This window comes from Macaca mulatta, chromosome 2 (assembly GCF_049350105.2).
Source record: "Macaca mulatta isolate MMU2019108-1 chromosome 2, T2T-MMU8v2.0, whole genome shotgun sequence".
Taxonomy (NCBI): domain Eukaryota; kingdom Metazoa; phylum Chordata; class Mammalia; order Primates; family Cercopithecidae; genus Macaca; species Macaca mulatta.
The window spans coordinates 76,324,669-76,468,847 of NC_133407.1; the positions used below are offsets into that span (position 1 = coordinate 76,324,669).

Genomic DNA, 144,179 nt, shown 5'->3' on the forward strand with positions numbered 1-144,179 from the left:
CATTCTCTTGATTATTGTGAATAGTGATGCCATAAACAAAGGGGTACAGATATTTTTCAACACACTGATTTCAATGCTTTTGGATACCCAGTAGTGAAATTTTCCAAATCATTTTATAGTTCTATTTGTTAAGGACCTTCCATACTGTTTTCCATAATTGCTATACTAATTTATATTCCCACCAACAACGTAAAATATCCCTTCATTCTGTTTCCTTGCCAGGATCTTTTTTTTTTTTTTTTTTGTCTTTTTTATAAGAGACATTCTAACTCAGGTGAGATAATACTCTTTGTGGTTTTCATTTGCATTTTCCTGATGATTAGTGATGTTGGACGTTTTGTGATATATCTGCTGGCCATTTGTATGTATTCTTCTAAGAAATGTGTATTTAGGCCTTTTGCTCATTTGTAAATTGGATTATTTGTTGTTTTTGGTATTGAGTTGTTCGAATTCTTTGTATATTTTGGACATGCACCTCTTGTTGGATGCACAGTTTGCAAATATTTTCCCTCATTCTGGGGAATATCTTTTCACTTTACTATTGCTTTCTGTGCTATAAAGATAACTTTTAATTTGATATAATTATGTTTGCCTCTTTTTGCTCCTGTTGGCTGTGCTTTGAAGGTTCTATCCAAAATTTCTCACTCAGACCAATGTCATGAAGTGTTTTTCCTATGTTTCCTTCAAGTATTTTCATAGTTCAACTCTTTAAGTCTTTAATTGAGTTCATTTTTATATGTGCTGAGAAATATGGATCTGTTTTTTTTTTTTTTTTTTTCTCCTGCCTGTGGCTATCCAGTGTTCCCATCACTGTTTACTGAAGAAAGTCTCTTTTCCTCAATGTGTGTTCTTGGCACCTTTGCCAAAAATCAGTTGACTCTAAATGCACAAATTTATTTCTGGACTTTATTCTGGTCCATTGGTCTATGTGTATTTTTTTTTTTTTTTTTTTTTTTTTAGTCAGTACCATGCTGTTTTGGTTACTACAGCATTGTAGTTTATTTTGAAGTCAGGTAGTATAATGCTTCCAGCTTTATTCTTTTTGCTCAAGATTGCTTTGGTTATTCTGGGTCTTTTGTGGTTCACTACAACTTTTAGGAATGCTTTATCTATTTTTGTGATGACAGTTATTGGTATTTTGATAGGGATTGCATCAAATCTGTAGATCACTTTGGGTAGTACAAATATTTTAACGTATTTTCACATTCAATTTATAAGCATGGGTTATCTTTCCACTTATTTGTGCTTCCTCAATTTTTTCATCAATGTTTCTGGTGTTCCTTATACATATTTTTTCCCTGCTTGAGTAAACTTATTCCGAGATATTTTTTTGTTGGTGGTGGTGATGTGATTTTTATGTGTGTGTGTGACTATTGTAAATGGGATAGTTTTCTTTTTTCAGATAGTTCACTATTGGCATATAGATATTCTACTAAATTTTGTAGGTTGATTTTGTATCCTGCACCTTACCTGAATTCATTTATTAATTTTAATAGTTTTTGGTGCAGTATTTATGTGTGTGTGTGTGTGTATATATATATATGTACACACACATATGATCTTGTCATCAGCAAACGGAGACAATTAGACTTCCTCCTTTCCAATTTGAATGCCCTTTATTTCTTTCTCTTCTATATAAAGCAAACTAAGCTAAGGAAATTTGAATCTTTAGACTGATGTTTGTGTACTCCAAAATCCATACATTGAAAGCCTAATATCCAGTGTGATGGTATTTGGAAATGGGACCTTTGGGAGTCACTTACATCATGAAAGTGGAGTTCTTATGGTGGGGTTAGTGCTCTTATAAAAAGAGACGCGAGAGAGTTTGCTTCCTCTCTGTTTGCCATATGAGGTTACAAAAAGATAATTGTCTGTAAGCCGTAAAGACTGCCACCATCAGCAATGGATCTGCTAATGCCTTGATCTCAGGCATCCCAGCTTCCAGAACTGTAAGAAATAAACGTTTGTTGTTTAAGCCACCCAGTCTACAATAAATTGTTATAGTAGTGCAAGCTAAGACAATTTCCATTAGGAAAATAAAGACAAAATACACATTTTATATACTTACATATGTTTATTCTCTTTTTCTAATGAAATATACATACTAAGAAATAATTAAATCTTGTGTAATTGTTGTTACATATCTTAAATCTGCTAAACGTTGAGAAAAATATAGTATATAATTTATAATTACATAAAAATTTATTTAATTTAAAAATCATGTTTAAATTATATCTTAGCTATTTACATACATGTTTAGTAACTAGTTTACAATTGTAGCTGATGCTTAAAGAGGATAAATAGGGATATTAGAATTTTGTTAAATATGCCTTAACATTGAATCCAAGTCACATTACTATAATAAAATTAGCATTATCATTAATGAAATAGCTTTTCGATATTATGAAAGCCATATTTTGTACAGTACAAGAACCAAGTGAAGAGGGAAAGTTGTAAGCGCTGTGAAACTTAAATCCTGGTGTTTTATCCCATTGACAACTAAAATTGCTGGTGATCTTCATGACCAGTTGATTTCTATTGGTTCTTCTAGAGTAACATTGTTCTGGGTCAGATCAATATTTAATATCTAAAAAAGTAAAATGATAATTACTTGTTTAATCAGAACCACATTTTTCTTATTTTAATGAATGATATTTCAAAAACAAGTTTTCTAATAAATAGTATATACCTTTATTTTCTTTTATATCTTGAGAAAGTTTTACTCTAGGAAAGTTTGCAACCATTTCAGCAACAATTTCACCCAATCTACCCATTTTATCTAAGGTTAAAATAAATCTCAGAAAGGTGGAGTTGCTGTCAAAAGATACTGAAAAACCCGTAACTCTTGGTCAATTTTATTGATTTCTATGACTTTACTCTTTTCACATAATTTCTAAATATGGAGTTATTTATAACTGCGCTACATGAATCTCAATGCATCCCTTTTTCAAGTATTATCCAGACATTTTCAGTCAAAGTTTAGATTTAAAAGTGTTATTTTACCTCAATCAAAAAATATTTTATGATGCTTAATTTATTGCCAATGATTCAATTTTGCATGTGTTACTTTATTTCACTGGAGATAATCTGAAGTAGACTGTAGAGAGATTATTATCTCTATCATGGAGATTATTAAGTTGCTGTAGTAAAATGATCTTCTGTCATAGTTTTATGATATGATGATTTCAGAAGACTTTACCATTGCTGCTTTTTGTCCAATGAACTGACAAGATTTTCTGTGCTTTAGCTCAGCAAGTTTGGATTCAGTCATCAAATACGCAAGAGGAGGGGAGGTGAATCCTTTACTGCCTACCACATACCAGGCCTTTTCATAAGGACTTTATAAAATTTAATCTTCCTTAAAACACAGCATATCTGGATTAATTTACCACACTTGATAAATGAATTTAAAAAGTAATAGTTAAAGAATTGAGTATCGTTAGACAGGTTTAAAACAGATCTAAACTATTTTTTTAACTTAAATGTAGAAAGCAAAAATACACCACATAGCTTTTGATACTTTTTATAAAAATCAGTTGGACATAATTGTTGCTACAAAAATGTTTTAAAAATTATATTGCTAGAGCAATTAAATAATCTCTGTCATAAATTAAAGGGCAAGCAGGGTAGAGAAAGAAATTGATCATCCTCTCTTCCTTTCCTACGTATCTATGAAGGCTTGGAAAACAGTAATTGCTCATAAATATTGAGTTTATTTAAATACCTTTAGAAGGAACTGCTCAGAGTTGTTGGTTAAAGTAAATGTATATTTCGTCATCACTGAGGTAATGAAACTCAAATATTTGTTCTCAATGCTTAAAATTCTTTGTGAATGTTTTTAAAGAGAGTAGAAAAAGTGATTTTTAATGGTTTGTTTTTACGCTACATATTTGATCAAAACGACCTTGAAATAACACCCCAAAATATTAAATTATCTTATTTGGCATTGTTTATTTACTTTATTTTTACCATAAAAGTTGTGAGCTTAATTTTCATCATTGTAATTAGTAAATAAAAAGCAAGACATTATTTAAGCCAAACCATCTTTTATTTATCTGATTGAACATTGGACCGTCCAAAAAAGTGATTTCTAATTGTGATTGATAACTATTGAGTAGTTATTTTGGGGAATTAATTTTACTTCTTTGGGGACCTAATTTCTTTGTCAGTCACATAAGACTACTGGACTAAATCAGGTATTCTGGAATTTTATAAACAAATCAAATTTTAAAAATAAAAATATGAGTGTAAGGCACTAAGATATTAACTTTTATTTTACTGGGGAAGGACACATTAAATATATCAAAGTTGGGAAATTATATTTTATACTTCCCATCCTTGATATAGTTTTAAGAAAAACAGCGAGTTGTACTGCAAAAGCAGTAAGAAAAACATAGTTCCATATTAAAGGAAAACCCCACTTGTCAACAAAACAGCAATAGCAGTAGGATGCGTGTTAAGTTTCAAAAAGATGGAACAGACTTTCAGGTGCTGTTTAACTCTGGCATTCTCTGACACCTACAAGGATCTAAGACTGCATCCAAGACGGACTTTTTTTTTTTTCTTTTTTAGGTTCAAGTTAGTCAAACGACTGACTATTTTAGAAGTTAAGTTCATTTAAAGTGACTGATTAATGGCTCTTTGTTTTTACCCAAGTTTAAACAGAAAGGGTGGGTACACACACATTTACACAATTTTAGTAGTGCATAAGTGCATAAGTAGGCCTAAACTTAAAATGAACACTTAAAACAGTTAGCTGTTTTCTAGAATATGTGTTTGAAATTTACCTTTGCAAGCCATAGATTCACAGAATTTAGAACTGGAAGGAGCTTAAGAGATTGATCATTTACTTGATTTTTTTTTTTTTAATTCAATTAGATACAACAAAAGGCCTAAAGTTTTTTGTTCAAGGTAAAGAGCTAAATACTGGCAGCAATGATGCTTTAACACAAGAATCCTGACTCCTTGTGTAGTATCTGTATCATATGTATCACATTCCTGTATTAATGGGTGCTGACAGTTTCATTAAGTTTGCAAGAATTTTCAAATACATTTTCAAGACATATTCAATGCTTAAATGCAGATATCTTATTTTTAAAATGTATTTTCTGAGGCACTTTATCATATAGGGATAACAGTTATTTTAAGTTTTAATTTAATTTTGCTTTGATTGTATCATAATAACAATAAAATACATGTCATTAGATTGATTTGTATGACAGTTTATTAAGGATAATAATAAGGAAATAAACATGGAGGCCCAATGAAAAGGAATATATGAAGAATGTCGTAATACACTCATAATTATGTTTCTTATGGATGAGAGATATAAGAAGTCCACGTAGATGCTTTAAATACGTACGTTTTTGAAAAATATCTTTTTATGTTACTTACCAGCTTGGTATTGTCTTCATTAAAAGGAAGCGAATTTTGATTTCCATTATACTTTAGAGTAACCACATTGACAGGAGTGGTTCTTTTCCCCCATACATGAATGGACCCAAGCCTCGTTTCACTTTTATTTATGTAACCTCTTTTCAATATAGTGCTTGTTAAGGTGGTCTGTAAGATAAAGAAAAAGGAATAACATAAACACTTCATTTGTAAAAGCAATTCAATCTAAAAAGAAATACACAAAAGTATATTTCATAGTGTAATAAATTGTTTATCTGTGTATGTGATATAAGGTATTTTATATAATAAACATGAAAAAACTTCAAATATTCTTCCTTTTTTCCTATGTATCCATTTATTGAGACAGGGTCTCCCTCTGCCACCTAGGCTCAGAAAGTTTGGATTCAGTCATCAAATATGCAAGAGAAGGGGAGGTGAATTCTTTACTGCCAGGCTGAAGTGCAATGGTGCAGTCATGACTCACTGCAATCTCGAACTCCTAAATTCCAGTGACCCTCTAACCTCAGCCTCCTATGTAGCTGGGACTACAGTTGCATGCCACCATACCTGGCTAATGTTTTTATAGAGATGGGGTCCCACTATGTTGCCCAGACAGATCTTGAATCCCTGACCTCAGGCAATCCTCCCATGTCAGCCTCCCTATGAACTAGGATTACAGGCATGAGCCACCCCACCCAGCTGTGAACTTCAAATATTCTTTAACAGAATTGCATATAAATAATCTTACATACCTGGTTTAAATTAAATTGTACAGATAAATATAGGTCTCTTTCATAGGTGTCTGTAGAGAGAGAGAGAGAAAAAAAAAAGTGATATATTGTTATTTCCAAAGAAGAACCATAGTAAATACCTGTATACTTTGCTTCTCTTTCCCAGTATAAACAGTAGCAAATAGTATCAAGGTGTATCTCTTTTTTCTCTAAGCCTATTTAAGTAATTCAGATACAATTCAAGAAGCCCTGGAAATGAAGGATGAGTCACCAGGTAAGGTCCTAAGAAGACAAGCTAGGTGGTATATGTGTGTGTAGGGGTAATGATAAAGCAGTAACAAGTTGAAAATCACTTTCACATACAACACTGGGAAGGTGGCAAGAAGTGCACAAGTAGTCCAAAAATAAACAGAATTCAGTGATGATATCAATGGACACTTACTTGCCACCTTAGTGACTGACAAAATAATATAAAGGAAAAAAAGACATGGTAGCAACACATTCTAGTGTCATTTGAAAAAACAAATTCAATTGTTAAGAGATTGTTACAGGTCAACTAAAATTAAACTGACAAAATATAGGTTTATAGCAACCTCTTTATGGTATAATCATTATTTTTTAGTTTTTATTTTTTGAGACAAAGTCTGGCTTTATCGTCCCAGCTGAAGTGCAGTGACACAATCATGGCTCACTACAGCCTGGACCTCCTGGGCTCAAGCAATAATCCCACCTCAGCCTCCTAAGCGTCTGGTACTACAGGCATTCACTACCATGCCTGGCTTTTAAATTTTTTTTTATCTTTGTAGAGACAGGTTCTCCCTATGTTGCCCAGGTTTGTTTTGAACTCCTAGACTCAAATGATCCTTCTGCCTTAGCCTCCCAAAGAACTGAGATTATAGTCATGAGCCACCATCACCAGTTTGAAGTATAATCTTGCTGTATTTAAAACCCATTTTAACGATAATCCTAGAGCTAAAACTTGTTAAATGCTATTTATCAAATTCTAAATACTTTATCACATTTACTCTGAAAGGTATGTTATTATTATTATTCCCGCTGTATAGAAGAATAAAGTGGCTTTCAAAGCAGTTAAATAAATTGCCAAAGGTTAAAAAAAAAAAAAAAACCCATAAAAGCTAATTACTGTCAAGGTCTGGAATCAAGCCCAGTTTTCCTTGGCTTCTAAGATTGTATTCCTATGTAAAAACACAAATAAGCATACATAAGATAGAAAGAGCAAAGTAGAGTGAAATAAATAAAACAATATTGGAGTAACATTGAAAGAGCAATATATTTTAATTCTCTTCTCTCCTTATACATATCAGGGCTGTATTCATTAACCCACTAAAATTAATTTGCTATTGATTTTACCTATACTAAAATGGATATTCTGCCTAAAACTTTTTTATATATGCTAATGTATGTATGGCTAATTTAATATGTATTACAAGACATATAAGTGTCAATATCCCTTAACCATTTTAGTTCTTATTTTCAATATAAAATTACAGCTTAAGTTTTCATGAACAAACTTTTAAGTATAGAATTCTGAGTTAAAAAAGCAAAGGTGACAGCTATTAGGAAGATATGGGTAGCTTTGTTGTTTTTAATAAGAGGAAGAAGTATCTCACATATGATCTTAGGGACACACACATAGCTATTTCATTAAGATAAGTAGAAAAATTAACATTTTACTAAGCTCTAACTTTATTAATCAAGAATGGTCAAAATTTACTTAATGTTAAGTTTCAGAAGTTCATTTTGATTTACCTTTAATTATTTCACGATAATTTGTTACCACATTATAATATATCACAAAATTTGAACATATTTGTTTAAAAGAAAGAAATCATTTCAGATAGGATGCCCATCAATTAGATTGTTGTGTTTGCTGCGAGAGAAAACCTCTTTGGAGATTCTGATCTAACAAATCCAAAGAATAAGCATTTGGTATATATGATTATTGCTGTTAACTCAAGAAATTTCAAGGGATTATTTAAAAATATCTATACGTAATTATACCAAGTATACTGATATTGTGAAACATAACAAAATAAGTAGACCCAATTGGCAAAAAGCTATTTTTTATACTTGCATGAGGAGATCATAGAGAAATATTTGAATTATGCTCAGGGACTTTCCAGTGATTACAAAAAGTCTGCCATGAAACTTGAATAGGGTAAAGTCCACACCAAATGTTTTCATCTATGCCTTAGTTTGATAGGAAGAGCTGGAGAAAATTCTAAGAGAAGTTTTGTCTACCTAACGGATAAAATGAATTGACTTAATTTGTTAATTATGAGATTCAAAGATCCCAAGTTGCAGACCTAAACTTTGCACCCTTGGGAAATTGAAGGCAAATTTCCTGTTGGATGCAAAGGGAAAGGCTGAAAACTTCATAGACCCTCAGTTGTTGCAGTAATGAAGGTCAGAGCTCTAAAAGCAAAGGACTAACTCATGTTGGTATCTTCACTTTCTAAGTCACAAAATGTTATAAAGAGGGATTTATTTTTCCCAAGAATCTTGCTCTCTAGCATACAATTCTTCTATCAACTTTATTATACTTATTTACTAATGGATTATTTCTTATGGTTGCAGAATATTAACTATGATTCATCTTAAAAGATAAAAAATGCATGTCTTTGCTATTAATGAGAAAACTATTATCTTTGGATAAGTTATTCAAATTGTAATATTAAATTGTAGAGAACTATCAACTTCACACAGATGTCAGTTTTTGTGATTAAAGTTTGTGTCAAGAAAATGTTCAGAACGCTCATCTAGTAGTACTAACACTATTAAATGGCAGTCAGTAAACCTATCTTCTATCAGTGTTTACATACAGCATAAAAATCTCCTATGGGAGATTTCTGAGTTTCTCCTAAAATTAATGAAACTTAAATGAGTCCTATAATCTGCATTCTTAGCAAGCTGTCCCAGGTGTTTCTGATAACAACAGCTAACGGATTTCACATGGCTAGTAGTTTAGAAGTTTAGTATGGTCTGGAGGAACAGTTATGAATGGAATAAGCCTAGATCTAACGTAAAATATATCTCCTCATGTAAAAAAATGCCAAATACTAATAACAAAAATGAACAAGCAAAAACAGTAGACATAAAAACACGGAAATCAAATTTACTTGAAATTGGTTTCTGGACCACCTCCTTGTTGTAGAGGCACCGCTTGTGCATTTTGGGGGCTCAGAAAGTGATTTCTTAAAATAAAGGTCCCAGAAGCAACACTGGAAGCAAAGTTTCTCCCTGACCTTCTCCTGCCTTCCTGTCTCTTGCCCCTTATTCTCTAGTCATAGAAACTAGAATTCCTTTTCCCAAAGGCGAGTCATAGAAACTAGAACCCTTTTCCCCCAAAGCTAGCTATAAAGCCTAGAAATGTTACTCTCTTTCCCTGCTTTTCTGTAACAGCTGGCCATGAGGAAATTAACAACCTCCTTCCAGAGGGGTCTCACCCCATACCTGAGAGGAAGAAATGCTAAAATTAATAATCCAACAAGAATGTGGACAGGCCTTGCTAGATTTCCTCACTCAATCTGTTTCCATTAGCTTATACCCTTTTTGTCCAATCACATTTCTACATGGCAGTTCCTGTTTCACTGAAACTCAGAATACAGTCTGAGAGCGTTCTCTGTGCCTTTGTGCCTTTATTCTGAAGGTTCCTGTTTCACATAAAACTATGATTACATATGCTTGTTGTGCTTTTCTCTTGTTAACTTGTGTTTTGTTATTATAGAGGTGTTGGCTCTGACCTTTATGGTAAATGAGGAAAAGTATCACTCCTTTTTGTCCCTACAGCATCAATATTTTGCACATATAATAATGTGGTTATTCAGCTAAGTTAACTTTATATATATGCCAAGTGTCTGTTATGTGAATAGCACTGTGCTAGCTTCTGGAAGTACAAAGATAATAGATACGTAATTCCTGACCACACAAATTTCTTACCTAGGCACTTACCATAGGGATTGACTAATTTAGGATAAGAAAAGTCTTTAAATGTTTGTGACATTGTTTATCTATTTAACTTGATTCAGTGAATTTAGTAAAATCTTTTAGCCTTGAATAATATTAATAGCTTTGTACTCAGCTTCCAAAGAAAAATAATAGAAAACATAAAAGTAATGTGATAAAATATGTCATCAATTAAATTTATCTACTAAATAGAGCACTCACCTATACTCTCTCCATCATCCCAAAACAGAGAACCCTGTGCCGTCTGATTATCATCTGCAGCAACAATGAGCTTCATGTATTTTTGTCGACTATAAGAAAGAAATATATAATTTTACCCATGTTTGTAGGATAGCATATGTCTAGGTATGATATCATATGCACATAAGGATCTACAGGAACACAAGCATGAAGGAGTGTGCAAATGACTTAGACTGAGAAAATTAAAGCATTCCCATTTTTCTAAATTAGTTAACAGAAATTATATAAAACAATAAATTTTTTCGTATTTAGCTGGGTGCAGTGGTTCACATCTGTGATCCCAGCACTTTGGGAGACCGAGGCAGGCAGATCATGAGGTCAGGAGTTCGAGACCATCCTACCCAACATGGTGAAACCCCATCTCTACTGAAGTACAAAAAATTAGCCAGGCGTGGTGGCGGGTGCCTGTAGCCCCAGTTACTTGGGAGGCTGAGGCAGGGAAACTGCTTGAACCCAGGAGGTGGAGGTTCCAGTAAGCCAAGATTGCACTACTGCACTCCAGCCTGGTGACAGGGCGTGACTCCATAAAAAAAAAAAAAAATTATTCGTATTTAATAGGAAATATCATGCATGCCTTTTGATCTCAAGAGTTAACATAATGTAACAAATCAAAAGTGGCCTCATTGAAAGTAATTAAAACCACGTTAAGTTTATTAATATATTTCCTCATGCCTCTCTTGGGTAATCCTGTCATTAAGCATTAAACATGAAACAATTTTAATAGCATTTTTAAATCTTTTATGACTTAAGCCTTCCTCAGATTTCTGTACATAAATAACTGAGTTATCACTGGTTAAAATTAATAAGAATGTATAAAGTAGTCTCCAAGTTCTAAGTTACGTCCTTGTAATAGACAATACCTTTCAAGCATGTTTCTACATAGGGCTATTTGTGAACTAAATACTTGCTTCCATGTTAAATCTCCAGCAATCTTTGAGAAGCAACTTGATTTAGCAGCCTCATATTGTTTGAAATAATTTATCAGATCAAATGTTTTACTGTCTGCCTTTTCCAATCACAAATGCTAAAGAATATATGGCCATGGAAGTCTCCTAAAATTTCCAGAATCTCTAGAGTTCAAATCTCCACAGTAATTTGATATTTTTCAGTGAAATATATTAACATATCTTAGCATGAATATGTATATGAATTTCAGTTCACAGTCACTAGGGTTTAAAAATAATTTAGAAACATCAAAAATATGGCTTAACCTGCAATTTCCCGACATATACTAAAACTTGTGATTAGAAAGAGTTTTACAACTTTTTATACTGTACAATGATCTGTCTTCTCTCTCATAAAAAAAAAAATAAGGTTTATTCAAGGCACAAGTTATGAATGGTCTCCTCCATGAAGCCCTCACTTTTCAGGTACAATGATGTATCTCCTGTTTAACTGATATTAGGATAGAATATTAGTAGAAACGGACCGGGGTAGGTCGAGGAGATTAGAATATTCTGTTCCTGCCAACTGGGGCTGTCAGCATATAGATGACCAAGAGATGATACAGCACAAAAAGAGAAGAAAAACAGAGACAGCGTCCTCTAGAACTTGAATGTTGAAGCAAGGAATTTTGCAAGGGAAATAAAGATTGATTGGAATAAGAAGTTTACACCTACGTCAGTCTGAGAACACAGAGCAGATCCATTGTCCCTGGTAAATTGGACCTATTGCTGAATGATAGAAAGAGAAATCCAGGTCGAGGTACTCAGGCAAAGAAGAGAAGGGCCTGGCCAGACAATCAGTTATAAAAATGGTGCTAGACAGAAAATCTGGGATAGGCTTCATATTTATATAGGACAAGGTCATTAAGAAACAGGTCTGGAGTTCCAGACCAGCCTCACCAACATGATGAAACTCTGTCTCTACTAAAAACAAAAAAATTAGCCAGGCGTGGTGGGAGGCACCTGTAATCCCAAATACTCAGGAGGCTGTGGCAGGAGAATCACTGGAACCCGGGAGTTGGAGGTTGTAGTGAGCTGAGATAGTGCACTCCAACCTGAGCAACAGAGCAAGAGTCAGTCAAAAAAAAAAAAAAAGAGAGAGAAAGAAAAAAGAAAGAAAGAAAAAGAGAAAGAAAGAAGAAAGAAAGAGAGAGAAAGAAAGAAAGAAAGAGAAAGAAAGAAAGAAAGAAAGAAAGAAAGAAAGAAAGAAAGAAAGAAAGAAAGAAAGAAAGAAAGAAAGAGAAGGAAAGGAAAAAGGAAAGAAAGAGGAAGGAAGGAAAGAAGGAATGAAGGGAAAGAAAGAAGGAAAGAAAGAAAGAAAAAGAGAAAGAAAGAAGAAAGAAAGAAAGAAAGAAAGAGAAAGAAAGAGAGAAAGAAGGAAAGAAAGAAAAAGAGAAAGAAAGAAGAAAGAAAGAAAGAGAAAGAAAGAGAAAGAAAGAAAGAAAGAAAGAAAGAGAGAAAGAAGGAAAGAAAGAAGAAGGAAAGAAAGAGGAAGGAAGGAAGGAAAGAAGGAATGAAGGGAAAGAAAGAAGGAAAGAAAGAAAGAAAGAAAAAGAAAGAAAGAAAAGAAAGGAAAGAAAGAAAGAAAGAAAGAAAGAGAAAGGAAGGAAGGAAGGAAGGAGAGAAAGGGAAAGAAAGAAAAGAAAGAAAGAAAAAAGAAAGAAAGAAAGAAAGAAAGAAAGAAAGAAAGAAAGAAAGAAAGAAAAGGCAGAGGAGAGGACAAGAAAAGAAAAGAAAAAGGAAAAGAGAAAAGAAAAGAAAAAAGAAAAGGAAAGAAAAGAGAAAAAAACAGGTCTGGTTCCTCTTGGATGGCAGGACACTTAGTAGTTTGATGGAGTAGTGATACTGCCCGTGAATGTCTACATTTTCATGGACTATAATGAGTCAGGAAATATATCACAAGACAGACAAAGAGAGGCAAAGAAAGGGAAACAGAAAATTAATGGAAAAGAAAGGGACACCTCCAAGCTATACTGACTTAAAGTTTATAAAAAGGTTCATCAAATGGAATATTATTCAGTGCTAAAAAGAAATGAGATACAACCCAGGTATCTCATGGAGGAACCTTAAATGCATATAGCTAAGTGAAAAAAGTCAAATTGAATGGTTACATATTGTATGATTCCAACTATATGACATTCTGGAAAATACAATTTTATAGAGATAGTAAAATACCAGTGATTCCCATGGGTTGAAACAGCGATGAATAGGTGGCAAATAAAGGATGTTTAGGGGAGTAAAACAATTCTAAATGACACCAGTGGTGGATGCAGGTCGTCATACATTTGTTTAAACCCAGAGAATCTACAACATCAACAGTGAACCCTAATGTAAATTATAGTCTTTGGTGATAAGTGTTAGTGTAGGTTCAACGACTGTAACAAATGTGCTACTCTTACGGGGGGTGTTGAAAATGAGATAGGCTATGCATGTGAGACAGCAGAGGGTAAATGGGAAATCTCTGGACCTTCTCAATTTTGCTCTATAAAATTGCTCTAAAAAATAAGTCTTTTAAAAAAAGTTCATCAATATTTCATGTTTTCATAAAATGATCTTCATAATACTAGATCTTCCACATGTCAGAAGCAGAAAAGTAGGGTAAAACCTTGTTGAGGCAATCATTCAAAATATAAGACATTAATTTGTCATTACTTCTGCATATTATAGATAGATCATAAAGGTTTAGTTTATATTTTAATCTGGGAAGCTTTCTTACTTTAAGAGGAAATATCCTGTTGGAAGACAGTTTTCCATGGGTCTCTTGCATTTTTGTATGTCATATGCAGAGGCACTGACAGCCTGTCTTCTGAGCTGTCTTTTCAGGGATGTTTTAAAAGTGAATAGCATTGAATGGCAGGGTTTAAAAAAAATTCTTAATATTTCTTCTTACTGTCCAATATAAAAAAGATAATCTTTTTTTCAAAACAAATAATGGACAGATTTGTTTGTAGTCTTATTAAAGACACTGTTTTCCTAAACTTGGGATTTCTTGTTTGTGACATAGACCTCCTACATGTGCAACGCCTGCCTGGGCCTCTCCATGTCATCCCCATGGGACTTGGTGGAAAAGAAAACCTGATGCTAAGATAAAGTTCCTGTTTCTTGCTATGTCATAAACCACAAACACCTTTGTCTCTGACCTGGCAATCATAGTACTGAGGCAATGTAGAAGCTTGGCAATGGGGTAAAATTTCAAACCTTTTCTATTTCTTAACAATGCTAGCATGGTGTATCTCATAATTTAACCTGAGCTTTGTAAACAGTTCACTTACCTGTAAAATGTGTTTTGAGCTGGCTCTTGACATGGTAGGATGTGACCACCACGGACATGTAGGTTTATTGTCTCAAAAGAAGCATTAAATGTATAAAATTGTCCTCTGACACCAATATCTTCGCCCTGGAAAAGAAAGGGATGGAAAGAAGAACAGGTGGAGCAAGAAGTGGAATCATCAGCAACATTGGTACTTGAGGATATACATTTTAAAAAATCAAATGATACACTTTTAAATTTAAAAATTAACATTTATTCAGAAAATCTTAATTTGTTTCACTGTCGTAACCATTTTACTCTCTCTCTCTCTCTCTCTCCTTCTACATATATATATATATATATATATATATATATATATATATGTATCTCATAACATGATGTTGTATACCTTAAATATACACAGTGGAATTTATTTTTTAAAAGTATATCTTTAGAATCTAGTTAAATATAAGTCTTTATGATAGCTTTGAAAGTCATTTATAGTGTTGTTTTTGTGGAGCTCACATGCCTAAAGTGTGTGGATTTTTGAAAGGTCACAAAAGCTCTCCTTTACTTATGTACATTATTCTTGGAAGGACTGCACTACCTTTAATGATCATTTTACATATCCAATAAAAGGCAATTATCTTTTTGTGTGTAATGTGTAATTACCATGTTTATTTGCTAAAATAAATCAATGACTACACAACAAAGTGCAGCAGAATAAATTAACTCTCTTTCACTGTGGGTTAATCCAGTTCAGTTATAATTTACCAGAAATGTTACTTTCCACTCTTTTTAAGTAAATCCAACACACTATTAATGAAAAGGCTGGGACCAAACAATTACCCATTTCTGTTTAGTCAATTCCCCAGAATTCCTTAAATACTTACTGTATGGTAGTCAAACCACCGAGCATTGGGGACGTAGGCATTTACAATTTGAACATACTGGAATGTAAATAAATAGCCATTAATTGTATATAAACCAAATAAAATTTTGTAAACAAAAATATGTGGTAGGACTTACAGGTTCCAGTACTGGGGTAACCATAAACGCTGGACCCCATAAGAACTGCTTGAATATATCCCAGGTTGGTTTTTCATCAAAGAACCTTGACAAAATTATCACAAATAATTAAATTAAAACAAATAACTTTCTCCTGAATACCATAAAATCATTATTCAAATCATATTTTGTATTATAGACTTTTCTGGATTAAAATAAAAACAAAATGACAAAAAAATTTAAAAATGTATCAGTTGGATTGTAATAGTACAATGTGCAGCAGCATAATACTTTATGAGTAAATCTAGACTATGACTAAATTTCCTGAGAAAATAGAGAATTGTGATGGACATGTAACATCAACTAAATGAGAAATTACTTTGGAAGAGAACTAATAGAGGTACAAATATTAACTTTGTCTAGTATATGATCAACAAGTTAAAAAGCATATTAAAAACACTCTGGAAGAAAATTGTGAGACATATTATAATAATTTTAATTCATTAATTTTAATAACAGTTTGCTTATCCTACTTAATAAACTCTCTGAATAGTAGATTTACATGTTCCTAAAGGCTCTGTAAGATGTTAATGGATTTCTGAATTTGAGATATAAATGGCTAGGAAAAACAAAAGTTTTTTTTTTTTTTTTTTAATGTTTTAAGAGCCACTGTTAAATGTTAACATTTCTTCTCCAATTGAAATGAAAAAGAAAAGTTATAAAATTTGTTTGTTCTTTTGCTGTGGTTTTGTTTTGTCTTATTAAAAGCTGAGATTAATGCTGAATTGGAAAGCTGGGCTTACTCCTCCATAAGATCATGAAAGTAGGAACTCAGGTATTCTCAACAGGACAACAGTCTGTATAGTTAATAATAATATTTCTGACTAGTGACTCAACCCAGAGCTGATACGCCGATTATCCTGGGAGGTAAATAGGAATAGCAAAAAGGGTAAAGTCTGTAAATTAAAAGGAGATCAATAAAATGTTATCAGAAATAAAGAAGGGATTATGGTAGATGACAAATTAATAAAGCAACCAGAACATAATTTGAATCTAGAAAGAATCTTTTGTTGTTGTTTTAGGAAAACTGGATCACTTATCCTGTCATCAAAAGAGAAGGCATACCAATTAACTTATTTGGTAAATTTACTTTGGGTATTTTTTTTTAATTTAGGTAAATATTTGCCTTTTTAAAATGCGCTTATCAATAGTGAAATCTAAGAAATCAGCTCATTCAATTATGTTAGTAATATAGGGTGCTCAAAAAGTTAAATATACTGTGATTATTCAGGTTTTTTTGTTTTTATATTTGATTGCATGTTTTGCTTTTTGTGATATCTACAATAAGAATTTGCTGTATTCAACTTAAAGTGGGTAAAAATTTTTGCAAATATGTTCCATGAAATATAATTTTTAAGGTTTGGTCATATATAAGTTTGAGCTTTAAGAGGTTAATCCAAAACAAATTTATAAGGCTAATATTGACACTGTTCCTGTATATCTTATTGGGATACATCAAGGAAAAGGTGAGATGGTCTCCAGTCAGACATCTGTATATAGTAGATTACATAACTGCAGTAAACCTTGATTAATTAAATCATGAGAGGCATTACTTATCTCCCTACAAATGTTGAGAATACTCAATGTAAACACATATACAAAGCATGTAGAACAATACCTAGTATACAGTAATTATTCTGAAATAGAATTATTAGTTTTTAATAACAAATGAATGTGGTTCATTCTTCAATGGTTTATGCTAGACTATTAATGGACATATTTGTGTAAATGCTTTATTAATCAAAAATGCATGCTAATGTAACAATGGAAAAGTTAACAATCTAAAATGTTTTATATTGCACTGTAAGAGATCATTGGGCAAATTAAAAGTATCTCTCTGTGATAAGAGAAAACAAACTTTGTACTTACTCATGCAAAAGGGGTCGAATAACAGTGCCACCATGAGCATGAATTTCATGCATTTGTGTGTAGAAATAGGGCAATAAGGTGTATCTAATATTTAGAATATTCCTTGACATTTCAGCAAAAGTTTCATTCCAGGAAGCAGGATCTTGTCTCTGAAACAAAGCAAAATAACATAGTTATAAACTTTTGTCTTTGTTTAAATCATAATATTCATATTTGAAGAACTAAAAAGAAATGATATTAATTTATTGTCATGTGCTATGTACTTTCTCCCCAAAATATTATGCAATAATATTTCTGTCACATGATAAAGAGAAAAGGTACACAATATTTTAATAAGATAAATTCAAATTAAGTCCATGGCTTGATTTAGTTTAAGTGAACATATCCAGAGAAAAGTTCACATTTTAATAGATGACAAATATATTGTCAATTAGGTGATAGTCAGTGTTAGAGTGATAAGTATAGGAGAGAAATGGAATGATACGTTATCCAAAGTGAATTGAAATAAACACAGACAAGCAGAGCAAATGATGGTGACCACGTACATTGTGGGTCCTCAGGAGAAATGAACAGATTGTGGTACTAAATTGATAGAAGAGAAGGCATAAATTTAAATGAAAGGAAAGAACATGCCTGAGTATTCTCTGGAATGCACACTCCAGCTCAAAAGACTAAAATTTTTAGTCTAAGATTTAGAGTGGAATGTTGAAAGTCTACAAAAAAATTCTTGCACATATTAGTTTAAAAATAATAGGCAAGAAAAGTTATTACTATTTTATATTTTGATTTGCACCAGGGGAATAAACAAGGCTACCACAAAGCTCGAGGTAACATTTAAATGTTTTTCATTGACATCAGCATGACTGGGGCCCTTTATAGTTGTGTCATATCGATGATGATTCCAATTTTTCTGTATTTTCAGGAGCAAGAAAGTTTGAATGAAAATTTACTGTCATAGCTGTTATATGCAGTATTAGAATACAGAAAACCTTGAAAGTAAAAATGATCCAAGAACTATTAAACTATATGTGATCTTATTACTGATATTTCCAAAGTAAAAGAAGAAGAAAAAAGGCAAAAATCATTATCTGTTGCTTATTGACCTCATTGATATAATTTTAGTTTTAACATGTTGATACACAAGCATCTAATTATAAACCATACAATTCGAGTAATGCATTTCAACAGTTCATTTGTACCAACTCATAGTTAAACTTAAGTAGAGGTTTCTGTCCTCTAGATTTTTATTTAGAAATACTTCCTCAGTCATTTCCTCCTTCTGCATTTGAATTTTCCTCAAACACTCCAACCACATTACAATCTTTGGGTATTTTACTTTGTTCCTTCCATGTGGAATTCTCCATATATTTATATTGGTTATTGTTCCCCACACCCATCTCTGCTCTAGTATTTCTTCATTTAATATGTTTCTGAGCACTTTTCCTAAAGCAGAATCTCTGTAAAACTCCATCACTTTAGCTTAATATATTTTTCCCTTATAGACATTTATTTGTATCTGACCTATTACATATATAATGGTCTATTATTTATATCCCTTTTTAGAATATATAAATCATTGGAGCAAGGACTTGGTAAATATGAAATGGTATACTCTCAATAAAGCATCTCTGTCCAAGCTTTCATTGATTCATGCTCTACTTTCCCAGTATTACAGCTTTCTAAATTGCATTATTGACAGCAGATTTTCCTGTTGAGATATTACTGTGTCATCAAGTTATGTCTCTATTGTCCAACTTTCAAATTCTTTCAAAATGTGGTTCCATTCTGCCTACAATCCTTGTATTTCAGCATTTTCTAAAATAAATCCTACTGTATTTCTACCCACCTTTCCAGTAGGGGGGCCATATGGATTTCACAGCATATCATGAGCTCTGCCATTTATTTACTATAGTCAGAACACATCTTTTAAAGCCCAGCTCTGTCTTTAACCTTTCCATCATGGGCATTTTGCTAATTTATCATTTATCTGCATTTCTTCACTGAAAATCAGCATCATGAAATTTAGTGCTTATTTAGATATTGGCTCTAACTGTTCATAATTTTCCATAATTTTTAGAGGAGGGTGAGGATTGTTACTCACACTCCAACTTCATATAGGCCCTGGTGTCTGTTGCTCTCCAGTTACTCAAAAAAAGTTCCTCCAGAGAATTTCCTCACTACTCCAAAATTATATATAACATCAATAAATATGCCAGCTAAATAGGCCATGTACACTAAAGTATAATGAAGAGTAGCCCAAGTAAGAAAATATTGAAAGTAAATGTAGTAATTACATACCCTAGTATTTGCAATGTTGTGATTCCTTGAGTATGGATAAAATGCTCCAAGTTGCATCCAGCGGGTACAGAGATGATAATCTGAGTTGTTGAAGAAACCACAGATGTCTGCTCCAGTCTAAAATACATTGCTATATTTAGTTAAATTTGAATAGTTTATGAATATTTATAATTTATGAAGATAAAAGGAATAAAACTACTTACATATGATATTCCAAAGAGACTAAATTCCATCATACCTACAAAAGTTAGAAAATATATCTTAGAAAGTTATTATTTCATGTATTTTAATATTGGTTTTTATTTCTGCTTATGAAGATGTTCTCTTTTTAGTATCAACATCCAAACATGAAACATTTTTCAGATTATGAATGTAATTATCTCATAATGCTTCTCATAATGCTAATACATTTTGACTTTGTAGCATTAGTGATATTTACAAAAATGAGATACTGTAAGCTTCCTTGACACTTGCCAGGCGACATATTCAGAGAACAAATACATTATGAACACATTATACTGTGAGAAGGAAGTGGTGTCCACAGTTTCATTTTTGAAAATAAAGATGCTATTTCTGCAGTCATTTAACTATAGGTCTTATTGAACTATAGGTTAAATTTATTTCAGACTATCATTTGAAACAAATTGAATCATCCTTATTAAACAAAATCCTCTAAGGAGTAATCAATTCTATAAAATAGAATGAATATGATTTCTGAGTTCTTATTTTAAAGGAATATTTCTAAGAATTAATTGTTTTCCTTGAATTTATTTATCAACAGTGAACAAATTTTAAGACTAAACATAGAGCACAAAAGTATCTATTTCCCTATTAAAATGATAATGTCTTATTTAGCACTTATTCAATTATTGTCACAAATTTCTTTTCAAATTTGCTTCGAAATGTTTCATTTTTTAGCATCTATCAGTGATTTATATTCCCTAGAATCTAGAATCCTTTAAATTTTAGTTTCAGAAGTACATTTGCAAGTGTATTATTTAGTAACTTGCTTGTCACAGGGGTTTTGTGTACCGATTATTTTGTCACCCAGATACTAAGCATAGTACTTGACAGACTGTTACTCAATCCTCACCCTCCTCTCACACTCCAACTTCATATAGGCCCTGGTGTCTGTTGTTCCCTTCTTTGTGTCCATGTGTACACAGTGTTTAGTTCCCAGTTATAAGTGAGAACGTGGTATTTTGTTTTCTGTTCCTGTGTTAGTTTGCTTAAGATAATGGCCTCCAGCTCCATCCAGGTCCCTGCAAAGGCCATGATCTCGTTTTTTATGGCTGTATAGTATTCCATGGTGTATAGGTACCACATTTTCTTTATTCAGTCTACCATTCATGGGCATTTAGGCTGATTCTATGTCTTTGGTGAATAGTGAATTGGTGAATTCCATGTCTTTGATGAAGAATGTCTTTTGTGAATAGTATTGTAATGAACCTTCCTGTGCATGTCTTTGTGATAGGATAATTTCTATTCCTCTGGGTATATAACCACTAATGGGATTTTTGGGTTGAATGGTCATTCTGCTTTTAGCTCTTTGAGGAATCGTCACACCGCTTTTCACAATGGTTTAATTAATTCACAATACCACCAACAGTATATGTGTCAGCTTTTCTCAACAACCTTGACAGCATCTGTTATTTTTTTACTTTTCAGTAATAGCCATGAAATCTAGAATTTCTAGTCATTTTTCTTTATTGACTGTAGATGTTATCTTTGCCAGCTCCTGCCCTTTTCAGCAAGGAATCTGAGGCCAAAAACAATGACAGTATTTCCTCAAAATAAACTAGTTGGAGATCATTAGTTTCTGCACAGCACCCTCATCCAGCTTCCTGGCCCACTGTCTTTTTCTGATGCTCTATGCCATAAAGTATGATGTGAAGAACAAAATTCTGAGGACTTACAAATTTTATGACCTAGCATCAGCAAAGGTGAATATCTAATAGAAAACACAAAATAATAATAAAGATGGTGACTTTCACTTACCAATGATTGATTTGTCCATGTTGTCCCATCGTGCATAGTTGTCTCCAAGCCAATGTCCTCCCCATCGTCCACCAGTAGGATATGTGGAACGAGAAATTACAATCCCTCTTTTTCCCGTTGTCCTCTGCAATGCACTAATATAGTGGAGAAGTATTTTTGAGTTTTTACACGAGATATTTTCTCCAAATATATCTACTTATGACTACTTTGTAAAAAAAATAGTGATTGGTGGTGCTTATATTGTCTCTTATTACAACTGGCTGTTGATAAGTTTGTCTTCTCTCATTAAACTATAAAATCCTCAGAAGCATAAAGGACATCTTTTTCCCTTCCAACATTTACCAGAGTGACATGCAGGTATTAAGAGGCCTTTATATATTTCTTCAATGAATACAAGTTAAATCAACTATTAATTGAATGAAATCAACAAATTCATCACATCAAGGTTTTATTTTACTTTAATGTATTTTTAATAAAGGCCTATGCTCTAATTATTCGTTGCTCCAATCCTTCTCAACTGTAACATATCAACACATAATGTACATATTACTGTGCAGAGAATGCCTACTATCATACTCTTTGCTTTAAAGGGTTAATTTGATGAGAACAAAGTATTCTTGGGTCTTAAAACTAAAAATAATTGATCTATTTCAAGTGTAGAATCTATTGGAAGTAAGATCTTCTCAACAGAATGGGTTGTGTAAATGAAATCATATGATTTATTTCCCTTCTCAGTCTTTGGAAAATTAATTTCATGACATGCATGTTAAAATATGTTCTAGTTTTAGAAAAAAAGCAATAATTATTTTATATCATCTGCATCTATTTTCCTCTATCTCCCTTTTTTCCCCTCTGTCTTTCTCTCTGACTGAACACTGAGATTACATTATAAGAGTATTAATAACATTTTACTCTAATACTAGTTGGAAATAAAAATTTTATTTTTATATTACTCAAATAATTTGAACATGAATTAGAGCTACAGAACTATCTTAGAAGAAGATACCACAAAGACATAATCAGGCAGACTTTACTGGGCACTAACACATTATCAACAGCATTGAATCATTTCCTTGTTACTGCTGGATCCCAGTGTTTGTATATATATAAAGCCCCTTCCATGACACCGTGAGATTCCTAAAATCAAGCACGATACTTTAGTCTTCCTTGCAGCCCTTATATCTAATACAATTCTTGGCATGTAAGCTCAAGAAATTTTGGAATTAACAAATGTCTCAAGTCAAAAGTACAGGAAACTAAACATGTATTAAACAGACATAATATATTAAAACCATCGTTTGCTAATAAAGGCAATATTATGTTAGTCAACTTAAAACTTTCTACTTCTAAATTGTCACTCTTTTAGAAGACCAAAAAAAGAAAATGATCTTCACTGCTTTATTTTTTCATAACAAATATAAAAGTGCCATTTAGGAATATTAATCTTTTAAATATACACTACATGCATTTTGTGAAATTTAATAAGAAATAAATATATAATATGAAGAGTAATAATTGGTGATAATTCTATAAATTTATATGAAAATGTATTTTTGGAGTTTAGTTTGCAAACAAAATTTTGTTTAATATAAAAATTATTTACAAGGACAGGGTTGTCACAAATTCTTAATGTGTTCATACGCAAGAAAATTACGTTTCTGAAGAATTTCTTTTTTTTCTCTATTATATACCTTACACTTGCAAAAATTATTTACTGATGCTTTAAATTAACAGCTGAATATATGCTTTCTCAGGTTTCTGATTGATAAGGATACTACATAAAGTAGTTTCACACAATGGGTACAAAGTTATAGTTAGATAGGAAAAATAAATTTAGCAAAGTGACCATAATATATTGTATATTTCAGAATAGCTGAAAGAATTTTTAATTTTCTCACTACAAATAAATGATAAATATCTGAGAAGATAAATAAGCTAATTAGTCTTATTTGATCATTTCACACTGTAAAATGTGTGAAAACATCACAATGTGCTCCATATTTACTATTGTTAATTGTAAATTAAAACTATAAAATAAATGAAGTATTTTCATAATAATTTTCTCTTAAGGGTATTCTAACCTCTTATATAAGAGGAACCTCCTCTGTAAACCCTCACACAGAATATTTATTTGGCACCACTAAAGATATAAATTTCAAACATGGTAAATATATTATAATTATTTCCAACATTGTTTCAATTTTACAAATTGCTCAGTCACAATTAACTTAGTTTAAGTTATTCTTGAGAAACACCTTTAAGCCAGAGAGCTTGTTCTTTGTTACCACTTGACATTGGAGAGTTCAGCTTATAGGAAAGAGATATTTTTGTTGTGTGTTTATTATTGCCTACATGAGCATTTTCTTGAAATATATTTTAAAAATTAGAATATATCTTTGATTATTATAAAACAGTTTTTTATAGAAGTAAAACAATTTAGAAACTCTACATGTATATTACAAAAATGAAATATGTGAAGAGAATATTAAATTTAAAAATTTTAAACATATTTTAAGCTTCCAACAATAAATGAGTATCTTTATTTTAGTCATAGTTTCTAAAAGAAAATGTTAAATTAATTAACTTGACTATTATCTTTAATTACTGATGAAATCAATTTATAAACATTTTCCAAACACTTCTATCTCATGACTGGATGGTGTTAAATTATTTTAGAATATAGACTGGTGTATAGTAGAGAAACGAAATTATTACAGAATTGTTATCCTCAATTTTATGAAAACAACTGTTTGAAAAATCAAGGATATATTATTGAATTATTTTTGAAGGCAATATATTTAGTATTATGTATTTAGTATTTATTAGAAATATATATTTTCCCAATTCACATTTCAAATAGTCACCATTAGATCAGAAAATGTAATATCTGTTTTAACTTTGAAATTGGATAACAAGTATTTTGTAGTTTAAAATATTTTCGTCGTGTTTTAGTGTATAATAAATTAATGAAATTTGAAATTTCCTTTAGTAAGAAGACAATGTGAAAGACTATATAATGGAAAGAGTTTTATAGATTCATATCTCAAATTTTACATTTTGATATACAAACTGTATCAATGTTCCATTCATCTATATCATTCAGAATCTAATGTCTAGAAGACATGCATTTACTATCTGGTCTGGAGATGTACAGCTGATTAATAGAAAGTTACAGCTATAACTAAAGTAACTTCTACGTTAGTGAAGAGGTGAGGTATACTGTGTTTGTTTTTCATAGACTAGTTTTTATTAAAAAAAAAATACAAGAGACCACTTCCTATAGTTTACAATTCCCCCACTTCAAAAAGACACTCTTATTTTTTCTAGAAAGTTACATTAAATATAGCAAAGCAATGTAATTTTCCAAGTTGCAAATTATCCCCATTTATAGGAATATCTGCAAAAATAATTTATAACTATTGACTTTTTCCATTCCATTCTATGATTATAAAACTCTTGGGCACTTATTTAAAAATTATATATTTAAACACAACCTAAGCATTCAGAGAGAGTCAAAGACATTTAATTTTCCAAGTCCCCTCTAATGAATAGTGTGTACTAATCCCTAACATCTTTAAAGCTATTGGTAAAAATGAAAATATATGTGTAGTTACATAATCCTTGAATATTTGTCTGAAATTTAAACCCATAATTTAAAGTAGATTTTTAAATGTATTTCTTTCTACATTTGAAGAATAGGCTTTATTTCAGTACAACATTGAATTTTAAATTACAAGAGACAAGAGCAACTGAAGACTCAAAACTTTTGGTGTGGGATTTCTATATGAAGTTTTTTCTATTTGCCATTGGTGTCCATGATTCTTTCTGTAAAACTATTTGCAATTTCTCAAGCTGATTAAATCCCATTTCTGAATCCATGCAATCTCTTCTTTTGTTGGGTTTCTTGTTTGTTTCATGTTAAGTGAAAGAGCACAGTATGTCAAGAAATAACTAAATGTCAAATATGTGGCAGTTTGTAAGACAGAAAATATGTCACTAAAAACCAAAATGCTGTGGTCTGTATAACTTGAGAAAAAAAAGTGTGTTTATAATTTGTTCAGTTTTCCTCAATGATAAACAGAAAGACTTTACTCTTTATAATTTGTTTACATGTAACATGTACCTTATTTATAGTATTCTTTTACATTTGTCAAGGTCTTTATACATGTGATTAATAATTAGTCTCTAAAATTTTCTGAGTTCAACACTTTTTTGTAACTGAAAAAATTAAAATATTAAGAAAGTATCTGAAACATGAAAAATTTAAGACTGTATAAATTAGGCTACTTAATACTTAATCCAATTAATCTGCTCAATTTAAGTAATGTGGTTGAAACTTGCACTGAAAAATTTTATGAACAAGAGCAAAATTAGCACTAATAAGTATATGTATGTTGATTTCATTTTCAAGGATATTCTATGGAAGATTGTGCTGACTTCCTCCTCATAATTTTACTTAAAAGTAGAAAGGGACCTTACATATGTTTTAAATATCTCTGCATATGGACAATTTGGAAATTTACCTGTATCTACCTTGAACTTATCAAAACAACTTTGATACCTGTGATTATAACAGGATAATGATGAATTTATTTAAATTTACTAAGCATCCACAATGTGTCAGGAACCATGTTTGACTCTGTAATGTGCTTCAGAAGTATACTTATTTCCTGTCTTCTGTGGAGAGGAATTATTTTTTTTCAATTTTTGTTAAGCTACGTAGTTTCAACTCAAAACACATAATTTTTGCCAATGAGATCATCAATTTTAAATATTTTGTTCTTTTTAATGTCTACAGTTTTAGTTAAAGTAAATTTAGCTGTCGATAATTATGCCCCAATATTGTGTTCCAGAAGGACTAATCAAAAGTAATATTTGCCCCAATAAAAAGGCATTGTTAAATGCCAGTTTGTTCACTCTTAAAATAACTTAGTGTTTTATTTTTGGATTTGGTGAACAAGTGAATTTTTGGTAATACATTCATCTATTCTGAGTTGATTAAGAGTTAATTGCTGGAAATAAGATAAGTAGGTTTTACTAAGCGAGAAATGTTATCCATACTCTTTACTTCAAAATGCTTTTTATTCTTTTATCAACTTCAGTTATTTGTTAGAACAGAAGTTTTCAACCCTGTGTGCTCATTAGAACTGCCTGGAAAAATTTTAAATATTCAGATGCTTAGGTTATGAAAGAGAACAATTAAATAATAATTTATTTAAAAATCACAAGCCTTCTGGTAATTGCAAGTGAAAAAAATACAACAGATATGCAAAACATAAAAAAAACAAGAAATCAAATAACACTAGAGAAAAAGGAAATAGGAAGAAATGAAAGAGGAATGAGAAGACAATTAAACAACCAGAAAACAAATAACAAATGATCGGAGTTATGTCCTCACTTATCAGTAATGAAATTGAATATAAATGGACTAAACGCTCCAATCAAAAGACACAGAGTGACTGAACAGATTAAAAATAAAGACTTAATGAAACAGTCAACAAAGTGAAAAGATAAACCACAGAATGGGAGAAAATATTTGCAAAATACTCATTTGACAAGGGATTAATGACCAGAATATATAAGGAGCTCAAACAACTCTATAGGAAAAACTATTAATATTCTGATTTAAAAATGGGCAAAATATTTGAATAGGCATTTCTCTAAAGAAGATATACAAATGGAAAACAGGCATATGAAAAGGTGCTCAACATCATTGATCATCAGAGAAATGCAAATCACAACTACAATGAGATATCATCTCACCCTAGTTAAAACGGCTTTTATCCAAAAGACAGCCAGTAACAAATGCTGTGGAAGCTGTGGAGAAAAGGAAAAGCTCTTTCACTGTTGGTGAGAATGTAAATTCATACGACCATTGTGAAGAGCAGTTTGAAGTTTCCCAAAGAACTAAAAATACAGCTACTATATAATCCAGCAGTCCTGCTGCGGAATATGCATCCAAAAGAAAGATATATCAAAATGATATCTGCCGTCCTATGTTTATTACAGCACTGTTCACAATAGTCAAGTTCGGAAGCAACTTTAGTGTCCATCAACAGATGATTAGATAAAGTAAATACGGTACATATATACAATGGAGTAATGCAGCTATAAAAAAGAATAAAATTGTGTCACTGGCAATGACATGTATGAAACTGGAAGTCATTAAATGTTAAATGAATTAAGTCAGACACAGAGAGACAAACTTCACCTGTTCTCACTTACTGTGGGTGCAAAAATTTTAAAAACACACAACACTGAAATCATGTATATAGACAGTAGAAGGATGGTTACCAGAAGCTACGAGGGGTGTGTGGGGGTGAGGGGAAAGCAAGTGTTATGGTTTGGCTTTGTGATTCCACCAAATCTCATCAGGGATTGCAATCCCCATCTGCCAAGGGAACCTGGTGGGAGGTGATTGCATCATGGGGGTGGTTTCCCCTATGCTGTTCTTGTAATAGTGAGTGAGTTCTCATGGGAGCTGACGCTTTTAAAGTATGGCAGTTCTCCTGTCACTATCTCTGTCTCCTAAAGTCATGTAAGATGCACCTTGCTTCCCCTTCACATTCTGCCATGATTGTACGTTTCCTGAAGACTCTCCAGCCATGCAGAACTGTGAGTCAATTCAACCTCTTTAAATTGCCCAGTTTTTAAATAAACATCTTTAAATTACCCAGTCTCAGGTAGTATCTTTATGGAAGAGGGATAATAGACTAATACAGCAGGGATGGTTAATGGGTACTATATATACAGATATGTATATATAGTTAGAAAGAATGAATAATATATAGTATTTGATAGCACAACAGGATGATAGTCAATAATAGTTTAATTGTATACTTAAAAAAAAAACTAAAAGTTTAATGGGATTGTTTGTAACACAAAGGATAAATGCTTGAGGGGATAAATACTTCTGTTTTCCATGACGTGATTATTGTGTGTTGCATGTTTGTATCAAAGTATATCACTTACCCAATATATATGCACACCTACTATGTGCACGTGACACTTTAAAAAAAATCTAAAACTTAAGAAGAAAATCTCCAAGTGATTATAATGTGTAGTTAAAAGCCAGGGATCTACAACTGTGGTGTCCAATATGGTAGCCACTAATTATTATTTCATATGTAATTATTTTATATTAATTAAAATTAAATAAATTTTAAATTCTATTCCTGAGTCATACTAGACACATTGTTCAATGGCCATGTATGGCTGGTGAGTACCACATTGGCACCCAGGATTATAGAAGATTTCTATGTATTTATTTATTTTTTCAGCCAGGTTCTTGTTTTGTTGCCCAGGCTGGAATGCAGTGGTAGGAGCACAGCTCACTGCAGCCTCAGCTTCCTAGGCCCAAGTGATCCTCCTGTCTCAGCCCACCAAAGTGTTGGGATTACAAGCATAAGCTACTGTGCCTGGCCAGAAAATTTCAATCGTTGCAAAACTTGTGTTGGAAAGTGCTGATAAAGAATTGATTTTCAGTGAATGGTCTGTATTCCATCATCATTGGCCTTACATAAATGTTTGTTAAAAATGCAGATAATTAGTATGATCATTAATATTTCAGAAGTTCAAGGTCATTAAAAATGCTCTTATTTACTAATAATAAATTTATTTATTTTGTGTTTTTATTTTTATTTTGAAACAGAGTCTTGCTCTGTTGCCATGCTGGAGTGCAATGGCACAATCTCGGCTCACTGCAAAATATGCTGCCCAGGTTCAAGCGATTCTTGTGCCTCAGCCTCCCGAGTAACTGGGACCACAGCTCCGCACCACCACTCCTGGCTAATTTTTTGCATTTTTAGCAGAGATGGAGTTTCACCATGTTGGCCAGGCTGGTCTTGAACTCCTAGTCTCAAGTGATCTGCCCGCCTCGGCCTCCCAAAGTGCTGGGATTACAGGCGTGAGACACTGTGCCTGGCCTGATAATGAATTCAAATAACAAATTTAGGCAAACGTTTGGTGCTTTATGTGTTAATGACATCAAATTATATGTTATTAACTCATTTACTAACATTATTAGTATTATTTATTGAGCACCTACAATTTGCCAGACACTATAATGGGTACATAATGAGGAACAAAAGACAAATGGTCTAGGATTTATTTTGGGATAGTATAAAAATTAGAATAATAACAATAAAGATATTTAGATAAATTAGATAGAAAGAAACACAATTTTTCTAAATTCTATGAAGGAAGAAGCTACAGAGAACAATTGGAAAGTAAAGGGATACAAGAGAAGATTGTTGGGATGGTTAAAATGATAGTATTAAATATACGATCCAAAGAATAGAAGAGTCCGAGGGGATAATTCAGAACATTGCTTACTCATAAGTAGGTTTCATTTGTGACCATCCATAGAGATTGTGAACATCGTAATGCAAAACTGATGTTCCATCACTAAGAATCTGCTCAGTTTCCATGCACATTGTTCTGAAATGTAATCCATCGGTTCTTTTTGTGAGTTCTGGAAAGAATCAGTGAAAAAATATTAATGTGCTATACAGTTCCCTACAATGAAACGTGTAACTCATAATTATGTATTCTTTGGCAAAGATATTAATCAGTGTTTTATAATAGCTATTTATATTTTAACCATGTGTATACTTTGTATGAGTTAATTATAAACTTAAATGGTCTGAAATTGTAACTGAATTACATGAATTAATAAAAACCTGGAAAATAAGTACACTCCTCAATGTCTACTCTTTCTAGTGCATTTAGATGGAAAACACTGATTAGAGTCTTATTAAAAATTCACTTGGTATCATAAAGCCCAGAATTTAATGGCTAGGCAAACGTTATAACACTGCCTTTCGATTCACTTTTTCTCGGTTTAAGATTTTTTTCCAGAGTTTTGCCATCACTTTATATGCTAATAGTTTACGACGTTTTCTGCCTGCATAAGAGAATGATGATGAATATGAAACATCACATTAATCTTCATTTCCTTCTATGTCAAAGGTAAACAGAGAAGTGTTAGTATTCTTTCCCTTATCCTTAGTAAAGAAACACTTAAAAAAATCCTTTCAAAATAATTTCATTTGTTTATCTTAAAGAGTATTTAACATTTTTGAATTTGGGACAATTATTAAGCCAACCAAAATAACAAATTCAAACAAATTTAGAATTGTGCTTGAGTAGATAACATATATTTGTAGATTTTTTTTTTCTCAAAATAGTGTTAAACAATATTGGTAATGGGTTAAGGTGTGGTCCAGTGTGTGGGTGGGTAGTGAAAATTGGGTGTGTAAATCCTAATCCCTACATTCTATATATATCTAACATATATATATATATGTTTATATTATATACCTATTAAATAATAATAACGTGATAATATCAAAGGCAGACCAACAATATTGTACCTGGGAAATAAGGTGGATAATTTAGTTTGTCATTTCTGCATTGATTAATAGTTGTTCCATTTACAAAACTTGATGGCTCATTCATATCCTTAAAAAAAAGACGACAGAGAAAGGTAAACAAAAAATAAATTTACAACATATATTCTGAAAAGAGCTAGTTCAAAAAGTAAGTAGGTTGGCATATTTGAACAATGTTACATATACTCACTATCCCAAACAAACAAAATTATAAAACATCTCAATTATATTAGTTTATCTCGTTCGCTTTTTTCAGTTTCCTTTTGAAAAATAAAATGTTCTATTTTCTCTGTATTATTCATTATACCTATAAAAAGGTTTATTTTCACATTTTTAAGACCTAGCTTTATAATAGTATGTGCCTTATCATCTCCTTCCCCTCCACTCCTGCCCTGAGCCTGATACCAATTGCTTTTACTGCTAAAACTATAAGATATATTAATAGTTTACAAATGCAGATAATTTCAAGAAGTATCACCATTGAGCACATATCTCAGAATCTCAGTAGTCATATATAAAAGAATCATGATCTAAATAAATAAGTAAGCTACCATTTAAAATGGATTGCCTCCACCTGAAAACAGATAATTTTCTCTGGATCCAGATGTCATTCTCAGGAATATACTTAAGAGAATGAATCCCTTTTAGTATACCAATTGATACATGTAATAAACATAGATGTTCCATGAATTTTTTAACAAAATATATGCTTTATAAGATCTTATAGCCACAAAATTTCCACATGGTGACAGCTGTATAAAGCTTTCTTCAATTTCAAAAATAAGTAAATTAACGCTTTACCCTGGAAAAATCAACAAATTAAAAAATTTCAGCTCCAGAAACAGAAATATATTACATCACATTTTCTGTATTAAGCACTTACTTGTAGCAAAGTAAGTTATTTTTTGCTATCTCAAAAATATGTTAATAAAAATTTTACTACTAACATTTTAAGGTTACATCAAAAAAGAAACTTTAAAAGACAATGTTACCAAATTTAAGAAATTTTTATTTCTTATACAAAGGACTAATGGTTATTTAAGCCTCAGACTTATTCCTATATTAGGTAAAAGTAAAATAAATGTTTACAAGTATTTATTAATATATATAATAAGAGGGTATTTTGCTTTTTGAATTTTGCAAATTGAAAAAGTCCAGGAAATAGCATCCATACACATAAATTTAATTTTTAAAACTGTAGCAGTCCTTTGCATAAGAAAATTCTATGGGGGAAAAAATGGACTAGTTTTCAAATAAAATATTTTATTGACATTATTTGAGCCAAGTATGAATTTTGCATAATCACTGTACAACAAATAACTTAAAACGTAGATTGTTCAAAGTTTACTTACAATCCACAAACCATCAAACTTCATCTTTTCATTGTAAAAGTCCACAATTTCTCTGGCCCACCACTCTGCTGTGGAAGTCCTGAAGAAATCTGGAAAAGCTACATGAGCTCTGGAAGCCTGTAAAACCAAAATTTAGACTCACATTTGGAAAGTCTTAAGAGAGATTATATACATATAAATCTAAATGTATCTGGCAGATTCACAAGTCATGTATGACTGATAATGAAGGCAATTGACATCAACCTTAATTACATAAATGTATGTGGTTTCTTCCTCATCACTTTAATAAAGAGGGACGTCAGTGGAGAGAATAGAGCCGTCTTGGGATCCTATGTGAATTATAAAGGAACAGTTCAGAACCCACAAAACATCTTTTTAGTGCTTCCTAGAGTAATGGGGAAGATTTTTTTTCACTATTACTGTAGAGCCCATACTTCAGGTTTACCTTTATGGAGCACAATGAAAGAGCAAAGGGCCATAGTAAAGCCTGTTTTTATACAGCTTCCTCACTTCCCAGAACCATCTCACCACCCTAATCAACTGCTTCTTTTTCATCTTTCACTTCTAATCCTTTTCATCCCAGCAGAGAAGAGGTGTTTTATTCCAGTCTCTACTAAGAATATTCCCTACTTGCCAGTTGAAACATATAAGTTCCAGTGTCAGAGTAACCGTGCCTTAGCAAAAGATTGACCTGCAGCTAAGTTAATTGGATATGTCTCAAAAACATGACATGACAACCTGGATGCTTTTTTGGCACATGTTAAGATTCTGTTGTAATTGCCTTAACAGTCTTCTCCATGAACAGGATATCGGAGGACATAAAGAAAATGCACAGAGTGGGGAATATAGAGATTTACAAAATATGTATGATGGATTTTTTTTTTTTTTTAGGTTGAGTTTTGCTCTTGTTGCCCAGGCTAGAGTGCAATGGCATGACCTCAGCTCACTGCAACCTCTGTCTCCCACGCTCAAGCGATTATTCTGCCTCAGCCTCCAGAGTAGCTGGGATTACAGATGCCCCCGACCACACCTGTCTAATTTTTCGTATTTTTAGTAAAGACGGGGTTTCACCATCTTGGTCAGGCTGGTCTCAAACTCCTGACCTCAGGTGATCCACACGCCTCGGCCTCCCAAAGTGCTGGGATTACAGGCATGAGCCACTGTGCCTGGCCTCTGATGAATATTTTTAAGAGTAGAAAGGGACTTACTTTTATCATCTTACCCATTAATTACATTTTACTCTTAAGGGCAGAAGGCTTGGTGGGATTATATTGAATATTTTCTATGCAAGAATCTCCCTTATGATAATTAACAACAAATGGTAGCGCCAGATCTTGTTTATTAATTTTCACTTTTCTGCTCTTTACATAATTCATTTTTTTTTTTTTTAGTTTAACTTATTCTATTAGGTGGCTGCTTCTATCCCTTAAATAAAAGCATTGATTATATCCAGAAAATCAGTCAGGTACATGTAATCCAACACTCTTGATACCTTTTGTGGAAGAGAATCCGAAAAGATTCTGCATAAGCCATTCTACATAAATTGACACTGTCCTCTAATACCTATATAAAAATTGATGCTTTTCTCTCTAGTGGTACACAATATTACTCAAGAATAGTTGGCAGAACCCAAGTTGAAATAACACTTTTTCCTCAATGACAAAGTTTAGTAGGTTCAATTATTTGACTCTGTTTTAGAAGTAATTTGGGGTAAGTTTTAAGCTCCCAAATTTTTTACACGTACCTAAACTTGTATAATTTAATGATTATAAATTCATCTGGCTAAAAGAAGGATCACCAGCTCTTAGTTTTGTTGACATTTTTCTATTCATTTTGTATTTTTCTTTTAATTTTTACTCCTCTAATCCTTATTCTCTTCCCTCTGCTAACTTTAAGTTTATTCTTTTTCTACTTCATTGAGAGGTAATGCTAGGTTATTTATTAGAGATTTTTATTATTTTTAATGTGGGTGTTTCTTGTCATACATTGCCCTCTTAGTACTGCTTTTGCTGCATCCCAGAAATATTTTTGCTATGTTGTATTTTTATTTTTGTTTGTCTGAAGAAATTTTCTAATTCTCTTTTGATCTTTTCTTTGTTCCACTGGATGTTCAAAAGTGTGTTGTTTAATTTCCACGTATTTGTGAATTAACTTATTTCCTCTCTTTTTCTGATTTCTAGTTTAATTTCATTGTGACTGGAAAAGATAAATGGTATGTTTTCTATCTTCTTACAATTTTTAAGGCTTATGACTTAACCTGTGATCGCTCTTAGAAAATGTTCTATGGGCACTTGAGAAGAATGTATATATGGCTGCTTTTGAGTGGAAAGTTCTATGTATGTCTGTTAAGTCCATTTTGCCTACAATGTTGTTAAAGACTGCTGTTTCATTGTTGATTTGCTCTCTGGTTGTTCTATTTATTATTGAAAGTGTGGTAACAAAGTCTTCAAACATTATTACATTGCTATTTCTCATTTCAGTTCTGTTAATGTTTGCTTTAAATATTTAAGTGTTTTAATGTTGGGTGCATGTATTTATAATCATTGTATCTTCCTAATGAATTGACCCTTTTGTCATTCTATAATGACCTCTTTTGTCTTTTGTGACAGTCATTGACTTAAAATTTATTTTCTCTGATATAACTATAGCCACTCCTGTTCCCTTTTGGTTATCATTTGCATTTAGTATCTTAGTTATTCCTTTTGCTTTCAAGAATGAATGTTTAGGATATTATACTGAGTAAAATAAACCAGTAACAGAAAGACAAATGTTGTATGACTCAACTTACATGAAGTATCTAAAACAGTTAAACTCATAAAACATAGGGTAGAATGGTAGTTGCCCAGGACTGTAAGTGGAGGGAAATAAGGGCTTGCTAAGAAACAGGCATAAAATCTCAATTATGCAAGGTAAATAAATTCTAGAGATCTGCAGCACAACATTGCCCCCATATTTTACAATGATTTATTATATGCATAAACATTTATTAAGATGGTAGGTCTCATGTTGAGTGTTATTACTGTAATAACTTTTTTTTTCTTTTTCTTTCTTTTTTTTTTTTTTTTTTGGTTGCCCAGGCTGGAGTATAGTGGCGTGATCTAGGCCCACTGCAAGCTCCACCTCCCAGGTTAACACCATTTTCCTGCCTCAGTCTCCCAAGTAGCTGAGACTACAGGCTCCTGCCACCACAACTGGTTAATTTTTTTTTTTTTTTTTTTTTTGTATTTTTAGTAGAGATGGGGTTTCACCATGTTAGCCAGGATGGTCTCAAACTCCTGATCTCATGATCCACCTGCCTTGGCCTCCCAAAGTGCTGGGATTATAGGCATGAGTCACCATGCCAGGGCATAATTTTTAAAATAAAAGAAGGAATGCTTGGATTAAATAAAGCAAAATATAAAATTGCTTAATAGGCTGACTTATACTTTGTTATTGAGGAAAATTAGGTAAATTTGATCTAAATATGGTCTGATATAGATAACTTAAAATGGCCATCTATTTTTAAAGAAAAGAATTCAAATTGAGTTAATGATTAAAATAATGAAGTCTAAGTTTTGAATTTCTTTTTATTATATAGTTAACCAAAGTAAAACTTACATTAACAGCTTCATCTTCAGTTAGAGTTTTATCTATTGTTATATTGGGCAAATCTGGCCAAACCTACAAGAGACAAGACATGGAAAAGCAGATCAAAACATAGTCAGCATGATAAGATTCCTATGTAAATGAAGTGTAATGGAGTATTAGAGGCATATTATTAACTCAAAGTCTTCAGATCTGTAATCCCTTCAAATATCATTATTATTGGCATACATATCATTTGCAAACTATTCCCATTTTCCATGTTAGTCTACTCTTTAATATGGCAAATACAAAATAGAAATGTCAACCTTTATGGTAGTTAGTGATTTTGAAAATAATACATATAACCAAAATGTTCTGGTCAAAAAAGAATATGAAAAATATATGCTAAATTTAATTTAATATAGTATATTTGAACTACATCTAGAATTACTCCAGGGTTAAAAACTAAAAGCAGGTTTTTTTTGTTTGAAAGGAAGAAAAGATCTGATTGAATAATGTCATGCTGAGTCAAACATCCCATTGACTTTCAGAATTAGTACTAAATCCTCCTCTCCCTTCATCCCACCACTATTCTCAGCCTGACCTCATTGCCTACCAACATTTTTTCTTCCTTCTCCTCCAATCAGAAACACACAAAACAGAGCTCAAATTCAGTTTGCCAAAAGCTCTGGAAATTTGAACCTATATTGTAGAAGTTAGAAAGTCCTATATAAAAATATAAATAATCCATCAAAAAGAAATTATTTACAAGAGATTAGCTACTGACAGAGAATAGTGCTCTAAAGGAAGGGGAGAAAGGGTAGAAATCTGACAAAATGTGTAGAAATACAGAATGAGGAGAAAGTAGGGAGTTTAAAAAAAAACCTTCTGGACTAATATGCCTCTCAAGTAGCTGGGGCTACAGGCATGCACCACTATGCCTAGCTAATTTTTAATTATTTTGTAGAGACAAGGTCTCCCTGTGTTGCCCAGGCTGATCTCGAACTCCTGGGCTCAAGAGATCCTCCTACCTCAGCCACTCAAACTGCAAGCATTACATGCATGTGCCACTGTGCCCAGCCCTGTCTATACTCTTCACTCAGCTTTCTCTAATGTTAACATGTAATATAACAATAGTGAACTTATCAAAACCAGGAAATTAATGTTGATACAGTACAACAAACATTTACTGAACATGTTTGCATTTCACAGATTTAATCACTAATGTCTTAATATCAGTCCAAGATTCAAAAAGCCTCTCACATTTCATTTAACTGTGTCTCTCATCATAGATTTTTTGAGGATTTTATCATTGTTGTTCATTCTAGTTATTACTATGAGATTTTTTCTTGATTGCTTTATATAAAAGTCAAATCAAAATATTTTTGTAATATATTAATATATCAGGTCTGAATATAATTGCTTATATAAAATACAGTGAATTATACTTCATGATCTAAGTTTTAACTATAAGTATAGCTGTCAAAACATGTTGTTGCTACTATTAACAATATGTTTTTAAGAGAAGTGAACATTTAAATATCTTGCAGTACAGAATAATGAGTAGCCATCTTACTAATGGTAGTTTTATAATAAATTACAAGTGGTACCAAGAAATATAATAAAATACATCTTAAAAATTAAACAAATCATATTTGGACATGTGATTTATATGAATTCTTTCTTTGTGTCTAATAATTTGGAATGAAGCAAAGACTACACATTATTTTATTAGTTATTAAATCATTACATTTCTGTATAGCTCTCATGAACGTTTTTAACTTTTACTAATTAAATGGAAACTTTCATTGAAATATAATTTTTATTCCATTTCAAGATATCGATTTAGTACCTTTGCCCAACAAATATCATTGGTGTTTGGCCATTTGACAAAGACATCATTCTGCTGTCCTCTTTCAAATGCAGGGTAAGTCCTTGTTTCATTTCCTGAAATTGCTGGATCCTAAAATTAAAATGAAATATAAACAAAGTACACATGAAAAAAAGCATAACTACATGGACAGTGGTTATGAAGCATAAGTTTTCATTACTACATTATCATAATAATGTGCTCTCACATGAAATGACAAATGATATAAACATCAGTGTTCTAGCTAGATTGCCCTCCAAATTTCTTAGAAGGAAATTCTAAGGACTGTCAGAAATGCATTAGCTATCATTTCAAGCAAGATTAGTAGAGGTTTTTGTTTTTATTTCTATGGTGAGCTATCTGGCTACCTACCTTACTTCCTATGTTAGTGATAAAAAATTATCCTCACTGAATCACCAATCTGAAGGCAAATTTTTAAATACAAAAAACATCAGAAGCAATACCAGAGAATGACTTAATAATTATATAAAAATAGAAACTCTACCATGACATTTTGATAACTCCCATAAATAGAGACCTATTTGTAGCTTGGATGATAACTAGAAAACAGCTTGCCTTTAACTCAGTTTTGGATTTAAACCTCTAGGGATATACCGAAATAAAAAGGTAGCTGATCACAACCCATGCAAATAAAATGAAGTGCTAAAGGAAAAGAGTTTTAGATTTGGGAGTATTATCCAAAGTTATATACTTTCTATTTTTGAAACACCTTCCTCCTCCTCATTTTAGGAGAATTAATAGAAACAAGAAATAAGACCCAGATAAACTCCAAGTACTGACCAGGATAATAATGTATCTCATTCCTTCTCCTCTTATTTTGTCAACAAACTGAGGAAGGTCCTGGAATGCTTCACCAATTGTAAAGTCTAGCTGCCTTTCCATGTAATCAATGTCTGTGTACTGAACATCCTGAAATACACAAAAAATCATCACAGTATGGCAAAAAATACAAAATAGTAAATGTATCATATTTTATTATACCTATAAAAGTAACAGCAAAATGAAAGTTTGAGTTCCTCCTCACTAGATCTTAAAAAGAATTAAGTGGTTTACTGTTCAAGGAATAAAAGTAGCATGTAAAGATATGAAGTATTCTAAGAACAACTTTCTATAAATGTTCTGTTTTGTTGACAGTTCATTTAGTAATTTTGATTTAGAGGTAAAAACTGTTCTAAATTGATATATATTATGTAATTTTCAAAGGAAACAGACACTGGGCAATAGTATTTATGATGGTATGAAATTAGGTTACATGACAAATAGGAATTTTGTAGAGTATATACAGAAAGAAGTGTTGCTGTTTCTGGGAACTATAAAGCAAATGTTGGATAATTTCAAATAATTCTAATATTGGCAAAAGGAGTATTACCAATTACATCAATTACTATGATTTGATTCTTGTAATATCCATCAAAGTCATTTTTAGGATAATAGCCCTGCTTATATAAACAAGAATTGCTGTAAGATAGGTAATTGCAAGTATGTTTAAACCAACAAATATTTGCATTATATCATGGAATATTCAATTTAAGCCTAAATACAAAATTTGTTAATTATTTTATATTATTTGACATTATCTCAATTTCTTCTTCGAGGTATCATAGAAAGTATGGTCAATAATGTATACCTCCTTTTAAATAATAAATTTCCACTTGCATGGTTCTATATGGTCAACATACATAATTAATTTCCCATGCTAGTTATTCAGGAACCCTATATTGGACCCTACTATAAATACCAATATCTTATAATGAGGTTTTTCTGATTGTTCTTAGAATAAACTCTTATATATCAAGTCTTCTATATTTTAATGTTTAGGTATTACCAGCAGCAACCCAAGGTTCCTTAATTTTGCTAAATAATGAGGAGATTTAGAGATTGATCATTTGTGGATACTTTGGAATATTTAGCTTCCTGAATATTGAGTGAATCTGTATTATATATTACAACTATTATCTATTCCAGGGCAAAAAAAAAGTATTTCCACATCCAACTTGTTCTCCGGTTGATGATACAGATTCTTATATTGTTGACAATACACATTTCTGTGAACTCTTAACATGAAGAGAACATAGTGACTGCCTGTGCAACCCAGAGTTTGTGAGAGGAAAGCAAGTGCACAGTGACTTGTTTAGCACAACACAGCATGATATAATTAGAGAGGGAAAGGTAAAAGGAATGGTATTTCTTCCTCTGTTGTATCTGTCTGACAAAGACACTGTATATAAATCTCATACCCAATACATAAGGTGCTAGTAAAAAAACAAAGCATGTCTAATTAGTTTAAAGTATAATGCTTAAATTAATTTTAAAGTATACATGTTTAATTATTTCATTCTACTTTTACATATTACATATTTAACATTGTTTTAAAATTAATATACATACATAGGGGATGTTCGCAGCGACCATAGCGTCATATAATTCCCGAATCTCTGAAGTATTTGCATATCCATAACGACATAATTGGAATCCCAAAGCCCAATAAGGTGGCATGACTGGATGGCCAATTACCTTTAAAAAAAAATTCACGTGTGAACTAAGAGAATTACTTGATGCTATAAACATTTTTAATTTTGTTTAAAGAAATATGCAACCATACTTCATGGTATTGCTTTGTTGAAACTTCTGGAGTTGGGCCCAAAAACATATAAAAATCCAAGATTCCTCCAACTGTGCGGTAAGTTAGAGCAGGAGTTGGCTGGAATGTAACATCTGGAAATCCAAAATAAGATTCCATTTTTATCTACATATATTAGTTTATAAAAAAGTCACATAAAATAAGAGATATTCAACAAATGACATTTTTACCCATTGCATTGCTGTTGAGTAAGAGAACACTGTGAGCATTGCCCTCCTCTTCCAGAGCCATGTAATAGGGATGAAATCCATAGGAATTAAGTTTGTACTGAAATATAAAAATTAAGCACAATATATTTTAAGTAACAATAGCATGTGAATTTAATCAATGTTATTTTACAATTTATTATATAATCAAGCCGTGGTATTTAAATTCCTCTTTTCTCGAACCTTAAACCATGCTTCAGTTAAAATAAATGTGTCTCCCTAGAAAATAATTGTTTAAATTTTTCCTGCTTTAGAGTAGTTTACAAATATTTTATATAATATTGTATATTATTTGTATTTTATATATTTGTATATTAATAGAAATTAATTTCTATTAATATACAAATATGTAACAACCACAAATGCTTCCACATTATCTGATGTAGAATACTATGCCATTAGAGTAGTTTGGTTTCTTTCCAAAGGTTATATGTTTAACTTATCTATAAACTGGTATTTTTTCCATAGTAAAATGTCCTAGAAATGATAAAAGTGATGAATACAATTAAACTGTCCAGAAAATATCTTGTTTATATATTTTATATTTATAGAACATTTACATTTTTATATTTATAAAATATTTAATTCATTGTTTCATACTGTAATCATAGTCAGATATTATTAGATTATATACTTTTGATTCTTAATATAATATATAAAATTACCATTGAAAGTGATTTTGTAGTAATTTATTTTCAGTAATATACAAAATTACTAGTGAAAGTAATTTTAGATATCAATAATCAAAAGTATATTAATCTAATAATATCTGTACAAATGCTGAAGGGATTTTAAGAAATCAGTTTTGGTAAAACGTATTCTTTCAAGTTAGTGTTAATAGAAAACAGCCTTCAATAACCTAACTTTGGAGTATTATGTTATAAATGCAAGCTCTTTGAGCACCTAACAATAAAAAATGCTTACAATAGGATGCAAACTTATAGTATGCTACTGAGTATATCCTTTTAAGTACACATCACATGTGAAAAACACAAATAGAATAATTTTTGTTAAAATATATTTTTATGTTTGGAATATTATAGATAATATTATTTGTTGTACAGTACATTAAATATTCATAAAATGTGTTGTATTAACAAGACAAATCTTTGGAAAAAGTGTCATGAGTACATAAAAATACATTGTAAAGATGTAATTTGCAGTTTGGCCACATAAAATTACACAACTGCAACTGTGGTTTATAAAGGGAAAAAAGATCAAATCAGTATCTGAGAAGTAAAAAACAATCAAGGAAACTGTTAGGCAGATATTTTCTATACTGGAGTAAAGGTAAACTTGACTGGGAATACAGAATCAGCATATCCTTTCTATGCATTTGAAACAGTTAAGGTATTGAGTCAAAGCCTGGCTTCTCACAGTAGTCAAGCAAATTGTTATCCATCCACTCCTCTGCTTCCACCTGTAATTTCTGGTGACTTTTTGGGTTTGTTTCTCAGAAAATTGCTATAGCTGCTCTGGAGATTGCTAACTAATGCCTTTGTCATTACTTCAATCCTAAAGCACAGGCCTATAAAGAAGTCGCTTGGATTCTACTCATGGTCTTAGTTGCCTCATGGAGTGGTCACATGTTGGTACCTACACCAGGGGGTTGGTCTCTTGTGAACATTCCCCAAGTATGCCAGTTCAGATCTCGCTTAAATGCTGTATGTTCCACTTCCCCAAAACCATATATGTATTCTGATGGCAGGCGAGTCGATATTTGAATGAACTGATCATTAAAAGCAAATCCAGGCAGCGAAGAATCCCAACTGAAAACAAAAGAAAATAAAGCTATGTCTGTCAAAATATATGCAAAATAGTATCACAAATGATAATGGTAATTCTTTCTTAAATTATCAAAAAATCAATATTTTTTCTATATTCCTAATTATACCCAGGTACCAAATGGAAATAGATAACTATTCTAATACATTTTTTCTTTTAGCTAAGTTAAGGAATATGTAAAATATGTTTCGTACACTTATAGGGGAATCATAAATAATATGATTGTACATGTCCTTCTTTAGACAAGTATTCCTTTTAAAAATAAAATTAATATGAAATCATCAATGACTCAGTAATGTGTGACCTAGAAATTAAAAGTTCTCAATTTTCTTGCTCCCTTGAGTTAATCACAATACACTTTTTTCTACATGTAGAATAAAAATAAATCAATATTATAATGAATTTTAAGTTTAATGGATATTTAAATGTTGAACTCTTGCCAATTACTACTCCCAATTGTGTTTTTCTTCCTTTATTTTATGTTCATAAAAATAGTTGTGTATGAAGTAATGTGTTTCAAGAAACATATTATTCAACTCATTTGCAAGAACATAAAGGAGGATGGAAAGTAACATTGGCAAGGAGAGGAAACGTAAGTATTACAAGTAATCTGGGCATATTTTAACTTTTTATATTTATTATTTTGGAAAACTAATTGAGAATAATGCTTGCCAAATGACAATGAATAATGCCCTTGTACCAAGATATTTTTATAAAATGACTTAACTTCACATGTTTTTGAACAAAAATATTGTCATAACAACAAAATTAATGATCCAGATATAGTTTTAGTCATTATTTGTACATATCCTGACAATACCAGAAAACATCCTGATAACATCATCTAAGGAATGGCATGGCAAACTTAAATTACATAAAAGTAGATTTCAATATATTATAGTTTCTAGATATTTTGAATAAAGACCATAATTTTAAAATTAAATTTATTCATTGTAATATAAAAATATATCTAGACTTATGTGTTGTAACTTATTTTCACTAATACATGGCAGATAAATTATTAATTCTATCAGATTCAAGCACCAATAAACTATTTCAACAGTTTTAATAAATATTTACTTCATTTGTTTCCAAATACTTATTTTTGCCAACACTCATCATGCTTTTTAAAAGAGGTTTTGGTTTTGGTTCTCAACTTGATTAGAAGAATGAATCTGATACTAATAGTGAAATTGAACACCTCTAAACTGTAGATAAAATTGTGGGTCAATCCTTTAAAATAGTCCCATGGACTATGTTTAGCTAGAAATATTAAAATGGGCGAAGTTATTTAACACAACTTAAATTTTTTTGTGTGATGCTACTCTAGGACAGTGAAGGTTGTTAATCATTTTACTTTTCCCATCCTAAGCTGAAATTAAAATATCCTTTATATCAAATCATGGAATCACTTACATAACTCTTCCACTGCTTCTGCGTCGAATCTGGATGCCAAAAGGATTTTCCTTGATTTCAACATCATAAAGTCTGTTTTCATAAGTACTTATTGGGGCGTTTGGAATGTTTAATGGTACTGGAACTTCATATCTCTTATTTTGGGGATCGTAAATCTATTGCAGATAAGTAGTAAAAAAGTTTACTCTGATTGCTGACATAGCATGTACATGTCATGAAATAATTTAAATAATGGCTCAAATAAGAATATTTAGAATTTTTCTCCATATAATTTCTAACTCTACATTCATGGTCCATATAACCATATCAATATAGAATTTCATATACACATTTATAATGGGACCAAACTGAGTACTGCATTTTTGAACCTTTAAAAATTGTTTTGTGATTTGTTTTCTATACAATAAGATCAAAACAGAAATTTTAGAGCTAAATATTCTACAGTATGGGTATACCAAAATTATTTCATGGTTAAAAACAGAAGTTGTTTCAATATTTTTTGTCATACCTATGATTATACAATAAACCCTAATGCTAATTTATGTTTATTTGTGTTTTTATTTCTTCAGCACATTTCTTAAATACCTCTAGGGACTGAGTATACTTACCGTTTTAGGGTCTTTGATAACTATTGACAAACTGCTTTCCAGAATTTGTTTACTGATTAATATTCTCACCAAAATGTCTAATTTATGTTAAATTAAAAGCATTTATTTTTCATTGTTATTCATTTCATTTCTTATGAGATTTCATCTTTTTCTACATTATTAGCATTTATGTTCCACTGTACTTTAAATTGCATTTTGTTCCTAGAATTTTTAATGAGTGTAATTATCTTGATATTTTAGTTTCTTCTGTTAAATGTCTTCTTATGAGAGGTTTTGATATTTTTTCTTGATTACATGAGTTGAAATTGCTTTCCCTAAGTCACATATTTATCAGATATTTACCCATTTTTTGTCTTCTAATTGTGTATAGTGTTTTTCCATGTGAAAACATGTTTTATTTGTATGTAAGAAAATGTGTAGATTTTTACCTATGTCACTTATGCCTTTTTATCTGTGGCTTGAAAGGCCTTTGCTAGCCAGATACAAAATAAATATGCAGTTAAATTTGTTTTAGGCTATGTTTAGTTTTCACATGCAACTCATTCTAAATTTTATTTTAGTATATGATAGAAAACAGACACTTTTCTATATAAATTATTAAATAACCTACTCTTCATTATTAATTTGCAAACCTTTCTTCACACACACGTATCTTCTATGCTTTTGTGTCATCACACACACACACACAATCTTCTATGCTTTTGTGTCATCACACACACACACACACACACACAATCTTCTATGCTTTTGTGCCATCACACACACACACACACACACACACAATCTTCTATGCTTTTGTGCCATCACACACACACACAATCTTCAATGCTTTTGTGCCATCTCGTTTCAATAAACAATCAGGCAATTCTATCTCCAGTTCCACACTGTTTTAATTATGTGAATTTTTGTTCTTTACCCCTTGCTGAATTTTAACCATTGCATGGTGTTTGTTTTTTCAGACAAACTTACAAGTTATTTTATGAAGTCTCGAAAGATATTTCACTAAGATTTATATGAAAATACTTTAAAAGCAGCGATTGAGCTCAAGTGAATTAACATTTAAAAGATAATTGACTCATTTATAATTTTAAAATACTTAATATGAACATTTTTAATAGTTTTTCTCCTTATAGATAGTCCATTTAGTCCTATAATTTTTGATGATTTATTATTTGATTTTTTCATTTGAGTTTGCTAATGAGATTTGTTGCCATTTCTGCTTCTAAATAGTGAGCAACAATGTACGAGAAAATATCTTTGGAAATACATTTTACATCTAGTTATTGTGTTGATATTTAAAATTTCTAATACTATCTTAATGGAATCCCTTGGGATTCTTAAGTTACAAAAATATGCTATCTCTAAAAGTTGAATGAAATTATTGCTTTGGTATGTCTTATTACATTGGCCAGAAAATTAAGGCCACAACTTAAAAATAGTAAAAAGAGTAGGCATCCAATTTTGTTTATTTTAATGACACTATCAGCATAGTTTGATAATAAATGACTTATGTATTTTGCAAGAATTTAAAGGTAGTTTTTAAATCATCATTGTATTAATCACAAAGTTAGCAAGAATGATCAGTTTCATTTCTTGGGCACCTAGCTATGAGTTGTGTAGGAAAAAATATTTTTATAGAATCAAAATATTATCAAAACTGTTAATAACCTTTAATACTACATTAAATATCAAATCGCAGAATTATCCAAAATCTCCAAAATTACCCAAAATCAAAACTAGCTTTGAGGTAGTTTATATCAAGCATACCTTAAACTGCAACATATCATTTTTGTGATATTTCACCTCCACACGAAGAGTTGAGATGGGGTCAGAAGGTAACTTTATTCTAGCATTTGCAGTATTTAGTTGGAGGTCAGCTGTTACACCCATTGATGAATAGTTGGTTGACGTGACTGAATAAGAGTTATTTTGTCTGGGAAAGTAACACTCAGGTGCTTTGGATAGAGAAGAATCCTAAAAACACAATGCATGTTCATTGCCAGAAATTATAAGCCTTGTAATATTCGACTCTTTAAAATTATATTGATGTTTAGTCACACATTGTATGGTTTACAAGTTTCATTAATAAAAAAATGAAATAACAGTCATAACACAAAATATATTATATGTAATTTTGGATCCCATGTACTAAAATTTTATACAAAATATTTGCATTTATGCTCTACAGAAAGAACAGTAGAGCAGAAGGATCAAATATCGTACTTTTTTAATTCAAAAAATAGCATTAAATTGTGTCGTCTGCAAAAGCAAGTATATTACTAATACATTTTGATTCCATGTTTGTTCTTACTCTTCATATTGATTATTGATTATTGTGTATAAAAATGGCATTATGACATGCCTCTAAAGGGCAAGTGGTAGAGTCCTTTTACTTATAATGAAACTCTCAATCCTTCTTTTCTTAACTTACTGCTATACCGGTCAATTACATCCTGACCTGGATTTGAAATAGGAACCCTGGCCAAGAATCAGAGTTGATTGGTTTACATAGAAGTGAGAGACAAAACCTAAGAAAATTATAAACTGTGGCATTGATGGCTAGTTTCCTTACCACAATCCATTCTCCCTATCTTCCTTGATTATTATTATATTTTGCGGAGAAATATATTTATCTACATTTCCAACTTCCTTTTAAAGAAATTGTATAAGTCCTCCTAAAAGCTCTTTAAAAGAAAGGGGCCTAAGCTGACTAAATTGAGATACTCTGTTTGACTCACCTTCTTGAGGGCGTACTGTCTGGCTTCTATCTAAAGTGAACAATTTCATCTGTGTACCCTATCCCAGGCCTCCTTACCTATAAAAATATTTCTTCCTCAAATCTCCACCCTCTCTTGCATCAAAAATATTACATTCATTATGTTATTTTTAACAGCATAAACTGATTTTATTCATCTCATTTTTTTGAAGTAAATGTCACTTCAGTAGTTTCTCTGACTACTGTTCTATTTTTTCTGCTTTATTTACAGCAAAACATAGAAGTGTTCATCATACTCGCTATCTCTAATGTGTCCCTTGATTTTCTCTTGAATTCACTCTAACCAGGCTTTTATCCCTAGTACTACATCTAATGTTTGCATGCCAAAGTTACCAAAGACTTCCATGTTGCCAAATCCACATGTCAGTTTCCAGTCCTTATCTTACTAACAAACAACTGGCATAGTTGATCATTTCTTCCATTCTAAATGCTTTGTTCAATTGGCTTCCAGGACCCAGCATGTTATTTCCAACCCAATACTTGAGCTGTTCTTTCTAAGCCTCCTTTGTCATTTCCTCCTTGGCTAAAGTTTGTAATCACCCAGGGTTTAGTCTTTGAATACTTCTCATCTATTCAAGCTTATTTTGTTGATGATATCATCCTACCACATGGACTTAAACAAAGAAATGAAAGTCTCAGCAGTAGAATCATACAGGCAGAGGAAAGAACTTTAAAGCTTGAAGATGAGGTTTTTGAATTAACTCAGTCCAATAAAGACAAAGAAAAAAGAATAAGACAATATGAACACAGCCTCCAAGAAGTATGGGATTATGTTAAATGACCAAACCTAAGAATAGTTATTGTTACTGAGGAAGAAGGGAAATCTAAAAATTTGGAAAACATATTTGAAGGAATAATCAAGGAAAACTTCTCTGGCCTTGCTAGAGACCTAGAAATCCAAATAAAAGAGAGCTCAAAGAATACCTGGGATATTCGCTGTGAAAATATCGTTGCCTAGACACATTGTTGCCAGGTTATGTAAAGTTAAGATGAAGGAAAAAATCTTAAGAGCTATGAGGCAAAAGCACCAGGTAACCTACAAAAGAAAAGGGCATGTTTCTCAGCAGAAACCCTACAAGCTAGAAGGGATTGGGGCTCTATCTTCAGTCTCCGTAAACAAAACAATTATCAGCCAAGACTTTTTTATCCAGGGACACTTAGGTTCACAAATGAAGGAAAGATATAACCTTTTTTCAGACAAACAAATGCTGAGAGAATTGACTACTACCAGAATCAGTACTATGGTAAGTGCTAAAGGGAGCTCTAAATCTTGAAACAAGCCTAGAAATACACCAAAACAGAACCTCTTTAAAGCATAAATCTCACAGGACCTACAAAACATAATTTAAAAACACAAGGTATACAGGCAAAAAATAGCACAATGAATGGAATGGTACTTCACATCTCAATACTGACATTGAAAGTAAATGGTCTAAATGCTCCACTTTAAGGACACAGAATAACAGAATGGATAACTATTCACCAACCATCTGCTGCCTCCAAGAGACTCACCTAACACATAAGGACTCACATAAACTCAAGATAAAGGGATGGGAACAAAAACATTCCATGTAAATGAACACCAAAAGCCAGCAGAAGTATCTATTTTTTATATCAGACAAAACAAACTTTAAAGCAACAGCAGTTAAAAAGGCTAAGATGGACACTATACAATGATAAAAAGCCTTATCCAACAGGAAAATATCACAGTCCTAAATATATATGCACCTAACACTGGAGCTCCCAAATTTATAAAACAATTACTAATAGACCTAAGAATTGAGGGAATCAGCAACACAGTAATAGTGGAAGGCTTCAATACTCCACTGATACTACTAGAAAGATCATCAAGATGGAAAGTCAACAAAGTAACAATGGATTTAAATTATACCCTGGAAAAAATGGACTTAACAGATATTTACAGAACATTCTACCCAACAACCACAGAAGATGCATTCTATTCATCAGCACATGGAACTTTCTCCAAGATAGACCATATGATAGGCCACAAAATGAGCCTCAATAAATTTAAGAAAATTGAAATTATATCAAGCACTCTCTCAGACCACAGTAAAATAATACTGGAAACAACTCTGAAAGGAACCTTCAAAACCATGCAAATACATGGAAATTAAATAATCTGCTCCTGAATGATCATTGGGTTAAAAATAAAATCAAGATGAAAATTTAAAAAGTCTTTTAACTGAGTGACGATAGTGACACAGCCTATCAAAAGCTCTTGGATACAGCAAAGACAGTACTAATAAGAAAGTTCATAGCCCTAAATGCCTACACCAAAAAGTCTAAAAGAGCACACACAGACAATCTAAGGTCACACCTCAAGGAACTAGAGAAACAAGAACAAACCAAACCAAAACTCAGAAGAAGAAAGGAAATAACCAAGATCAAAACATTACTAAGTGAAATTGAAACAAACAAAAAAATACAAAAGACAACTGAAACAAAAGTCTAGTTCTTTGAAAAGATAAATAAAATTGACCAATCATTAGCAAGATTGATCAAGAAAAAGAGAGAGAAAGTCCAAATAAGCTCAGTTAGAAATGAAATGGGAGATACTACAACTGACATCACAGAAATACAAAAGATCATTCAAGTCTACTATGAACACCTTTACACACAAATTAGATAACCTAGAAGAGATGGATACATTCCTGGAAAGACACAACCTTAAATCAGGAAGAATTAGATAACCTGAGCAGACCAATAACAAGAAGTGAGACTAAAATGATAGTAAACAATTACCAACAAAAAAAATGTCCAGGATCACATGTATTCATAGCAGAATTTTACCAGTTATTCAAAGAATAATTGGTACCAATCCTATCAACATTATTCCACAAGACAGAAAAAGGGGGAACCCCCCTTAAATTGTTCTATAAAGTCAGTATCACCCTAATACCAAAACCAGGAAAAGACATAACCAAAAAAGTAAACTACAGACCAATATCCCTGAGGAACATAGATGCAAGAATCCTTAACAAAATACTAGCTAACCAAATTCAACAACATATCAAAAAGATAGCCCAACATGATTAAGTGGGTTTCATACTAGGGATACAGGGATGGTTTAACATATGCAAGTCAATGAATGTGATACACCACATAAACAGAATTAAAAACAAAAATCACAGGATCCTATTACAGCATTCCATTTTGATTAAAACTCTCAGTAAAATCAGCAAACAAGGGTCATACCTCAATGTAATAAAAACCATGTGACAAACCCACAGCCAACATAATACTGAATGGGGAAAAATTGAAAGCATTCTCTCTAAGAACTGGAACAAGACAGAGATGGCCATTCTCACTTATTTTCAGCATAGTACTGGAAGTCCTAGCAAGAGCAATCAGACAAGAGAAAGAAAGAAAGGGCATCTAAATCAGTAAAGGGAAGTCAAACTGTCGCTATTTGCTGATGTTATGATCATTTACCTAGAAAACCCTAAAGCCTCCTCCAAAAAGCTCCTAGAACTGATAAAATAGTTCAGCAAAATTTTCGGATACAAAATTAGTGTGCAGAAATCGATAGCTCTTCTATAAACTAAAAAGAACCAAGCTGAGAATCAAATCAAGAACTCAACCCGTTTTACAATAGCTGCATAATTAAAATAAAATAAAATAAAATAAAATAAAATACTTAGGAGTATACCTAACCAAGGAAGTGAAAGACCACTACAAGGAAAACTACAAACACTGCTGAAAGAAATCATATATGACACAAACAAATGGAAACACATCCCATGCTCATTGATGGTTAGAAAGAATATTGTGAAAATGACCATACTGCTGAAACAATATGCAGATTCAATACAATTCCCATCAAAACACCATCATTATTCTTCACTGAACTAGAAAAAACAATCCTAAAATTCATATGGAATCAAAAAAGACCATGCATAGTCAAAGTGAGAATAAGCAAAAAGAACAAATCTGGAGGCATCATATTGCCTAATTTCAAACTATACTATAAAGCCATAGTCACCAAAATAGCATGGTACTGTATAAAAATAATCACACAGACCAATGGAACAGAATAGAGAACCCAGAAATAAACCCTGATATCTACAGCCACCTGATCTTTGACAAAGCAGACAAAAACATAAAGTGGGGAAAGGACATCCTATTCAACAAATGGTGCCATAATAATTGGCAAGCCACATGCAGGAGAATAAAACTAGATTTTCAACTCTCACCTTATACAAAAATCCACTCAAGGCGGATTAAGGACTTAAATCTAAGACCAGAAACTACACAAATTCTAGAAGATAGCACTGTAGACATTGGCTCAGGCAAGGATTTGATGACCAAGAAACAAAAGCAAATGCAATGAAAACAAATATAAACAGCTGGGACTTAATTAAACTAAAGAACTTTTGCAGTGCAAAAGGAACAGTCAGCAGAGTAAACAGACAACCCACAGAGTGGGAGAAAATCTTCACCATCTACACATCTGACAAAGAACGAATATCCAGAATCTACAACAAGTTCAAACAATTTCACAGGAAAAACAAGCAAGCAATCCCTTCAAAAAGTGAGCTAAGGGCATGAATAGACAATTCTCAAAAGAAAATATGAACAAATGGCCAACAAACATATGAACAAATGATCGGCATCACTAATGATTAGGTAAATGCAAATCAAAACAACAATGTGATACCATGTTCCTACTGAAAGAATGGCCATAATCAAAAAATCAAAAAATAATAGATGTTGGCATGGATTCAGTGAAAAGGGGACACTTCTACACTGAGGGTGGGAATGTAAACTAGTACAACCACTATGGAAAAGAGTGTGGAGATTCCTTAAAGAATTAAAAGCAGTACCACCATTTGTTCCAGCAATCCCACTACTGAGTATCCACCCAGAGGAAAAGAAGTAATTATACAAAAAAGATACTTGCAAGTGCATGTTTATAGCAGCACAATTTGCAATTGCAAAAATGTGGAACCAAACCAAATGTTCATCAATCAATGAGCAGATAAAAAAACTGTGATATGTGTGTGTGTGTGTATATATATATTTTTTTATATATAGTTATATATAGTTTTATATATATATAACATTAGCACTATATATAACATTATATAGATTTAACATTATATATATATATCACATTAAAAGTATTTAATGGGAAAGATAAAATTTCACATGTTCATGTTTAGAAGCTATTTATGCTTTAGTAAGATGAATTGTTCCCACCTGTCCTTCATATTTGTTTTGATAAAGTTAGCATACTTTGAATGTAAAGGGGAATGGATGTGAATCTGGCTGAAGAGAGGCAACTTAAAGAGAAGGTTCAGAGAAATGAACTTCACCATTTGATTTCTGTTGATTTTAAAATCTTTTCTCCTCTTCACTTTTTCTCTTCTTATATCCTTCCCTATTCTTCACTAGTGATACAGATTATGCTGTTTTAACAATTAATGCAGAGAAATCGGGATAATTTCTCTGGAGGCAGAGATTCTATGCATCTCTTTATATAAATGTAAATGTCTCTGGAAAATTGCTGACAGATATGTCTTGACTCATCCCAGTGATATAACAAATGCATTTAATTATTTAGTTATATTAAATAAATGTAGCTGTTGACAAAACTCAATGATGTAATGAAAAGTTCAGAATTTGAAAAACAGGCATAGCAAGAGGGAATGTTTTACAATGTCCTTCCTGTGACATTGGTAAAAACACCTGCCACCCTCAGCCATCATTATTTTGTTAAAATGAAAGTCAAAATAACTGGCCAGAGATTACCATCCTTAGTGGAAGAGAACTAGCCCTCTACTCAACATTATATATCTTAATAACTTGAGACAATGATTTTGAAATAGTATCCACTACTGGCGTATCTTATCCAAATGAGCAAATCCACTACAGTCAACATCAAGTAAAGTGTAACAGACAGTATTATTTTATCAAGTAAAGTTACACTATCCGAAGTGCCTGGAAAGCAATTTACGCATCAATTCAGCCTGGCATTTACTAAGATATGTCTTTGGATAATTAATTAAAATAAAAGTGAACTGCCTGTCAGAGATGCTAACTTCACATTCCACATCATTATCTAATTGAATTTAGTTTATATGCTGCAGATTTAAAATTATAACATGTAAAATTTTCATTGAAATGTTTATGTGAAAACCATATCATGAGTAATAATTAAAATTATTATTACCGTTTTCCATACACAGCCACGTTGTATGCACTTTTGTTCAGTTGCCAAATCTGCATCTGGATAACAATTAAATGTTTCATTTTCTGAGAAAATTTGATTCCATTGAACACGAAAGTTTCTTCCAAGGTTAAGGTTGAGATCTGCAATTAGGAGAACCTTTGAAGACAAACAAACAAAACACACAAACAATCAAAACTTTTAAACACTGTATCTGATCATCGGATGATTTAAAAAAAAATTTACATTTTATGAAATGTGGCAATTACGGCAATTCTTCAAATTAAATCATTAGTAGTTTTGATAAAATACTTTAAAAATAGAATTATATATATGCAATATATATGTGTGTATTTATGTATATCTACATATATGTACATATGTATGTGCACACACATACAATTATGTCTATAATTGGGATTTCAAAATTATGTTTGATTATTTCTTATATACCTTGGGAATAATGTGAGCAAATTTATCCCACACCCAGATTTTCATCTGCATAACTTACTTTTTGATATCTACCAAACATAGTTGCAAAACTTTACTTTGAGTAATGAAAGTTCATATAAAGATCAATCTATGCACAGCAGAATTATAAAGGTATACTACTAGTGTTTATGTATATATATTTATAAACATAAAAGTAGACATACAAATAGCCACAGACAGACCTTTATATTGTATACCTAACCAATATAATTATTTTTTATTATTCCCTCTTTTAATCTCTATTACAGTCATAAAGTTCACAATAAGCTTGTATTGCTTAATTTATATCAATTTGTTCTTATAGTGCTATGAAATATAAATCATAATATACCTACTAAATAAAAAATAATTAATCAGTACATATTTTCTGAAAATAAATAATTGAAAAGCCCTGGGCCAGAGGTCTTATGAGTTAGATAGAAATATTATAAGACAATGTTCTATATCTTAAACAATTCAGAAATTATTTATGGCAATATTACTAATAATTTGGTATTATATAAATGGAGAAAAGGTAAATGACAAAAATAATTGCTTTCATGTTTTTAAATATTACAGTCTCTTTTTTAATACATCAATCTACTACCCAAAGCAACATTATGATTGAAATATTACATTTTGCAAATGAGAAAACTAAAATAATGAGAGATTTATTTAATGTGTTTAGAAGCAGAGATAGCAGAGCTGGAATCTGTGCATCCAATAACACTGCATCCAATTTTGTTATTCTTTTCCCCTCTATACTACAACTATCAAAAGAAACAAAAATCACAACACAAGAAGGCTTTCTACAGGAGAAGAAAAGTGTAAACGCAAAATTGAAGTCAGAAGAGTACAAGATATATTTTGAGGACAATGACACCTCACTAAAAAAAAAACAGGAGAAAGACTAAAGAAATGAACTGAACCAATATATTAAAGAGTCTAAAGCAGCTAAAACATTTGGAGTTTCTTTTGTGTGCAATAGGTAGGTTAGAGTTTAGATTAGAAGAATTTTATGGAAAATATTAGCAAGGCCCATATAACTAGTATGCATGAGAAAATAAAATAGGGAGAGAGAAATTGCAAGGAGTTCCCTTCATGTTGATATCTAAATACAAATTGGATTGACGTAAATTGGAATATTATTCAGAAAAAGTGAAGAAAAAATGAAGGGAGGAAGGAAGCAATGAAGAAAAGGAAGGAAGACACACTGAGAGGAGAAATATAAGTGCCCGAATGGTTATATAATGTTAAATGTGAGATTATATGATAGCTAAAATATTTTAAAAGATTGAAATTACCTGGTTAGAAGCATCATACGTGAAATTGGAATGAGCGCTCATTGATTGATTATTTTCTGCCACTGTAACTTCTGTAACAATGTCTGTCAACCCAAGGATTTTTACAGTCTGAAATGCTAAGGTAGTTCCTTCCTGATATGATGAATGTGTGCACACAATATCTAATGTGTTCTGGGAAAAATAGTATATGATATTATATATTAGGTCATCAGATACACACCTGAAATAACAATACCGATATGACACAGCAAAGAAAGGTCATCATCTACACCTCTATTCCTTCCAGCTCTCCTCATCCAAGTAGCACATAGAAATATACTCATTAATAACTATTTTAATTTATATATATATGCCAGAAAATTTTACTTTCAGAGACAACCTTAATTACTCATATGCAACACATATATACTCATTCTTATTCTAGTCCTAACATTCATGAAGAATAATTTAACTTTGCCAAAAGAGAATGTATGAAAAAACCAACATCTATGAAAAAAATCACTTCTATTAACTATTCAAAATTTAATAAACCAAAATCCACACCAATTATTACTGTGACTAATTCATTAAAATATTTTCAAATATGTTGAAATTGTTTTCCTAGGGCATGTCGCCTAAAACCAAACATAACATGTTAAGAACTCTAAAGGTTTCTTTGCATCAATTACATGATCACAAACTTTATAAAATTTTAAGATAATTTGTTTATAATTTAACAATTTAAATATAACAATTTAAATGAACAACTTATTTTATTACATTCCATTAAAATCTGTAGGCAAATGTGAACACCTTTTCCAAAATATTCACCATAAAAGAATAACCTAGGCATGAACAAATTATACATTTAGCTATAAGTACAAAGAGAATACTTACATTAGAAACTGAAAATGTATATAATATGTAGCTGCCATTTTGTATGGTATCTGAAATGAAATATATCATGATCAGTACAAAATGTAATGTTAAATTCTCTGCTCTGGTTTTACACTTATATAACACTTAAGAAATTTGAACAAATTAGATTCTGTTTATTAATGAAGCATCTCAAACATTTTCTCTGTAAATGTTTTAATTTCCTCTAACTAATATAATAATGGTTTTTTATTTTCACAGCGAGTAGAGGTAATGAATGCATATTTGCCTTGTTTACTTTTTCAAAGACTACCAAGATATTTCTGGAAATTAAGAGAAAGCCAAACTTACAGGAAATAATATATAATTAAAAATGTATTGTTTTGAATGATATTCTCTCCCTTGTAAACCTCATAACAGTAAATTTTTCTTAGGAAGACATGGCATACTATAATATATTTTGCATCTTTATGTTTATTTTTTTCTATTATTTTTGTATTCAAGGAAAAAATAAATCTGGAGACACGTTGAAGACTGAAATAAACCTTAATCTATAATTGAAATAAACTTTAATGAGGAAGATGGATGAATACAATGATTCTGTACCATATATAATAAAACTTTTATTCAACATATCTCTTTAAAAGAAAAACTGAAGATAAGGACTGAAGTAGTTTGTCATAAACAGTGTTAAAATATAAAGGGAATCCTAGGATTCATATAATATACTTTCCACAACATTAATTTTCTTAAAATTTTAGTCTTAGGAAATAAAATTATATTCAGAACCTGAACTGAAGATCACTTTACTGTCTCCATGTTTGCTTACAAATACATTAATCAGAATTCTGGTTTTCTTTCACTTTTTAAATGCACATAGCTACATAGGTATCATATTAGATAACTGACTGAATTATATTATTCATATTCTTAGCTACTTACCTGTATGAAAGTAAGCTATTCATATGCATCTTTATCAGTAGACAGTATGTATTTGGAATATTTATATAATTTGAGTAATAGGAATAATCTTATAATTGTACCACACATGCTATCAATGGAGGTATCATCTCAACGACATTGTTTGATTGATAACTACAAATAATGTAAGTTCAGCTGAAATCCACTTTTATAAAACTTCCATGCAGGAAGTTTTTTGGCTTACTACATAAGCCAGAGAATAGGTTTGGAATCTAATCTCACGGAAGGGCTCACCCTAGTGTGTTTACACCCCAGGGTATTTTAAGAAAGAGCAAGAAGGTTGGTGTGCTGAAATTGAGAAATAGAAAGCAATACAGGATAATAGATGTGTGGGTGCGCGTTTGGGGTGTGCGTGTGCACATATGCAAATGTTAAAGCACAAACCATAAGCTCTCTAGGTCTCCATAAAACACTGTCTCCTAATTGAGTAAAATGGAGGATCATTAGAGGGCTTTGAGAAGAGATGCAATTACTGGAATCACCTTTTTAAATGATTATCTGCTGGATTGTAATAAAATTTAAAAAGTGATTGAAAACAGCTACAGGGCAATTAGGAAGCTATTGTCCTAAATTAACATGAAAGATGGTGGTGATAGTGGTGGAACTGATGAGAAGATTCAGATCAAAGTAGAACCAATGAAATCCTTAGGTTGTGAGAGAGAATAGCCCATTCCAAGGTGTTGGCATCTGGAGCAATGAAGTTACCATCAACTGACAAAGGGAACACCATAGGTGGAACAGATATATGGTGGTAAGATCCAAGTTCTATCTTGGCAGATTATGTTTTAGATTTTTATTAGACAAACAAATAGAGAAGTACATAGAAGACTGATTTGGAGATACAAATTTGGAAGTCAGGTAAATGGTATAAAAGACTACATTTATCAAGGAAAGGACTACTGGTAAAGAATAATAATAATTGAAAGACAGAGGACATTTATGATTAGTAGCTGTTAATGATATAAATAATTCACAGCTTGCATTGAGAAAATCACCCAGAGAACAGATCTTTCCTTCGAATAAGTTTGATTGCTAATGCATTGATATAAGGCCATAAATAAATGTAATTTGTTTAAATGAATGTTAACTGAGGGTGAATATAAGTCTTAGGAGAGAATTACAGAATCCTGTGGTAATTTTTAAATACATACATTTTCAAAAATACATAAATATTCACATGTTTCATATACATTTAAAGGCATTTAGGATAGTCTTTTTTTTTTCTTGTTGTCCTTCTTATATTTATCTGTAACTCTTTAAAATTTGTACAAGGATATTCCTTAATACACCTAAGAAGTAGTTAATTAAAATAGAAGATAAATTATAATCTTTTGTACTCATATATAAAACACATACCTAACAGCCCTCTATTAGAAGAAATGAGATTTTTCTAAAAGGTTTCTAAAAATGTATAAGGAAAATTGTAAGTGAATAGTTAAATACAAATAGGCAAACTTACTATGGCATAATTAGAAATACCATAGCATAAAATTACTTTTAAATATTTCCTTTGGTATACTGAATTCTCAAGGTTGGAGCTCAAGAAATACAATGAAAGATAATAAGGAAAATAAATTGTAAAAAATTGATACAATGACATTCTTACCTCAAATAATTTGACATTAAATAACTAAATCTTTAAATATTGGTTTTATTTTCTGTTTACAGTGACAAAATTTTAGTTATAATCACTCTCTTACTTCAAAACAGTTGAAAATATAATGCAATTTGTATACCTGAGAATTTATTGACTATTTTAATCTAAAAGATAAAGATAGATTAAAAAGTCTTGTCAAAGACTTACAACAAACAAAAGCACAAAACTGGATATTTTAGTTAAATATAGATAAAGCAAATAACAATGGTAAAATGTTTAAAGTAACCTAAAAACCTGCAACAGATAAAAATTTAGGAATTAAAAATAAAAATTGTGATATTTTAAAAATGAAAAAACCTATATCAATAAAGCCAAAACTTCCAGTTACCAGAATGAACATTTAAAGCATATCGCTTTCAGACTTACCTTTAGTTTCTCCATCATCCCAGAAAAAGTCTCCTTTGGCTGAGTTGTTTTCATCTAATGCAACTATAAGTCCTAGAGGATTCTTACGGCTATTAAGAAAAATTAGATGCATATATGATTCAAAATAAATGCGTAATAATACAATATCCTATAAATAAGTCCACTTTGACCTGTCTGTTTTATGGGTCCTGAATTCAGTAAGAAAATTGACATCAATAAATTTGTATTTATATGTATTAATAATTTACTGATATCAATGTTCTTATGTGATTACAGAAGTACTTTATACATGTAGAAAATGAGTCAAAAGAATAAATGTAAATGCAATAATGGATTTTTTGAAGGCTGAGATACTTGCAAAATTGAAACAATGTAATATTTTCATTCAAATAAGAAAAATTAAATGTGTCATATTAAGGCTCAACTCAACCTGTATAACCCTAAATCTCAATGTCTACTTCTTATGAGCAAAAAAATTTAAAAAAGATTAAAATTTAAAAAATGTTTAGTGGAATCTGTAAGAATATTATAAATGGAATTATTACAACAGGAGAAATGAGATGTAGTCAAGAAATATGTTAGTTTTTAAGTTATATTTTACCATAAAATATTATCTCCAAGGCTATACAGTCCAGGCATGTCCTGGACTGTATAGGATGTATTCCTTCCAGTATGCATTTACCAAGTTATATGTTGCTGTTGGTCATTACAGCTCTCATGTATAACAATTTTTTGAGAACATACTCGTGAATCAGTTACATTCTAGAATGCCAAAACAGTTAAATTACTAATTACTAATGCATATCGCTAACATACTACATAAAAGAAAATAATAAATAACATAATTTCAGATATTCTTAATGTTATGAAGAAAATACAGTAGGGTAAGAAATAAAGAGTAACTTCCTGTTGGGTTGTGGCAGAATAGGGAAAAGTATGTGAATTCAATATGGCACTTTCTGTGCTCTTTGTATTCAGAATGAATGATGCGAAATGGAGCACCAGCATTTTCAAGTTTCTTTTACTTTTAGAAAATATTTCTGAGATTTACACTTAGTGAGCAATTTAGTTTCTCTCTTGCTCTTTACCTAACATGAAATATCCCATTCATTTATGAACTTAAAGCATTTTAGCAGAAAAAAATACATTGGGATTTATTTATGTATGGAAATTCAAATATGTAAAAATTAACAAATACTTTACTCAATTATATAACAAACATTCACATTTTGTATATTTATTAAGAATCAAATATTATCTTTAATTATGCTAATGTGAGTAAATTTTTGATACAGGAAGTTAACTTCTAAGTAAATTAGAAATTTTGAAAATCAAGATATTTATAATAATATAAATAATTTCATTCTTTTTATAACTACAATGGTTATAGTTCAGTATTACCTCTGTGTGTCAAATATCTGCAGGTGAAGAAGCTAAATATTATCTCTGATTCTTAACACAAATATGAAATATTAGAATTTGAATTTTATTTTAGATTTCAGTTAATGATTTTTCATTTTACCTTGCTGTTGTTGTTACATCTGGTTCTTGAATGGGGATGATATAACCTCCTCTAAGGTGTAATCCTATTTTGTCTGCTGGAAGATACATATCAACACGTTGTTTCCTCCATGGCCTTTTTGCACCCTAATAATTGGAAGATTACAAATATTCTTAATATTATTGAAGACTTTAAACTCTATTTCACAAGAATTAAAAGGTATGCATAGAAACAATTTTTATTATGAGCAATTTATGTCATCCAAATGAATACAATATATTGTTTTCTAACTTTAGGAGAGTTTTTTTTTTTTTTTTTTCCAGTTTGCTGAACAAAGCAGAGGAAAAGTAAGTTCACTTTCTCAAAAATAAAAAAAAAAAAATCAACATAAAGAGACTCGTTTTCTTTCTACAATAATTAACAGTACTTTAATTAGCTTTTTTATTCTTTGTTATGGTTTAAAGTTAACTATGTCTTTAGGAAGGATTTTCTTAAAATCATTATTCCTGTAAAAATAAGGGTATACTTAGCCAATGTAAGTGATTTACGAAATAATATCATTGAAAATAAATAGTGCTCAAAAAGTCTTGTTTAGTTGAGAAAAATGGATGGTGTATATGAGTGCTGTTATTTTGCCTTTTCAAGGTTGAAATAAAAGCCTTTTTCAAATATTTGAATATACCATATAAAAACAAATATGTAAGATTAGCTCAGTACTCAAGTCTTCTGGCAATAAGATAAATATGTAAAATAAGAAAAAGCATTAAAATAAGTTGCCACTCCTTCCTAAATTACTGCTAACTTTTATTTCCAAAATTTAAAAATAAATAATATCTATTTATGCTAAATAATATAACTTCATATTAGAGTCTAGCTCATGCGCAAAAAAGGGTATACTTATAAAAATTTTGACATATTTCTAAAGTTTGAAATTATTATTTTTTATAGTTAATAACAGAAATTCTAAAAATATGTATGCTATATAGTTAAGTTTCTATGGAATTAAGTTTCTATGTAGAAATGTTTAAAAATATACTTGTGAGTCCATTAGTATGTTAAGATTACTTACAGATTCGTAATCATACCAAACAGCATCAGGGATGTAGGCACTCACGGTATCTGCTCCCTAAAATAAAGAAAGATAATATGTATTTTTTTAATTTCAATTTTTAACAGAGAGGATCTTGTCAAATATTAAGTTGTGTTTTCATAGTCAAGGGAAAAAAACTTTATGTTGTTACACTCCGATATTTCCTATAGATAATAATCAAAATGCTATTTTATTAGCTTTAGATAATATATTATAAAACTTATAAAAGCAAAGAGGTAAAGAAATAATTAATTTAGATAGCAATTAAAATAATGTATGCATATATGTGTACTGTTATAAACCACATGGTCATTGTGAATGTGAATATGTTTATTTCTGTTTACGTCCATGGACACATACACCTTTTAAAAATAGGTAATAATTACCAACTCACTCCAGTGTTTCTCTAACATTTTCATCTGATCAGCAAGTTTTCCAGTTCCTCTTTATTTACAATTGAGCACAATTTCAACGTATATGTCTACTTAAATGAGAGCCCTTTGTTATTATGATTTGATTTTGATTCTATAATATAGTTTTTTTTTTTCAGGAGAACAATAACTTCATATAATTTTCCTGTCCCCAGTTAGATATTACATATTTGGTAAGCATAGATCTACTTAATATTTTTATAACTTTTTGAAATTTGTTTCACATCATAGAATTCCAACTTGATATTTATCAGCTTGAAACAATCCACTGAGTATCATCTATTATTCAGATGTTTTGTAATGTAGGGTCGATTTAGTTGTACAAACTTCAGTTTAAACAATAAGGTTATTAAACCTGTAGAGCCTACCTGTTTTAGAACAGGAGTAATAAGTAATGCGGGGCCCCACAAAAACTCAGTGTCCTCAATCCAGCTGTTCATATCTTCATAAAACCTAAGAACAATGACAATGTTTAAAGTATAATAATGAAAAAATAAATTTAGCCAAATTCCTGGTTCAGTTTATCTTTTCAGTTTTTTTCCTGGGAATTGTTATTATCTTGAATTGTGCTTGTTTCAGATGACATTTTGAATCCATAGTTCTTACATACTTTATTATTCATCTGACATTCAAGAAGGAAGGGAGGAAGGGAAGAAGGAAGAAGCGGGGAGTAGAAGAGGGAGAAAGGAAAAGGAAGAAATTAAGGAAAGAAGGAGGGGAGGGAGGATAGGAGGAAGGGGCGGGAACAAAGGGAAGGAAAGTAGAAAGCAGGGAGGGAAGGGAAGAAAGAAGGAAGAAAAGAGAAGGAGAAAATAAATTTATCTCGTACTCAGAAAAATCTATCATAGATGACAAGGTTACCTTTTATTTATACAAAAACTCTTCTGTTTAATTATTTTCTCCTATAAGATAGATTCATAAAGTATAGGAAATCTTTCATATTCTACTTTCTTCACTTAGAGCTTTTTCATGGTAAACTCTAGTTTTTACCTGAATTTAAAAGGATCTTTAAGTCATTCATCACAGAAAGGCCCCACTCCAGTCAAAGATATATGCAAAGATAAACACAATTTCCCTTTTTAGTAAGTACTATACTGTACTCTTGATCTATGTTTAGTTTATTGTTTCAATATTTAGTTGATATATTTTTAATAATATTATGCTTAATCTTTCTTACTGATGTAATATCCTAACATGTTTTATATCTTTTCCTTGTAAGTTCTATTTAATTCTCTAATTTCTACCTAAATATTATCCAATTAATTATATTTACTAGTATCATTATAAAGCTCTTCAAATCATCTATACAAATGTAAAAACAAGCATCAGAAATTTAATTTATATCTTGATTTATCTCTATTAATCTTTTCTGTATAAGTTTGAAAATACTTTAAAAAGTATTATTATAATTATTGTACGTAGTACTCACTCATGAAGAACTGGTCTTGCTACTGTTTCTCCAAACACATGGGCTTTATAAAACAGAGTGTAGAGGAAGGGTAATAAGGTGTAGCGAATAGTTAAATAGTGCCTTGATGATTTAACCAAAAGCGAATTCTGCCCAAAAAATGCAGGATCCTGATGCTGTGAGATAGAAAGAGAAATTAAAATAAGAAAGCTAAAATATGAGTGAAAATTAAAGTAGAAGCATTTTAATCTGCTTTTTAAAGCAAACTACATAAATTTCAGCTTGTTTATGAGAAATTAAAATTATTCCAATTTCATCATCAAAGTGTTTGAATGAATATGTCTAGGTTTTGTTATATGTTTTAATTAAACTTAGTTTTGAAGTGGACAATTCAACATATTTGAAGTATTGCCACAGAAAAAATAAATATTTTTTAACAAAAGAGAATTTTTATCTTGTAATTGTGGTAGAATGAATTATTGGCATCAATGTTTCATGCTTCCTTGTACCCACAGCCTTTATCATGGAATGTTGTAATCCCTACCAGTGAAGGTAGAGTGTACCTACCCACGCTTTGACTTGGCGCTCAGTCATGCAATCCACTCTGGCCAATAGGATGTTATTATATGTGATACATTAAAGCAGAGGCTTGAAATAGACTTGCCTAAGGACTTACTGTCTTGTGCCATTGCTATTAGAATTATCACAGGTAGGTTGCTGGCTCAGGAACACAGGAAACAGAGCTACCTGGACAGCCTGTAGACTTACAATTTGAAGTGCAGTCTCTCTACTGAGCTCAGGCTAGATAAGTGACTCCTTCAGCCAAGTAACACTGATATGGACAAGCCGGTTTAGGTCTCCTGCTTTTGGTAACCATATTAACTGAAGACCTCAACTACTGTCTCCCTGAATCCACTATTAAGTTTGCACTGAAAACCATGTTTCTCAATGCTGCTCCCAGCCTTAAATGAGTGTAGTAAGAACACGATGCAGACCCATTCCTGGGAGATGCAAGAAAGGTCAATGGTCAGCTTTCCCTTAAGGACTCCCCACTCACCTGACTGAAACTTGGTTAGAACTAGACTGCAATTCGGAATTCTCCCTCCCAAACCACCTTCCCTTCCCCTTCATCAAGTTCAGACCTGAACCGTGGTCTGCAGGCTCTCCCCACTTTCTCATGCTCACTTTCTTTGTCATTCACATTATTTCACCAATAAATTTCAAAATTTATTTCTGTCTTATCATCAGCATTTTGGAGAACACAAATGAACATGGAGTGTCATGCAATTTCTATGAACATGGAGTGTCATGCAATTTCTATCAAAATCTCCCATGGATGCACATTTCCTGAAAATATCATTTAGGTGTATTAAGAAGAAACTAATCTCCAATTTGTACCTTTTAATTCTTTTTGATCATACCTCTCTCCAGGCTGAGCTCAGTAGTTGTGTCTCTTCTCAAACACAATATAAGCCCTGTATGCAACCAGTGTGTAAACATTGAATGGTTTCTTAACCAATATGTACTTAATTGACGTAATAGTTTAACTGAATTTTATTATTCTCTCTGAAAAACATGCTTATCATGATGAGCCAACAGTATTCTGAGTTCTCAGGGCTGGTAGACTAGCTTTGTACTGTCTTGCACTTCTGCTCCTACCAGTCCAAAACTGTGTTGTAAAAGTGTTAGTTTTGTTTTTGTCCCTATGTATTCATTACAGTTCTATTTATTATTGAAAGACACTGGACTGTAATTGTTTTGTGGGTATCTTTAAATTCTTGTTTCATATGAATTAAACAAAAACTCGAAATCCATTACAGTATATTATAACTTTTCTTCATATAAAAGTTATCTGGAACTTACATTGTTAGAATCCAAGAATTCATACTCTAAAAGCTTTGGCTCTAATTTAAAATACTGGTAATCTAATACATTCGTACAGTGCATGCGTTAGTCTCAACTAAGATATTTGTGCTGTGACTACATTTCATTTCATGATTTCCTTATTTAACCCTTTTTTTTTAAATGTAAGAATATACAAAATATGTATAGGACTTGAGAAAGGGACTTCTAACAATCCTTTATAAATTATGCTGCAATCTTTCAGACCATATGCTGTATAGATTTAATTTAAGGAGATTAATAAAAACTATGGTTGTGTTTTATTTCACAACATGGAGAACAAGAGGCACTTACTTCATATCCATCAGCATTATGGTTTCTGGAAAATGGATAAAATGCCCCAAGTTGCATCCATCTTCTGCAAAGCTCTTCCGTGGTTTCAGCCACAAATCCACAGATATCTGCTCCAACCTAAATAACAAATATATTTACTATTTATAATATTAAGATTCTCAAATTTGGCTAGAGCATCACACTGTATGCCTCAACTGATTAATGTGCATTATTTACAATTTGCTTTACTCCTTTTATATGCACTTCCTTAAACTAATTTATTTTCCACTTTTGCTCCATCCTTGTCTCTAGTTGCATTATTTTACAAGTTTCCTTCATTGTCCCTTTATGCATTTTCTTTGCCTTTTGTATTTACATTTTACTCATTTTCTATTTTGATGTTCTCATTAATTCATTGTAAAAGATGAAATTATTGTATTAAAATATGTTGCTTCTTAATCCCAAACTAACCTTCTTCGATCTGATTTTTCCTATTTATAGTATAATATGTAACTGTAGGAATAAAATAATAACAAACTGTGACCATGTGTTCATGTTGAGCTTTGAAATTAATTATTCCAAATAAAATTGTGCTGCTTTGCACAATGTGTACCCATATAAGACCGCATTATCCTTATTCAAGGACTCTCCAGAAAATATTATCCTGAATTTAGTGTTTACCATTTACAAATATTTCTTTATTTTTTCCGTGTAAGTATATATGTATCTATAAACACTATATAGCATTGTTTTGCATGCTTTCTTAACTGTATAAATGACATATTGTATGCATTGTAATGAAATTTCCTTTTTGTGTGAGATTCAGTTGTATTAATGTTGCTCTAGTTCTCCAATGTATGGGAACTCATGAGTATAAAAATTCTTCTGTGAAATTTATATATAGGCTGAACATTCCTAATCCAGAAATTCAAAATCTGAAATGCTTCAAAAAAAAAAAAAAAACATTTTGAGTGCCAACATAATGCCAGAAGTGGAAAGTTCCATACCTGACCTCAAATGACAGGTTGCAGTCAAAACTGTTTCCTCAACAAAATCATATAAAATTACCTTCACACTATGTGTGTAAGGTGTATACGAAACATAAATTTGCTCCTTTAAGACATTTTGTTGCATATATGTAAACACTAAATTATCTGAAAATACCTGAAATCTGAAAACTTTCTGGTCCCACATATTTTGGATAGGGGGTACTCACCCTGTATAGATATCCTTGTGAATATGTAAAAAATGTGTTCTTACTCTATGGTGTACATACACAGGATTATTTTTCTTTTTTATTTATAATGTGCATTGTATAATCAGAACTGTTTGTAACCATTTGCAAGCACTATAATAGCACATGAAGGTTCCCCTTATTCATTTTCTTCCCAATTCTTGATATTTTTCAGACAAATTTTTATCATCTTTCTTCATAAAATATATCTCATCATGGTTTTTACTTGCATTTCTCTGATTACAGGGAAGTTGAGAACTTTTTCATATTTTTATTGGGTCCCGATAGATTCCTCTTTCTGTAGAATTGCCTGTTTGTATCTTTTACTTCTTTTCTATTGTTCTTAATTTTTATAGATTTAAGGTAGGCACTTCAAACTGAATATCATTTATCAACAATGTGAATTGAAAATAACATTTCCTGGTGAGTTGCTTTAATTTTTAACTTTTCAAATGGTCTTTTGAGGAACAGAAGTTTTCATTTTGCTGTAGTCAAATTTATACGTGTTTCCCATAAGATTTGTTCGCCTTGTATTCTGCTTAAGTAATTATTTCTCTAACCTGATGTCATAAATTTATCTTTCTATATTTTCTTCTGAAATGGATAAAGTTTATTTTACACACATAGGTCCCTAAATCTATCTGGAACTGTTTATTGTGCACGATGTGAGAAATTGACACATTTTATATTGTTTCTTCCTTTTTTTTTAAATTATACTTTAAGTTCTAGGGTACATGTGCATAACGTGCAGGTTTGTTACATATGTATACTTGTGCCATGTTGGTGTGCTGCACCCATCAACTCGTCAGCACCCATCAACTCGTCATTTACATCAGGTATAACTCCCAATGCAATCCCTCCCCCCTCCCCTCCTCCCCATGATAAGTCCCAGTGTGTGATGTTCCCCTTCCCGACTCCAAGTGATCTCATTGTTCAGTTCCCACTTATGAGTGAGAACATGCGGTGTTTGGTTTTCTGTTCTTGTGATAGTTTGCTAAGAATGATGGTTTCCAGCTGCATCCATGTCCCTACAAGGACACAAACTCATCCTTTTTGTGGCTGCATAGTATTCCATGGTGTATATGTGCCACATTTTCTTAATCCAGTCTGTCACTGATGGACATTTGGGTTGATTCCAAGTCTTTGCTATTGTGAATAGTGCCGCAATAAACATACGTGTGCATGTGTCTTTATAGCAGCATGATTTATAATCCTTTGGGTATATACCCAGTAATGGGATGGCTGGGTCATATGGTACATCTAGTTCTAGATCCTTGAGGAATCACCATACTGTTTTCCATAATGGTTGAACTAGTTTACAATCCCACCAACAGTGTAAAAGTATTCCTATTTCTCCACATCCTCTCCAGCACCTGTTGTTTCCTGACTTTTTAATGATTGCCATTCTAACTGGTGTGAGATGGTATCTCATTGTGGTTTTGATTTGCATTTCTCTGATGGCCAGTGATGATGAGCATTTTTCATGTGTCTGTTGGCTGTATGAATGTCTTCTTTTGAAAAGACCAAATCTACGTCTGATTGGGGTGTATATTGTTTCTTAAATACTGAGTCAATAGTCCATGTAAATAGTTGATATTTTCCTTCAGTGCTGTCATTTAACAAATTATATATGCATGGGCCTGTGTCTTATATTGCCGTGTTAATCTATTTGCATATTCACAGTCCGGTATCTTTGTGTTAATAATTGTAGCTTTATCTGGTTAGAACTAATCCTCATTCTTTTTCTCTACTTCTTTAAAATGTATTGTTTTCCATATGAAGTTTAGAGTCACCTTTTATGTTTCCCAAAATCCCTTTTATTGTTTAAATTGGAATTCCACAAAACTTTGATAACATTTTGTAGAGAATGCCTATTCCTAATATATTGAGTCTTCTTATTATTGAACAGGGTATATATTTAATTTACTTAGCTATCACTTACATTTTCTCAAAAAGTCCTACATTTAGTTTTAATATTGACTGTTGGTTATGGTTTATTAATTGGTTGTTATAATAAATGACACCTTATACTAAAATACATTTGAATATTGCCTGTTTTTCCTTCCTTTTTAACAAATATGCTATAAATTAGTCTATTTTATTAAAAGTTTTGAAGAACTGCCTTTGTATTTTAAAATTTTTCCTCTAGAGATTTTGCTTACATTGCATTAATTTTTTCTCTCAGCTTAATTACTTATATCTTTCTTTAGGTTTATTGTTTTTCTTTTTCCACTTTTTAAATTCATGCACTTCACTAATTGTTAAGCGTGTCTTTCTTTTTAAGTATTTAAATCAGTAGGTTTTTCTTTAAATACTAGCAGCTGAAATTTCCCAAGATTTAATAAGTAAAATTGTTAAAAGTTAATTTTCTAAGGTTTTTTTGTTTGTTTGTTTAATTCTATTCAGTTTATCTTTGACTCATGAATGAATTTGATAATACGTTTTTCAATTATTTTTTCAGACAGGGTCTCAAAAATGTGAGTCCCAATCTTGGCTCTGTGCAACCTCCACCTCCCAGGTTCAAACGGTTCTCCTGCCTCAGTTTCCTCAGTAGCTAGGACTACAGGTGCCTGCCATCATGCCCAGCTTTTTGTATTTTGGGTAGAGACAGGGTTTCACCATGTTTGCCAGGCTGGTCTCAAACTCCTGACCTCAAGTAATCCACCTACCTCGACTTCCCAAAGTGCTGGATTATAGAAGTGAGCCACCTTGTCCAGCCTATTTTTCAATTTTCAAACACAAGATTGTGTGTGTGGGGGGTGTTACTTTTATTGATTGGGTTTTTGGTGTTTGTTTTATTTGTGCATGTGAACAAAAACAAATCACTACAGTTTTATAATACTTTCTACCTTATTTTTGTTATGTAGTGTCTCTCTTTAGTCTTGAATATCAACATTGGATACTACTTTTTTTTTGTTTGATAGAGTTTAACTTCTCAGATATTTTATGTTCGCAATTCCTAGTACACATTTTCTCCACTTTTGAAATTTTAAACATTTTTTTCTGTTCTTATGTTTTATATTCTAAACAAAAGATTATCTTTTAAAATCTAAACTGGTAATCTAGTATTTTAAATACACTTAGACTTCTGACATTTATTTTTATAACCAATATATTTGAACTTTTCTTCACCACCTTATTTTTTTCTTTATATCTTTTATATAAGCTTTTCTATGCTGCGTTTATATTTATATTTGTTTTCCTCAATTATCCTGATTTCACTGAATTTTATTAGTACTACATTCTCACTTTAATGGTATGAAAATTATAGATGCCATCTGTATTCTTATTTTCTTCATAAACTCAATAAAAATAAAAAGCTGAATTATTTCTGTAACATACCTTTTGATCATTTTACTAAAATTCATTAAGATTACATTAAAAATTAACATAATTGTTGCTTTTATGAGGAATACTGTATGCAACTGTCTTACCAAAGGCATTCCAAACAAACTGAACTCCAGCATTCCAGTTATAGACCATTCCATTTGTTCCCATGAAGCAGTATTGTCTCCTAACCAATGTGCAGCATGTCTTCCAGATCCAGCAAATGTTGAGCGGGTAAGAATGAAGCCTCTCTTATTAGGGAAAACTTTTTGTACAGCTCTAAAAATAAAACCAAATTAATTAATAAAAATTATTTTTAAAAATAAAGTTGGCATTTAGATTATAAAATTTCATAATTCCAAGCCATGTGATATAGTTTGGCTGTGTCCCCACCCAAATCTCATCTTGAATTGTAACTTCCACAATTCCCACATGTTGTGGGAGAAACCTGATGGGAGGTGATTGCATTATGGGGGCAGGTCTTTCCTGCACTGTTCTTGTGATAGTTAATGAGTCCCATGAGATCTGATGGTTTTAAAGAAATGGGAACTTCCCTGCACAAACTCTCTCTTTGCCTGCTGCCATCCACATAAGATGTTACTTGATCCTCCTTGTCTTCCGCCATGATTGTGAGGCCCCCCAACCATGTGGAACTGTAAGTCCAGTAAATCTTTTGTAAATTGCCCAGTCTCAGGTATGCCTTATCAGTGGCATGAAAATGGACTAATGCATTATGTCATAATATTTATAATAATTATGTCAAAATTACATATCAATTTTGTATGTCACTACTAATATTTACTTATTTAAATATATTCTGGTAAAATATAGTGAAAGGGAACTTTTAGAAATCACTAAATTTTGAATGACTCCAATCATCCTTTACCAAATTAATTAAATAAACATGTGCATTTGGTATCCACTCAGCATTTGTTTTTGAAATATATGATTTAAACTAATTGAATTCCCTTATAAATAGAAAATATTATACCTGAACTTGAACCCAATACACTTTTTGTAGTGTGGTGACTCCAATTATATATTCATTTCTACATCTTCAAATATTAGCAGACAAGGTAGGGATAAAAAGTATTTAAGAGGGTTTTGTTTGTTTGTTTGTTTCTAGAAGTTAACCACTGTCCACAACTACAAGCATCACTCATGTTACACAACTATTATTTATAATGTTTTCATAATTGGAAGCAATTAGGAAATGGGTAACTATATTCTCAAGTGCTTTTCCATGTTATAATCTTTATTATATTGAAACATAGCCTATTTTTTCTTTCCTAGGATATATTAAGTTAAACACCGCTACATGTAATACTCTATTGAGTTTACAAAGTAAATTAACACCATGAAGACAGTGTTCAAGAGTTTGAGTATCAGTATGACTTAGGACCAGAAAAATATAAATTTGAATAAACACTCAATCATAACTGTTTAATTATGAGAAAATCGTTTAAGTATATTGAAAACAGTATTGGGTTTATTGACTATAATATCACAGGACCATAAATGATGCTTGAAAATTAGCAGATAATGAACATATTATTGTTTTCTTCTTTTGTTTAATATCATATTTTATAAAAAATGTACTAGAATATTACTTAGAAGGATATTAATTAGAAAACTATGTTTTAATTAAAATCATTCTTTTTGAAAAATAGTTAAAGACCTGTTCCTGGGGCAATATTTTCCCAGGTCAGTTGTGAGATTCAAGCTTAAAACACAGTTATATTCAGAAACGGTAAAATTTTGAAGGATAAAAGGATAATTTAAATCTAGGAGTTAAAATAAAGGGTCTCAGTTAAAAAAAAAAAAATATATATATATATATATAAAAAATACATATAAATAGTCAATTTTTTTTTTTTTTTTTTTTTTTTTTTTTTTTTTTTTTTTTTTTGAGACTGAGTGTAGCTCTGTCGCCCAGGCTGCAGTGTAGTGGCACGATTTCGGCTCGCTGCAACCTCCGCCTCCCAGGTTCAAACTATTCTTCTGCCTCAGTCTCCCAAGTAACTGGGATTACAGGAGCCCGCCACCTCTCCCAGGTAGATTTGTATTTTTAATAGAGATGGGGTTTCACCATGTTGGCCAGACTGTTCTAAAACTTCTGACTTCAGGTGCTCTGCCTGCCTCGGCCTCCCAATGTGCTGGGGTTACAGGCGTGAGCCCCCGCACCCAGCCGACCACGTCATTCTTAATAAATGAGTCCCAAATTCACGAATATTAGTAAAAGAACTGATATTATGAATGCCGTAACTTTTCAGCAGGCATAAAATATTATCTTTCTTTTTCTTAACTTTACTATTTCCTATTAATACATTGATAAATTATCAAAAACTTTAAAAAAATAAATATGAAAGAATTATTTGAATGCAATTTCACTTACTGCTCTGTAGCTATAGCCATGCTGTATCCATAGAGGCTATGAACATCATACTGTTTCCCCCAGTTCTGCACAGCATCCATGCAAATTGTTTTGGAATACATGAGTTTGTCAAGAATATCTTTGAGAAAATACATAAGAAACATTTCTTATATTTTTCCATTATAAACATTATAATATATATTTTCCATCATAAATGTTATATCCCATTTCATTTGTGCTATGAAATTCCATATTTGGTCGAAAATGATGAAAAAGGACAATTCAGTTAAACCTAAACTACGTTCCAATTAGGTCCTCATCTTTCACTCTTGCTAAACTTGGATTAACTATTAGATTTATATTTACATTGGTAAATACTCTGTTTTCTAACTTCAATAACAAAATAGCCTTTAACAATATAGAAATATACCTACACCCAACTATATTGTACATCATATATTTATGGACCCATTTTAAAGCCTTATAATAGATTAGTCTATTTTAATGCAATCTTAGGCAGAGAATATTTGGCTGAAGAAAAAATAAACAAGTTGATTTTATGGTTTTAAAACTATACCAAAAATTGTAATTTAGAAATATATGCTAGAAATTACCAGCAAAACAGAAAATTATTCTAAATTAAAACAGTAATTAGATAACCAAATAAATTTTACCAGGAGTAAAAGGTGGATAATTCAATTTATTGGCATTGCATCCTTTTGCTGAACCTTGAATAAAGCTGGAAACTTCATTCATGTCCTGAATGGATACAAAATGAAGAACCACAGATTTTACATAATTATAAATCCTATTAGCAGAAACTCTCTAGTTCTTTGAAAATGTTTTATATAAGATAACCATAATGCTCATTAATTCCTAGAAGATAAATATAAGCTAACAACCTAAAAATAAACAGAATGCCTGTATCAGATAAGTATCTTAGATGGGATAGAGAGATTTTAAACAATCAAAATGTAGTTCATGTATCTAGTTTTGATTTTATATATATATATATATGATATTACTTATAAGTATTAAGTCATTTCCAAATAGCTGTTAGTCTTCTCATTATGAGTCCATTATTATACACATTCTTTGCATATCCATTGATTCAATGTATTTTGTTTCATTTAACCTTTATCTAGTTTCTATGATGTGCTAAGCACATTGCTAGAGGCAAAATTTGCCTACCAACAGCTCCTATACACTCATAAAAGAATGAAAGTTTTAAAAAGGCAAATAGACTTTAGTGTTTTAATTGAAATAGTTATGGCCTCACAGAATCTCTGAAACACTCAGGGAAACCTAGGTCAGCATGATCACACTCTGAGAACCAAGACCTAAACAGCTCTTGAAGAAATAGTGGTGGGATATTATGTTCATGGATTTTCTAGCCATTTTAACACAGGCCCCAATCTTGTCCCACTACCTACTAGCTGTGTGACCATAAACCAGTTAAGTCTTTGCACTAAAAAAAATAAATTTTATAAAATCATATATTACCAAACATATACTCAAGAAATACGTGTTTTGTCTTTCTTCTCTGCAAACTGTGTCGAGGACTTCTATAAGCCTTGTTTTTCACATCTCTATAGTAAATTGTCTCCTTTCATATAAAGGCATCACATTCAGTCACATCCTTGTCTCTCTGGTAATTTTACTTCACTCAGAAAAAGTAGATTTTGTTAATTACATTTCCTTTTCCCCATCTACATCATGCCCATATTTTAAGACTCACTGCTTTTCACCTTTTTGAATCCTTCCCCTCTTATTTCAGCTTTCAATCCTCCCTTTAACCTTAACACTCCTATATTAACTTTGCAATCGTTAAACCTATCTTTTATACTGCTTTCTGAGACTCCCCAAATAGATAATATTTATCAACAGATTAGAAAAGATCTGAGACTGATGGTGTCACTTAAAGACACTAATAAAATAATTTTTAAAATGTAATGGTGAATCATTTGTATTATAGTTAGACATTTCTTTCATAAAATTATAACTACAACTAGACTGATTTAGTTTGCAAAAGCTTCCCTAAATATCGAGTTATTCTGACCGAAGCCCACTCAATATGATTATTCAATTCTGTTATTCTCAAAATATTCTCATAAAAGTGTCTAGACTGTGGATATAAAAAGAAGCTAAGGAAATTTGATACATGGAATTGAAATGATAAATTAATAGTGCTCAAGGGAAAAAACAATAGATTTGTTATCATGACAGATTTAAATGGTATATATTTCCACTTCCCAAATGTTTTCAGAGTAAGCAGAAATGAGAGAAATTAATATAGTTATTCCGAAGTACAAAATACCTAAAGCTACATTTAGTTATTTTTTTGAAATTGTCTGGAATGTTATATTCAATTTTGTTTCCTATGTCCAGTAGAAATTAATAATGGTATATACAGCAAATAAATGTAGGTAAACTACATTTTTCTTCATGATTCCATCAATAAAATTCAAGTTTTAAAAAATTGCTGCTGAAATGTATAATTTGGGAATAGTGAGCTGCATTATTTTAAATTTTAAGAGTCTTTTTCTAAACAATTTTAACATCCGGGTATATAGTATAGTTGAGGAATTACAAGGGCAAAACACTCAACTATGATATTAATATCATTTCTATTTGAGCTACATATGTGTAAATTTGCCATAAATTTCACAAAATCTTTCATCACTGAAAGTAAACATTATTATGTAATTTAATGATGAACAAATTTTTTTAGAAAAAAAATTAATTGGTTTTACTGAAAATAATTGACAAAAATATTTAAAAGTTTTATTTTACGACCATTTTTACATGATTGAATCAGAATGTGATTATTTTGCCAACTCACAATAAAAGGGGAAATAGTTTTTTGAACCAATAATATATATTTTTAGCCTACTGAGTCAAAAAAAATAACATTTTTTCATAATTTTAACCATATTTTACATAAAACATGCCATTTAATATTTTAGTAACCTTCCTTAAATATGTCTAAAGTATGTCTATATAGCAAGACTGTATTAAATTAAACATACTACACATATTCAAAAGAATTTATCTATTGTAGTGTATTTTTAAGTGGCATTTTGAAAATTATAAAAGCACTTTAATTCTGTAACATATCCAAATGATTTAAGTGAAACTATAGTTATTTAGTATTAGATACCAGTGCATTAAATTAACATTTTTAATATTACAACAAGTAGATTTGGAACATTGTAGTCATGAGGCAAAAGCCTCAGTAGACTGATATTAATAAGCACATCTAAAGTTATGTAGGTGTCATTCAAATCATGTTAAGTCTATTAAAAACTTTTTTTTGAGGCTGAGGCGTTACCTACCAGCCTGGCCAACATGGTAAAACCTTGTCTCTACTAAAAATACAAAAATTAGCCGGGCGTGGTGAAGTGCACCTGTAATACCAGCTCCTCGGGAGGCTGAGGCAGGGAGAATCTTTTGAACCTAGGGGACGGACGTTGTAGTGAGCCAAGATAGTGCCACTGTACTACAGCCTGGGTGACAGAGCAAGACTGAGTCTCAAAAAAAAAAAAAAAAAATTGCCAACTTTGTTTCTGAGAATGTACCTCAAGCTTCTTTAAAATTGCTTGAAAATTGTGATAGTATTCTGATGGCATTTTATACTCACATTTAAACTAAATCTAGATAAATATAGCCCTGTTTTTTAAAAAAAAAATTGTAAAAGAATTTCATTTTTATAAGAATTACATGAAATGTAGAAAGAATATAACCAAATACGCTTCTAGCTATTTGGATATATAAAATTATTTGGACATATCTTCTTAATAAAATTTATGTTTCCAAATACTATGCATTAAATTATTCAGTTTTTTCATTGAATAATTTTTCTTATTAGATTTTTAAGAATAGAACCAAAATAACAACATGATATCAAAACATGTGTATGTATTCAAAAAATGGAAATGATATTTTAATTTTTAAAATATTGACTAACACTTTTGTTTTGAAATCATAGCTTTGGTCTTAAGTATACTAAGTACAGTAGGCTTTTGTTTCTCAACTATTAGGGAATTATCTCTCATAAAAAAGAGAATTCAAATTTATTATATTTTATACACAAAAACATATTTCAATGACAATTAAGCTCACATCGTTTCCCAAAGTGATTTTAATATTTAAACTTAAAATTCACAAATATTAGCATGGAACTAAACTACAAATCTAGTAAATTATAAAACTATTTTTATACTTGACATAAATTTAAAACTTTATCAGTTGAATAACAACTTGTTTTAGCTGGATCAGAAACAATAATCCAAAGAAAGTGAAATAATTAGATAAACTGCTTAGCAGTGTGATATGGCAAGTATTTAACTAATAGCTAGAAGTAAAATATCCACTGTTTATCCATGATATGTATTAGTTCACTGAAGTTCATTGATATTTGAAATTGCACTGCTTTTTATGTTGTGTTTTTTTGTTTGTGTGTTTAAGGCTTAGTTAAAATGCTTCTGTATCAGTGTTGGAAATACTCTGCCTTTCTCAGATAACCTTCTCTCCCACACTTTGGAGGTCAATCAGGAATTTCAGTTTTCAATGAATGCAAGAAATGCAATATTCTGTCTTTCTATAACACAATCAGGCTCTGTCTCACGATTCCTACAGTATTATTTATACTTGTAACTTTGCTGTAATCAAAGTGGCTCCTAACTAGGAAAAAAATAAAAGACTTAAGAAACTTTCAGTATCAGTTAAATAATACAAGAACTAGAACTTAAAATAAAGCTCAAGATAACAGTATTTTTTTTATTTCTACCAATTGCTGGTTATTAGTGGTGTGATATCAGTGATTTTATGTTAAATAACTGAAGCCTTTTCATCTTCTTTTTGTCACTGTCATCATAGGAGTTCTGAAAATTATGCTAACCCTTTACCCAAATCCATATTGTCAGCAGAAAACATAATTTTTCCATCTTTGTAGTCCCAACAACATGTCTGATAGACATATGGTGCAAAATAAATATTTGCTAACTAAATGATTGATTGATTTAATAAATAAGGGAATAATTAGAATAACGACTGAATCAATAATGAGCACCTAAGGAAAATAGAGATGGTGTGAACCTAAAACACCAAAGAAAATATAGCCATCACTAGTGTGTCCATTATGTATTTTTTCAAAATTATACTCAGTTGTAATTTAGTTTCCATGCCTAGCAGCAGGCCTTCAATAACTACAGATATACAGCTTCATTAAAGAAACTCTTAAACACTTGTATTTTTTTTTTCTTTTTTGAGACAGAGTTTCACTCTTGTTGCCCAGGGTGGAATGCAGTGGCACCATCTCGGATCACTGCAACCTCCAGCTCCCGAGTTCAAGCGATCCTTCTGCCTCAGTCTCCAGTGTAGCTGGGATTACAAGCATGTGCCCCCAAGCCCGGTTAATTTTTGTATTTTTAGTAAAGACGGGGTTTCAGCATGTTGGTCAGGTTGGTCTCGAACTCATGACCTCAAATGATCTGCTCATCTCAGCCTCCCAAAGTGCTGGGATTACATGCATGAGCCACCATGCATGACTGTATTTTTCTTTAATAAGTTTATGAGCAAACTAGGATTCTGTTTGTTGCTTTTTTTAAATACAGTAATACTTAACCTATTGCCAATTTTTATTTGTTCTGTTCCATAGCTTATTAAAGAGAAGTCTCTAAAGGACAGGGGCTTATTCAGCTCATATTGCTGCTGTTGCTTGACTGTTAAAAACTTTAATAAATGTTTTGCTAATTGATAAGCAATAGGTTTATCACCAAATTTTATTAACTAATTTTTGGGTAAATTATTACACATAAAGGAACAAAACCTTGGATACAGAAGTAAAATTTATTCTATAAAGTGTATTGCTAAAAAAGAAAAACCTTAATTGGCATTTTTTTCTTACTTATGCACATGATGGGTATACCTATATATTCTAGGAAAAAACATTATAGTAGCTTTAAATTTTATGTTGAATACATCAGAAAAAATATATTTTGCTGACTTAGTAATTTTTACAGATAAATAATTCTACAGTTATTGACCAAAATTGTTGGTTTAAAATAGCTACTTACAATCCAAAGTCCATCATATTGCACTTCTTGATGGAAAATACTGCATTCATTTGCCCACCAATCAATGCAGTTTGGATTAGTGAAATCAGGGTATACTGTTAATCCTGGCCATACCTAGAAGAATAGATCATTCACATATATACATAAAAAAAGAGAACAATAAATCAATGGAATTTCAAAGTAAAGAAGTTGAGAATAGTAAAAAATTAAAGTTATTCTACTTCTTTCGGTATATATGACTCATACATTATCTAAATTTACAAGAATATCATGACTATTTAAAACGCATTTAAAGAAGAGCAGTAAAAAGAAAGTGAAATATGAAGCATTTAGAAAGAAAAAATTATCAGAACATGACATAAGGCTGCTATTTTAACTGTAAATTTGTTTTTGAGCATCCTTGTAGGATAGCTTAATAAATACACAATAAATATTCTATATAATATATTTTATATCCCATAAAATAAAGCACATTAGCTTATTTCCAAAGGCATATGCCTCCAAGAAATTTTTTAAGCGTCTTTATGTTTATTTTTTATGAATAAACATGAATATGATACATACTGGGCACTATTTCAAGTACTCTCATAATTACTAACATATAATCTTCATTAGAATTTTTGAAAGCAGGTACTATTTTTATTACCACTTACAGATGAGGTAGGTACTATAATTAAAGTCATTTTGCAGATTACAGAAGTAATGCAGAGAAGTTAAGTAAGTTGTTCAAAGTCAAACCACTAATAACAGGTACAGCAGCAATTTAAGCCCAAACACTCTTACATCTGAGTCCATGCTGTTAAACACTGTGTGTATTATGCTGTCTTTTTCTGATTTATGCTTCTTGAAATTATTTTATATTATTTTACTTATTACTTACAATAATAACATTAGGTAAGCAGAATTTAATTTCAGATAAATTGAGCTAAATTATATTGTTTTGTATCCAAATATTTCAAATTGGCTGTCTGATCTGTCCATAAGGAACAAAGCTGGTATTAAGATGTATTCTGTGAAATATCAATTAAGGGTAAGAAACTGCGTGAGTTTTCTTTTTTTGCAGAAGGAGTTCATAATTACTTAAAAGACTTTCACCAGAAACTTTAAGTTGGATGAATGTGATAAGAATGAAGCTTACGGCAGAGAGACAGAACAAGATGGCTGAAAAGAAGCCTCCAATGACCGTTCCCCTGCAGAAGCACCAAATTGAACAACTACTCCCACACATGACAAAGCACCTTCTTAAGAACCAAATTCACATGAGTGATCACAGTACCTGATTTTAGCATCATATCAAGGGAAGACTCATTGAAGAGGGTAGGAAAGAGAGTCTTGGAATGCATGCGCCACCCCTCTCACATTCCCCAACAGTGTCCATGGTGCATGGAGGGAGAATCTGTGCACATTGGGAAGGGACAGCAAAGCGATTGTGGTCTTTTGCATTGGAACTCAGTGTTGGCCTGCCACAACGGAAAGTACGAAGGGGCAGAAATCAGCTGACACCCATAGATGGAGCATTTAGAACAGCCCTAGCCATAGACTATGAGTCTGCAAGAGTCATGGCATTATTGGGCTTTAGGTGCCTCCTAAAGCAGATACAGTTGCAGTTAACAAAGACTTAGATCACAAAACCCAAGTCCCTTAGAATACCTGGAAAGCCTATCAATAAGGATGGGCAAAAACAAGCCTACACTGTGAAGACTACAATAAATACCTATCTCTTCAATGCCCAGACAATAACAAACATCCACAAGCATAAAGACCATCCAGGAAAACATGAACTCACAAAATGAACTAAATAAGGTACCAGAGACCAATCCTGGAGAGACAGAGATATGTCAACTTTCAGACAGAAAATTTAAAATGCTGTTTTGGGGAAATTCAGTGAAATCCAGGATAACATGGAGGAGTTCAGGGTTCTATCAGATAAATTTAATGAAAGGATTAAAATAATTTAAAAGAATCAAGCAGAAACTCGAGCTGAAAATTGCAATGGACATACTGAAGAATGCATCAGTCTTTTAGTAGTAGAATTGATCAAGCAGAAGAAAGAATTAGTGAGCTCGAAGACAAGCTATTTGAAAATACACAGTCAGAGGAGACAAAAGAGCAAAAGAATAAAGAAAAATTAAACATGGCTACAAGATGTAGAAAATAGTCTCAAAAGTGCAAATCTGAGTTATTGGCCTTAAAGAGGAAGTAGAGAGAGAGAGGTAGAAAGTATATTAAAAGCGAAAATGATAGGAAAATCCCAAACTTAGAGAAAGATATCAATATTGAAGTACAAGAAAGATACAGAACACCAAGAAGATTTAACCCAAAAGAGACTACCTCGAGACATTTAATAATTAAATTCCCAAAGGTCAAGGATAAAGAAAGAATGCAAAAAGCAGCAGGATAAAGGAGACAAATAACCTACAAAGGAGCTCCAATATATTTGGCAGCAGACTTTTCGGTGTAACTTTACAGGCCAGGAGAGAGAGTTGCATGACATATTTAAAATGCTGTAGGAAAAAAATATATATATTTTTAGCAAAGTATATATATTTTTAAAATATCCAGTGAAAATATCCTTCAAACCTGGAAAAGAAATGTAGCCTTTCTCAAGCAAAAGCTGAGGGATTTCATCAACACAAGACAAATCCTATAAGATATGCTAAAGAGAATTATTTTAGTCTGAAAGAAAAGAATGTTAAGGCCGGGCATAGTGGCTCATGCCTGTAATCCCAGCATTTTGGGAGGCCAAGGCGGGCGGATCACGAGGTCAGGAGATCCAGACCATCCTGGCTAACACAGTGAAACCCCGTCTCTACTAAAAATCCAAAAAAAAAAAAAAAAAAATTAGCCGGGCGTCATGTCGGGCACCTGTAGTCGCAGCTACTCTGGAGGCTGAGCCAGGAGAATGGAAAAACAAACAAACAAACAAACAAACAAACAAAAACGGATGTTAAGGACTAAGAAATTATGATACAAAACTGACTGGGAATAGTAAGTACACAGAAAACACAGAATATTAAAACAATACATTTGTGGTATGTAAACTACTTGTATTTTGAATAAAAAGATTAAAAGTCATATTTATAAAAAATAACTACAACCTTTCAAGACAGACTGTATAATGAAATATAAATGGAAACTGAAAGTTTAAAAAGCAGGAGGATGAAGTTAAAGTGTAGAGATTTTATTAGTTTTCTCTCTGCTTGTAAGTTTGTTTATGCAATCAGTGTTAAGTTGTCATCAGCTTAAAATAGTGAGTTGTAAGATACTATTTGCAAGCATCCTGATAACTTCAAATCAAAATAACTACAACATATACACAGAAAATAGAAAGTAAGAAATTAAAACACACCACCTAATAAAATTGCCTTCACTAAAAGGAAGACAGAAGAAAGGAAAGAAGATAGAGACAACCATAAAACAACCAGAAAACATGTAAAAATAGCAGGAGTAAGCCTTTACTTATCAATGATAACGATGAATGTTAATGAACTAAATCTCCAATAAAAAGATATAGAACAGCTGAATGGATTAGAAAACAAGATCTAATGATCTATTGCTCACAATAAACACACTGCACCTATAAAGATGCACAGACTGAAAATAAAGTAATGAAAAGAGATATTCCATGCAAATGAAACCATAAAAGAGCATGAATAGCTATACTGATATCAGACAAAATAGATTTTCAGACAAAAAATATTAAGAGAAAAAGAGCATAATTATATAATAACAGGATCAATTCAGCAATGAATGTATATATATCACACATATAGCACACATATATATGTGCGTATATATATGCATCAAACACTGGAGCACCCAGATGTATAAAACAAATAACTAAATAGATAAATAGAACTCAATGTAATAGGGCTGGAGACTTTGACACCCCGTGTTCAACATTGTACAGATCATCCAGACAGACAGAAAACTAACAAAGAAACATTGTCTTTAATCTTTATTATAAATTAAATGGACCTGATAGATTTTTACAGAATATTGTATCCAATGGCTACAGACATTCTTCTCTTAAGCACAGGAATTATTCTCAAGGGTAGACCATATGTCAGGTCAAAAACAAGACTTAAAATATTTTAATTGAAATCATATCAAGTATTTTCTTCCACCACAATGGAATAAAATTAGAAATAAATAACAGGAATAACTTTGGAAGCTACATAAAAACATGAAAATTAAACAATATGCTCCTGAATAAACATTGGGTCAATGAATAAATTTAGGAAAAAATTTTACAAATGTCTTAAAACAGCTGATAATGGAAACACAACGTACTAAATATATGGGATAAAATGAAAGCAATGCTAAGGGGAAAAATTATAGCAGTAAGTACCTACATTAAAAAAGTTGAAAAACTTTAAATAAACAACCTAATCATGTGTCTTAAAGAACCAGAAAATCAAGAGCAAACCTAACCCAAAATTAGTAGAAGAAAAGAAAAAATAATGATCGGAGAAGAAATACATGAAATTGAAAAAAAAAAAGTATAAAAGAGGAACAAAATGAAAAGTTGTTTTTTTGAAAATATAAACAAAATCAAATAACCTTTAGCTAGACTAAGAAAAAAAGCAAGGCCCAAATAAATAAAATCAGTGATTGAAAAGGACACATTACAACAGATAACACAGAAATGCAAGTAATTTTTAGAGGCTACTATGAGAAGCTATATGCCAATAAATTGGAAAACCTAGAAGAAATGCATAAATTCCTAAACACATACAATCTACTAAGATCAAGCCATGGAGAAATTTATCTGGTATATCTTTACATTTTACATGACTTCTTATAAGAACTGTTTTATAAATTCTTTGATTATCTTCTTCGTCTAATGTTTTCCTCCACAATTAAAATACAAAATTCAGACTTGAAAGCAGATATACACACACACGTGCGCGCGCGCGCACACACACACACACACACACATGCACGTCCACAGAAACTTCATTGTTTCAGAGAAGAAAATTTGAGTGACACAATTTTAATAAATATATTTTACTTCTCCAATAAGTGGTGTACTTCCATCTGACTCATTTATCCACACATGTTGTGCGTTTCCCCTCTCATAGGATGCATATGTTGCTCCATTGGCACGTCGACTAATGGAAATTGCAGGATCCTAATAACAGAAAGAAGAAACTATGCAAAAATCTATTAACTTACACATGTGTAGACACTAAAAATGTATTAATGTATAATTGATTATTACCAAGATGATGACATATTTCTGCCCATAGTTATGCAAATCTTGCACAAATTGAGGGAGTCCGTTAAATGCAACTTGATCATAAGTAAAGTCTTTCTTGTCTTCCATGTAGTCAATATCAGTGACCTGTGTATCCTGAAAGTTAGATGATTGTATTTCAATACATAGTACTGAAAGAGCTCTCAGTCAGGTCAATCTTTAACTCCAATGAATGTGTATCATAAACATAATCTTTAAAAAATAAATGAACATCCATCGTTTTCATTTCACTTAAGAAGTAATTGTATTGTTTGTAAAACTGGTTTTTCTAATTATTAAGTACAAAAGCATTAAGTGATTATTCATATTTTTCAGTGATAATGACTAGATATGCATTGTTTTTATATACGTAGATTTCAATGCACAAAAATCAAAAACTTACACATTTCAGCATTTTTTGAAAATATATAGATTCTAAAATTAAGTTTTATTTTTAAAACTAAAAATGGTTTTGTTTACAGTGGAATATGTATTCTGTTCTAGTATAACTAACAATCGGTTCTTCAAAAGCATATATTTGTACTTTCAGGAGGCAAGGGCATTACATATGAGATAAAATATACTTTACAGTTAAAAGGTAGCCTTGTAATTATATTATATAATGTATATAGTAGATATTCGTGACAATTTCCTATAGGTATTATTATGTGACAATATTTAACTTAAGTTATATATTCCCACGAACCCGTCATTCTACTTACAAATGGTATGCCAGCTTCTCGGTTTCTCCTTACCACTTCTTTCACTACATCTAGTGATTTATAATTCCAGCGACTTAGTTGGAATCCAAGACTCCAATATGCTGGCATTGCTGGTAGTCCAACAAGCTTAAAGTAAATGAGAATATAATTAGTTTGAGTAGAAAAAATATAGTTAGCATTAATAACCAAGGTTAATGTGCCTTTTATTTTCTTATATCTCTAATATTCATTTGTTTATATAATTTAAACAAACAATTAGTGTTACCTGGATTCTAAACAATTTCCTATTCTATTTGAATGTGTTATGAAATTTTTAACAAGTTTAAGTCTTATACTTCATGTTTTAGTTTGTGCTTAAAAATTAGAAAGTGCAGCATACCAAAAAGGAGCATTTGCCGAGATATGTTTCAAGTATTGCAGAAAGTTAAATAAGAGAATACAATAAAAACAACAAATAAATGATGATAAAAGGGAAAATTTTCCACCACCATCCTATTTTCTATTACAAGTCACCATATAAGAAAAACAGAAAAAATGTTTGAAAGTACAGAATTTCTGTTTCCCTACATTTTGGCACTTATCTATCTCCTGGTTTGCAAAAATGTTAATAAAATATATGTTCTGCAGTCCTCCCACCCAGTTATTGCATAGACTCTTTCTTATTCACATGCAGTGCCTCAGCTTCATTTCTTCCTCCTGGGGGCAAATGGATTGCCATATCTTCCTATTTCTGTAGTGGCCCAAGCAAGTTCAGTGCAAGAGAATATCAGTGTCACACTACAACGAATGATATAATTTTGCACATGGAAATTTGGATGTAACTGGTGTTATTTTTTTCCACTAAAAACTGAGTATTAGGTTATATGTGATGCATAATCATACTTGACATAAAATTTTTTCTTTGGTTTAGGCATATATATATATATACGTATAGGATCCATGATTTCTAGGTAACAATCAAGGAATTGCTCCTGTTGGGTTATTGTTTTCTATTCAAATGAAATACTAAACCTATTTCAAACTTGGTATCAGATAAACCTTATATCAAATAAAGCTTTCAAGAATTAGTATTTTTTATACCATACTCCTAAACACCATATGTCCCATAAAATTAAGGATTTAGACATGTGATTGAAATTTCTTCTTATATATGTGTGAAGAATCAACATATATGCTGACATAAATTTCTTCTCATATATATGTGAAGAATCAGCATATATGTAACAATACTTTTTTTGAAATAGTTTGACATTCTGCCGACTTTACTCAACATGTGGGAGATAGCTATGCCAACTGATGTTTGACAGTTGAAATGTCAAAGAGTAGTGTTTCTCCCTCTTGTTCATGTGATAACCACACACAAAGTCTATATGTAGACCAGCCTAGAACTGTAATTATGATTTTATATTAGAGAGACTGTAAATGTTGTGTGTTTCTTTTCTAAATTTTACATTTATAAACATAAATTTGGGTATGATTATACCTTGTAAATGATTAAACAGCAAAAAACCCTAGCTACTCTCATTTCAGATTTTTGGATCCTAATTTTAAAAGTTTTTTATAGTAATCATCCTTTGAGATCATTTTTGCAAATGGGAATTTTATGTCAAAAGGTATATCAAGAAAATAAGATTTTTAAAATAGGCATAATCTTTAAATCTTATACCAATGAAAATAATTTTCTTTTCCATTATAACACCAGGAATCATATATATCAACAGTTAGAAGAGAGAAATTACGTGCAAGTTTTAGAATCATCTTCAGTGTAGGTCCTGGATTCCCCAGCTCTCTAAAGCCCATATTGAGCTCCAGTATACAAGATGTTACTTAATATATAAATAAGAGTTGCTTAGATAGTAACTTGAGATGTACAGTTTCAGACTAGGTTTTAAACTCAACCCTCTGAAGGCCCCAGGATAGGAGTCAATTTTCCTGGAGTTTACCTACTATGAATTTATTATTATTTCATTTGAATAGAAAACAATAACCCAACATGAGTAATTTCTTGATTGTTACCTAGAAATCATGGATCCTATACATATATATATGTATATATATGCCTAAACCAAAGAAAAATTTTTATGTCAAGTATGATTATGCATCACATATAACCTAATATTCAGTTTTTAGTGGAAAAAAATAACACCAGTTACATCCAAATTTCCATGTGCAAAATTATACCATCCGTTGTAATGTGACACTGATACTCTCTTGCACTGAACTTGCTTGGTCCACTACAGAAATAGGAATTTCTAAATTCATCGGTTTTCCCACAACTCAGTTACCTCTAGGATTTTGACCAAAAGGATATATGACCTCTACATTTATTGCCTATTCTGTGTTAAATAAGATCGTTCCTTTTGCTTTACTCCATCATATAAAGTCATGAATAAGTAAATATTTAATATTCAAAATCTCAATGAAATCCAATTATCGAACTCAGCTGCCTAGAAGCAAGAAATTTTGAATTCAGAAACATAGAAACTTGAGTACATATAGAGTTCATTGGGAAAAGTAAAAACCACCCAGCTGCATCTTAAATATGTTAAGATTTTCAAAAACATTTAGCTAAGAGGCCCCTAATATGTAAAATAAAGTCATCTAAATATGTGGTCATATTAGATGAAATAAAAGTATGCAGAAAAAATTTTATAAAATAGACCTGAAACACACCTGTTGATACTGTTGAACTACTTGTTCCGGTGTATCTCCTAGAAAGATGTAAAAATCCAGAATGCCACCAGTAACTCTATATGTTACTATTGGAGTAGGCTGGATAAAAATCTCTACAAAATAAAATTGGGAAACTTATATGTAAATCGTGAAAGGGCTTGTAGTAATGAATTGCAAATTCCATTTAAATTAATTTGTATTAACGACATTATTTTACAATATTTTGAAATAAGAAATAATGAAATATTGAATGCAGAAATAACATAGGGAAAAAGTAAAACGCCAACATGTCTGAGGCTTATAATAAAATGTCCCAGCTATTTTCTTTCACAGATGGTGGCAAAAGCTCCCCCTGGATATTGCGTTGCAAAGGGTTAGTTGCAAAGGATTAATTCTCTGACACCAAAAGATGTTTCTCTAAAACTGCGTTTTTAATTAGTCATTTAAACTGAAGATTCTCTGAAAGGTCATATTATCACATATTAACTTCTAAAGGACAAAGTGTCAAAAGTTTTAATTTAACTTTTCTAAATACAAGACACAGTAACTGACTGGATAACCATGTAATAAACTGATCTTGCTGAAATGTGATTAATTTCTTCAATTTTTTGTTATCATCAATTCACCTATTAAAGAGATATTATACTCATAATATTAAAAACTAAAATACTACATTATATGAATTATGATGAACTAAAAAATTTTCTCTTCTATTTCCATGGACATCTTTTTTATTTTCATTTGTAGTGGTATGTTTACTTATCTAGACAAATGAGATTGAGGGAATGAAAATACCCATTGGCATGGATGTGTTTTGGTACTCCTCTGAAAGGAAAATAAAGTGCCTGAATGCCACAACATAGCATACTCTCCCCATAATAGATGCACTGGCATGCAAAAATTGATTTTCTCTTTAATTTCAAAATCTACTTATAACAATTTCATACGTTAATATTAACTATAATAGAGTTTGCTCTGACATACAATATGCATGATTGAAATAAAGAGAGCATTTAAAACATTTCAAGTGAAATCTATAAATATATTATCAAATAAATTATTCTTACCCATTGCATTGCTATTCATTAAGAAAACGCCAAATGACTTTCCAGATGTATCTTCAATACACATAAAGAATGTTTGATGGCCATATAAATTATTATTGTTCTATAAGGCAAGAATGTGAAAATAAAATTTTCAAATATATTTAAAACAAAAAGATTATATATTTTATATGCTCTTCATGAATTAATTTGTTACTATAATTTGTTTCCCATGTTTCTATACTAATTGTCTTCACTATACATACCAATGAAACATTATAGGTAAAACAAAACTTCAAACTTTTTAACATTATTAATATAGTAATGTATAAAATATATAACATATACTATTAATATATTACTTAACTGTCCTGTTTTATTATAATTACATTAGTTTTAATAGCGTATGCCCAGGTGGGAGGATCACGAGGTCAGGAGATGAAGACCATCCCGGCTAACTGGCGAAATGTTGCCTCTACTAAAAATACGAAAAATTAGCTGGGCGCGGTGACATGCACCTGTAATCCCAGCTACTTGGGAGGCTCAGGCGGAAGAATCGCTTGAACCCAAGAGGCAGAGGTTGCAGTGAGTCCAGATCATGCCACTGCGTTCCAGCCTAGGTGACAGAGCTAGACTCCATCTCAAAAATAAATAAATAAAATACAAAATTAAAATAATAACTTAGTCATGATAAGGTAATGGCATGTTTATCAATTAGGCCTCATGTACACCCAAGGTACTGCAGGAGCTTCCAAAATGATATGTACCCTCATAAAAATTTAGTAGTCTGTTTCTTGAGAGCTGATGAGGAGCTTACATGATAGAGACAAACTGGAAATACAGTGATATGGTGAAAGGAAAAAGACTTCCTGACTAAGTGCATATGGATTTTTAAAGGAAAGAATGTATGTAAATTAGCTCTGACATTCTCTCTCTGGTGTTAATTAATTAATCTCACTCTGCTGTAAACAGAAATTAGTAAAATTCATTAGAAATTCTGTACCAAATGAAACTCTTTAAAACAACTACTCACTGGTTTATTTTTGATATAGAAACAACATTGCCAATTAAAAAGAAATAACTGACAAACATTTGATCAAAGTCAATCATGAATCAAAAATATTTTTTAAAGGTATGATGTTTGCTCTCAAAAATCTCACATTTTTGAGCAAAAAACATAGAAACAAACATATACAGGAGTAACACACTAATATGATTATTATACTAAGTCAAGTATAAAGATAAAGACTAAGTCCTTATTGGAGAGTTTGGGAGAAGTTCTTACAAGATCAAATTTCGGTTGAGAGCTGAATGATATAATATGAGTGATGAAGAACATCAGGTTTCTGTACTTATCAGAAAAAAAAACAAACTGTGCAAAGATTTGAAGTTATGGAAAATGATCATATATTATAGAACAATAAGAAGGACAGAGATGCACGAGATAGTATCTGGTAGCTAGGCAGACATTATATTGTATGAAGATATGTAAAACAGAATTATTCTAGTGCAATGGCTAGCCATTGATGGATGTACAAGGGTGATTTGAAAAGGAATAATAAAATATGATCATGAAAGTCAAAATAAACCATTTATAAACTGGAAATCCCATGAAAAACTTCACAAAATCTGTTAGTCACTGAGTCCATTTAAAACCTATCAATTGTCACTCTCAAGCTAAACAATACAGCAACAAGCTTTTGTATTGGTATCAGTGACATTCAAATAGTTTAGTTGATCAGTTAAAATAAACGATGTTTTCAAATATGCTAAGATTATCATCTGCTGCACTATAATGATTATGTTTATAACAAGAAAAATAGTTTCTTACATCACCGGGAAGTTGATCTCGAGTAAAAATTGGCCATGTTTTCCAGGATAAATCATGACGAAATCTCTTATGAACCTGTTCCCCAATACCATAAATGTAATCACTTGGAAGACGGGTTGAGATCTGTAAGTACTGGTCAGAGTACACTAAGGGACCAATGCTGGTGTCAAACCTGTACCGTAAAAGAAATAAAGAAATAATCATATAAAAGAAATAAAGAAATGATCACCATAAAAGAAATAAAGAAATAATCATATATTAATCATATATATAAAGAAATAAAGAAATAAATATATATATGTAGTTCTACCAGATACAGGTTTATGTTAACGTTATCCAGAATATTTCATTTTAAACACACCTGTGGTTAGCTTTGGTCACTTCTTAGAAACACACACATTACCCCATAAAAAAAATTGGTTCACTGCATCGACACAATTTTTGCCAATATCTTTCACATCCATTTCTTCCTTTACTTTTCATCACAAGTTTAAAGCATAACTACCATTATCAATCACATTTCACAGATGACACAAACTGGGATAATTAGTTGATGTTTTTAGGGACCACAAACTGGTTGGCAGGAGAGCCAAGTTTCAAACCCAGTTCTGCTTGCTCTGGGTACTAGATTTTAAAATACAGTATTTTACTGGCTTCCACCCTTAAAAATTAAGTTTGAAAGCATTTTTCCCCTAAAAAAGTTTTATGTTTTATGCAGATGAAATAGGTACTACAAGAAATGCTAAATGACGTTTAAGATTTGTATGCTTTTATTTTTATTGACAATTAGTTATTGTATATACAGTCAACCCTCCATATCTGTGAGTTCTGAATTCATGGATTCAACCAACCAGGGATGGAAATTATTTGAGGGGGGGAAAAAAAAAGAATGGTGTATCTATACTAAATACATACAGACATATTTTTATTATCATTCTTCACTAAACAATTTAGTATAACAATTCTTTACATATAATATACATTGCATTCATTATAATTTAGAAATGATTTAAGTATACAAGAGGATGTGCGTAGGTTATATACAAATACTACACAATATTATATAAGGAATTTGAGCATCCATGGATTTTGGTATACTCAGTGGGGGAGCGGGGATTGTCCTGAAAGCAGTCTCCATGGATACTGAGGGAGGTCTGTATTAATGGGATACAATGTGATGTTTTGATACACATGATTTGATGATAAAACTAATTAACGTATCCATCACCCTACATACATTTTACTGCAAATATTTAGAATTTATAGTAGTCTCTTAGTACTTTTGCAATATACATTAAATTATTATTTTAATATTAGCTATAGTCACCATGTTGATTGGTCTCAAAAACATGTTGTTTCTGTCTAATCATTTGATCAACATCTCCCCATTCTCCTCCACTCCCAGTCTCTGGAAACCATAATTCTACTTTCCGCTTCTATGATTTCAACATGTTTTAGATTTCACTTATAAAGAAGATCATATAGTATTTGTCTTTCTGTGTCTGGCTTATTTCACATGGTATTTAATATTTTTATGATTTAACATAAAGTCATTAACAAAAGTACTAAAGTACATTTAGTAAGAGTAATTGCTGAGATTTAATCTTGACAATTGATTTATTAGCAATTCTTGGGGATACAAGGGCATTTATCTTGAAACCATTCATAGGAAATTACTAAATCTCTTGCACCTACACACCTCATACAATCATAATGAAGGTGTTCAGTCTATATTGGATTCTACATATATATAAACTATTTTAATATTAATATGGGAACTAACTCCTCTTTCATCTTTGAATAGTAACTGTCTGATTCTACAAATTGGCAACAAAATATCATAAATATGGGGGAAAGACAAAAGAGCTATTCTATGTATGTACAAATATATGCAAGACTAGAGTTGCATTAGTGAAGCTCTCCACCTTCATCTTTGTTCAACCTTTATTTGTAGATTCTGATTTATGCTCCAGCATCTTTCATCCACAAGAAACCAAACTCTTTTATCACTGTAAACTTTATAAACCTATCCACTTACCCTCTTTTGGGAGGAAATTTATTTCTACCAAAAATGTCTTGAAATTAAGACTTTCCAATTCTATAATAACAGAATAAACTCATATAATTGTAAAATAATATACTTACAAAATTTTATCATTGCTTTTCCTAATAACTTGGATGCTAAATGGGTTTGGGGTAACCTTCACATCATACAGTGTATCAGAAACTGTGGGTCCAGTAAACTCTTTTACGTACTGATGAGGAACTTCATATCTTCTATTATTTGGATCAGTAATCTGGAAAGATTTAAGCAAATTAACATTACTTGATTCTAGACTTTTATTTAATATTCCATTTCTGAACTATTAAATGCAAGTTCTGAACAAAAAATAACATGGTGATTGGTTTCATAGAAGAGTATTAATCTATTCAGAACCTTAATTTTAACATTTTTGAGTGGCTATGCACAAAGTGTATAAATATTAAAGAAATACATAGATTTAGCTGGTTATGAAGTATTGTGTATAAAATTAAGTGCAGATTTTTACTGACTGATATAAAAATGATAGTATTACCAAATATTGATTACTGAATACTAGTAATCAATCACTGTATACTAGTAAATCAAGACACTAAATACTAGACCTTTGTGAAGTTAATCATTCTCAATGCTTTTCAATGTTTGGGTCCTTATATAACTATATAAAGATAAGAAACTTATCTTATCCATAAAGAAAAGAAATTTTGTTTAAAAATTTTTAGAGAAACTAAAAAGAAGTACTGAAATAAAATTGAATCACTGAGAAAAAGAAAAATTTGGTTTCCGTGAAATTATTGCTAAAAAGGTGATGTACAAATAATTTGGTGCTGTTTTTACTTCCAAATCCAAAATATTTATACTAGTAAACTACATTCTTAAAAAAAAAGAAGAATCGTACCTTTTAAAATCATGAATAAAATTTATAATCAATGAAAGGAAGTATTATGTTGCATGTATACAACACTAACACTTTTCTCAAATTAAATTTTAGATTAATCTTCTATCATAGCCTGTAGTTTAAATAATAATAAATTTTAAATGTTTCTTGAGAATGCTTATTTTCTTCAAGGCACTGAGCTAAATATTTTGCATGAATGATATTATTTAAATCCTTCAAAAATAAGTACAGAGCACACTATTATTATTTGTATGTTATATTTGCGTAAACAATCTGAGAGAAGTGCAGTTTAATTAATCCTTCGCCTTGGAATAAATATTTCTCAAGAGAGAAAATATATTTGTAGGATGAAAGGTGTGTTCATCAAATGTCTCACTGCAAGCACCACCTCCCGGATTCTTGCCATTCTCCTGCCTCAGCCTTCCCAGTAGCTGGGACTACAGGCGCCCACCACCACGCCCGGCTAATCTTTTGTATTTTTAATAGAGACAGGGTTTCACCGAGTTAGCCAGGATGGGCTCGTTCTCCTGACCTCGTGATCCGCCCGCCTCGGCTTCCCAAAGTGCTGGGATTACAGGCATGAGCCACCGCGCCCGGCCCATCAAATGTCTTTTAGTATTAAATCTTCTTTGGAAACCTTAAAAACCGAACCTTGAACCGGAAACGATTGGGTGTCTGATTTTGAGTTGTGAAGAGAACACTGTTGATGTCATTTCCAAATAGTGTAGGTGAAGGTATCCTGTTTAATTTGGCTTCAAGTCCTTAAAGAATAAAAAAAGCTGCCATGAGTGACTTGATTTATAATGTTAACAATTATTAAATATATTTATGTTACTGTATTTACCACAAATGAGTACTTTTTAAATTTGTTACAATCATGCAAAAATAAGAAATTTGAACATTCTCAGGAACATATTTCTTATTTGATTCTATTTAAGGTATTTTTCCAAAGAAAAAATTAAGGCACATTTTTGCTTCACTTACAATATATCATATTGAATCAACACGGTAAAGGACTTCTTACCAATACTTGTTGTTGTGTTTTCTTGAACATTATAACCATGATTATCAACGAAGAAGCACCAAGGAATAAGAGAGTCATTCCATGGCCTCCAGCAGCAGCCTCTCTGTGCACAAATTCCCTGATAAAATATTTTAAAAGGAATTATATCATTAGTACTATTATCAGATGTCCCAGTCTCTATTTTTCCAATTAATTTTTGAATAATCTAATTTTTTCAAATGTATAATATGGTAAAATAGCATTTGCTCTTTTGTTTCTTTTACCTGGAAGAAATACATTTAATAAATTGAATTAATTACACCCTGTCAGAAATTTATGACCTGAGATGTGATTATTAAAATCACGTATCTATACAAATTTTTGTAAGCTCACGTATTTTAAAGAAACCTGATCTCCAAACGATTATAATTTATTCTGTTGTCATGGTATTCATATGGAAGAACTGAAATATTTATTTTGTACTAATTATCTATCAAGCTGAAATTTAAACTAGAAGGATGAAAATATGGCCCTGAATTTAAAGCCACTTAAAATCTGTAAGGGATTTAATTCTACCGACTTACTAGTTCAATATTTAATTAAACTATCTTAACTAGTTTATGTGCCGGTATCACAAGTAGTTGCTGCAATTGCATTCAATTAATAAAGCAAAATACTGAATTCTCAGTAATTTTATTATCCATATGAAATATTATGTGAAGTGAAAGAAAAATTATAAGTTTATATATAAATAGTTTAGCCAAATATTGACGCTATGCATGAACAGCAGTATCATTACAAGTCTTCTTACTATGTAAATTTAATAGTGTGACACACTTTTATAATTCGAAAAATTGTAGGATTTTCCCCTTTGCTTACTTTCCATGAAAATAAGTTCTTAAAAACCTCCATTTTAATCAGCTGAAAGTGTGCACTAACCTTTCTGCTATTTCATCCTCAAATTAAAATGGTATCAGATACAGACACACACACACATATATAATATATATAGTATATATACTATATATTTATATATTTTATATAATATTTAAATAGCTAAGTATATGGAATATATGTATATTTATTATATATAAAATATAGATTTTATATATTCATTTATATATTAAAGTACATATTATATATAAAATACATATTTATATTAAATAAAAATACACATATTTTTATTTTTATGTATAATAAAAATACATATATTATTATATACATATATAATTATATATAATATATTTATATATATAAAATCTCTCTAAACACCTTATATACATATATGTGTGTGTTTGGGTATATATTTATATATTTATACCCAAACACACATACACACATATATATTGTAAACTGGGGTACAATTGGATCTAATTACTTATCAGAGCCTAAAGTGTGTGCAACTTTTGATCAGGCAATTTTATCTCCGGTTATCTAACCTGAAGAAATACTCCTAGCAATACAAAGAGACAATTGTACAATACAAATACAAATACAAAAATATATTATTTACAGCAGTCTCTACGAAAGATTTGTATATAAAAGTCTAAATACATTTACATAAATACATATATAAACACATAAAGGTGTTAAGTTTAAAAAATAAAATGAAAGAAATAAGCACACTATAATCACAATTTAAATAATTAAAAAATATAGAGTAAAATAGGCTTACATTCATTTCCTGAAAATATACCATATTATTTTCCTATGGCTTTCATAAAAACCTTGGAAAAGGTGGCTTAAAGCAACAAAAATTTACTCTCTTACCGTACTGGAGGCTATAAGTCCTAACTCAAGGTGTCAGCGCAGCCATGCTGCCTCCAAAGGCTTCACAAAATAATTCTCCCTTGTCTCTCTCTAGCTCCTAGTAGCTCCTGGCAATCCTTGGCGTTCCTTGGTTTATAGGTGTATTTTTCCAATTTCTGCTTCCATTTCACATGGCTTTCTTCCCTGTCTGTTTCTGTGTGTGGTTCCTTCCTCTTATAAGGACATTAGTCATTCAGCCCAGGGCCCAACTTAATTCACCACGACTACATCTTAACTAATTGCTTCTGGAAAACTGTATTTCCAGATAAGGTCATATCCAACGACTCCAAGTAGATATGAATTTTTGAAAAACATTATTTAACCTACTACATATACACACCAATATATCAATTAAAAACATATATCCCTGTTGTTGCTTTAAAAATATTGGTAATTTTAGTTTATCTTGTGAAGATTTTGATACTTGTTATTTATGTTTAGTTGTTCTTCCTATTTTTCAGGTCTCATTATTTTTAGTTTCTTATCTAATTATTTTCCTTTTGGCTTCATTTGACACAGTTAAACTCTAGCAAATAAAAGTATAATAAATTTATCATATTGTAACATATTTCATCATATATGATATACAATTATGTGATTATATATATTAAATGTAATAATTTTATATGTAGTAACATATGTGTATACAATACATAGATATGTATATTCACTGTATTATGCCCCCAAAATTCATATGTTGAAGCTCTAACCCCCAATGTGAAGGTATTTGGAGATAGGTCCTTTCAGGGATTAATTAAGTTTAAATAAAAATATAAGGGTGGAGCCCTAATTCATTAGGACTGGTGTCCTTTTAAGAGAAGGAAAAGACAACAGAGATCTCTCTCTCTGCACAAAGAGGAAATACTCATTGTGAGGACAAAATGAGAAGGCAGCTGTCTACAAGCGAGAAAGAGAGGCCTCACTAGAAACCAGCCTTGATGATGACACCTTGATCTTGGACTTCTAGCCTCCTAGATTGTGAGAAAATAATTGCTATTGTTTAAGCTAACCATTCTGTGGAATTTTGTTATGGCAGCCTGAGCTAATGCACTTTGCATGGAATTATGGCTGTTTCCTAGGTAATCATTTGATTATTCTATATTTTCTCATCATTGTGCACTAAGTAAACATGCCCTTTCTAATATACAATAAACATGCCATTTCTAGTATACAATAATTTATACAGTAAGTTTAATATAACCAATTTTCAAATATTTAACAATCATGATCTATCCTCATGTATATGAAAATTCAAGATAAATCTTTTTTTAGTTAAGGAAATTTTTTGAAAATCATTACTTTAACCAACTTCAATCTCTATCACTACATTTGGAACAAATAATATTTAGTCAGATGGAATGGTTCTCATATTTAAAAGAGTAAGTGTATATATTTAAGATGAAAATTATTTATTTAGTTGATCACTTAAGATGGTGGAAAATTAACATTTGAAGTATTTTAAAGAATATTTAAGGTATTTAATGAAAAGTATTATTAAAGATATATAACTATAAATAACAACAACAGCAACAACAAAAAAAAACCCTGAGTGACAAAGATTGAATAAAAGTTGTATTTGAAAATTGCAACATCTCCTAAAGCAGAAAAAGGCAAATATCTAGGCCCATTTTCTAATTTCAGGTAGATTTCATTTTTCATTCCTTTATTATTTACTTTTTAAATCCATTTTGTATAATAGAAAAATACAACCTTGAAAATTCATCCACTTAGAGAAAATTATGACATGCTCGTTAAAGAACAGTGACTACTGAGTTCGTGAAACATGAGCTCACATTGAACTTTGCATACTACTATTCTAATTCCAGTTTTGCCTGTAAACTAGCAAAGTGACATTGGAGTATTAATTTAGCCTTGAAAAACACTCTAAGCTTCCATATAAGTCCAGAACTTTATGAATAAGGTACCGCTTAAATGATAATCTCTTTAAAATCATTTTGTTAAGTTGCACTTTCCTAGTTAAAAATGTCAAGAAAATACTCAAATTCATTTGAGATATACTAAGTTAAACTTTTAAAACTGTAAGTTGTCATTTTATAAATAACAAGCATAAATATATTGGCTGAAGTTTAACTTGTTTACTTCACAAATATAATTTATTACACACTGAAAACATTCTTCAGCAATCTAGCAATCTAACAGTTTAAGTTGACAGTAAAGACTAATAGTAGGCAACAAAACTATAAACCATTCACTTTCAAATGTTGTTTCCCTATAAGACCTTCAAAACCCATATTGTTCCTCATAGAATTATATGTTCAACTTCAATCATTTCTTTCCTTCTTTCTTTCCTTCTTTCTCTCTTTCTTTCTCTCTCTCTCTCTCTTTCTTTTCAGATGGAGTCTCGCTCTGTCACTCAGGCTAGAGTGCAGTGGCTCAATCTCGGCCCACTGCAAGCTCCACCTAAAAAGGTTAAGTAAAGAGAATATCTGGCCACTTTCCTCAGTGTATCACAGTAAATACTATGTTATTTAGCTATTCTATCAGTGGGTAAGCTATAGGGCCTACTATTCATAGTATTACTCTAAGGAAAATCTCATCTCTTTCAAATTTGTTTGTGGCAAATTAATTAGAAAATTATATGCTTACTATGATGTAGGGAAGATAGAATAGGAACAAAATAAATTTTATAGTTTATTCAGTTAATTTGTGTGTGGTAAGGTGGAGTGGAGAAGGTGAAATTTATAATTGCATATCATATTTGCAAATGCAAATATTTGCAAAATGTCAGTACATAGAGTCAGCCCTCTGCATCTGTGGATACAGCAAACTGTGGATCAAAAATATTTCAAGGAACAAAAAATACCAACATGGTAATAAAAATAATGTAAACAAAAAACTGCTGTATAACAATTACTTGCATAGCATTTACATGGTATTAGACTTATAAATACTCTACAGATGATTTAAAGTATACAGGAGAATGTGCATAAGTTAGATGCAAATACTGCCATTTTATATAAGATATTTGAACATCTGCAGATTTCGATATCCTCAGAAGTCCTGAAACCAATTCCCCGAGGATACACATGTATATGTGCATATACACCCACACACATAGACCTTTATTCCCACACAGATTTCCCACACAAATCTGTGTGGGAATAAAGGAAGATTGAACGTGGGTTACATGAATCCAATTGGTTACCGCTAATTTTCTCCATTTTCTCTTCTTCACTTCTAATTGCTAAATTAAAAACAAATAATAATTTTCATAAAATGAGTATCATTTTATGTTCCACAGATACTTCTTAATGCTATTATTACAAATACTCTATTGGAACATACATATCATCTCTTAAATGTTCTATATTATCAAAGGTATACTTTCTTCAATAAGTAGATTTGAGATGATAGAATTTCATGAAGATTTATAAAATTAATGATAATTTGTTAAATATGGATGAATATTAACTTGCTAGTTTAAACTGAGCAGAGATAAAGGAAAGCAAACTCAGTAACTTCTATTATCTATCATTTTTAATAGAGAGCTATGATAAAAAGATAAATGCAGCCTAATTTATGTCTAGCTCTTTATTAAATAAGATTGATCTTATATTGAACAATTATCTTAATATAATAATTTACATATTCATTAAAAATAGTAAAGACTTTTGTTGCAGACCTCTGTTGGGAATTGTTCTGGAATGCAGTTTATTCTCACATTGACAGGATCATTTAACACATTTGGACATTTTCCTGAATCAGAAGGATTTGTAATCGCAGGAGTAATAGTTGGAGTTGAAGTAGAATCACTAATTTCTGGGGGAGGAAAGAACTCAATAAAATAAAACATGACATTAAATTAATTTTCTCAGATTTTTCAAGTAACAAGTACTTTTTGAAATAATACATGAATTCATATAAAATGAAAATTTTCAAATAAATTTTGCATTTAAAAAAGACCTACAAATTCAAGCACTAGTCATCAAAAGGAAAAGATCCAGTCATACTTTTAAAATTGACAGTGTAGAATCCTATTGACTTTTTCTTCAGAAATACAAAATATATTTACAAAACAACTTGGTGTAGATTCAAAAGGTAACAAAATATACATTCATACTGTATTTACAACTTGTATTTTATAGCTTAAGAAACAAGATGGAGCAATATGATTTACGAAAAGCATAAAGAAAAGGTGAGAAGAAATTAGAGAAGAGGAAAATAGGTGAAAGTACGTACTTTCAAGGGAATAATTTGATAGGTAGAGTAGAGAAAGCTGGAATAGCAAAGAATGGTAGATACCAACTCCATATAAATAACATTCCAGCAATGAGATATTATTAAAATCTATTGCTTCATAATAGAGTAAGCTCTCAGTTTCTGGAAGTAGGCAAAACAAAAGACTACCAGGAATAAGAGATGCTAACTATAGTCTAGAAGATAATGTGTAACATCTTTTACAAGGCTGGTTTGCTCAAGAGAGAATAATGAAGAGATTCAGCGTTCCGTATGTACCAACTCTAAATTAGAATTAAAATATTCAGAAAAAAGATAATTAAACTATCCAAGTCTTTTTTCAACTTTCCTCTACCTGCCTTTTTCATACAACCTCTATCTCCTTAAAATAAAATCTAGCCAGAACAAAGAATATATGCTCAAATCCTCATTTCCTTTGCAAGTGTGCAAAGGCTGGAGCAAAAACCCAGGTTTTCCCACTAATGAGATGATGCTCACGCCAGTAAGCTATTATTCCACCTTACATTAACGATTTGATCCCATTGCCTCTTTGCTCTTTGTCAAGTAGCTAGGGAAGGCAATTAATGTCAAAGAACATGGATTCCTTAATTACAATAGCTCGTCATTGAAATAACTTGAATATAATGAATAGAAAAAGTTGGAGTAGTTGTGTAACTGACCCTGGATTTTTTTATGAGTGTTTCATCTTACACAGATTATTTTTTAAAACCTATAACTATTGTGGAGTAACTTCCTCCTAACTTCACGATAATGTAGACATGCTTTTAATGCACTACTTACCTTCAACAGCAGGTGTCTTAGTTGCTAAAACAACAATTAGGGCAATAGCTATTATAGTAACTATGACAAAGAGGGCAATCAGAGAGATTTCTAATCCACTAAATTTCTTTCTTGCCATCTAAAAAGAGAAAATAATATATATTTAAAATGTAAAATATATAACTATAATAAACCACCAATAATTCTCATGAAATTACATACATTCTTTTTTTTAGTAAGTACAATGCAGAGTGGCAGACAGCACTTCCATAACATCCTAAATTAAGCACCCACTTAATAATATATTAAGCATGTACTTAATAACTTGTAACTTATCCTCATATAAAATGTAAGCAATACATGCAATTTAAAGTAAAAGGAATGAATTACTGATGTGCATTACAGTAGTAGTATGCTGAGATGAAAATATAGATGGAAAAAATATATTCAAGTAGGTGTGCATTGCCTTCTCATTTAGAGCATTTTGCAAGGCAAAGGCTTCCATTTGCACTGTTTCTCAATTCTCACAACAATTTTATGAAGGAAATAGTTATTCATATTTTATGAATTAGGAACTTTAAGCTTAAGAGAGAATAAGTTATATTTCAAAGTTAAAAACTTCAGTTTTTTTCTTGAACTCTCGTCTCTCTAATTCCAACACTACTTTCCACAATGATACTGTCAAAAAGAACATAAATACATATATTTGATAGAACAGTATATATTTGCGAGTTGCTAGTCTGTTTAAAAATCTTTTGAATTATCACTAAGTTCCTCCATCAAACAGCAGCAAATTAGATATATAAAACTCTCATATCAAAAATATGTATTTATTATTAGATGGCATTATACTTTTGAGGTAGCATATAGAAGATACCCAAATGTAGACTGGAAAGAACACATCTACAATAATTATCTGAAAGTATATTTGTTTAATTTAATTTTGACCACATATATCTTATTTTTCTTAGTTCTCAGGTTTCCATGGATTACCTGTATTCCATGATTTTAATATAAATCTTAATTCAAAGACATATACCAAAGTAGAACTTGGAATTTCTATAGTAAATGCTTTAATAAATTACTGGGTTTAAAACCATTTTTTTTTTTTTTTTTTTGGTCTCACAATGATCCCTGTTCTGTAACTGTGTCAACTTAAGTGCCCAGTTTTCCCAACCTAAACATCTTTTTTTTCCTTCTTCCATAGGTTTTACAACATTCAATCATTCAGTAAGTCCATTTGACTTTATCTTTAAAGAATTTTTAGAATTATGCCTTCATTTTATTCCCAGTACCACAGCATAATTTTTAGATAACACATTGCCTTCATACCTGCAGTTCAGTTTCAATCCCTGCTCATCCACTCTTCTAGGTGAATTCTAAATTTTTCTCAATTCAGATGTCATGGTGAGTTCCTTACTACTCTGAGGCAGAGTTAATCTAGCCTTTCTTCATTTACCATAGCATAGGAAATGTTCATTGCAATTATTTATGTATATGTCAATTTCCTCAATTAGATTGTTACATTCTTGTTAGCAAAAATCGTAAAAGTAGTCAGAGACTAATATTAAGTAACCAAAAACTTAATTTTTTACTATAGCTTATAAATGAATATCTGCAGATTAGCATTCATTCTTAGTATATAATTTTCTGTTACAGATATGTAAGCTTATTACTGCATCAGTAATCTTCAAAGAAAATGAATGTAAACTAAACAGAGCAACAGGTAACATATAAAGCTGTTTGAAAAATGAAGCCCAGTTGCTTGATACTACGTTGAGAATTGACAAAGTTAAATTTAGTGTTCAACTTTAAATAAGTGTAAATCTCATTTGAAGTGATAACCTACTTTGCTACCAAGAAGTCAGTAATGAGAATTGTGTTTTCTTTTTTGACAAGGGAAATCTTAAAAAAATGCATTTTTTGTCATGAGTCAAACTCTCCTTTGTCTAGAAAAATCAAAACAAAATTTAAAACAATTGCTTAAAATTACTGTGATAAAAATACGATCCCTGTAATTTTGGATTACAGTAATTTTAAACAACTCTTCTTGGAAATTATATATTGATACCCTTTCTCTGCATATTTATTATGAAGATGAACAATACTTTATTGTATAACAACTTGAAGAATGATCTTTGAAAAGTCAACTAGGAAACATTAAATGTTTTATAAATGTAGCATTCTGCTCTATATAGATTTTCTTAGAATATATGTAAGCATACTTTATCTATTTTTCAAAATCTCAATCAACTTATTTTCTTTCATATAGAGTCATTAAACAAAAGTTGTTATGATTCCACCTAAGTCTTACAAAAGTTATAGTGAAGAGTTGGGCCAAAAAAAAAAAAAAAAAAAAATCCTGTGTTTAAAACAAATTAGAAATGTGTTTTCCTGTTTAATACAAGGTACTGCATGTTTTAAATGGCAACTTAAAATATATGATATTGCTATTTTAACCTAGTGCAGACAGATGGGAATACTGCTAACACAAATTAAGAAAAAATATAATTAGTTGAAAACATAAAAATAACAAAAAAAAATGAGCTATAGACTTACCTTATTTCATAGCCTGTTCTGTTTGCTGTGTTATACCAGACTTGGATAAGGCTGCCAAAATAATGATCAGGGCAAGTTGCTTAGGTATATATTGAACTACTCATAAAGTTTTATTGCACCCTCACCAGCCTATCAGTGTTTAATAATCTTCTGCTCAACATGCAATTGTTAAAAGCCTTAACCCTGAAAGTAGTTTACATAAGTCTTTCTCTCTGGGAATGTAAGTTAATTAGTAATTGTACTGTCAGATAGTCTTTGATTTCTCAAAGCTGTGAACTATTAGTATCTTAAGAACATAAAAGTAGCTCTTTCTTTTTTTTCTCTTTTCATAATTATATTTCTTTTATATTTAGATGTTCTTATAATAACTATTTTGTCTCATTGTGTGCAATTTAGATCTTCACTGGAAAGTAGAAACATATTTGAAAGACAGAATCTGTAAAAAATTTGCAGGATATAACAATTAGAAGGTAATATTTTGTAAAAAGTAATTATTAAATAAAAATTATTCCCTGTGTCTTGTCTTCGATCTTAAGGTTGAAAAAGTGACCAAATCCTTAAGTATAAGACATAAAGTAGAGGTGTACAGATAAGTAATTTAGATATAAAATCAACATATTTATCTATTTATTTATCATACATAGCACTCCTTGAATTATAAAAAAATCATGTTGTAAACCCCTCTCATTTTATATAGTAAAATTTATAAAATTAATTACGCTACTGGTTTAAGCTAGCATAATGTTTAAAAGCAATGGATTTGATATAAGAGATTTGGACATAAATGCTGACTATACTATGTTTACCTGAGAAATTGTGGGAAAAATACTAACTATAAAATCACTAAGAGAATTATATGAGCTAATATTGCTTATTATTATTGACTTCAATATGACTCTGAAATTATTAGAGTCTCAGCTTTGCATACCATCTGGACACTACATTTTCAACAAAATATATATTAAAATAATGTGTGTGCATAAAGTAGAGCAATTAGGCTTTGAAATACACTAAATATGAGTCTAAAAGGAAAATTTTAAAAGATTATGCATGGATTTCTGTAAGACTCAGTAGCTATATAAAGGAGAAATTTCAGTATATAAAATCAGTTATGTAACAATAAGTTTAAAATCAGCCTAGAATGATCTAAGTAGGAAAAATATAACAAAACTTTTGAGGAATTTACTCTCTGTTCATACGCCACATTATTTTATATGTATAAAATCTCACTAAATCAACCCAAAGCTCCTAGAACCAATAGGCAAGCAAAGCAAGGTCACAGGATATAAGGTCAACATACAAAGTTCAATCATAATCCTAAATAACAGCAAGGAACAACTGGAAAATGAAACTAAAACATAGATATAGACAGAGATGTAAGTTGATAGGTAACGAGATTGTCAATTAGAGTAGCATCAAAAACCGTTGATGAAAAAGTTAAAGATTTTAAAAATTGAGAGGTATGCCATATTCATAGATTGCAAAACTCAGTATTAAGCTGCCAATTTGCCACTATTAGATCTACATATAAAATATAATCTAAATCAAAACTCCAAGAAGTAAATATAGACAAGCTGATTGTAAATTTTGTATATCAATTTGTATAACAACTTTATTGATAATTTCCCCTAACTGGAAACAACCAAAGTGTCTGTAAACTCTGGCATATCCATACAATAGCAAACTAGTCATCAATGAAAAGTTATAAACTACTGATTTATGCAACAACATTGATAAATCTTATATTTCAGATCAGTTGTTTTCCCTTTCATTTTAGTTATCTGATAGATTCAAGAGAAATGGTTAACAACTTGTCTTTTTATTTCTTCTTTTAAAAGTGAGAGCAAAGATTCTTCCCAGCTTACCGCATCTTTGAATTGAAAGGGTAAACCTCTGTCAAGTTTCAATTAGTCCACCTTTACATGTTCCTTTACATATAGAAATATTTTAAGTAACATTTTTTGTTTTCTCCAGTTAAAAATTTTGTGTGATTTTGAATTTGCATATCTTCCATTTCATATCCTCATCTCCCTCTCGTGTGAGACAAACTGGCCTTTGCTTTAAGTAATTACTTCTGCCACCCTAGCTCTGGTTCCAACAGTGAACCTCAGTCAATACAATAAGGTGTTCAAAAAATGCTTAGAAATTGAGAACACAAAAATGAATCATAACTTCATACTGGTGATTGACACCTAGTGTAATTAGAACAGATTGTTCAACTACTGTCTTTATGGAGTATTACGTACTTTGTCTTTGAAATGTACATGTCAGAATTGCAAACGTATGGTAGTTAAATCATGGACATCAAATATGCACTTTAGGTTAAAAGTCATATGATCTAATATACTAGTTTCATATGTTACTTGCCACCAGGATGCAACAAAAAGACAAAATCGAATTTTCACAGTAATAATACAGAGATACTTAAAAATATTAAATAATAAAAAATGTTCTGCTTCTTTTAGAGGCCTGTGAAAAAACTAAAAAGGAAACAGCCACATGGTAAGAGAAGAAGGAATGGAAGAAGCCTCTAGGAGTTAATTTGTTTGAGTTCTTCTTCCTAGAAGACAGAAAAGAATGCAATAGAACACAAATATAAAAAGGCAAGCCAAGGTTCCTGCCTGGGTCATAAAAATTATTGGATACAAAGGATTTTAGAAGAAGAAGGAGAAGACAGTCAGGGGCAAGACACCAGCACCATTAGAAAGACCAAAAGATGGAGAGTTATGTGAAGAGCTTTCAGAAAATAGGACATATACAAGTGCTGGTATTCCAGTCTTGCGCACAGATGCATAGATAAATAAATAATAGCACACATTTGCTAGTAAATAGCACAGATGACTTTTTACATGTATCTCTAGATGTAACAATTCTTACAAGCTTCATGCCCAAATTTCCAGATATCTTCAGCAGTCTAAAGTGGAACTCTTTACCATTTCCATCAAGACCATTCTTTATTTATCTCTATTTCAATTGATATCTCTATTTCTCCCTAAGCAACGTGAGTGCAAGACTCTTAATTCCTTTTTGTTAAGCATTATATGTTGACACTTAATTCTGCAAGTGCTTTTCCTCAATATCTCATATGTAATTCTATTTACTTTACTGCTATTGGTATAATAATTACATTATTGTAATTGTTTCCTAACTGGTTTCCCAAACTCCAGTTATTCAACTTATCTCTTTTCTCTAAAGTAAATCCACCCACCTTTCACCATAAAATAATTCAATTCATTATATTCCCAGTGCAGTAGTCCAATGATACTTAATGCCTAGAGGTAGAGAACCAAATTTCTTAACCTTTTATTTAAAACCCTATGCCTTTCATATTTACCATTTCATCTCCCCTGCTTTTCCCTTCATAACAATGTGTGTCACGCTTGTAGTATAGTGCTGTCTTAGTTTGTCTCATATTAAAGCTATCCATGATTGCTTCAATTAGTCATATGAGACTGGAAATGCAGAGAGAGTAAGGACAATGCTTTCCCTGCCTTCACTTAAATCAAAATGCTTTTCAGGATGTTTTATATGGAGTAGAATATAGCAGTGACTGCCACTTGTATACCCATATCAATTCTCCCTTACCAAAGCTCGCCAGTCAAAGTCTATAAGGAACACAAATGTGGTCGAACAAGGAAGAGCAGGGTGTCTTAGTAACAAGAAGTGGAAGGGGCTTATTATAGGATTTAGACTTGTACTGTGTGACTATAGAGGCTAAAGAAAGGAAGGCTAGCTTTGAATTGAACAATGTCCAGAAGTAAGAGCAATTCAGTAATACAGTTGCCAGGCATCATAATCTTTGTTCAGGACGTTGGAGGAAAAAAAAAATCATGCTGGGGATATCATTGGTAATAAAACAGCAACACACTCAAAAGTCAATTTTTGCAGCTACAATATGGCCTTGTTAAAAACATGGTTTATTGTAATCTGACCATTACCAGAGCTAATTTTTCATTTTCTCTCTTTTCTTTCTTTTAGTGATAGAACCGCCTACATTTAATAGGGTATGTGACTGTCCAGATTATGCCATTAAACTGTTCATGCTGCTAATTTTGTGTATGTAGCTGAATTCCCATCAATGGGATGTAAGCTGATTTCATGCGTGTGACTTCCATAGTATATATATATATTTTTTTTTTAAGAAACACCTTTCTCTCCCTCATCCTTTACTTCATTCTATGAACCAAACACATATGCATTTCTGTAAGTCAGCTATGACCACGTATTTTCTAGGAGGTACTGGAGTAAAAAGTTAGAAATCTCATAAGATTCCATGACATCCTTGTGGAACATAGCTACCTGTCTACCCTAGATCGTTCACCTTCTTCTGAATAGTAAATGAAAAATAAATAATCTATCTTCTTTTAGCCAGTGAACATTTGAATCTTTTCATTAGAGTAGCTTGTTTCATACTCATCTAATAATATAGAACAAGATATTGGCCATTGAATTATGAATTCTAACAATAAAATATTAAGTGCATCTACTATGGATCTAGAGGTTCTTAGTTGTATGATATGCATTATCTATTACCTTCTTTGACCTTCCATTATGTAACTTGCCAAGTATTTTTATGAATCAGGAAACTATTTGCATAGATACACTGCATAAACTTGAAAGACTAAGAAGAAATAATAAAACCCAAAAACCTTAAAAGGACTATAATATCATTATAGATAATTATAAAATGAAACAGAAAATGAAAAGGAGTTTCACTCATGCTTTGCTGTTTGATGACCAAAGTTTTATTTGTGTTGTCAAATCTTCATTTTTGAAATGGGAACTGTGGACTTGGATGGTGTTATGGTCCAAAGGTTTATGTCCCCTCCAAATTCATATGCTGAAATTCCTACCTTAAAGATGATGCTATTAGGAGTTGGGGCTTTTGGGAGGTGATTAGGTCATTGAGATGCAGCTCTTGTGAATGAAAATAGTGTTTCTCTATAAAAAAGCCCCCAAAAGAGCTTATGCCCCTTCCACCTTGTGAAGGCACAACATGAACGCACCATCTATAAACCCAGGATACGGGTCCTTACCAGACATCAAATCTGGCAGCATGTTGATCTTGGATCTCTCAACCCTCATAATTGTGAGAATTAAATTTCTATTGTTTGCAAACCATCATGTTTATGGTATTTTGTTACAGAAACCCAGATAGACTAAGATAGATGGAGAAGAGCTGGTTCATTTCAAATGTAAATTCTTGGAGAACTCCTTCAAGTTATATTTTAAAAAGTTCTTTAATCTTCACTGAAAAAAATTGACAAAACAAATTGCTACCTAGTAAATTTCAGTCATTTGATATGTAAAATTTTTTTTCTGTATAATATTATCCATGCTATGAAATACGTAAAAATTAAACTAATAAAAATGAATGTTTGAGAACAATATTTATAATTATCACTATAAATATTATAAATATAATTGAAAATACATTTCCTTCCTGAAAGATTCCAGTCCTAAAATATTCAACTTGTTAATAATTTTCTTCTTCCTACTTCCATATTTTATTCTAGGAAATTTATTACAGAAAATATCACTTTTGGGATATAAAATATTTGTTCACATATTAGAAAATTCTGAAAAGACTAGGGACAGTAAGAAATTTAAACTGGACATTATTTCTCTGTAATGGTTATTAACTTATACATTCCTGAAATAGAAGTTTCACAAATAACAGTAAACATAAATAAAAATAAAGTGAGGCAACTATGAAATTAATCTGCTCTCTTAAGAGCACTGTGAGGCTTACCTACTTTTAATTAAATATTTGACAGAAACTCATGGCCATATTTCTTTGACAAATAAATTGAGAATTCTAAAACCAGCTTAGAAACTTGTTTTTTTTCCCAAATTTCTCTAAGGTTATTGCTATACTATTAAAGTTAACTGGTAAAACTTCATAGACCTGGGTGTTCACCAGATTCAAACTAATTTTTAATTCTAATTCTGTGAAGGTTTTAACAATGATAGTAAGTTATCAATGAAACAGGGACTAAACACTTACTTTCTCTTTTCTTCACACATAAAACCTAATTGGAATAATATTTTTACTTAAATAGCAGTTACTAAAAGTACATTTGAAATCAATTCAAGTATAAATTTTTCAAAAGTAATGAAGCAGTATCTATGAGTAAGCATCTCCAAGACGTGGACCTTTTTAATTCTTCAATCAAGATTACAGCAATCATCTCCCAAAACCCCTTTTTGTATTCATCCATATAAGCAATTATTTCTAGAAACATAAGTTTTTGGGCACAAAATGTGGTCTCAATTGCTCATTTAACTCAAATGTTTTCTAAGCCAATGACAACCAACAGAATGAAGAAACACTGTCCAGCTCTAAAATTCATACTTACCACATTTTGAGATTTTTACGAGCATTCTAACCTATCGGTATGTTACATAATGCCGTATCTGCATTAGGGAGAATAAACGAATGAATAATATTCCCTTTCTACAATCACTACTTCATAAAGAATATGTGCCCTTCTACTGGGTGCAAAAGTCTCAATTTATTAAACTCTTGATGAAAAAAATGGAAAAGTGTTCTATTAAAATGAGAGAATAAGCCATCGTGAAGACATTGTATGTTGTTAATAAACTTCTTTGATGTTTTCAGAATATACAAGACAAGTGTTACAATACTAGCATTGTAATTATTTTCCCCAGAATATGCGAAGATCTATAGCTACAATATGATGTCAGACTAATAGTTGGGGTTCATTTTAGGTTTGCACTGTAGTACTCAAATTATATTAAAAGAAATCCTGGCTGGACTTGGTGATTCACCCCTATAATCCCAGCACATTAGGAGACAGCGGTGGGTGGATTACTTGGGGTCAGAAGTTCGAGACAAGCCTAGTCAACATGGTGAAACCATGTCTCTACTAAAAGTACAAAAATTGGCAGGGAATGGTGGTGCACACCTGTAATCCCAGCTACTTGGGACGCTGAGGCAGAAGAATTGCTTGAACCCAGGAAGCAGAGGTTGCAGTGAACTGAGATCGCGCTACTGCACTCCAGCCTGGGGCAACAAATTGAGACTCCGTCTCCAAAAAAAAAAAAAAAGAAATCCTAATTGAGAAAAAAATCCATGTTACATGTCACTTGTAATGTAATACATGAACCTAATGAATTGTTTCACTCTTACCCAAAAAAAGATCTTAGAAACATCTCATACTGTGCTTTGGATAGGAACTAGATTGCTGGCACAAGACTGAAAACTCACCACATCAAGACATGCTTTAATGGAAATAATATGTCAGCATCTTTCACAAATACAGAATTGTTAGGACTTTCTACTTTTTTGATAGGTTAACTTGGCAACAAGATTTTTCAAAAAGTAGTTTATTTATGCTTCAAAATGTCTAGATTCTGCCTGCTGCACAAAATTTAGAAAGTTGGAAAGGACATAAGGCTACCACATTTATAAGAAAACAGTTGAATACTCTTCAAAGATACAACTTTTCTTGAACCCATTTCACAGTTGGAGTTACAGTAAAACTATTAACTCAAAATCTGAATAAAGCCAGAAGAACCCAAAGAGTTACAGGACATCAGCTCTTGTGTACTTGAGGCAGATGGGCATCAATGCCATGCAAGCCAGTAAGGAGAATACCACTGAAATCTGTAATGAATTGCTAAAGGCTGAGTGTGGGCAATCATGAAAGTGTGGGAACTCTGGGAACCAAAGGCACAGGGGAATTTCCACCCACTCACGAGTTCTCATGCATAGAACTGCAGACTGGGTGGAGAGTTTTGAGAAGCCCTCCCTTACGAGACAGTTTTAGTGGAAAAGAATGAAAAGTACAATATCCCACCTGCTCCTCCACAGAGCAAAGGCCTTAGGATGCTGGGAAAAGATAACAAATCTGGTGTCCTTGGGACACAGATGGAGACCTGAAGCTAGGGGAATGAAATAGAAATAAACAAACAAACAAAGAAAAAAAAATTCTCTTGGAGAATGGGTAGAAATATATTTTGGACCTGGACCACTAGGAGGGTCTCCCTGCCCCTGGGTTGGGACAAAATCACTGAGAAGACCATGCCCTTGAGACCCAGGTACACAGCACCTGCTATAATGGAGTCCAAACTGGAAGTGAGAACAACACCCTTATCAAACCAGGTAGAGCATTGAGAAACAGAGAACAGCAGTCTACTGTTAAGGGAATGGTCAAGAGCATGGAAAGACATCTTCTCTGAGGCACAGAGGAAAATATATGACCTAAAGCCAAGAGTCAGCAGATATCGAGAAAAACACACTCTGCAAGCCAACCATCCTTACGGCCACCCTTGTTTCAAACTTAAGGTGATTCTATAGATATTTGAGCCTGCAGTTCATTAGGGTATTCATAGAAACAACAATATCCAAACCTTGTTTAGCTCCTAACTAGATTGACACAACATTCCACAATAAAGGCCTAGCAAAGGCAAAAATGCAACCACTTCCTGGCATGAGTATTATACTATTTACCTCAGGCCCCACTATCCTACAAAAGATATCTCAATTTAATTTCACTATCAGATTTATATTAATTATCCAACCATGCTAAATAATGTGTGCCCATAAAAGCATGGATAGTATAGTATCCTCCTTTGTTTGCCTTATACAGTAAACATATTAGTGATGGCATATTAGCTGATTAAAATGTATTGAGGCAGATTTTTGGTGATACAATGTGATATGTACATTCTGTGAAGTTTTAATGCCGGAAGGTATACTACAGGAGAAATGCTAACCCATGCTTATTTATGTATATATGTAGGAATTAAAATTCTTCATGCAAACTATTTGTATTTAAGACAATAAAAATGCATATGTATATAAAATTAAAATAAAAAATAAAGGGCTGGGTGTGATGGCTCACACGTGTAATCCCAGTACTTTAGGAGGCTGAGGCGGGCGGATCACTTGAGGTCAGGAGTTCGAGACACCATGGTGAACATGGCAAAACCCTGTCTCTACTAAAAATACAAAAATTAGTGGATGTAGTGGCACGTGTCTGTAATCCCAGCTACTCAGGAGGCTGAGGCAAGAGAATTGCTTGAACCCAGGAGGTGGAGATTGCAGTGAGCTGAGATCGCACTGCTGCACTCCAGCTTGGACAACAAGAACGAAAGTCCGTCTCAAAAAATAAATAAATAATAAATAAATTTTATAAAATAAAAAATAACAAAACATGGATCAAATTGCTGGTAGCATTAAAATTCAGAATTAAGAACCTGAATTGAATATCAACCTTTTAAATGTTTTTTTAAACTTTTTAACATGGTCTAGCAATTTCTGACTAAATTATTTAGAAAAATATATTAAGAGAATGGATAAATATTCCTACACTTAAATACTAAGAAAGAAACTTCAACTATTATTGGGATTCAGTTTGTATAGATATTTACTATAAAATCAATATTTCTTTGAGAATCAAAGTAAAAACATTATCAAAGTAAAAACAACATTTTTGACCATCACCCTAGAAGTGAGACCTTTGACCCATATTTAAAAGAACTTTTTTAGACCAGGCATGGTGGCTCATGCCTGTAATCCCAGCACATTGGGAGGCCGAGAAGGGTGGATTATGAGGTCAGGAGATCGAGACCATCCTGGCTAACATGGTGAAACCCCGTCTCTACTAAAAATACAAAAAATTAGCCAGGCGTGGTGGCACACACCTGTAGTCCCAGCTACTCAGGAAGCTGAGGCAGGAGAATCTCTTGAACCCGGAAGGCAGATGTTGCAGTGAGCTGAGATCACGCCACTGCACTCCAGCCTGGGTGCAGAGTGAGACTCTGTCTCAAAACAAACAAACAAACAAACAAACAAACTTTTCCACCTCCCAAATTTGCTATCTTGGTTTTACGTTTTTATGGTGTTTTCTTTTATTAAATTGGTATATTCATCTTCTTTGAAGAATATTGTTTTGGTTGTCTTTAGTTTTCATACTGGCAAATTTAAATCAGAAGATACAAAAGAAAAACAGAGATGCCCTTCTAGAATTCAGAAGAAAACAATAAAGATATAAAACTAATGAGGAAGTAAATATTAAATAGAAACAGTAAGACTAAACTATTGATTTATAAGTAAAAACGAAGATTATGTTGGGAGAGAGGGTTAAGGAGTCACTGCTTGGGAGGAGACACAAATGCCTCACTGAGATGACGTTTATGTCATGATCAAAATGACAGTAGAGAGTCATCTTGCACAACTCTGGAAACAGTGTCAAAGAGAAGCCACCCCTGGCACAGACACTCACAATTGAAAGTGAGTCTGGCAGAAGAAGGGAGAAAGGGGGGCAGTGTGGCTGTAGAGATTCTGAGGGTGAGGAGCAGGACTTGAAAGGAAGGATCCTGGGCCCTGGGAGATGAGGTTAGTGATCTGCTCTTCTTTGACAACATCACCCCAAAGCTTAGCATCTTTAAACAACAACTACTTAATATTTCACAATTTGTGTGAACCGGAATCTGGACACCAGCTTAGCTGGGTGTCTCTGGCTCAGGTTCTCTGAGGAGGCTGGGACTGTGGTCTCAAATGAACCTGCACTGGGGGAGCTTCAGTTCATGTGAGTATTGGCAGGATTCAGTGTGGACTGAATTTCTCGCTACCTGAGTTCCTCCCTGTCTGTTGGCCTAGGCACTCCCTCGGTTCTCTGGCATGTAAGCCTCTGCACAGGGCACTTTATAACATTGGAGCTCACAACCTCAGTTTGAAAAGTACAACAGAGAGGCACAGAGAGAAACAAGAGAGAAAGAGAGAGAGACAGAGACAAAGACAGAGACTAAGGAAGGAAACACAGGACAGACCAACAATGTACAAAATCACTGCTGTTTTTGTAACAAAATCTTGGGAGTTGCAATAGACAATGTTTTTCTCCCCAAAATGCACATGTTGAAATTCTCACCCTCAATGTAATGGTATTAGGAGATGGGAGTTAATTAGGACCTGAGGGTGGCGCTTTTATGATTAGGATTACTGACTTTATTAAAACAAACAAACAAACAAACAAACAAAAACAAAAACAAAACCGGAGCACTCCCCTGATCTCTGCCAGGTGAGCATACAACCTGAAGCCTGCAGTCTGCAACTCAGAAGAGTCCTCACCAGAGCCTGACCGTGCTGCCACCCTGATCTCTAACTTCCAGGCTCTAGAATTGTGAGAAATAAAATTGTGCTGTTTATTTAATTTATTTTTTTTTTTTTGAGATGGAGTCTCGCTCTGTTGCCCAGGCTGGAGTGCAGTGGCCGGGTCTCAGCTCACTGCAAGCTCCGCTTCCCGGGTTTACGCCATTCTCCTATGCTGTTTATTAAAATATGCATATATATTGCTTTACATGTAAAAATTTGAAACTTTAAATGAAAGGAACTTTTCAATCATTGATGTACACCTATAATAAGGACACAAAGAAAAATGTGCATATAGGTATACATAATTATGTATGTGACATACTTGATGTAATGTTATTGTATAATACAGAATATATGTAATAAATATAATAATCATATATGTAATATATAATCTGTTATATAATTTCAAATACCTAATATATAACTATATAATATAGTCATGTATGTAGTTAAATAAATACATTTATGCATTTAAAACACATTTACGTAGCTGACTATATATGGATTATATATACTATAAGTGTGATTATACAGGCCAGGCGCGGTGGCTCACACCTGTAATCCCAACACTTTGGGAGGCCAAGGCTAGTAGATCACAAGGTCAGGAGATCGAGACCATCCTCGCTAACATGGTGAAACCCTGTCTCTACTAAAAATACAAAAAACTAGCCAGACGTGGTGGCGGGTGCCTGTAGTCCCAGCTACTCGGGAGGCTGAGGCAGGAGAATGGCAAGAACCCAGGAGGTGGAGCTTGCAGTGGGCGGAGATCACGCCACTGCACTCCAGCCTAGGTGACAGAGTGAGACTCCACCTCAGAAAAAAAAAAAAAAAACTGTGATTCTACAGCTTATATAAAAAAATATAATGTGATTGTATAATCTGTACATCATTATATATAACTTTGTATATTTATAATATATTTAATTTGCAAAGACCATGTGAAATTTTAATTTCATGTAACTTAGTTTTGATTTTCTTAATTTTTAAAGTTTAATTTTTGTTGCTGTTATTGGTTCATTGCCTCAGTGTCATATCTACAAAGTCTTTGCCTAACCCATGGTGACTTAATTTTTAAATACTGTGCAAAATCTGGCAAGATTTATTTTTTGCATATGGTTGTACAGTTTTTCCAGTGCCATTCATTAGAAACCAATTTATTCTTTCTTCATTGAATAATTTTCATACCTATATTGAAAATATATTGTCTATATAAGTGTGGATCCATTTCTGTACTCTATTCTTTTTCAACGATCTATGTCTAGCATTTCTCAAATGCTACACTACCTACTGTTTTAGAGTAATTCTTAAAAACGGGTAAAGTTCACCCTCTAGATTTGTTCTTTTCCAAAATTGCTTTTTTTATTTGAGCTCTCTTTCTTTATATACATTTTAGAATCAGTTTGGACATTTCTACCAAGAATTTCTGCTGAGATTGTACTTGTGATTGCCTTGAATTTATATATGTTTAGAGATATTACTTCATAACAGTGTTGAGTCTTTCAATCCAATAACATGGTATATCTTCCCATATATTTAGGCTCTCTGACTTCTTTATTCAGAAGTCCTCAGCATGCAGATGTTGTTTGTATTTTCTAAAAGCTATACCTTAATGTTTCTATGTTTCATGACGTTAGTGTAAAAAAGTCTTATATTAAATTTTAATTTTAATGGTTAATTATAGACATATGAATGAATTTTGTATATTGATCTTTTATCCTGAAATTTTGCTAAACTCACAGAGTTCTTGTATCATTATTGATAATCATTGAGACTTTTACAACAATGACCACGTTGTCTGCTTATAGAGTAAGTTTTACTTCTTTTTTTAAAATGTTTGCACCTGTTATTTCTTTTCCTTGTTTTATTGCACTGAGACCTCCAAAACAATGTTAAATAAAGGTGATGTGACAAATCATTCTTGCCTTGTTCCTGATCACAGAGGAACTCTGCAATCATGCACCATTTTAAATAATGTTATTTATAAGGTTTTTCTTTATAGATACTCTTGATCAGGTTGAAAACGTTACCTTTCTTGTTTGCCTAAATGGATGCTAATTTTTACTTAAAGCTTTTCAGCTTGTATTGAGATGATCCAATTGCTTTTCTTTCTGTTAAACTGGTGAATTTCCTTAATTAGTTTACTAATATTAGAAAAAGTCTTCCATTTATAGAACAAATTATACATGGTCATATGTATTATATTTTCATAATACATATGGTTGGTTTGATTTTCTAGTATTTTCTTGGGCTTTCATGTGTCTGTGTTCATGAGGATATTGGTCTCTAATTACTTAGTCTGGTTTGATATCTGTGTAAAGCTTACCTCATACAATAAACAGGGAAGTGCTTCCTCTTCTTCTATATTCTTCCTTCTCTTCAATATTTATAAAGCATTGCCATTATTTCCTTCTTAAATATTTGTTAGAATTTATCAGTGAAATAATCTGATCATGGAGGTTTCTTTATAGCTAGATATTTAGATATAAATTATTTTTTCATAGATATTATAGTCTAGTAGCTATATACTCTGATTTAGAATGTGAGGTCAGATGTCATCATCCAATATAATGTAAAAGATAAGAAATTTGGATTCACTAAATTCTGAGTGGAATTTTTTGCTCATCTATCTGGTTTAGACCCATTAAAGACTGCATGCACATCTGAGCAACCAGAGTAGTAGAAATAAATTTACCAAGTGTTTGATTAAGTAAATTGATCATCACAATTTAAAGAAAAACTGCATAAATTAATTATGCATAGAGATACTGAAAAGATATTTAATAAGACTATGTAACAACATTAATTTTTAATTTCCCACATAAATGAGTTATTCAAAATAAAAATTATTGCTTTATTACTTTTATATATATATTCAATTTTATGGATGTAAATTTATATAGCTTTGCTTTTTCCTGGGCAACTACCATTTATTGTGGGGTGAAAGGTACCCAAAATGTAAAATGTAAAAAAGGTTAACCGAAAGTTAAATATTTTCTCTTAAAAAAAGGAAAAGTCAAACAAATATTAGGCAGGTAATTTAGTTCAGGTAAATAGAGTAGGTAAATAATATCATTATCAATGCAGTTAAAATATTTTGGTAGATCATTTTTGTTCAAGATAAAACGGAAACAGCTTGATTTCAGCCTTGGAGTCTGATTTTATAAAGAGTCATAAAATAAGTAGAGAGACAACTTCTAGAAATTCTTGTTTAAATCATGCTTTTCTTTCTTTAGAACTTGCCACTTACTTGTCATGTTAATGACACCACAAAGTCCCTCATAAAAGTCAAATATAGCTTAAAGGCATCCCTTATTTCTCTAAATTAGAATAAATATTTAATTAAGTAAATTGAAGTGAGAAAGAAAATCTTTTTTTTTTTTTTTTTTTTTGGTTTTCAAATACTTTATAGAGTAAGTGCAATTTTTTTTCACAAATACGTTATCATTTCCAAGAGACTTTCAGTTCTGAAAGCTAATTGCTATGAGATAGATTTTTGTACCTAAAATTTATTTATTCATCAATATTTAGCAACTTTTTATCAGACATTGTTTTAGGCACAAAGTTTAAATAGCAAAAATGACAATACTTTGCTCAATACACAATTAAGTGGATAAGAGAGAGAGACAAACAGTAGTTAAAATACAGTAATATTTAACTCTAATATCCTAAAGACTTAGAACATAAACATCTCAAATCCAATTCTTTCCATCTCTCACTCTGCTTTGTTTATGGCATTTTCATTTTATTTTGTTTTTGGTTACAACCTTTAATAAGTACAAAGGAATTTGTTGGAAACCAAAAAAGTTTACATCCTCATTTCTAAAACTAAAAATAAAACAATATAAATAGTTATTGTATGTTTATTTAAATTTTATCTTTGTGTAAATAGTTCATTGAGTTTAAGCCACAAATGCAGTTCTTCCTATCCTGAGATTACGTTTCCTTGTCTTTTGATACATTTGATAGTGTATTTAAACATAACACATTTGATAATGTATTTTAAAAAGTAAAGTGTATAAAGATCAAATAAGATCGATATGATTCTCACCGGCAGTCACAGTGCTTTCCAGAATGAAAGTCTTTGCTTTTGCAGATGGTTACTGATTTTTGTTTTTTACTTTTTTATTTTGATACTTTATCCTCTTAATTTCTGAGATCTGATGTCCTGTATGAATAAATAAGAAAAACACGGATGCTTCTTATTTTCTCCTTATTTTATACTTGTACAATAATTGTAACAGAATAAGATCATGGGGTTTTGGGTTTGAAGTTTTGCCTGTGTTTGTTTATTTTTTCTATAAGTTCATATTTTATTCACTTGAGTTATTGTAATCGAAGTATTTCTTTAAGATAATACACATGAAATAATCTGTAATTCACTATGTGATTTTTTATGGTTTTTTAAATCATGTTTTCATTTCTCATAGTGAATGGCATGCCTGACATGTAAATTGGTAAGTGTTAGACAGAGTTACTTAGTAAACCTGAACAAAATAAACCTTCCTAAAATCTGCTGATGTTCGGAAAGTTACCCTATCAAATCAGTGAGGGGAAATTTATATTTTTTACTTAGCATAAAATATTTGGACAGGCTGCTATTATAAGAAATGTAAGTTTAAAATTTTAGAAGTAATTTCACTTGAAACCTCAATAGACATACAATCATTATATTTCATATAGCCCAGCACTGATATTTAAAGTCTAGACTCCTTAAAGGTCAGGTCTAATGCCCTCACTATAATGAAGACTTCTTTGAACTCTTCCACCCCACTTGATTTCCCCTAGCTAACAGCAGTTTCTATCTCTGAAACCCCATTATGGTACATTAGATTCCTCTTATCTCCCTTTTCCTGTTTTATAAATATTTGTGTATATTTGCCAACCATCTTAATAACACTCTTTTAGTGTTCCAAACATTACTCAATGTGTTAGCAAGTTCTTCTTGTTTACATATGATTACCTCAGTGAATAACAAAAAGAACTTAGTTTGCTTAAATATAAACACCACCATAAAATAGATTAACATTTGAAACGAGTGTCTGAGAAAAGCAGGAGAGAGAGAAAAAAAGAAAGATGATAGAAAACATGAAATATGATTAGAAGAAACCAGAATTGATGATAACACAAATATTGATGATGTAATTTCCTCAGTATTCGAACAGATCATAACAAATTTTGTTTTATGCTCTCTAGTAGTCTCTGCGAAATGAGTCAGACTTAGTTATGTAATTTCCAGTGTTCATAAATAAAATCAAACCAGTTGTCCACAAAACTCACATAAAAAATATAAGTTTCTTATATTGAGAGTGTAAATATATTTATCTCATGGGTCTTTGGGTATAGGGTACAGGAAAGTAAAGGATATCACTTCTCCTTGTTACAGTATTTAAGGCAATAAGTTTCATCCATTTGTCCTTTCAATATAGGCCTAAAGAAAGATGGGTCAGAAGTGGTTTGGCTATGTCCGCACCCAAACCTCACGTTGAATTGTGATAATGCCCATGTTTCAAGGGCAGGGCGTGGTGGAGATTATTGAATCATGGAGGCAGTTTCCACCATACTGGTTTCATAGTAGTGAATAAGTCTCACGAGATCTGATGGTTTGATAAATGGAATTTCCCCTGCACAAGCACTCTTTCTGTCACCATGTAAGACATTACTTTGCTGCTCATTTGCCTTCTGCCATGATTGTGAGGCCTCCCCAGCCGTGTGGAATTGTGAGCCATTAAACCTCATACCTTTATAAATTACTGTGTCTCAGGGTATGTCTCTATGAGCAGTGTGAGGACAGACCAACAAAGGGTCTATTCAGGGAGGTAGTTCAGTATAATCAATTTTATGATCAAAATCATGGCATTGTACGATTAAATTTCTGCTTATCTTGCTTAATCTAAGTACAGTTAGTAGAATACTCAATCTTCCTGTTTTCAATTTTTTATTTTCCTACATGTTCTCCTGTATACTGACACTACAAACTACCTTTATATTCCAGTCTAGACTTCTAGACATCAGCAGATGAAAAAATATTCTAAGCAATTATAAATTGAGCTACCCAATGCTGCCTAGCAACTGTGGAGTAATCTTTGTGAAACTATCATATTTGAATATTTTATTGAATTTTTCTCATATTTTTTAAATGGAAAAAAAGAGCAAGTTTTAATATCAGTGATCACAAAGTAGAGGTTTCATATAGTTAGGACATTTAATTGGCATAATCCAAGTAGTACTATTTGAAAAAAGAAAAATATCTTTAGGTGTGATTAAATCTGAAAAAATTCTCCTCGATCTATGCCTCAATGAATTTAAGTAAACTGATCATGGTTTGAAATGTGAAAAAATATGCATGAATTCCCAGAAATACATATTATGGTATTAAAATAAGAAAGACATAATTTGAGATCTTTTAACATGTTTTAGATCTCTGGAAACATAAAAGTTTAAAACCGGAAGACTAACTCTATTACTCACTATCAGGACTACATCGTGTTTCTTGCTCTCTGGTTTCCAAAGTGAAAGATAAATAAATTTGAGCGACAACAATTCAACTGTATACCCAAGGAGGTTCAGTGTGTGTGTGTGTGTGTGTGTGTGTGTGCGCGTGCAAGTATTTGAGATATAAATGTAAATACTATCCATTACCCTTTTTGTCTTATTTTCTCCTTCCTTAAAACAGGCATTTTTGAAAAACAGAAAAAAGAATACTAGAAAAGAAATTTATGAGAATGTATATATTAAGTTTATGATATGAGAAAAATAATTAAAATAATATGTTAAGGCAAGTATCTTCAATATCAGAAAAAGAAATATTAAGAATTTGGATTAAACTTGAAAATAGGTAAAGATATTAAGAGACATGGTATAACTAAAATAATAATAAATGAGTCCATCTTAGCTTTTTGGTGATTTACAATATATTTAGGTGTACAGCATAAACATAAAATTATTTGTGCAATTTAGAGAAAAAATTACTACTGAATAAAACATTTGATTATATCGATCCTTACAGTACTTACATCTTGAATACACAACTTGTCCTAAAGGGAAAGCATCTGATATGACTATCTCTAATCATAATTGATTACTGATTAATAATCTGTAAGAAAATGAATTCATCTGCATCGGATATAACTTTCTGTCATGAACTGGCAATCAACAATTTATAAATAAATATGTATATATGTGTATATATATACATATGTACTTTTTCTTTTCTTTTCTTTTCTTTTTTGAAACGGAGTCTTGCCTCTGTCGCCCAGGCTGGAGTGCAGTGGCTTGATCTCGGCTCACTGCAAGCTCCGCCTCCCGGGTTCATGCCATTCTCCTGCCTCAGCCTCGCGATTAGCTGAGACTGCAGGTGCCTGCCACCATGCCCAGCTAATTTTTTTTGTATTTTTAGTAGAGACGGAGTTGCACCATGTTAGCCGGGATGGTCTCAATCTCCCGACCTTGCGATCCGCCTGCCTCGGCCTCTCAAAGTGCTGGGATTACAAGCGTTAGCCACCGTGCCCGGCCTATAAATACATTTTCAATTATAACTTAAGGTTATGAAAAACATTACATTTTCTTTTATCTACAATTTATCTTTACTTTTGTTTTTTACTTTATATTTTTTACTTTAATCAGGATATTTTTAGAAAGTGTACATTACCGGAAAATAAAGATACTTTACTGCTTCTCAAGGATTGGTTATACCAAATGGATAAAGTATTTGGGATAGAAAAATTCCATTAGAAAAGATATAGCTGGCTGATTCATAAATGAAGCATTTCTTTTTACCAGTATATTAGCTAAAATGAAATTAGAGTTATATTTGTGTTTTTCAGATATGATTTCAAGGAAACAACGTTTGCCTTTTAAAAGTGGAATATATTTCATAATTGTAAAGGGAATATTGAGCATGTCTTAAAAGAATAACAAAAATAATATGGTTTATTGAATTGAAAATTACTTTAGACCTCTGCATTTTCTTAAAATCCTTTCCCTCAGAGAATGTTTTCTTTAATTATTATTTGTATGCTGAAAACTACTAAATTTGCTTTTCTAATTTTTCTTCTCATCTAAACTACTAGGTCCCAGACTTTCTATTGTACATTTTGTCTAGTATCATCTTCTGACCTAAGCCACAATAGACCTAACAAAATGCCACACAGTTTCACTTGAATGTGCGTCTATGTTTCAAAGTCCACAGTTCTGAAACCAAATTCAGTATTCAGTATTCTTTCTCTCAACTTGCTCCTAAATTATTTCAAGACCTTTTCAGTGCTACTATTTCTAAAGTAACCATCCTCAATACCTATTTAACATCTTTCATTAGATAGGTGACTTCATGTTAGATCTTGCATGAAGCTTCTGATCATTTCAGCTGTTAAGCTTTTCCCATTCTCAGAATTTCTATAGAATTTTAAAAATACATTTAATATTAGGTAATTTTGTTTCATTCCCTAATGGTTTTATATATGTGGATTTAGCTATGAACATTACGTGTTACCTAAATAACTTTTAATCTTAACAAAATTATGCTAAATATAACCCATAATTCCGGTTTTACCAATGGTTTCATGAGACTGAGAATAATACGCCTATTTCAAAGTTGTACAGAACTTTGGTTTAATTCTACTCTGATGTATAATTTGTAAAACTTTCTACAATTGTATTTTCTCCTAATATATCATGGAACATTTTATTTTTCTTTAAACCATGTCCAACTCTGAAAATAAAGTAGATAATGAATAGCTGTTGGTAGATTAGTAAAGAAAAATCAGTCTTGCAAAAATGAAGCTATTCTTTTTTATTGCTGTTGCTGTTTGTTTTGTTTTGTTGTTGTTGTTGTTTGAGACAGAGTGTTGCTCTATCAGCCAGGCTGGAGTGCAGTGGCGTGATAGCGGCTCACTGCAACCTCTGCCTCCCGGGTGCAAGCTATTCTTCTCACCCTCCCGAGTAGCTGGGATTACAGGCGCCCGCCACCACGCTCAGCTAATTTTTGTATTTTTAGTACAGACTGGGTTTCTCCATGTTGGCCAGGCTGGTCTCGAACTCCTGACCTCAAGTGATCCACCCGCTTCGGTCTCCTAAAGTGCTAGGATTACAGGTTTGAGCCACTACGTCTAACCCTCGAAACTACTCTATTTGATGATAAATAAAGCAACACTATTCTGAGGGAATAATAAAATCATTGTCTATATATGAATATATTCTAGGTTATTTATAGACACAAAACCCATTGAATCATAGATAATAAACACAAAGTAATAAAACATAAAATCAAAAGGCTGACTGCCAAATGTCACCATAAGAAAAGATAAGACAAAATATTTAAGAAGGTGTTAAAAAGGACATCTTTGATTAGTTTTAAATTTTGTATAATGCCTCTTGTATATTATTATTAGTTAATGTCATTATTGTAGTGAAATATCAAGCTCAGGAAACACTGAATTTGTTCAAGATATTCTCTTTTATCTTCAATAGAGATTGGCTAAATGAAAATCATAGTTATAAAATCTCAAAAATCTTTCCTATTAATGGAAAGATCCCAGACATGGGAAATAAGGACTGTCTCTCATGATAAAAGGGAGCATAGAGTTTGTTTTCCTTGCTCTCAGCAGCAACATTAACTGCCAGAGATAATTCACTGGAAAGCAGCGAAGTTGTGGGTCTAGCAGTGCTGATAGAATCCTAACAAGATCATTTTCAGGGCATTATCATAGCTGTGTCTGGCACTACCTAGCATCCTTTAGTTTCTACCCATTTTCTGAATGTTTTGTTGATACTAAGAGATGAAGTCTGGTCCCTGATTAAAGAAAAAAAAGCCATGCAAAAATTAGGTTTATGATCTCAGTAAGCATCCATATTGCCTGAATATAAACAATAAAGGAAACAAAGAATTACTAGAACATCTCCTCAAAATATTGGAGAATGAAAAATTATTCAGTTCACATAATGATGTTCAAAATACACTCTAATTTCTCAAAGTCTCTTTAGAATGTTAAAATGTCACACAATTTATTTATCATGTAACAATACACATTTATTTTAAATTAGTGATATCCTCATAGGGAAACAGTCCTTTTCACAACACGCAGTTAAACAGAACAGTTTGTCCTTGGCAATTTCCAGTGACTGCCTCCAGTCACCTGGGCAACTATCACGTCTAAAAGCTTACTTAGAGACACTTAAGCCACAATCCAGGTGAAGGACCATGAAAAGGTTTAGCTTTTAACCTTGCAGGTCATCAGAAACTCAGAGCAGCATCAGTTAACACAAATATACCTCCATTGAGGAGGAAGCTTACAAACAAGAAACGCTATACGCCTGTATCAATCAGTAGTTCAGGGGGATTAGCAGTTCCATAAACAGCTCATTTCACGTCATTGTCATGTCCCTTCAGTCTGCTTCTCAATCCCCTGCCTCACTTCATTTTTTCCACTTCTACTTGTTAATTAAGGTGTTTATTTAAATATATATATATTTGATATAAAGCTAATTTTCCTTAACCTCGGAATATAGGCAGAAATTTACAAGTTTGTCTCGGGAGCTGGATCACATCTTTATTTGAGAAGGACTATACACTAATGTGACCTAATTATCTTTGTGTTTCTAAAGTGTCTGTACTTCATAAGCAATTAAAAGAAGTATGCTAAAATCATGCAACTTTAAAACTGGGTCTATTGATAAGAATTGTATTTCCTAACACTCCATAAGTAAGTTGAAGTTGAAGATAAATAATAGTTAAAATGTAAGATAACAGCATGCTAACAATTATGATATTGTGAAGTAATGATCAGTTTATTTGGTTGTATCTGCAATTACAATCTAGTTGTTTATTTACCTAAATTTTAATCACTTAGGATCTATATGTGAGCATGGGCCGTTGTGTGTAGCTTAGTATTTGTGCTACTGCTCAATAACAGAGAACATTATATAAACATTTTTAAATTCATGAAATTCTTATTCAGCAGGATTATCACATTCATAAATGTGAATATTTGAAAGTGTTTAATGTGAAAATTCAATTGAACTTTTCTTTAGATATAAAACAAAATCTAAAATCAAAACTTTTTTGAAAATGCCTTTTTATGTTCATTGTGTCAGCCTACAAAAACAACTTTTTCATTCTGCTTTACTGGCGTGATAATATTTTGAGAAGTCTGGGAATTCAGGTACATAATAGAAGAAATAATGGTCTACTATTTGTTATACCTCACTTGATTTTGAACTATTATTCAATAGTTTTATTTCATTCCTGAAAATTAAAACAATTTTCTGTTTCATTCTTGTTAAATGAGAAAAAATAAAAGAGTAAAACAAAAGAGAAAAAGCAAAACAAACAAAAGGAAAGAAAAAGAAAGGAAAGAAAAGAAAATGAAGAAAAATAGACATCATATTGAGATGTGTCTTCTTATCTAATTAAATGACGCTCCCATCAAATTACTTAAACCAATGAAATATTCAAATAATTATCTATCTCTCCCCCAAATCCTTAAGGGATAATATTCTGCATATTTAAAGTATGAAGCTCTCTATTGCTCTCCAATTGCAGATAATTAATTGGCTGAAATTATACTCAATTACCTACACCAACTTTCTTCTGAAAACATTCTTACTTTGCTTGAAAAGCAAGCATCTGATTTTGATCAGCTGTAATTATCATCTTACAAGAGGATTAAGATTAATGAATGACTATACAATATTTTGTGTCATTAACTTGTTGATTCCATTTATGATACTTCAGAGAATATGATTCAATATTATTGGGAATTTCTCATAAACAAAATTTTTACATAGAAATCAAAAGCTATTAATGAAGAAGAAAATGAGAAGATAAAAAGAGTGATTGCAAGGACAAGTCTCACTGAACTTAAAGTTTACAAAGTGCATATTTAAATGATAGAAATAAAAGGAAAAAACAAAAACACATAGATGAGTCACATGAGTTTTTAAGATAACTATGTGGAGTCATAAGTTCTAAATTAGAAGCTTGTGAAAATTACTAAAACTCATAAACTACATTTGGACTGAAAAATGAATAAAGTATTATTCTTTTTGGCAAATGGTGAAATAATATTATATGTAATATCATATGACAGACACTACTTTATTCCTTTTATAGGGGATTATCTTCTCTGGCAAATAAAATAATTTTCTCACTAAAATAGTATGGTGGAAGAATAAATCTCAATATAGCTGAAGATATACAAGAGTGCCTGGCTTCCATAGTATGGGATTAAGTCTCATATTCTGGATTAGCTGTATCTCAGATTACTTCAAAATCATAGAAAAAATGCTAATCATTCATTGTGGTAGAAAGATACAGAGATGGTGCTGTCAAAATGAGTACATATGTTTTCCTTCAAAGAAAGAACTAAAACTGAATCTATGAATTAAATACGATTGACTTCGCATATTGATCCAGCTTAAAATTTTGTAACTGTTTAGGGGTATTTCAGTGATTTTTGTTCAAACTGATTTAATGAGGAAAAAATCTGGAATATATTATTTTGAGAATATTAAAATAATTTGGGATAATATGATATCAGAAAAGTATCTTTGTTGGATTCATCAAGCCATTTATGAATAACATCAATTCCATTTAAGCAACATTTTTAAGTGGGGTGAATGAGAGAATCAGGAAGAATTCAAGTGTCCACATATAAGCAATTAAAAATGTATCTGGTGATAAGTTTATGGGCGATATGAAAGGTATATTATTTCATAATAAAATTGGGGGTTCCATAACCATTAGAAGAGCTATACTTAAAGTGAGTGAGTTTCTAAGCTCACACGAGCCTGAAAGGTACTATAACAAAATTTATAAATAACATGAAATTGCTATTTCATAAATACATTTTATATAAAACAATGCAAATAAGAATTGTGTACTTCAGACAGAAAGTGTAACAAAATGTGATAATATCTTCTGTATCTATTCTGTTTTTTGCACTAAAGCCCTTTTATCCTTTTTGTTTAACTCAGATATGCATTACTTCATGCCTGCATTCTTATGGCCTCATAACTGGTCTCTTTGATCTTGTAAGTTGACTCCTCTCCATTTCCCTTGATACTGAAGTGATGTTTCCAAGATTTATTACAGCAAATAAGGACATGACAAGATGCTTGACATCATTGGTCATTAAAAAACTGCAAATTAAAGCTACAATGACATACTAACACAAACCTTTTAGAATGTATAAAATTTTAAAAAAAACTCATCATAAATGATGATAGTAAGGATGTGGAAGAATTGAACTCTGTACAATCACTTGGGGAAATAGTTTAGAAATTTTTTAAAACTTTAAATATCACGTACCATGTTACCAAGCCATTCTACTCCTAGATATTTACCCAAAGGAAATGAAAGCATAGATTTCTATAAATACTTGTAAATTAATGTTTGTACCAGTTTTGTTTGTAATAGTTAAATACTAGAAACAACCTAAATATCCATCAAAAAGTGAATTGATAACACATTGTGTTATATCCATACAATGGAATACATCTTAATGAAAAAAAGAAGAAAAAACTGAATGGACTATGAATGGACTTGTAGGGGATCAAAATCACCGTTCTAAAATATGCCATGTTGGCATAATAATTATTTTAAGCTACAGGCAAATGAGAATCAGCAGATACAGAAAAAAGTTTTCTCAGAGCTTCCCTTATTTTACTAAAAGCAGAAACTTCTGAAAAATGAGGAGTGCCATAAATATCCTAGCTCAGGGAAGTTTTATGGTCATAAAAAGAACAGAAAGTCAGGGCCGTATGGACCTTCACAGGTAACCTAGTCAGTTTCCATTCCATCACCCCATATATTAATATTTATCTTCCCACAGTTTGTTGCCCTCGAAATCATAAACTCCCTTTTCTCTAAAAACTTGCCATTCTTTTGTTAAGTTGGTATGTAAGGCCAAGTTCTAGCCAATCCTTTCAATTACTCATCTTTTAATACTACCATAATGCATGTTAATAATTTTTTTTCTCTTGTCAATCTGTCCTTTCTTAATCAAATGTACAGGGCCTCCAGTGAATAATTTAAAATGAATAGAGAAAACAGAATTTTTCCTTCCCAGTACATTCACAGCATGGATTAAACAAAAATGAATATATAGAGTAGGACTGCATTTGTATAAAATACCAGAAGATGAAAACTAATCTTTAGTGAGAGAAACTAGATCAATTTTTGCTAGAGCAAAGTGTGCTAAGGAGAAGGGTAGGAGAAAGAGTGAAAGATTATCGAAGTATATAAGGAACTTGTGGAGGTGATAGGAGTATTCATTTTTTTGGTTTTGGTGGATATATTCATGGGTATATGTATTCATCAAAACTTATTAAATTGTATACTAAATATATGGTCTATTACATGTCAGTTATATCTATATAAGTCTGCTAAAAGTAGAATAAAAAGAAGAAACAGTAATAAAATCCAGCCCTCTAAATTGCAAATCCATTGGAAATTTGAGACTTTCAACATGTTGCTACCAAAAAACATGTCCTGGAAAATAAAAATTATCCAGGACATTGTCACCACAGTTAAACACTGTTAATTAGACCTACTAATCTCAGCAGTTAGATAGAAGAAAGAAAACAAAGTTATTAGCATGGGAAAAGATTCTACTGAGATGTTAACTGTAGATGAAATTAATATATACCTGGAAAATACAAGGAAATCAAAGAAAACAGCAACAAAAAAATTAATAGTGATAGTTGACTACCATGCTAATAAAATATTAATAGTAATTTTAGAAAATATAATGGGAATATAAATATTTAGAAAAGATTCTTCATTAAAAAACTAAATTCAAAATAAAGTGCAACATGTAGGACCTAACTTAAGAAAACTTTAGTACTATTCTCAAAGACATATAAGAAAATATGAATATGATAGTCTTTTTTGATGGTAAATTTTATTAAATATATATCTTTAATATACACTGTGTAACCTGAATAAGCTAAGCTACCTTGGTGGTGGCAGCAGCATAGAGCTGTATTTAATACACACACGCATACATACTCATATAATCATACACACCATCATATATATACACACACAATTACACATACACAAAAGCACTGAGAATTCCAACTTCAGAACTTTTGAAGATTAGAGATTAAGGAGAGAATTATTTTCCTCAACACACACAAAATGTCCAAAAAATACGATTTAACCATTTATTCTCCATATCACAAAACAGCTGTTTCCAGTCACCGCCTGGTCCCATTTTCTTTTCTAGCTCTGCATCCAAATACCAATCTGCTCTTTGGAACACCTCTTCAGCTGTCAGATCACTTTTGCTGGAAGACTGGCCCAATTTGCTTTGTCTGTCAAATTTACCTGTACTAAATCCAGATTCCAGAGAACTTGAAACTACTTGTAAAAATAGGGTGCCCAGAAATCCCTCAGAATTATATTCCCTCCTCATCCAGGAGGATATGCTTTTTGTTTTGATTTGTGTGTGTGTGTGGTGCATTTGGAATACTGTAGTCTAATTTTTATTCCAGTACACACATCTTACAAAAGTGTAAAGGCACTAGTTAAATAATATAAATAATTAGATAAAAATAAAAAAAATATTTACAATACACATATGATGCAATATTTTATTCACATTAAAATATAACAAAATGTAACGTTAGACAATATTGTACACTGTGTAAATTGTATAGCATACTTATATTTTTATTACGTTAAACAATGATAATCCAAAGGAAACTAAAACTACTCAATAAAACATACAAACAACATAAAACTAAAACAAATAGGTATAGATAAGGAATACGGAGTGTTCACTTAATATTTGTTTTCCTGGCTACTGTTGGTCATCAGATCATCGTCTGTATCATGATCAAATGCATCTGTATCTAGGCTTCTAAAGTTCTGGGAAGCCATGGGCTCTCATGGACTTTATCCCATGATTAAAGACACTCTCAAGAGTTGTAAAACGAGTGAATAATTGGGAATACTGTTTGTAAATCTTGCCAAGCTGGAGGCAGATTTGAAGAAACACAAAAGGTCCTACTAGGACTTAGGTTCTGGCCTTCAAGAAGGCCCCATAACTGGGGGTGATTAACACAGGAACAGAAAACCAAATATCACATGTTCTCACATAAAAGTGGAGCTAAATATTGAACACACATAGACATAAACATGGGAACAATAGACACTGCAGTCTCCTAGAAGGGGGAGGGAGGGAGAGAGATGTGGGTCAAAAAAGTACCTATTAGATACTATGCTCACTACCTGTGTGATGGGATATGTTCCGTAAACTTCAGCATTATGCAATATTCTTGTGTAACAACCCTGCACATGTACTCCCTGCATATAAAACAAAAGTTGGAATTTTAAAAATTAGAAAACAAAAAGAGGAGAAAAATAAGTGGCTACCATGGCGATGTTCAGGAGCACAGTCAAATTTTAATTTCACAGTAGAGTTGTCATGGTTACCCTGGGAACCAAGTAACATAGACATCATTGGAGTCCCTTGGTATCAGATTCCCAAAAATCACAATTCTAGCAAATAGGAATAAGTGAATATGATATTCTAATCCAAAATTATACTTTGTTTCTATATCAAAAGACTCAATGTTATAAAGATACTGATTCTTTCTGTGTTAACGAGAAAAATCAATATAATCCCATTTAAACAAATTTTTAAGCTGGTAAAATGATACCGAAATGTAACACTGAGATTTTCTGGTGTTTCCACAGCCACGCTCTATTATATAGGTAGAAATTTGGGGAATGTTAATATTTCTTCAAAGCCTGTAATATTACTAAACTCAGAATACACAACAACATAGATCAAAGTGTAATGTGAAATAAGAAATAACAGACATATATTCTAAACCTTCCTTTAAGTTATCATATGTGTTATCTAAGACTTCCTTTAATTTTCCATAGGTTTAAGTAAAATGATAAAGATATGATATGAACATGGCACATGTTCACCTGTTACAGCATTCTCAGCATTCTTTTCATCCGATAACTTTGAATTGCAGCTAAAAATCAGTTTATTATTGTCAGAAAGTTTAACTTAACACTGTATTGAAATAAAATAGTTTGCATTTGATACATATCTTCCAATGTCAATGCATTCAACTACTTGAGAAAATATTTTGCTGCTACCTTCTCTTTGCAAAAATTAAATAGTAATAAAATATTTTCAAGCAGTAATTCATATTTGAAATGAAAGAAATAAAAATGCATACAAATTCTGATTCAAAACCATTTTTTACTACTTTAGAATGCAGAATTCTACTATCTTAGCTCAATATGATTACAATTATTGGAGCATTGTGGTGGTGTCATAGTTCAACTAAATGAAAAGAAACTACTAAATCCTCTTCTGTGCAGAAGTAGGATACTCCCCAAGTAGGATATTTCTTAATTTTTAAATGTGCTCCACTTCATTAACATATGTAGTGTTTTATTTATAACAAACAAGATAGATTATTATATTTCTAAGCAATTACTTTAGAATTCAAGTATAAACTGAAATCCAGAGCTTTTAGGAAGTTCATTTTCAAGAATATTTACTGAGCCCCTACTTTGTTTTAGACAATTTATTACAGACTACACGAATCATTTAATGAAAATTTCACAACATGCTCTGAGTTTAGGCTCTATTGTTGTCTCCAGATTACAGAAACCAAGTTTATATTAGAGATATTAAGAAGTTAGGTATATAATTTTTTATATATGTATTACTCTGATCTCCTATGCTTGCTTCCTGTATTAGCTGGATCAGTGGTCCTCAAATATCTTACTTTCAGGACTTCACTATACCCTTAAAAGGTAGCGAAGTATCTAAAGAGGTTTTACTTATGTGGATATTATAAATCAACATTTACCATATTTGACATTAAAATGAGAATTTAAAATATTATGTCATTTAAAAGCATTGATAATAGCCCATCACACATTAAAATAAATATTTTCTTGAAAAATGTTTTCAAAAACAAAAAAATGAGAAAGTTTTTATTGTTTTGCATTTTGGCAAATCTCTTTAATATTTGGCTTACTAAACAATAGCTGTCTTCTCATATTTATTCCTGTTATTAACTTAGTGATATTACACATTGTATACACTTATGAAAAATTGAGAATAAAAAAAGCAAATAATATCTTTGTGTTATTATGAAAACAGTTTTGAACTGAGGAGTTCCTGATTGGTTCTTGAGACCCTAGAAATCCCTCAACCACACTTGCAGAACCACTGTGCCAGGGCATCAGAAGTACCTAGGGTACAACTGGATACATCAACCTGTTACAGGTAATTCTTATTTATTCCATAGTTACAAACAGACATTCTAAAATATACCATAAAAATTTTATGAACATGTAAGAGATAATAACAAATTAAACAAAATTCTGACAATTCTTGACAAATTGTAATAAACTAATAAAAAGTTATTTTTCATAACATTTTATTATTAGTAGTATAGTATTCTTACACTGTAACCTAGTATGATCACAAAATATGGTTTTAGGAAGAGAGCAAAAGGAAGCTATGGAATGATGAACGTACATATTGCATTTCTTCTTTCATTTGGGAAACAGCTGCTATGTATAAAGCCTGATGCTAGGTGGCAAGGATTAAATAGAACTGAATTTGTTCAAAAATATTAAGAAATGCTTTCCAGAAAGTGAGAAAGAATAAATTATAGCTGAATAACCAAAATTGCCTCGAAATTCAGAGGTAGATTTGCAAACTGATGTTGGAGAGCTTAATGTTAAGAAAATAAGCTGACTAGTGAAGTTTTCAAAGTTTTAATACTAGTTAGTAAAATATTTCTAAGTTATCTTATTGTGATGAGAGAAATTTCTATATCATACCAAGTGGATAAAAGTGAAATATTATGCTAGTCAGTAAACAATGCCTTTCTCATAGCAACCAACAGATATGGCAAAGCTTTTCACTGATTGTAAAGTAATGAACATGGACCATGCTTTAAATATGAAGAAGGAAGTAACTTTCTTTTCTGTTCTTTAATAATAAAGGAATGCAAACTCTAAAGAAAATTATTGCATTAAGCCTAAAACCTGAAGACTAACCTAACTAGACTTATTTAATTATAATTGGCAGTATATTTTTTATAAGAACAAAATAATTTAAATAAGGTAATGTGTCTTCAACCTTGTTTATTTGATTGTCTATGAAAAACAATCAAATATTGACCAGCATAATTCAGAAAATTATATATGCCTAAGAGAAAAAAAAAGTGTCTTGCTATGATTGTTGGTACACTAAATTACAATTAAATATTTTAAGTTTATGCATTTTAATACAATATAACATTTTGAAAAGACATTTGTAATTTTTATAACTAACTTCCTACTAAGAAAAGAAGCAAAGATAGAACACAAGTTGGCTTACAACACAAAGTTCACTGTGATAAGAGGATCAAGGTACAATAATAACTTTTCCTCCAATAAATTACCTGTTTTATTGCAATTATATTTGATGAAAATATTTGAACACAAAGTTCAGTTTTCAACTAATTATGAAACATGTTTTCTGAATTAAAATATAAATATTTTAACATTCTTTAAATATGCTCTAAAATGACTTCATACTCTTTCAACTATTTACTGAGATCCTGCTATTTGCAATGCCCTACTGATTCAGGCCCAGTAGGAAGAAAAAAAAGTATAAGGACAAAAATATCTCTGTCCTTATACTTTGAGCCTAGATTCTAATGGGAAAGTAATAGACAACCAACAATTAAACTATTAAATAAGTATATAATATAATGTGTTAGAACACGGTAAGAGTTATGTATAGAAATGAGTAAGAAGGTGATTGTACGTGCCAGGAGATAGCATTGTTACAATATTTTGTATTTTCAAAATTAACACTCACGAAAATTTCATTTTATTGGTATATGCTTTTCTGAGTTTAGCACAGGTATAGATTTCTGTAACCACAACTGCAATCAAGATAAGAACAATTCTATCAACCCCCAAAAACTCTTTAGTGCTGCTCCTTTGTCATTAAATCTCTCCCTAACCCTAAACCTTGACCAATGCCGATCTGTTTTCAATCTTTATAGTTTTGTATTTTCAGGAATGCCACTTAAATTAAATCTTACAGGCCGGGAGCTGTGGCTCACGCCTGTAATCCCAGCACTTTGGGAAGCCGAGGAGGGCGAATCAAGAGGTCAGGAGATCGAGACTATCCTGGCTAAGATGGTGAAACCCCGTCTCTACTAAAAAATACAAAAAATTAGGCGGGAGTGGTGGCGGGGGCCTGTAGTCACAGCTACTCGGGAGGCTGAGGCAAGAGAATGGCTCGAACTGGGGAGGTGGAGCTTGAAGTAAGCCGAGATCATGCCACTGCGGAGACTCCGTCTCAAAATAGATAAATAAATAAATAAATAAATAAATAAATAAATAAATAAACTAATTAATTAATTAAATTAAATCGTACACTAGCTAGCCTTTAACACTGCCATTTTGGCTTACACCTGTAATCCTAACACTTTGGGAGGACAAGGTGGGAGGATCACCTGAGTCCAGGAGGTAGAGGCTGCGGTGAGACAGTCGTGATAGCACTGCTACACTCCAGCCTGGGTTATCAGTGAAACTCTGCCTCAAAAAATTAAAAAAAAATAAAACTGGCATATTTTACCCAGCATGTAATAACTTTGAGATTTATTCAAATTGTTGCATATCCCAATACTCTATTATTTTGTATTGCTAAGTAATATTCCATTGTAAATAATGTACCACAGTTTATCCATTCACCTGTTGAATCAGGTTTTCGCAATTATAAACAGAATTTCTATTAATATTTGTGTTCAAATTTTTTGGGCTAACGTAAGTTCTCATGTGTCTAAGATAAATATCTGGGAGTGAAACTCCTGGATTTTATGATAAGTGTTTGTTTCAGTTTAGAAGAAATTGTCAAACTATTTTCCAAAATGGCTTTAACATTTAGCATTCCCACTAGAAATGTTCCTTTGCTTATTCATAAAAATTTTAGAATCAGTTTGTTTATGTTAACAAAAATCCTGCTGGGATGCTAATTGTAATTTCACTAAATCTCTATGTCAGTTTGGGGAGATTTGTCATAAATACTATGTTGAGTACATGAAAAATCCAATCCATGCACACAGTATGTCTCTCCAAGCATTTAGGTTTTCTTTCATTTCATTATTATTTCATAGTTTATACAAATATATGTTTTACATGTTTTCTTAGATCCGTGCCTTAGTATTTCATTTCTTAAAGTTATTGTAATTAGTATGGAGTTTTTGTCTGTTAACCCTGTATGCTTTACCCTTGATAAACTCACTGATTTGTTCCAGGAGTTTGTTGCTTGTTTGTTTTGTTTGGCTTTAGATTCTGCATCATTCAGAGTTTTCCATAGAAACAAAATAACTAGAAAATATAGAGAGAGAGACCCATGGGAGTGGCTCATGTGATGATGGAAGGTGACAATTCCAAAATTTGTAGGACAGGCCAGCAGACTGGAAATTTGGGGGCAGGAGTTGACGATGCAGTCTTGAGGAAAATCTTTTTTCTCAGCGAAACCTCAGTTTGCTTTTAACACCTTTAAAATGATTGAATGAGGGCCATATACATTATCAAGAGTAATCTCCCTTAATTTAAGTAAACCTATTGTAGATGTTAACCGCATCTACAAAACACTTTTACTATAAGATCTGTATTAGTTTTTAAGTTAGGTACAAATCTATTTAGCCTAGCTAGGTTTACACATAAAACTAACCATCACAGATTCTTTGGGATTTTCTAGGTGGATAATACATCATCTATAAATAAGGCAGTTATATTCCTTTTTTCCCATCCATATAGCTTTTTATTCCTGTATCTACTATACTCATCAGAACTTCCAGAACAATGTCAAATAAGAATGATCAGAGTACATGTTCTCCTTTGTTATTTATCTAATATAGAAAACATTTAATCTTTCAACATTAGGGTGATGTTAGCTGCAGAAACTTAGGTTGAGAAAGTTTCCTTCTATTTCAAATTTGTTGAGAGATTTTTGTTATAAGTAGATACGGAATTATAAAATGCATTTTATATGATTATGTTATGGTTTATTGACATTTGAATATTGGATCAGTCTTGCATCCCTGAGATAAATTCCACTTTTATGTAGAGTTTGAGGTTTTTGTATTTGTTTAGCGTGTGCATTGATAGATGCAAACGTCCAACATTTTATTGAGGATTTAATTCTCTGTTCATAGTAGATACTAGTCTTCAGTTTATTTTCTTTTATTCTTCAAAATTATAATTTGATTTTATTTGATTTAAAAAATATTTTATTTTAAGTTCCAGGGCACATGTGCAGGATGTGCAGGTTTGTTGCATAGGAAAACATGTACCGTGGTACTTTGCTGTACCTATCAACCCATCACCGAAGTATTAAGCCCACATGCTTTGGCTATTTTTCCTGATGTTTTCACACCCGGCTGACAGGCCCCAGTGTGTGTTGCTCCCTCATTGTGTCCATGTGTTCTCATTGTTCAGTTCCCACTTAAGTGTGAGAACATGCAGTGTTTGGTTTCCTGTTCCTGGGATAGTTTGCTGAGGATAATGGCTTTCAGTTTCATTCATGTCCCTGCAAAGGACATGATCTTATTCATTTTTATGGCTGTATAGTATTCCATGATGTATATGTACCACATTTTCTTTATCCAATCTACCATTTATGGGTATTTAGGTTGATTCCATGTCTTTGCTATTGTGAATAGGGCTGTAATAAACATACATGTGCATGTACCTTTATAATAGAACGATTTAAATTCCCTTGGGTATATGCCCTGTAATGGGATTGCTGGGTCAAATAGTATTTCTGTCTTTAGATCTTTGAAGAATCGCCATACTGTCTTTCACAATGGTTGAACTAATTTATTCTCCCACCACCAGTGTATAAGTGTTTCTTTTTCTCCACAATCTCGCCAGCATCTGTTATTTTTTGACTTTTTAGTAATAACCATTCCAATTGCTATGTGGTGGTATCTCATTGTGGTTTTGATTTTCATTTATCTTATGATCAGTGATGTTGAGCTTTTTTTCATAGGTTTGTTGGCTGCATAAATGTCTTCTTTTGAGAAGTGTCTGTTCATGTCCTTTGCTCACTTTTTAAAGAGATTGTGTGTTGTTCTCTTATAAATGTGTTTAAGTTTCTTAAAGACACTGGATTTTAGACCTTTGTCAGATGAATAGATGACAAAAATTTTCTCCCATTCTGGAGGCTATTTGTTCTGATAGTAATTTCTTTTGCTGTGCAGAAGCTCTTCAGTTTAATAGATCTCATCTGTCATTTTTTTCTTTTGTTGCAATCGCTTGTGCTATTTTTATCATGAAATCTTTGCCTGTGCCTATGTCCTGAATGGTATTGCCTAGGTTTTCTTCTAAAGTACTAAGAGTTTTTGGTTTTACATTGAAGTCTTTAATCCATCTTAATTTACTTTTTGGATAATACATAAGGAAGGGGACCAGTTTCAGTTTTCTGTGTATGGCTAGCCAGTTCTTCCAGCACCATTTATTAAATAAGGAATCCTTTCTCCATTGCTTGTTTTGTCAGGTTTGTCAAAGATCAGATGTTGTAGTTGTGTGGTCTTATTCCTTAGTTCTCTATTCTCTTCCTTTAGTCTATGTGTCTGTTTTTTGTACTAGTCCCATGCTATTTTGGTTACTATAGGCTTGAAGAATAACTTGAAGTTGGGTAGTGTAATGCCTCCAGCTTTATTCTTTTGCTTAGAATTGTCTTGGCTATCTGGGCTCTTTGTTGTTTACATGTGAATTCTAAAATAGGGTTTTTTTTTCTAATTCTGTGAAGAATGTCAATGGTAGTTTAATGGGAATAACATTGAATCTATAAATTGCTTTGGACAGTATGGCCATTTTTACAATATTGATTCCTCCTATTCATGAGCATGGAATGTTTTTCCATTTGTTTGTGTCCTCTCTGATTTCCCTGAGAAGTGGTTTGTAGTTCTCCTCAAAGAGGTCCTTTGCTTTTCTTGTCAGCTGTATTCCTAGGTACTTTATTCTCTTTGTAGGAACAGTTGAAAAAGAGGGACTCCTCCCTAACTCATTTTATGAGGCCAGTATCATCCTGATACCAAAACCTGGCAGAGATATAACAACAAAAAATAAAACTTCAGGCCAATATACCTGATGAACATAAATGTAAAAATCCTCAATAAAATATTGCCTAACTGAATCCAGCATCACATCAAAAAGCTAATCCATCATGATCAAGTACGCTTCATACCCAGGATGAAAGGCTGGTTCAACATATGCACATCCATAAACCTAATCCATCACATAAACAGAACTAAAGACAAAAAAAATCACATGATTATCTCAATAGATACAGAAAAGGCCTTTGATAGAATTTAACATAACTTTATATTAAAAACTCTCAATAAACAAGATATTGAAGGAACATACCTGAAAATAATAAGAGCCATTTATGACAAACTGACACTCAACATCCCATACTGAATGGGCTAAAGATGGAAGCATTCGTCCTTGAAAACTGGTACAAGACAAGGATGCCTTCTCTCACCACTCCTAATCAACATAGTACTGGAAGTTCTAGCCAGGGCAATCAGGCAAGAGAAATAATATAAGGGATTCAAACTAAAAGTTAGGAAGTCAAATTGTCTTTGCTTAATGATATCTAGGAAATTCCATTGTCTCAGTTCAAAAGTTTCTTAAGGGGTTTATTTTCTTGTACTATATTTATTTGGTTTCACCATTAGGATCATGCTGGTCTCATAAAAAAATTAGGAAATAATTATTTCTATGATTTTTCTGGAATAAACAATTGATAGAATTTACCAGTTTGAATATCTAGGACTATAAAATTTCCTTTTGAATGATTATTTACAATCCAATATCTTAAGTAGTAAAAGTGTAGAATTATTCTGCTTATATATTTCATCAGTGGGGGGGGGGTTGGTTAAGCATTTTGTGGTTTTGTTGCATTCCATTTAAGTATTCTAATTTATATACATACAATTGTTATAGCATAGCCTTATTATGCTTTTAATGTCTATGGCATTTGTAGTGACATCCTGTCTTCCATTTCTAGTATTAGTAATTTGTGTTTTCTATCTCTCTTTTTTAAATATGAAAAATAGACTAGTGTTTGACCCTCTGTATATCATACCATGTTCACATACTCTCTTATTTAATTATCGCAAAACTATTTTAGGTAGATAATACTATCTTTTTGCTGCAAACAAATAAAATGTTGATTTGGAGAGGGTTGTATTATTTTCTAAAAATAAACCAACTATAACTTGAAGATCTATGTTTAAATTAAAGTCATGTATGCGGCTACATTCTGAAAAATGTGTCATAAGGTGATTTCATTGTTGTGTTGACATCATAGAATGTACTTACACAAACCTAGGTCATATAGCCTTACAAAAATCTAATATAGCACATATAGGCTATATAGCATAGTATATTGCTCTTAGGCTACAAACCTGTACATCATGTTACTATACTGAATAGCATAGGCAACTTTAACACAATAGTAAATATTTGTATATCTAAACATAGAAAAGATACAATAAAATATTGTATAAAATATTTTTTTAAATGCTCATGTGTCTAGGGCACTTACAACAAATGGAGCTTGCAGGACTGGAAGTTGTTCTGGGTGAATTAGTGAGTTAGTGGTGAATGAATGTGAAGGCCTAGGACATTGTTGTACACTATTGTAAACTTTACAAACACTGTACACTTAGGCTACACTAAATTATTTTTAAAAAATCTTTCTTCAGTAATAAATTTACCACAGCTTACTGTAACTTTTTTACTTTATAAACATTTTTTAAATGATAACTTTTGTAATAGCACTTAGTTTAAAACACAATCTACACTTATACAAAAATATTTTCTTTCTTTATATCCTCATTCTATAAGCTTTTGTCTATGTTTTAACTTTTATTTTAAGTTCAGGGGTACATCTACAAGTTTGTTATTTAGGTAAATTTGTGTCATGGGGGTTTGTTGTACAGAATATTTCATTACCCAGGAATTAAGCATAGTATTCATTAGTTATTTTTCCTCACCATCTCCCTCCTCCACTCCACCCTTCTATAGCCCCCAGTGTCTGTTGTCCCCCTCTATGTGTCCATGTGTTCTCATTATTTAGCTCCCACTTATAAGTGAGAGTAGTCAGTATTTGACTTTTGTTACTGTGTTAGTTTGCTACAGAAAATGGCCTCCTGATTCATCCATATCCCTGCAAAGTACATGACCTCATTTTTTCTGGCTGCATAGTATTCCATGGTACATATGTACCACATTTTCTTTATCCAGTCTACCATTGATGGGTATTTAGGTTGACTCCATGTATTTGCTATTGTGAATAGGACTGCAATGAACATATGCTTGCATGTGTGTTTATGTTGAATGATTTAGATTCCTTTGGGTATATACCCAGCAATGGAATTTCTTGGTCTAATGGTTATTTTGTTTTTAGGTCTTTGAGAAACGGTCACAATGTTTTCCACAGTGATTGAACTAATTTACAGCCACACTAACAGTGTATAAGTGTTTATTTTCCTCCACAACCTTGCCAGCACCTATTGTTTTTGCCTTTTCAGTAATAGCCATTCTCACTGGTGAGAGATGGTGTCTCAATGTGGTAATTATTTGTGTTTTCCTAATGATCAGTGATACCGAACTGTTTTTCATTTGCTTGTCGGTTGTATGTATCTCTTCTTTTGAAAAAGTGCCTGTTTATGTACTTTGCTCACTTTTTAATGGGATTGTTTGTTTTTTATTCTTGTGAAATTGGTTAAGTTTCTCATAGATTCTGTATAATAAACCTTTGTCAGATGGGTAGATTGCAAAAATTTTCTCCCATTCTGTAGGTTGCCTGTTCACTCTGATGGTAGTTTCTTTTGCTGTGCAGAAGCTCTTTAGTTTAATTAGATCCCATTTGTCAATTTTGACTTTTGCTGCCGTTGCTTTGGTGTTTTAGACATGAAGTCCTTGCCCATGCCTATGTCCTGAATGGTATTACCTAGGTTTTCTTCTAGGATTTTTATGGTATTAGGTCTAACATTTAAGTCTCTAATCCATCTTGAATTAATTTTCATATAAAGAGTAAGGAAAGGATCCAGTTTCAGCTTTCTACTTATGGCTAGCCAATTTTCCCAGCTCCGTTTATTAAATAGGGAATCCTTTCCCCATTTCTTGTTTCTCTCAGGTTTGTCAAAGATCAGATGGCTGTAGATGTGCGGTATTATTTCTGAGGACTCTGTTCTGTTCCATTGGTGTATATCTCTGTTTTGGTACCAGTCCCATGCTGTTTTGGTTACTGTAGCCTTATAGTATAGTTGAAAGTCAGGTAGCGTGATGCCTCCAGCTTTGTTCTTTTGACTTAGGATTGTCTTGGCAATGCAGGGTCTGTTTGGGTTCCATATGAACTTTAAAGCAGTTTTTTCCAATTCTGTGAAGAAAATCATTGGTAGCCTGATGGGGATGGCATTGAATCTATAAATTACCTTGGGAAGTATGGCCATTTTCACGATATTGATTCTTCCTATCCATGAGCATGGTATGTTCTTCCATTTGTTTGTATCCACTTTTATTTCACTGAGCAGTGGTTTGTAGTTCTCCTTGAAGAGGTCCTTTACATCCCTTGTAAGTTGGAGTCCTAGGTATTTTATTCTCCCTGAAGCTATTGTGAATGGAAGTTCATTCCTGATTTGGCTCTCTGTTTGTCTGATATTGGTGTATAAGAATGCTTGTGATTTTTGCACATTGATTTTGTATCCTGAGACTTTGCTGAAGTTGCTTATCAGCTTAAGGAGATTTTGGGCTGAGATGATGAGGTTTTCTAAATATACAATCATGTCATCTGCAAAGAGGGACAATTTGACTTCTTATTTTCCTAACTGAATGCCCTTGATTTCTTTCTCTTGCCTGATTGCCCTAGCCAGAACTTCCAACACTATGTTGAATAGGAGTGGTGAGAGAAGACATCCCTGTCTTGTGCCCGTTTTCAAAGGGAATGCTTCTAGTTTTTGCTCATTCAGTATGATATTGGCTGTGGATTTATCATAAATAGCTCTTATTATTTTGAGATACATTCCATTAATATCAAATTTATTGAGAGTTTTTTAGCATGAAGGATTGTTGAATTTTGTCAAAGGCCTTTTCCGCATCTATTGAGATAATCATATGGTTTTTGTCTTTGGTTCTGTTTATATGCTGGATTACGTTTATTGATTTGAGTATATTGAACCAACCTTGCATCCCAGGGATGAAGCCCACTTGATCATGGTGGATAAGCTTTTTGATGTGCTGCTGGATTCGGTTTGCCAGTATTTTATCGAGGATTTTTGCATCAATGTTCATCAGGGATATTGGTCTAAAATTTTCTTTTTTTGTGTGTGTCTCTGCTAGGCTTTGTTATCAGGATGATGTTGGCCTCATAAAATGAGTTTGGGAGGATTCCCTCTTTTTCTATTGATTGGAATAGTTTCAGAAGGAATGGTATCAGCTCCTCCTTGTTTATTTTGCTGTGCAGAAGCTCTTTCATTTACTTTGATCCCATTTTTCAATTTTTGCTTTTGTTGCAATGGCTTTTGTCATCTTTAGCACAAAATTTTGTCTGTTTCTATGTCCAGAATGGTATATTGCCTAGGTTGTATTGCAGGATTTGTATAGTTTTGAGTTATATATTAAAGTTTTTAATCCATCTTGAGTTGGTTGTTGTATATGGTGTAAGGAAGGAGTACCACTACAATCTTCAGCATATGACTAGCCAGTTTTCCCTGCACCATTTGTTGAAGAAGGAATCCTTTCCCTGTTGCTGATTTTTGTCAGCTTTGTTGAAGGTGAGATGGTTGTAGGTATTTGACCTTTTTTATGAGTTTTCTATTCTGATCTATTGGTCTACATATCTGTGTTTATACCAGTACCATGCTGTTTTGTTTACTGTAGCCCTGCAGAAAATTTGAAGTTGGGTAGCATGATGCCTCCAGCTTTACTCTTTTTGCTTAGGATTGTCTTGGTTAGCGGCCCTTTGTTGGTTTTATATGAATTTTAAAATAGTTTCTCCTACTTCTGTGGTTAATGTCAATGGTAGTTTATGGGAATGTCATTGAATCTATAAATTACTTTGAGCAGTATAATCATTTTCACAATATATTGATTCTTCCTATCCATGAGCATAGAATGTGTTTCTATTGGTTTGTGACCACTCTGATTTCTTTGAACAGTGATTTGCAGTTCCTGTAGAGATATTTCATCTCCCTGGTTAGCTGTATTCCTAGGTATTTCATTCTTTTTGTGGCAATTGTGAATGCCAATTCATTTGTGATTTGGCTCTTGGCTTGACTGTTGTTGTTTTATAGGAATGCCAGTATAGTAGTGATTTTTGTGCATCTATTTTATTTCTTGAGATTTC

General features: G+C 31.6%; 1 protein-coding gene across 1 annotated transcript; it reads right to left on the minus strand.

The window, feature by feature from the left end:
• Positions 1-2,054: 2,054 nt before the first annotated feature.
• SI (sucrase-isomaltase) lies at positions 2,055-103,797 on the minus strand. The gene is made up of 48 exons (XM_015131688.3): positions 103,647-103,797; positions 101,109-101,226; positions 99,754-99,890; positions 94,323-94,440; positions 93,950-94,059; positions 92,505-92,656; positions 90,360-90,531; positions 88,553-88,652; positions 87,486-87,598; positions 84,813-84,938; positions 84,076-84,207; positions 83,866-83,985; positions 78,852-78,965; positions 73,449-73,533; positions 72,796-72,913; positions 70,508-70,679; positions 65,861-65,977; positions 63,686-63,840; positions 62,625-62,709; positions 61,805-61,861; positions 60,757-60,881; positions 59,235-59,323; positions 56,252-56,301; positions 55,376-55,546; positions 53,604-53,759; positions 46,402-46,608; positions 44,027-44,181; positions 42,426-42,594; positions 40,790-40,886; positions 40,581-40,693; positions 40,367-40,492; positions 38,759-38,887; positions 37,940-38,050; positions 36,121-36,183; positions 32,524-32,640; positions 31,154-31,241; positions 30,114-30,252; positions 21,780-21,913; positions 19,985-20,019; positions 19,782-19,898; positions 17,484-17,632; positions 15,576-15,660; positions 15,440-15,496; positions 14,569-14,693; positions 10,314-10,402; positions 6,147-6,196; positions 5,395-5,562; positions 2,055-2,587 (listed from the first exon to the last, which is right to left on the minus strand). The coding sequence occupies exons 2-48, from the start codon at positions 101,224-101,226 to the stop codon at positions 2,519-2,521; spliced, it is 5,484 nt and encodes a 1,827-aa protein (XP_014987174.3). The 5' UTR covers positions 103,647-103,797; the 3' UTR covers positions 2,055-2,518.
• Between the last annotated feature and the right edge of the window lie 40,382 nt (positions 103,798-144,179).

Bases quoted from the DNA above. Each gene is read 5' to 3' on its own strand.
- SI (XM_015131688.3), bottom strand. From the start codon at position 101,226: ATGGCAAGAAAGAAATTTAGTGGATTAGAAATCTCTCTGATTGCCCTC. The intron at 63,841-65,860 runs GTAAGTGCCTCT...TCTATCTCACAG, and splicing joins ATAATGCTGATGGATATGAA to CATCAGGATCCTGCATTTTT. The intron at 20,020-21,779 runs GTAAGTGAAAGT...TAACTTTTGTAG, and splicing joins CATGGACAAATCAATCATTG to GTATGATGGAATTTAGTCTC.